Here is a 112,975-nt window from a genome sequence, read left to right as displayed (position 1 = left end):
TGAAGTGCCACTGAAGCGCAGTACGCAGAGCAGTGCCACGAGGATGTGTTGCAGACCATGAGTGGTCCCTGGACACTATGAACTAGTGAGAGCTGAAGGCAAAGGGCACAGCGCATTCAGTGGTGTGTCCCCAGCCGTTAGCCCAAACTACTCAAATGAGGCCCAATAAATATTTGTGGAAGAATGAGTGAGCGCATGGAGATGTTTCAGAGAAGAAGAGATGGGCATCTCTGGGGATGAGAGGAACTGGGACCCCGTGAAGTGTGGGAAATGTTTGGAATAGCCACAAAGGGAATCCAAGAGATAATAAACAAGGGATGGATGCAGTGATTGTCAGGCTACTCAACATCATGAGCCGTCAGGGAAATGCAAAGCCACAATGAGATTCCACTTCACATACACTAGAATGGCTGTAATCAAAAAGCCATATCATACTGTGTCGGCAAGGGTGTGGAGAAATTGGAACCCTCCTACACTGCTGGTGGGAATACAGAAGAGTGAAACAACTTGGAAAAATAGTCTGGCAGCTCCTCAAAAGGTTGAACATAGACTTCACATAGGATCCAACACCTCCGCTCCTAGTTGTATGCTCAAGAGAAAGGAAAACGTGTAGGCATTCATGAATTGGTATCAGTGCTCAAGGTGACATCATTCACAGGAAACAGAAAGTGGAGACAACCCAAATGTCCACCAACTGATAAATCAACAGACAAAATGTGATGTATTAATACAATGGGATATTACTTTATCATAAAAAGGAATAAAGTGCTAATGTATGCTACAACATGAATGAACCTTGGAAATGTGTGAAAAAAAGTCATGTGAGACCATAAACCTTATGGTATCATTTACATGAAATGTCCAGAATAGGCATATCTAAAGAGAAAAAAAATTAGATCTGTGGCCGCCTGGGGCGGGGCGAGCTTGGAGAAAAATGGAGATTGACTACAAAGAGGGTTGGGCTATTTTGGAAAGTCATGAAAATGGTCTTAAATTGATTGTGCTGACGGTTGTGCCACTCTATGAATATACTAAAAACTACAGATTTGTACACCTTAGATGGGTAAATTGTGTGGCATGGGAACTGTATCTCAACAAAGCTGTTACCAAAACACACACAGAGACACACACGTTTGAGTAAATAAAACCTTTTCCCCTCTGGTTTCTCCCACCCACCTCCTTTCCTGTGCCTGGTAAGTGCTATTGCAGGTGCTTACTACCTGTTCATTGAGAGAAAGGACAGGACAGATAGGGAGGGAGGACAGAAAAGAAGGATCCTTAGATCAGTCATTCAAAGTACAAGATAACATCTAACCACATTGACTTCTGGGTCAGGCTTGGCTCCAGCAGCACGGCCTCCCCGCAGGAACCCAGCCAGCCTCCGCTCCTGCCATCCAAACTGCAGCCCCATGGTGCAGACAGGGGCAGCCTAGCAATGGCATCTTTTGGGGGGGAGACAACAGGGCAACCCCCACCCCTCAGATTCTGAATTCTGCTGGGGGCTGCTGCAACTCCAGCTTGTTTCTGTGGGTGTATCTGCTGTGACACTCACATCTGTGTGCAGGATGGAGATAGCCATTAAGAGGGATATGGAGGTTCAGGAATTGAAACCAGCCTTGGCCACGCACCTCAGTTGGTTGGAGTGTCAGTCTGTGCACAGGACACAAGCCTGGGTTGTGGGTTCCAACCCCTGTCGGGGTGTGTACAGGAGGCACCTGATGTGAGAATCGATGTTTCTCACATCAGTGTTTCTCTATAGATCTCTCTTTCTCCTTCCCTCACTCTTTCCCTTCCTCTGTCTCTAGAAATCAATGGAAATGTGTCCTTGGGAGAGGATTAAAAAAACCCATTGAAACCAGCACACTTGGAGATTTAGAAAATGTCTCGAGCAAGCACATTGTGAGAACCTAGCTATTCCAGCGGTCTGTGGGCTCTGGGAGACGGTGGTCAGCAAAACGAACCCTAACCATACCCTCGTGGGGGTGGAGATTGTTGGGTCCTTTACATGAAGCAGATTTTAAAGTAAATTAGAGTCTAATGGCAAATAAATATTAAGTATTTATTTTGAGAGGCAAAATTGAAATAATAGAAAGAGGGCTAGCTTCAGACAGAACCAGGCCCAAATACTGATTCTGTAACTACTAGCTGTTCACTCTATTAAAAAGAAACCAGTTATTCACGTGCATGATTTGAAGAGTCCAATGGTTCTAGAAAATTTATAATAAAAATGAGCGTTTTCCTGTTCCATCCTCTACACCCCAATTGCCACTCTCTAGGCATAACCACTCTGAACTCTTTTAGGTATTTCTCACCTCATTTATCTCTACACAGTAGGTCCCCTTACCTCCTGGGGTTACATTCCAAGGTGCCTGAAACTAATGTACCAAACAACACGATGTTTTTCTTATACATACCTATGGTAAAGTTTAGCTTATCAATTAGGCACAGTAAGAGATTAACAATAATTAATAATGAAATAGAACAATTATAACAATATGCTGTAATACATTTATGTGAATGTGGCCTTTGCCTCTGTCTCTCTCTCTCTCAACCATTCCGATAACCAAGACAGCCATTCAGTGACTAACAGGCAGGAAGCAGCATGGACACTGTGGACAAAGGGATGTTAGCTGTCATTATTATTCCATGGAATAGTGCATCCATCAAAACCACATAGAGGAAATATGTTTTTATACATGGAAAAACTCATAATAATTTGAAAAGTAGGTTATGTAATAGCACAAACAATATGATCACAAATTTTATAAAATAAATATACACATAGAGAAAAAAAGCCAAGACAACATACATAAAAAAATTTATTTCTCGGTAGTAAAACCAAGGGCAACTTTCCTCTTTCCACTCTTCCTTCTTGTCCTTTTCCTTCTCACTCATATTGTTATTATTACTCTTTACATATCTGTCTTTTTAAACAATGAGCATAAACTAAGTGAAAAAATTTTCCCTTTAAACATACAAAGAAAGCACTGGGCACAATTCCAACTTGGGACACTAGTTCAAGTAAAGCATATTTCCTACACGTTATAAAACAACATATATTGATTTTTTAATGTTCATAATGCTTTACAATGTCTAAAAACATTAGAAACATGTTTTAAATTATCAGGACAATGCCACCAATATTAAATAAATTAACCAGGATACAATAGCAGGTGTCCAACCTCAAGCACATAAACATATAGAGTGTGTCACAAACAGAATAGAGCAAAAATGCAGAGGAAGGGCAGATAAAGTGCTTCTCAGATAAGGTCAAGTTCAAGGAGTTCAACATCACCAAGCCCTTATTATATGAAATGTTAAAGGCACTGATCTAAGAAAAAGAAGATGATAAATATGAACAGTGAAAGGACAGCAAACTCAGTTACTAACAACCACACCTAAAACAAAAGCAAACTAAGAGGACAGCTAGATCAGGAGTGGAACCATAGAAATGGAGATCACGTGGAGGGTTAGCAACAGGGGAGTGGGAGGAGGAGAAGGGGGGAGAAGGTACAGAGAATAAGTAGCATAGACGGTGGGAAGAAAATAGACAAAGGGGAGGGCAAGAATAGTGTGGGAAATGTAGAATCTAAAGAACGTGTGACACGTGGACATAAACTAAAGGGGGGAATGGTGAGGAAGGGGGTGCGCAGGGGGGAGGGGAATGAAGGTGGTAATGGGACAACTGTAATGGCATAATCGATAAAATGTACTTTAAAAAATCCGGACAGATATCTCTATAAAACTAATCTGAATAACTCTTGTAATAATTTTGCAAAAAGTTTTAATAAAATATCTATATCAAAAAAAGCAGAGGAAAATATTAACAGGGGAAAAAGGGGTCATTAGCAGAAGGCACGTTTGACTCTCTGCCTTTTGTTGATTAAAGTTAACTCCTCCATTTGCCACCTTTTGACCGGAACAGGGTGGATTCATTTTCAATGATTCACAGATTAACTTAGAAAAGTCTAGACTTATTAGACTTATTCTTCCTTTGGTGGAGGGTTGCCCTATGAGGTAAAAGTATAATCATTAAATGTATTCAGTCTCGAACGAGAGAGGCCCAGGGAAAATATGCTTTCAGTTTACTAAATCATAAAGTTTAGGTAAATATAGCCCTGATCATTAATCAAAATGCGAGACAAACCAAAGCTATCTCGATTCCATCAACACGTAGAGGTACTGCCTGCAATGGTGAGTAATTTGCAGCCTTGGCCCTGGAGGAGCTCGCCACCTAATGGTGCAGAGAGAAACAACTGCAGCCATCTCGCCACAGCCTGGTAGGGGCTGCAAAGGAACAAGGGGGTGTGAGCCCAGAGAAGGGAGCAATGTGGATTTGAAGGACCAGGGAAGACTTTATACGGGTTCATATTGGCACTAAGTCTTGAAGCATGGGTGCCATTTTGGCTACTGGTGGGTCAGTCAGATCCCATGCAGGGGCGATGTTTGTCATACAACAACCAATAGACACCATGTGTCACCTCTGTGGTAGAGCGCTGTGTTGGTTCCTGAAAGGTCAATGCCCACCAAAAGGCCGTGGGAGCTGCTGACAGGAGCAACCCTTGCTTGTATGAAGGTGCAGGCATTGCAGACATGCGGCGGCAGGTGGGTTTGGGGGGAGCAAGATGCCATCTCTCTCAGGATGACACTGTGTTTTGGTCAGGGTTGGTCTCCACCGAGACGCATTAGGCAGTGCACCCCGAGGTATGGCTCGGGAACCTCAGGAGGACCCCACAGCCCAGCCTAACCTGTCCGTTCTGGATGAATTAGTTCCCTTTCCAAGCTCTAGTTCACCTTACACTCAGCAATCTCATCTGAAGTGACCTTGAAAGTTATCAAAAATACTCTGCTTCTAATTGAGGAGGGTTCTGAGGGCCTAGCAAAGGGTGTTTGGGGTAAAGTTGGCAGTCGAGACATTCAGGAGAAGGAAAAAGGTCTAAGTCACCAAGCACTCCCTTCTCCAATGCATTCTTGCATTTTGGAGAGCTTGCTGTTGTGGTTGGTTTGCAAAGTCATTTGGTAGCAAAGACCTTCATGGAAGGCTCACAGAGACAGCCCTCTACCACCTCTGCCTGAGCAGGCCAGGGTTGACCAGTGTAGTCCCTGTAGTGCTCTCTGCTGCCACCCAGTGGATCTACTGAGAAAGATCAGGTGGAAAGTTTAATTCAGAGGTTCTCCTTGTGGTCCCCAGACCAGCCGCAAATTTTTGGCCGTCGTGGAAATTCTGGAAGTGAGACCAGAAGTCTACATTGTAACAAAGTTCCCAAGAGATTATGGTTTATAATTTTAAACTCTCCAGTCTAGACTAAGTAGCAATTTGTACCCTGAAATGTTTAAAATGGATAATCAGAGAATTCAGTTGAGAGAAACTGTTTCTTTGTATAAGTGATCAAGAATCACAACTTTTATAATAAATAAATTTCACTAGCCATTTTTTAAAAAGTATTCATCTCCTCAAAAACAACAGTAAGGAGCAGAACTCAGCTCCTCTGGTTTTTTTTTGGGGGGGGGGGTGTTTTTCCCAAATCTCCAGTGCTTTCTTGTTTCTAGGAGTGATAGTCAAGATCTTCCAAAAATATAATCTTAAACCTGTTTCCCACCCTCACCTCCAACTACCCCTAAACTCTAATGCAGCTGGCTGGTTCTCCGAACCCAGCACGTCCATGCCTTCACTGTGCTCTTTCACCAGCCAAAGATGCACCCCGTCAGCGAGGTTAAAATTTCTGAGTATAAAGTTCTGAAACCTTTCACCCACTTCAAAGGCCCCCTCAAACACCCTTTCACCCTTTCCTCTAGGAACTCTTCCCTGATTGCACCAGCCAATAACAACTTTTCCCACCAAAAACCAGAGTCAGTTCACCTACATCTCTCTTTTAGAGCTTTAGACTCTGCCCCTTGCTTTTCAGTTCTCAACGGACATTTCTTAGCCTTTTGAGTCCAGGGACTGAGTCCTACTCCTCTCGATGTAGGCAGATGCCCAGTTGGTGCACAGCAAATGTTCTTCAAAGGGTGTAAGTGAATAACTTTGGGCCTCTCACAAAAGAGCAGCTCACACAGTGAATGCTGTGAGTAAAATCAGTGCAATGCAAACATGGCAATGTAAGGATAACTTAGGAGCCCCCTGGGCCAGGTTGGGAAGACAAAGATTGGTATTGTCCAAAGTCCTCTTTGGGACTCCACCATTGATGGGCAGGGCCCTGGATATCAAGCCTCGACTAACCTCCCTGCCACAGTAGGGCCAGAAGTGGCCACCAGCTCCCCCTGCTGGTCACTACTGCACATAGCCCCTTGAAGCCTTCCATCCCAGCAGCCTCTTAGTTCTTCCAGGAGCCCCCTGGAGAACCCAGGAGGAGCCCTGGCAAAACTTTGCAGCAACCACTAACACCTGGTTGGAAAGCCTGCCTCTCATTGACCCTGAACTTTTGGTCTAAATCTTCTGTTGCCATCTCAGAATGATGGTGGACCTATAATTTCTTTCCCCACCCCCCACTAGCCTTGACCACTTGCCCCAGTGGTCCCCATTCTGGCTGCCTTTGCCAAGAAGTGTCCCTAAATTTATGGCTTTAACCATATAGACCTTCTGGGGAAAGAGACCCCACTGGGCCTGACCCTGAAGCTGGGGTAGAGGGTGCCCTAGAAAGAAAACCTGAAAGTCAGTGGGAAGTTAGAGAGGAAAGAATTCAGGATCCACCCGAGAGAAATGTGTAAAAATCAGGAGATGGTCATCAAAATAGGGAGCAAGAGATAGTAGTGCCTGCGTGGGCAAATAAGAAAGGACAACCCACCGAGTAGGCTGAGGCTGGGACTCGAGCCCACGGAGGATTTGGGGGCCTGGATCCCTTCGGGCCAAGGCCTCTTTGGGAAGACCCTGGCCTTTTAACTCGAAACTCCCTCATGTGTTCGACGTGACAGTCCCCACGAAAAAGTCAACACTTTGTGACCAGCTTCCCTTCAGGACCACCTCCCGGACCCATGCATGAGCCTCAGTCCTAGATATGGCCCTTCTGATGAGCAGTACCAAGCGGGTCCCAGGGTGGGTGGGGGAGGGGGGTGGCCAAGGAGGAGTTGGCCTGGGGGAGGGGTGTTCCCAAGGCCCACACTCACCTCACCATCTGTTATCAATCCCCCCAAGTTGCTTTCCTTTCCTTTACTATGCATGTGTCCACTGGGGCACAAATTCTGGGGCCTGGATGAAACACCGACAAGTGAACTTGGAAGGAATAAAAGAAACAGGAAAGAGTGGTTGAGCCTGGGAAGAGACTGGAGACACTGGGCCAAAGACAAAGGAGTTATTTTTCACTGTTTTGCTCTATTATACTGCTATTTGCATTTTTTAATTTTACTGATACTTAAAAAACACATTAGGCTTACAGATAAAAATTTTAAAAATAGACAAGTCATAAAAGGACGTCATGTAAAATAAACCCCACCAACAATACAAAGGAGGTTAAACTGGTGAAAGAGGTTAGTCTATTGTGGGAGAAGAGAGGCTCATTAGAGAAGGGGCTCCGGGAGGAGCTGCCATATTTTTATATTGTTGGTCTCTGTCCATGTTGGTAACCCCCTCAGAAAAGCAACTGGGTGCTATTTATAGAGACAACGTTTTTTGTTTTTTGTTTTTTCACTTGATAGCCCACTAACTCCATTTCTAGTCATCTAGTCAAAACAAATGATTTGAAGTATGGGAAAAATACAGATATAAAACTATTCATTGTCTGAAGTCAATATTTAGAATTCTAGACATCCAGTAATATAAGGATGGTAACTAACCAATGGAATTCACTCGAAGGGATGTTATACAGCATTTTAAAATGTAATAAAGGCTATCTAATATCAGAAAACACATTTATTCCGAGTGACAATAAGCATCCATAAAAGTACGTAGACATTGTGATTGTAGTTACCTGAAAACGGCACAGGAAGGAACGCCGGAAGGAAAGGCACTGAAATGACCTTGATGGCAGCGTTAGGTTGGAGGGGTGAGCTTCCAAATTTTAGTAATACAGTCGCCCTATTTTATGTTTAAAAAAATTTAAAAATAAGGCAGGGAAGGATGGACAAAGGGAGAATCTTTAACTTTATCCCTAATGTTTTATGTTTTTTATTTAAAAATGTGGAGTGGATATGTCCAAATGTTAGTCATTATTAATTCCTGGGGGTGGAAACACAAATTCCTCAACAGGACGAACCAAAAGCCCTTCACTGGCAATTCTCACGGACCCAGAGCCCAGACAAGCGGTGCTCCCTCTTGTCTTTTTTTAAAGATTTTATTTATTTATTTTTAGAGAGATGGGAAGGGAGGAAGAAAGGGAGAGAAACGTCAATGCGTGAGAGATACACTGACTGATGCCTCTTGCACACCATCGCCCCAGCCGGGGACCTGGCCCCCAACCCGGACGTGTGCCCTGCCTAAGAATTGAACCAGCAACCCTTCGTTTTGAGCAGGCTGGTGCTCAATCCATTGAGTCACACCAGCCAAGAAAGTGTTCCCTATTGTCTTTGTTACTGATGTTGGTAGCAAAGTACAGACTAACTCTACAGCTGACTTCTTAATATCTGGAAACTCAAATCTGGACATAGTGAGAGTCTTCAGAGAGCCCACCCCCAGTGCGATGGTCAGCCAGGGGAGTGCAGTGCTTTTGGCCTGCACCTCTGACCATCACAGCAGTTGGCTCACGCACTCATCCTGGGCTCACCTCACCTTTCCACCAGGCTTGCAAAGGCCATGTGACTTTATGTAAGCCCACAAGCATGTTTGTACCTGCTTTTAGAATCCAGCAACAATGAATCACACAGACGAAATTCTTTAAATTGCCATGAAGGGGAGGAGGTAGTAGAATCAGTTATTCATTTCGGAAAATGAAGCAGTTTTAGGAAGCTATGTGTGGATAAGAATAAACACTACGCGAGAGGGCCAGTGTTGGATTATAGCGAGCCAGACCAGGAGGCTGCAGGCAGGCTGAGTGGAGGCCAGCTTTGTTTTCTAGTTCTTCATTATCTAAATGCCAAGAGAAGTCTCCCAGGAGAGTGAGCAGAGACAGGGACTGTCTCCTTTTGAGGCAGCCAGGAGCCCCAGGAGGAGTTTGTCACTGCCTTTGTCAGATCTCATTTCCCTTACCCAGCTCTGCAGGGAACCCTGTGCCTATCTCAAAAGAGTCCCCATATTCATGCCCAGCGATAGGCCAGGGACAACTGGCGCCCAACAAAAGGCCAGGCAGTCCCAGCCCAGGGGTGAAACCAAGTAAACCAAGGGGCTAAATGGCAGGCTTAGCAGGTCGGGGCTTTCAAAGGCAGGAGGGCATTTAAGCAGAGATACCTGCTTTATCTTAATCTCCAAGTCCTTTCCTGGAAAACAAGCCTGTCTTGGAAGGACCAGAAGGGCCAGAGGAGGTTGGAATGAGGTTAGACAGACTGGCAGGAGCGGGCTTGCAGGTAGGAGTGGGAAGGCCGTCTGCCTTCCTTTCGTGCAGGCTTCACGCTCCAAAAGCAGACTTTCGATCTCGAGGCCAGGGGCTGTGACCTCAGAGAAACCACTCAGCTTTTGCGCCTAACGTCCTCAAGTGGGGAGGTCACCCGTGAGTATTTGGGGGGGCAGCAAGGGAGAATAGCCAAGGTGCAGGGAATTTCGGGGTTGGTAAGAGCAGCAGACCAGGCTTTTATATCAGCCATACTCTTTACTAATTGCTGACTATGGACACGTCATTGGTCTCTGTGCATATGTTGCCCACCAGCACCTACTGCACAGGGCGTGGGTGAAATCAGACAGAGTATAAAAATTCCTCATCCACAGGACTTTGCCCACTTGCAGTTTCTACCCTGGTAGGGGATTTTAAATATTCAAGAAGAATCGGCCTTGGCTGGTGTGGTTCAGTGGATTGAGTGCTGGCCTGCAAACCAAAGGGTCACCAGTTCAATTCCCAGTCTAGGGCACATGTCTGGATTGTGGGCCAGGTCCCCAGTTGGGGGCACACAAGAGGCAACCACACATTAATGTTTACAAAAGAAAAGAATCATTCCCATTGCCCCTAAAGACCACCGGGTCCATCCACAGGGCAACATTGGTTTGTCTTTGTAAGGTCCCTGGGTGGGGTTCGGAAGGGATGCCCCCTATGTTGGGTGAAGGGGGGAAGGTGCCTATCACCACCCCAACCTGTACACCAACTCCCCACCCCCAGCTCACACACCAAGCCAAGGAGGCCAGAAGGCCAGCTTCCACAGCAGGAGCCCCACTCCTTGAGACCAGCTGAAGCAGAGAGGTCCCTTTCCTTCAAGATGAGCTTCTGCACAGGTCTCTGAGTCCTAGAGCTGGCTGGGTCCCGGAAACTTTCTCCCTTTCTGTACACAGGGACCCTGCCACCAGCAGGGATCCAGAGCCCCCTTCCACGGGGACCATCCTCCAGCTTAGCAGACACTGCTGCCAAACCCAGGGTTCTTAGCCTCCAGCTCTACCACCCAATATTCTGAGCTGCTCTGGGGCGAGGGGTGTTATTTGTGACCTCAGCCAACAGATTCCATGAGAATGACCTGCTCATTTCAGGTTGTGGGTGCAATTTTAAATGTAAGACTAATATGAAAGGTGTACTAACTACACAGTAAAGATTATTATTGTCATATACTGTTCCAGAAGGTTCTCATTACAAAGCAGTCTGGGGATTGGAAAGGTGAAGGTCCTACCCAACTCAGGGAACTGTTGATGTTGCCCAAAGGCCACCTTCCACACAGTGAGACGGGGGGCGGGGGAGGAGGCTCAATGACCCCCCCGGGCAGCCGCACACCCGCTCAGGCCCCGACACGTCCGGCTGGCACAGCTCCAGAGGTGCATTGAAGGCGAAACGAGAGCTCCGAGGTCACAGCAGCTGATGGCACCACGGACAGCCAGGTTATAAGTACAGCTAAAAATTGGTGACAGCCATGTCCATCAGGTGTGTGGCTTCGCCGGTGAACTTTGATTTCCACCTGCCTTTGCATGCAGCGCTCAGAGGGGAAGCAGGCAGCAGGCTGTCAGTTGGCTAGCACCCCGCAGTTGAAGGGGAGGTCTGAAAGGAGAAGGATCAAGAGGCCTCAGGGGTCCCTAATACTGAAGTCCCTAAAGATCCAATGAGACCTTTGTGCTCCCAGGCAGTGAGCGTGGGTGAGAGGTGGCAGAGCTTCCTGGTCCAGAGCGTGGACCCCAGACCCAGACGCCCACCCTGGCTCTCTCAGGCAGGGCAGCAACCCCTCCGCTCGGGCGGCCCACTTGTCAGCACAATACCTGCTCAGGGGGTGGTTGTGAAGACCATGTGAGTCCATACACGTAAAGGGTGTAGAACAATGCCTGACACACGGCAGGTAACTGCGACATGTGTGAGCTATCGCATTGTATCTAGTCTCAGAGAAAACGCGGTACCGACTATTGGTAGTGTGAGGTAGCCCAGCACAAGGAGAGACAAACTTGGTAAGCCATAAGTGTATGAAAGACTTAGTATTTATATTTCATTTCCACTTAGCTCAGTAATTTCCATTCCTACAATTACACTGGAAGCTTCTGAAGGTCGCAGACTGTGTTCTCATCCTTCTGTCTCCCACGGCACCTGGCCTGCAGTGGGCAGGTCTGTCCACAGGCTGGTGTGACCTCCAGCAAAATGTCCTACTTCCCCAAGCCTCAGATTCCCTACCTGTCAGTTCCTGCCTCTCTCATAAAACTGTTTACTTCTGTTTCCCCAGAAACCATCTGGTGTCACGAAGGAGTTGTTGACAATCTGTTGTGAGACTAAGTGAGATTCCGCACCCTGGGAAACTTGCAAATAAAGGTGCCCCCACAGAACAGGCACCGATGTTGAATGTGCTTTGAAACTGCACTGAGCACTTTCCTGCAGAGCCAGCGTGGGGCACACACTGGAATCTTGCCTTGCTGCTGGAGACAGGCTGGGTCAAGCACGGGAATGTCTGCCATGACTGTCAGCGCCGGGTACTCAGCAGGTCTGATGGCAGGACTGAGCTGTTGCTGATGCCTCTGCAAAGCCTGGAATTTCTGGGTACGGGGCTGTTAAGCCCCTGATAGGAGCTTGCTGTCCAGTCATTTTTTCCTATCGTTTGAAAACTTAGAACACAAAACTTTCTGGCTAATGACTGTCTCCAACAAAGACAGGATCACTGTAACTATCCTCAAGTTCAAAGAATGCCAAAAATGTGGAGGAAGGAGGTTCTCCCTTTGATTCTGGGCTCCTGGGTGACACTCCTCTGGCAGGCCTGAGGAAGAGGTGACCTCTCGGGACTCATCCCCACAAGGACCCTGGCAGAGGGGCCAAGGAAAGAGGACTAAATATAGCTACAAAAGCAAATAATACCAAAAAGGGCACCTTTCACCACACAGGATAAAATGATACCTCAATAAACCTGACTTCTAAGAAAAGCAAACGATTTATGCACAGGCTGGGAGGACTTACTACACTTAGAAAATCTTTTCTACTTGAGATGCTCTGGTCACAATAAGGAAAGTCAAGGGCTGCAGGATTGTGGGGTGCGAGGACGCTCACACGACGGGGGGCAGCAAGGCTGTGATGAGCAAAGTGCTGGGCAAGAGGCCTGCGGTGGCCCAGGAGGCGAATGAAGAGCTGCCCTGCAGGGCAGGCAGAGCCACGAGAACCCACCGGGGCTGCCCAGGGAACCCAGAGGAACAGCAGCAGGAAGCCACGCCCACCTTGGGATCTGGAGGCAGGAGGAAGAGGTACCGTCACCCAAGTCCATGGAACCTGCAGCACCAGGGAGCCCACGAACAGGAGCCACGGCCTGAAACACTGCACGAAGCAGGGAGTGACAGCTGAGAAATGCCCCACCTCCTCCTGCTCCCATGCGCTGACCCCAAGGTCCTTTCTGTGGAGAACTTCCAGTTCCTCTACAATGAAGACCATGGTGCCTACTGTCAATAAAGAGAGATTACGTGATGATAAGGGAACCCATTCTGGTTTAGGGATGAGAAATAATCAGGGGCTGCCTGTTTATTCTCGTGTTCACCACTGACCCCTCCCTACCCTTCTGGTTCAGAAACTGGTCTCAGGCCGGGACTGCCACCAGATTTCACTTCCTTGAGGAGCTTCCAGCCATTCACTTCGGCTACTTCTTGGCAGACACCGAGCTAAGCTCTGAAGAAAACAAGGAAGTCAAAATAATGGGAGAGCTGAGATTCCTGTCGGGTGACACCGTTTATTGAAAAGCAATCTCACTCGATCCAGTTCACTTCCATGGAGGTAGCGACACAGAAACGTCTCTTCCCCATGACAAACCAAAGCGATCCAACCAGACCGAACGCAGACACCCAACAGAACAAGCCTCCTGGTGCTGCCAAATGACTCCCAGAAGCAGAAAAAAAATTATAAAGATAGATGATGATTGTCTCCCCAGCATTGCATTTGGCCACATATTTGTTTATTAAATAAAATATCTTTTCTTTTTAAGCTAGCTAAAGAAAATATTCTTCAGTGGGGTTAGTTCTTAAAGCAATAAACCAAAAAAAAGTATATATAATAAAATCAAAGAATGTCAGAGAGAATGTCAGAGCTGGAAAGAACCTTGGGCCCCGGCCCTCATTTATTCTGGGCGCTCTGAGGGCACGTGCCCCATCAAGGTCACCGGGATAAGAAAAACCTGGACTTGAAAACACTTCGTTCAATGCCCAATCCAGTACTCTTCTCATCCCAAAGCTACACTGCATGCATCCAGCTCACTGTCAACTCCAATACTGTGAAGAATAGCACATTTAACCTTTAAAATGGCCCATCATTTAGGGTAAGGACGCCAGGCTTCTGACTGGTGATCTGTTCTCTTTCCATGGGCATCTTTGCTCCTTGTAGCCAGCCCATGGGTACCAGGCAGAATGGACCAAAACAAGGAGCTGGGGCTTTCTTACAAACCAAGACAGACACTCACTCACTCCCAAAGCTCTCGGGCCTCAGAGCCTTCTCATCTCCTGGCCTCAGTCATGAGCAGGCCGAGGCACCACTAGGCAGGCTTCCCAGCAAATGTCTAATGATATCGGGAGCTGCAGGGAAAGCATGACCACAGTGAGGGTCACAGTGGGAGTTCCAGTGAGCCGGTCAACCAACCGCAGGCTTGTTGCAGCCCCAAGTGGGCAGGGGGTCCAGGGCTGGACGGGGACTCAGCCTGCGTCTGTTTGCATGACTGTTGTCTATCATTCCCTTTCCCCTGACTGCGCTCCAGGACTGGTGCGATTTTGATTCCTTTTACTCACCTCACATTCCCAGTGCCTCAGACCATGTCTGGCACATCGTAGATGCTCGACATACATTTGCTAAATGAATGAATGGCTAAAGGGAGGAATCTGTCCATACCCCTAATCAGAGGTGGAAGAGTGCTTGGCTCCCCAGCTCCAGAGGCCTCACCTGTGGGGGCATCACACCTGCCCTTAAACCAGGCTAATCGCTCTGAATTGTTTTGTGGGTTCAGTGATGTGGGGTAGGTAGGGCACAGAGATTCCCTGCTCCCCCACGACAACCGTCATGGAGTTCTCAGGTCCAAGGGGCTCTCATCTACTGGGGAGCTTGGGTACACTGCTGAAGCAGATTAACGTTGTCTCCTCTGCCCCATACAAGTGCACAACTCAAGGGGTTCTCTCCCTGGCCCTGACCTGTGAAAGCCCAGCTGTGATTGGACCTGGCCTCTGGATGTACCTGGGGACTGTCACAGAGGGAGGAGACATCAGGAAGGCCAGGAGGGAGTGCTGGTATACCTGGCATTCTCCCAATGCCACACTCCCTGTGATTCTCTCCCTGCAGCGTGGCCTTGCCCAGACCTCGCCACTCCCAGTCACCTCGTGCCTGGTGCTGGCTGATGTCCCTCGGCCCCAGGCATTGTTGCGAGCCTCCCAGTTCACACAGACACACCTTTGTCTGATTTCTGTTGCCTTCCTCCCTTTCCCAACATAAACCTGAGATCCTGCTCTATCTACCTCCTGTCTACACATCTCCCCAGCTTTCAAGAACTTCTTCCTTCTCTTCCCTCCCACCCAAACCCACACACACCTGCTTATCTCATCTCCGTTTTTCCATGACCTTACTGGATACCACCTGCTTCTTCCTCACCCCTAAGTCCATGAGACTTGTCCCCATATCCTCCTATTCTGCCCCCAGCAATCACCGGGTTCAAGGACCAGGAGAGCCCAATTCAGAGGCCTGTTGGAGGAGGAGGGAGGAAAGGACCAATAAGAAGTGACAGAAGGGCGGCATCATTTGTCAAAAACCTTACTTCTAAGTCTCCCCCCCCCACCCCCCGTGTAAAAGAAATGGCAGCTAGTGATTGGGAGTTATCTCAGTATGGTTCAGAAATCATAACAATGTTCTGGATAAAAATTAATAACCGAGGCCACAGATACAAGTGACCCTCTGCTTCGCTCTCCTTCCGTCAGCAAGTTGTTCACCAAGTATAAAGTCCACCTGCGTTTCTCTTCTCAGGGTTAGCTGTCCCTTGTCACCACGACAACGTTTTTTTCCAACTCTGATGTCCAAAGTGGTCTTTACTCTACCTTCTCTGTCTTGCCTCTGCTCCTGAACACTTAAAATCTAGTAGCTTCATATTTTAAAAAATAATACTCAATAGAGAGGTGTGACCTTGACAAACAGGCCACCCCAGGAAGCCTCTGTAGTGTTGTCCCACATGGAACAGCAGCAGTCGGGAGAAGGTCTGCGTTAAAATATATACAGCCCATACATCCTTTCCTGCCACGCACAGTGGCTGGTAACTAGAACTAGCATTTTGGACCCTTCCTCCTGGCGAGGGGATGGCAGAGGGGCAGGAGCAGCGATGCGAACGGCCGGGCAGACAGCTGTGCAGAGAAGACTTCAGGCTGCTAACCCATGTTTTCCCAAACCCCCCAATGGCTGGCCACTGCTAGGCCTCAGGTGTCTCAGCATTCATGCAGCAATAGCTCCCTGTCTAAGATACGAGAGCCACACTGCCACTCCAAGATCCGAGGAGGAATGGAGGTGGAGGATCAGTCAGCTGGTTCTGTGAAGAGGCAGTGATGGGTCTCCGCTGCAGACACTGTTTTCCCTGCCTCCTGCTGTGGGAGGCCAAGGTCCCTGGGAGGAAGGATGGGCCACCTCTGCGGCACTGGAGGTGGCCTCAGATCTGGCTGATGGCATCCCTGGGGAAGGTGTAGCTCAGCGGCGCCTCATAGAGGCTCCCCCCGTCGGTGCTGAGGTCGTCGTCATCATCCAGTTCGTCCAGCACTTTACTGGGCAGCTTCTTCTGCCTGCTGAAACAACACGGTGGTGATTCCTGGCCCTGGACTGGGGCGCCTCTCTGATCTGGAGGTGAAGGCTCATCAGGGTGCTGGTTTTTGACCCCATCTTAATTGAGATGTTTGATATCCAATGGGGACTTTTTTGCATTAACTTTTTGAAATATTGCACTTAATATCATTTACCTTGATTGCTGAGATTTCTGGTGCCCCCTTAAATGTTGCACCCTAATGTCAGCCCTGCTGGGGCTGGGTTCTCAATGGATGGGCCCTGTTTACAAAATCCTCAAGGGGCTGGAGTCTTTTGTCCATTTATAAGAGAACTACCAGCACGGTCAGCCTCCAAGAAAGGCTCGACTCCATGGAGGAGCATGAACCCAATCCACTCCCTCACCCCAATGCCCAAGGCAGCAACTTGGGGCAGCACCCCCACCCGACCCCCTTAAGACCATGGCAATTCTCTCCTGAAACCCAGGATATCCTAGTCCTCATGACGATACAGACCAGAACTGTATTTTACTTCTCCTGAAGTCAAGGAGTAGGCATGGTAAGGGCTAAGAGAGGAGCTGTCCCCTTCCACAGTGGTAGGAGCTAGTGTTACCTGCTCTGAGCCTCAGTTTCCCCTCATAGACAACAGGGATATCTGCTGGCTGATGTCAGGGCATTAGTGTGAGGATGACACATGTGAGACCCCACGAGCACATGGAGTAACTGAACATGGGGTGAGCGGTTCTCATCTCTAGGATGGGATGACCTCCATAAGGCAACAACAAGACACTGGCTTGAAGGAGCAGAAGTGAGGGAGCCCTAGAAGCACTGAGCTCTCCTCGAATGTCGGAGGGGGGGACAGCACCCACGGGGTCACGGCGCTTGCCCACCTTAAGTTCTTCTTCATGGAACTGAGCTGTCCCTGCAGCTGCTCGTTCACATCCATCTGCTCCTCCAGCTCCCTCTGCAGCTTCTTTTTAGAGCTTTCCAGTCTGTCGATCTCCTCCTCGGCCTCCTCTACCTGTCGCTTCATTGCTTTCAAGCGCAGGCTCAGCTGCATTGGGAGAGAGAGAGGGTTAGTGCTGGTCGCCAGCTCAGCTGCGAGGGAGGTGGGTAAGCCACCTTCTTCCCAGGCCACCAAGACATGCAAAGGCAGGCAGCCAGTTTCATGGGAAAGTGGAGATAAGCCTCTGTGGCAGACGGGTCTGCTTTTTACAAGTCAAGTTCAGGGTTTGAAGTTTGCTAAAATCCTCACTAAAGCAGCCTAGAGAGGCTCCCCTCTATGATGTAACTGGGTGGAGTGAAAGACAGGGATCAGACCACGATTCCAACACCCTCACCCCCACGGAGGCCTCACCTCCCTCTTGTCTCCCAGCCTCAGAGATATAGTCTCATTGGACATGAATCTGCAGAGGGTCCCCCACCTGGTCCTTCTGATCAGTCAGCGACAGGTGCTCATCGTCCACCTGCATCACTAGCTCCTTCACCTTCCGCTCCAGGCGTCTGTTGTTGAGCTGAAGGCTGGCCCGGTCCCTGGAAGGGTGGGGAAAGCAGAACTGAAGGCTCTCTGATCCCAGCCCCACAGGAGGCCTGGCCCAGGCCATGGAGGAGGGCAAGCCCCAGCCAGGGCTGCCTGGTCCACCCAAGGCCAAGGGTCAGAGAGACACGTGACTATAGGGAGAAAGGGCTGCTCATCAGACCAATGAAGAAATAGGGGCTCTAGGAAGGGGAGTGACTTGCCCAAGGTTTCAGAGCCAGAGAGGGGCTGAGGTGGGACTAGACATGTCCTGAGTTCTTCCTGTCCTGAGCTTTGCTTGTAAGACAGAAGGTCCCTGCCAGGCGGCCATGCTAGACTGCTCCAGCCCAGCCCCCAAGAGTCCCACTGATAACAGATCATGTGAAATGTCATACCCACATGTACGCACACCCACACCCCTCCTAAAAGGAGAGGAGCCACAAGTACAAAGTGAGGCTGGTCAAGTTCAACCCGGTGCCAGTCCTCAGGCTGCAATTTGAAAGCTAGCTGCAGAGTCGTGCTGCCGGAAAGGTGTGTGGTCACCTGGTCCCATGGCCCTCCCACCCACCGTGGGGCCCCTGCCTCTTGGTCACTTGGCCTCTGCCACACAGAGTGGGTACACTTTGCCCTCAGGGCAGAGTCAGCCCCCTTGCCTCTAATCTGGCTCAAACTTGTCACTTAGGAGGCAGCCCGTCCTACTGAGGGGACAGGGAAAGCAGCAGCAAGGACAGTGAAAAAGCCATGGACTAAGAACAGGAGGCCCAAGTTTTAGTCCAGCTACAACAATACGCAGCCAGGCTACCTTCCTCAAGTACTTGGATGGGTCTCCATTTTCTCACCTGTCGGGTGGAAATAATAACAGCAAGGCTGTACGCGCTCTGCCTTCCTGACGGGAAGGCTTCTGAGGACGGGAAGAGATACACACGTGAAAGCACTCTGTGATGTAGCGGTCACTGCCCGCCAGGCCTCCGCACCGCCGACGCGCCGCGCTCACCTCTCCTCGCTCTCTAGACGGTCCTCCAGCTCTGCGATCCTGCTCTCCAGCTGCACCACCAGCCCCTCCTTGCTAGACCGATAGGAACCTTCCAGGTGGATGATCCGGCTCTTTAAGTCCTTGCTCTGGAATCAGACGGGGAGACTGTGAAGGGCTGTGTGCCCACCACTCTGTCTGCAGAGCAGACTACAGGTGGAGCCTGCAGATGGTCAGTGACTTCACTAAGCCTGCTTTTCCCACCAGGATCCAGGGGGACCCAGGGGGACCTGGAGAAGCACCTCTGTCCTGATGGCCCAAAAGAAGAGATTCTGTCACATTCCCTGACAAGCCTGAGTGAAATCTCTGCCATGGTGTAGGATGCCTGGATGTCAGACAAGTGACCTTGGCCGTCCTTAAACCTACTGGCCGGAGAAGTGGGCTCCTTCACCGCATGTCATATTCAGTGAATGGCATGTGGAAGAAATAATGAGTCTGGTAGGTGAGCTCTGTTAGCAACTCCCGTGTTCGACAACACTGGTTCTTCATCATTCTCTTACATTAGAACTGAGCCCTTTTTGGGACCTAGAAAACACTTGCAATTCCACCTCCTCCTCCCTGCAGCTGGAAACTTCCAAGCATGTCTAATATTACTGAGAAAACCCTCTCCAGAAATAGTCTCAGAAATATCTCTCTCGGGCGAGATAGAGCCCAGAGTTTGGGGTGCTGCACAAAGCAGGTGCAAGGCGGGGTTCCAATCCAAGCCTCTCGGGGCCAGCTGCCCTCACCTGTCTCTCCAGGGAAATCTTGTCACACTCCAGGTCTTGCCTCACAGCTCTTTCCTGAAGAAGCTCATTCCTCATCTGCTCCATCTACACCAAAGAGAGCAAAAGCCGGGGGTCAGAGAGGGGTTCTTCCAAGACCCTTTGTGCCACAATGGCTCCAGATACGGAATTTCAACAACCAGGCCAGCTCCTGCTGGTGACGGGGCCTCCTGCCATTTCTCTTCTCGGGTGCAGGAGCTGTTAGGTATTCTTGGTTTCTCAGTGATGGCAAAGACAATGATATAAATGACAATAACAGTCATAGCTAACTCTGCTGCTGCATAGAACTGTGTCGCCCAAAAGATATATTAAAGTCCTAACCGCACCCCCAACCAGTGCCTCAGATGTGACCTTCTCTGGAACAGGGTCTTTACAGAGGTGGTCAAGTAAAAACGAGGCGGGCCCTGAGGCAGCATGACTGGTGTCCTCGTAAAGAGGGGAGATGCGGATGCACAGACAGATGCGCACAGAGGAAAGACGCGGCCGTGTGAAGACCCGGCCGCGGGAAGAACACCACGTGAAGATGGAGGATGGCAGTGAGGCAGCTCCAAGTCAGGACACACCAGACATGGGCAGACAACCACAAGGAGTGAGGAAGAAGCAAGCGAGACGTCTCCCGCAGGTCCAGAGGGGGGACGGCATGTCGACTTCAGACCCCAACTCCAAAACCGAGACAACACACTCCCGTTGTTCTGGGCCACCGCTCTGCGGTGCTCGGTTACAGCAGCTCTAAAAACTGGTCCACCCGCTTAGCACTCCCCACGCACTGTCCTATTCCATCCACAACAACCCCAAGAAGGAGGCGACACTGCCTCTGCTGGGGGACACTAGAGCTTGGAGAAGCCAGTCAGGCTGTACAGTGATGAACCTCCCAACTTGCCCAGGACCTCCAGTCCAAAAGCCGGGCCAGTGCCGGGCGAACATAGACAAGTTGGTCGCCTGGCTTGTCCGAAGTCTGCGCAACTAGCAGCAGGCACAGCTCGCATTCCCCTGTGCCCGGGACCACTGCACTACAAGTCCCAACTCCAGAAAGGCCTCCACAGCCAGCGTGTCTCAAATGCTGCTAGAGCACTCCCTTCATATGCCAGAAACAGAAGTCGGCAAGAACCCTGGGCAGCTCCCGGTGACCTGGCACCGGATCAACATTACTGAGGATCGCTCCTGTACTAATAAGAAATGAGCCCCACTGAGCAGCGTCCGAAAAGAAATCCAGTCGCCTGCCTGAAAACTGAGCAGCGCTGTGCCCCATCCCCAGTGGGCTTTCGGCCACAGTGAAACGAGCATCCGAGGCAAAGGCCCCCTCCCCAGATCTTGTTTCCAGGACTGTCCAGAGGAGCAAGGAGAACTAAGAAGTGAGCCAGGAAGATAAAACTGCCCCTTCTTTCTTAAGGGTCAAGTCCAGCCTGGGTAAGAGGTGTCCACACAGGAGTCCCTGATACCTGGGGAGCATTTATAACAGTCTGGCCTGTACAGAGTCCCTAGGAGTGAAAGATAGGCTCACCCTGTCCCCACCTGGAGAGCAAGGCCTGGGGGCCCCAGAAATAGTAAGAGGGGACACCACCAGACTGGTCCAGGCTAGCATGCGCTTCCATCTATCCCTGACCTGGCCTTGGGTCAGGTAAGCCGGGCAACATGGCTGGGCCGGAGTGGGTGGCAGGGATGAGACTGGCAATGGGCAGGACCTAAAGGCTTCAGACACCACAGCGGGGCAGGCTGGGACTCCCCCCACAGGTGAGGGGGTACCCATGTGATCCAAAAAAATGGTATAATAATGTTCACATAGTTGCATTTCTGCCTGACAGGCTTCTAGGGCCTGTGCATTCGGAACTGCACAGCAGAGGACGCCGTGGCCCGGGCAGTCACTCATGCAACTGGAGGAAACAGAGCTGAGACCAGGCCAGACCTGCCGCTCACTGCCCATGGTGCCACCTGCTCTCTCATGACCAACTCCGTGGGAAGGCTTCAGAGACCTAGGGTTCAAATACAGCTGCCGCACACAACCCTGAGACTCAGGGAGGCAGCCAGTCTCCTTTGGGCTTGTGTACAGTGGGGAAAAAATGCCGGCCATGCAAAGGGTCAGTGGGCAGAGCACGAACATCTCCGCCTGAGGCTGTCCCTGCTGCTCCTGGCCCCAGAGCCCTCAGAATCACATGTGGCGGAGAAGGTGCTGGGGGGTTCTTATAACTGCTATACGGGCACAAAGTCCATGGGTAACGAATGCAGGCTCACAGCCCCTCTCGGAGCGTGGCCGTGACCCAGCCGACGACACCACACATGGAAGGCGTCAGCATGGCTGGGCCACGGGGGCATGATGTGCCTCCCGGGAGAAAGTGTTCTGTTCAGGCCCCAGGCACAGGCCAGGACTTCACTGAGGACACAGTTAAACTTCCACTGCGACGGGAAGTAATAACACACACAGGCAGTGGTGGCCCAGCTTCCCCTCGTGGCTCTACGTTCACTTGTGTGTGACCTTGGCCATCCCACCTCTGGGAGGCAGACTCCTCGTTTCTAAACAACAATCTTAACAAGATGCCTATAAGGGTCCTTGGAGCTCACCTAGAACACAGTGAAAGCCCATTTTGGCAGATCCCCCACCTTTTGGGGTGCTGGGTACCCCCTCTTCTGAGGAAGCCCTAGGCCCCTGCCTCCATCCTCAGGTTCTCCACACATTTAGGAGCGTCCCCATGAAAGACCCACTCCGTCGAGGTAAGAGTTGAGTGTGTGTGTGTGTGTGAACACAGAGGCTCGCGTGCTGGCGCTGGGGTGGTCCGGAAGGATGAGGTGGGTTTGACCATTTGTTTGGACTATAACACCAGCCCTAGGACACTGTGACGAAAAGACCGACAGAGTACTCACCCCTCACTCAGCTTCGTGGGGGCCAAACGGATAAGACCCGGACTGTGTTATGGCAATGGGGAAGGGCAGTGTGCTGGGGCAGGGTGCACAGCAGGGGCCACAGCCCAGACTTAAAAGGCCCAAGAAATTCTCCAGGGAAAGGGTGCCTGGGCTGGGACCTAACTGAGAGGTCAGCGTCAGGCAGGGTAGAGAAAGGGACAGGAGAGTTGCTGCAGCTTTCCAAACCGGGGACCACCAATGGGAAAGGGCAGTGGTAAGACAGAGGCGGCGCTGGAAGAGGTGACAGGAATGAATTGTCACTCGTAGAGTAAGGGGACAGGTTAGGAGATCAGGTTGGGTGGCAGACAGGGAGTGGTCACAAAAGGCTCATCCAGAGGTGGCAAGAACGGACCCCTGCACTGCACTTACTAAAGTAAGTCTTGAGCAGTTTTACAGTGTCACTCATTTAACCCACCACGCAATGCAGTGGGCACTGTTACTATCCCCATCAATCCCTAAGGCCCAGGAGAGGCAGCAGGTACAGGTGTGGAGAATGGGTGATGCCAGAGGAAGCCACAGGACAGATGACTCATCCAGGAAAAATGCATGAATATTGAAGGGGATCCAGAACCGTGCCCTGGGGAGCCCTCACCGCTCCACCCGGAGTTAGAGGAGACACTGAGAAAACCAGAACACTGACCTGCCCCCAAACCCCAGAAGGGTGAGGACTGAGGGAGGTCAGGCAGAAGGGGGTTGGGGAAGGCCCCTGTGCTGGACAAGAAGCTCGCTCTAGAAGGCTCAGCACAGAGGGAACCAGATTGCCGAGACTGGGAAGGTGCTGGGCATGAAGAGGTGGAGAGATGCCTCTCCTCCAGAATTCCAGCAGTGATGAGACGACAGTATAACCACAGGGCTGGCAAGGTCACAGAGGGCTTGGCCAGAGATGCCCTGCACTGTTAGCAGTTGAGGGTGAGAGTCACAGAGGAGGGAGACATTACAGATGATGGACTGTGATGAGAAGGGAGTGTGACAGGAAGACTGACCGTCCAGTGGGGGAGGGACGGGACCCGGGCCCTGCCCTGGGGTCAGCATGAAAGGCGGAGAGAACCTCTTTCTCTGAGCCTGCGACAGAGAACACAGCTCAGGGCTGTGGGGGAGGCAGGCTCCTGCAGCTCAGGGGCATGGGAGGAAGGCAGGAAGAAAAGGAGGGGAGGTTATTTTCCCAAAAGCAAAGGGATAAGGAAGAACTGGAGGCTTGTAGAGAGGCATTCAGAAATTTAGTTGCTGTGGGATGTGAGGCCACAAAACCCCAAAGGGCGATAAAAGGCTGGCTGAGCAGAGGCAAGGGGCTCGTTGCAGCTGTATAGCATCTGCTTTTAGGGAGCTTGGGGGGTTTCTGCAGCTGCGCTCCAGCCTGAGGACCGAGGAGGGAAGTACCAAGAATCAAGAGCTCCGGCAACAGGCACTGAGTGTCTGCAAGTGTCCACGTGGGAGCCTGCGGACCCTCCCCATACTCTCTGAGGCAGATGTGATCACCCCCACTTTCCAGGTGGAAGGTTCAGAGACGGGGAAAGCAGCTTTGGGATTCTAATCCAGGCTTTCTGGCTGAACATCCTACGTTCCTTTTCTCCCTCTCAGTATACCTGTAGGGGCAGGGCTCTCAGGAAGGGCCGATCCTACAAAGAGGGGCGCTCTGGCAAGGACGTCAGAAGGAAGACTTGTCTGTGGTAGAGGGATTCGAGGGTCGCCCACCAATTGCTCAGCCCTGGGCCCCGGCCAGCAGTCAGGACGAACCCTGTGACTAAAAGAAGAGGCCACTGGCCAAGTCTTGCTCCCTCGTGGCCTTAACTGAAAAATCTGGATCCCGCCAGGACATGGGCCTCCTAGGCAGAGGAGGGCTTAGGAAGCAGCATGGGGGGGGGGGGGGCGGGNTCTGGGGGGGCGGGTCTGCGGGTTCAAGTCCTCCCTGGGGAGGCCCCGGCAAACAGGGACTCTCTGAAGCAAAAACCAAAACACACAATAAATACGTCTACCCCACCTCATCTCCTCAGAGACGGCTATCAAAATGGAAGCATAAAATGCATCAGGGTGTGGAACAGGAAGAAACGCATGTGTAACCCTAAAACCTACCAGTGGCTGGCACCAGGCCGTTCAAGGTTTTTGGCAAACACGATAGGCTTCCTTCAGCTCTTCATAAAGGACAGCCCGATGCTAAATTCTAAAATAAATCTGCCATGTGGAGCCTTGTTCAAAGAACATCACATCTTGCCATGGATAATGTTCCCAAGGATGGGCTTCAGCATAAGCCAGACGTGTTTTAGCTGTGCTCGATGCAGTGGTCCCTAGGAATGCCCCAGCGAGCTGGGAATATTCCAGATCAGAGCCTTCATATCTGGAGCCCACACCAGCAGGAAAAAAACCAAACAGCCCCTAGCTTCACCAGCTTCCTGCTGGGGAAGAGGGAAGTAAGGCTGAGCCTGGGAACACATTTCTTTATACAAGCTTAGTGCTTTACGTGCTGTTTACCCTTCAGCTATATTAAACAGACCAAATAAAAACTTTCCAGTAGAATTAAAGACAGAACAGGAGCTAAAGGCAATAGTTTATCAGAGCTGGACTGAAAGAATGCTAAACCTGAGCATTCTAATCAGAAATAACGGGGTCAGATTCCAATGGGTTTGATGTCAGAGGTACCCGTGACCCAGGCCAGCTCTCAGGATTAGAAGCAGCTGCTGTCAGGGTTAATGAAAAGCCAGGGGTATTTTTGATCGCTAAAAGTAATATTTAACCCCATCTCCTGTGTTTATCATTGGGCTATAAAGGGCTTGGTGAGCCCACACTCCTAGCTGGTATTAAAAGTGATACTTGGTCACAATAAAGGAAAATTATTATTAACCAACTATACACATTGGGTTTTGGAACAGTTGATATAATGAGAGGCATTTTAAAAAAATGTTCCTAGTCTCAGGAACATTCTAGAAGGAAGAAAGGAAGAGAGGAAGGGAGGAAGGAAGGGAGGGAAAAGAAAAGAAAAGAAAAGAAAAGAAAAGAAAAGAAAAGAAAAGAAAAGAAAAGAAAAAAGAAAAAGAAAAGAAAGAGGGAAAAAGGAAGGAAGGAAGGAAGAAGAGGGGGAGGGGAGGAAGGAGAAATTCCACTTTGATCTTTCACTAGCTGACAACATGGAGCCCTATTTCCCAGTCCCCCATCCTGGTGGGCGCATCCCCCTGGTGCAGACTGAGGAGCAGGTGTGAGCCACTACCTGGGAGCGGTTCCTTACAGTGACTGAAGAGGCCCTAAGACTTGACCCACTGGGCTTTATCCTACAGTTGTCAAGGCAACTGAGCAGCCTCAGCCTCAATCAGACCCAGAAAGACTATGAAGCAATCAGAAGCTCTCAGGTTGGTGTACTCATCCTGGCTGCCAGCTGCCTGGGCTCGATGAGTCGTCTTCCCACTGGGCTGGGTCACCCGTGCCTCCACAGCCAAGCGAACGCCCCTCCACTTAGGAACAGCTCTGCTGTTAAGGGTGTGCACTTGACCCCCAGCAACGCACAGCAGTGCCCAAGCAGCTAGGGCATCAAACACATTTAAAATACACCAAGCAGGGCCTTTCTTCTGCCATCTGAATCCTGGACTCACGAGGAAAGAGGAAAGGGTCAGGTGAACATAATCCCTCATCTATATTAAAGAGACACCACAGCATTAATTTTAATTTGGGAATAGAGGCCCCAAATTTGCTGTGGGTGCAGGGAGGGTCACTCTTACAGCCTTGCTGGGATGATGAGAACAGGTGGGAGGCAGTGGGCTTTGGAGTCAAATTGTGACCCCACCTCTTACAAGCTGTGACCCTAGGCAGTCCCTTAGCTTCTCAAGCCTTTGAAACCATACTCAAGGCAGGGACACAGTGCCCAGCACCTAGGGAGTTCTCAGTGAGGTGGCAACTGTCAACATGAATACATGGTTTTGGAGGAAGAAGAGAAAAAAGGATTCTCTAGATTTAAACAGACCAAAAGCCAGTAAAATACATCTATTTAATTGGTTTTTCCCTTCAACTTGAAGTCCATCAGAAACCCCCCCATATAAGGCAAAACTATATTTGGATGAAAAAACAATTACTCCTCACTTTTGTAAAAGAAATCATTTCATCAAATCCACATCCATCCCTTCTCCTTCATACTAGACAGATTTGAAAACAAAACCCAAGCATCCAAAAGTTTGAAAACCGTGTCTCTCGATTAGGATTCCCTGAATCCATCAGTTTGAACAATAATATCCTGAGCACACACGGGAAACAATGGCCTTAGAAAGGCTAGGAATCTGCAAACAACGTGGCCAGCATCTATTGAGCATCAGATGTCTACACGATTAAGAGGAAAAAAGACGTGAAGAGGACAGAATGTTTGATCGCACACTGCCTTTCCTGTTGTCTGTCCCTGAGAACAGCCCAGCGGAGGCTTCCTCTAGGCCCCCCTTCTCCTGACCTCATCCACCCCAGCTACATTCATCGTGCAGACCACTGCGCATGCCTCACTGTTCTGTTCAATAACCTTCTGTGGCTCCCCAGTGCTGTCAGGATAGAGTCCATTCAAAACTCTCCCCCGGCCTCTCCTGTTACTGCCTGAATGACACCAGAACCCTGATCAAGCCATAGCCATCTGTTCACTGCTCCTCAAAACCCTGTGTATGGCCTACCTCCCAGACCTGGTTCACACCATTCATCCTTTCTAGGATTCCATTCCCACTCCTCTTTGTCTGTCTAAATCTCACCCTTTCTTCGAAGTGAGCACCAAGTCCACCTTCCTCTAAGAACTCTTCCACAGTCTTGTTACGACGACCTTTCCCTATGAGCCACCTGAGTCCTTCACTTGGCATTTAGTATCGGCCGCTTTTTCTGGTTACTTACCATTTTCCAGGCATGCTCCATCTCTTCCAACAAACCCCAGCACCTCAAGGACAGGCCCCACTTTTGACCATTTCATGGCTTTGCTGCAGTGTTAGGCACACAGTAGGTGCCTGTCACACTTTTAGGACCTTGGGAGTCCGGAGACCTCAGATGGCTCTGCAACTAATTGGCATGTGGCCTGGCCCAACCACGGTGCTGGGGGCCTCCGGCCTCTCCCGTACTGCACAAGAAGTCTGGTGAGACGAACACGGAGGTCCTTGCTGGGTCTAAGGTTCTATGAGAGGGGCTGGCCATTTGCTAGTAGTGCTGGAAAGCCTTTTTTTCTAGCTTTTACACCCGAGCCCAACCACTAAGACTAGGAAAAAGGATGGGTGCTTGAGGGTAGTAAAGATTCAGAAGAAAAGCTTGTGAGAATGTAGAGTTTAAGTACAGCCTTTTGCTGAACTTTTACTTTTGAATGTAAAGAAAGCAAGAGTCAAAAAATAAAATTTCCCACACCTTCCCTTCTCAGGGCCCAGCGGCAGTTAGCTGAGCAGCCAGGGTCAATGATAGAAACCAGGTAGGAAATAACAGATGGGCAGCACTTTCTGCTCTATAGGAGACATGTCCTGCTAAGGTCATAGGTCAGCATTTGCGAGAGGAGAGAAGAGGCCTTAAGTTTGGAAGTTTCCCTTCTCTCTGATTCTGGTGGGAAGGCAGCAGGCGCACCGCCCTAAGAGTTAACTGAAGTGGACTCAGGCAGTTTCACAGTCAAGGCCCGCTGTCTACATCCCGGGTCCTCTCCTCAGAGGCTTTATGCCGAGAAGTAGGACATAAGTTTCACATTGACTTTGACTTCAAATAAGAATGAAACGCTTTCCTTGAGGCAGGTGTCTGGTCAATCTCCTTCTACCTGTCCTCACAGACCAGTGGCCACAGGCCAGAGGAGGGGCCCTGAGCCCTCAGTCAGGTGGCATCACCTATCTCAGGGGTTTGGTCTTGTCGTTTTATCAATTTACCCTCCCTACCTCAGAGAGTGCAGCGAGAAGAGAGAAAATAGAACAGGAAGGAGGGCTATTAGGGCAAAGAGGCTACAAACTTAGTGAAACTCATCTTTTCAGGCACAGAACACAGATGCAGGGAGAACATGGGGGAACTAAAGCGTGACTCAGACACTTCGGGTTTTATAAAGCCTGCTCACAGCCTTCCAGTGATAGAGTTTAGAAAACCCTTCAGAAATCTCCTTGACAAAGACAGGCTCGCAGCCCAGCGCTCTTTCCAGTTTTGCAAGTTAGTTCCTGTAACTTCCTTCCTGAGCTTACTTCAAGTTCTTGGCTCAGTGAAAATATCTTTAACCGTGACCACATCAGGGGGAACAGTTCCATTCCCTAGGACCCCAGTAACTAGGGGGTAACAAGAGATCAGTCTCATAGTGTGGGGCAACCACCTCCTGGGTCAGTTTGTGGGGTTTTTGAGGGGCGGGGTGTAAAACATGGGACTGGAAGTCTGTTTTAACTGCCTGGTTATTGATTCTTTCCCACCGCCCCCTCCTTGCGTAAGTCACAAGAAGCATTAGCAAAACAAATTCATGGCCACTTCTCTCATTATAAATGCTTAGCCGATCCCAAAATACCCTGTGGTAATGTGGTTCCTTAGCAAGGCTGGGTAACAAAACAGCTTTTATACCAGTGAGAGAACTTAGAATATGCAGGCTTTCGTAAGAACCTAGAATAGGGCTCAAAGGTCACAGATGGACTCTCCACCTGGACTTCAGGTCTCCGTGAAGGTCTTTCTCTGAACTTCTTCAGAGAAGTTCATGAACTTCTTTCATGAACTTCATGAACTTCTTTCATGAACTTCTGCAGCTCCAGCTGGATGAATGGCCACCCTCCAGAGAAATGCTGAGCTCAGCGGGGAGGGTGGATGGGGACTCCCATTGGAACTTGCTTCACCCTCAGGGGCAAAGCAGCAGGACTATCTCACCAATTTGCAAAGAACCTGTCTGTCAACAGGGAAACAACAGCAGACGGAAAGAAGCTCCTGATTCTCCTTCCACTCTGAGTAGAGGTTACCAGCTCAGATGCCACTGTCCCTAAGCACTGGAACCTCCAGTTCTTGGTCACCCTGAGATGGGGGGAAGATGGTGATGTGAAAAAGTGTAAGAGTGGCCAGAGCAAAATGCCTCTTTTGATAGGAAAGATCTTGCCCAAATTAATTTGTATTTCAGATTTTTTTAATGTCAATCCCTTATACACATAATTTCCAAAATATTACTCAGCATCATCCAAGACTTTTAGGTTTTGTTTGTATTGTTTAATTAAGAAAGAGTTGCATTATTTACAATAGCCAAGTACTGGAAAGAGCCTAAGTGCCCATCAGTGAATGAGTGGATCCAAAAACTATGGTACATATACACAAGAGAACACTATGTAGCAGAAAGAAAGGAGCTCCTACCCTTTGTGACATCACGGGTAGAATTGGAGAGTATTATGCTCAGTGAAATAAGCCAGGCGGTGAAAGACAAATACCATATGATCTCACCTATAAGTGAAACCTAATCCACAAAACAAACAAGCAAGCAAAATAAAACCAGAGACATGGAAATATAGAACTGACAGTGATGGGAGACAAGGAGGGTAATAATGGGGGAAAGAAGGGGAAGAGCCAAGTCAAGGAACATGAATAAAGGACCCTGGACAAAGATGACGGGGGCAGTGGATTGAATGTGGAAGGTGGGGGGTTGGTAGGGCAGGGGAGAGTAACAGGGGGAAATGGGGACAACTGTAATTGAATAACAACAAAAATACATATATTAAAAAAGAAAGTGTCCAAAGCAAATCAAGAGGAGAAGAGGTTTCTAAATGTCTATGTCCAGTTTCTCTGGCACCATTTCACACAATTATTTGCTGAACTAACAATTCCTAGAGACTCAGGTCTAAAGCACTTTAGCTATTATGGCTAATAGATTGTTATTCATAACCACTCAGGAAACTTACATTTGATGCCTTACATGACATATTGCATCTCCCTCCTACAGGCTCCCTCCCTCCCTCCCTCACCATGCTGTGGTGAGGACTTGGCAATCTCCCACCACCTCTGTAAGGCAAGAAGTCTCTTCCCTCCTCTGACTGCAGGTTTGACCTCTCCCATCTTCTCTTTCCTGCAGGACAACCCACTCACCATCCCACGCCGCACAGTACCTGTTCCCTGCTCCGAGTGATCCTCTCAGACAGCAAATCCGAGTTATTTCTTTCTTCCTCCAGTTCAATCTCCAGTTGAGACACCTTGTCCTAAGAAACAAGACACAACACGGCCTGGGTCACTTCCACTGGCCTGGGTTTGGAGCGAGGCCGTTCCTGTGGAGGGAAACCCCAAGGGCACCTCAGAGCAGAGCATCCTTTAGGTTTGGGAAAGGCTGTGTCTATTTCTCATACTGTTCAAAGCAGATACTTCTACAAGTGTGTTTTACTGCTTTCATAATGTAAAATGTAATTATGCATTTAGAAAATACATTAAAGGAGAAAAATATTACCCCGAACTCTAATATAAGCACTGAGGATAGTTTAGCATGTTTCTTTTTTTTTAAACTTAATTATTGTTCAAGTACAGTTTTGTCTTTTACTCCCATCCCAGCCCCCCCCCACCAGGTGCTCCCCGTGCATGTTTCTTTCAAGTCTTTTTTCCCCCCTTATGAACCAAAAACTACTAAGATCTATCTCAGCCTAAGGTATCTAAGTTACATGAGGGAAATGAGATACCACCCAAGGTACATATCTCTAAAAGCCCCAAACTTGGGACGATGTTTTGCCTCCTTCCTGCTCAGGGTTTGCAAGAGCCTTGCAGGAGTCAGGTCTCCAGCAGTCTGTTGCAGCTGCCTCTTCCTTCTAAGGAACCTCACTCAGCTCTGTACAGTCCAAACACACATCAGAATAACATAGATGCAGCGTCGGCTCATTCTGCTAAGCCAACCACCCCAGAAGAAGCGTAATTTCTCCCTTTCCTGCTGGCTCCTAATGTAACATCATCAAGCGTTAGGAGAAAAGAATTGCAAAGTAGCTTCGTGTATGAATAAAAAGAGGCTTTTAACATAAAACAGTATGTTTCTACTGCTACCAGCCAGTCTGTCATATGTCTGGTTAACTCAGAGCCACACACACACAAAAGCAACCAGCACTGTGAGTTTCTAAACAGGAGTCTGAGGCACCTGCATGTAAATATTGTCTCTGCCATCATCAGTGTTGACTGACAAGCTGTGGACGCCTCTGCAAGTGGTGAGAGTCACAGAACTCACGTGAATGCCTCCATGTGTGCAAATGCCTTCCCTGTTACTGACCGAAACTATAGGGGACCCGAAGGCTCTCCCCCAGGAGCTGTGAGCCCCAAGTCCAGAGCAGGACAGACAGCTGGGGCCCGCACCGGGCCTCCTGTGTGTTCACTGCTCCCCCACTCCTCCGAGGCCAGCTTTACTCGGGTCGGAAACCACGGATCCACAAGTGCCACACTGACACAAGACGGCCACCCGAGTTTCTCAGTTTTACAGAAAACGCTCATTGCTGAGAGCTCTTGAGTCCTGAGAATTAATTTAAATGTGAGTGAAGGAGAGCAGACAAGATATGAGTCGTGCTAGCGGCCTCTTAGGGGAGCAGAGGCCCCTGCAGTGTGCCGTGCAGGGGCGGGGCCTGGAGAGCTGCTCATCCTGTGACTAGGGAAGAACTCTCTAAAATGTTGCAGAGGGGCAAACGAAACTTAGTTACACCACTGCTTCCACACCTGGAGTTGGCAAAAGGAAATGTTCTTTTTAGTCAGAATATTCTAGAAGGAGATGACCTGAGAAGACAATGTTTAGCTAAAGCACCTCTTCGCAGGGCCCACTTCCTGCCTGCAATGCGTGGGGCCCACAACCCAGTTCAGGCGGGGGCCAGGCCTCGGGTGGTCATTGCCCCAGGGGCTCCTGAGCCCAAGGCTTGAGCTTGCTTTGAACCACATTGTTTGGGTCCTAGAATAATTGCTTCCTAGTTAAATGGGTTGAATTTAACTTGCCTTAAGATGACCTCCCCTAATAAGATCGGAACCAGCACATTAGCAAAAAGTACGGCAACCCTAGAAAGCTGCAGCCAGCTTACCCTAATAACTTCTAAAAAGCTCCCATCCAATGAAACCTTTAACGGCTGAGACACCGCTCGCTCCCTAGCTCCCTAGCAAGAACTGCTACTGAGTCCCCTGGAGGTTTTAGAAGTCATTTCTATTTATTTGCAAAGTTGGATCAGGAATGCCATTGATTTTAAATTTAAGATATATCTCTTCCTGGCCTTGAGCACTCTCTGCCCTTTTTAAAAACCTTGACAATTTTAGCTCCTCCCACAGGTCCAAGGCTGATTCTTAGGCCTCTTTCTCCCTCTCTAAATTCCACTGGGATGTGGGGTGTGTTGGGGGCAGCGGGGGAATCAAGAGTTTTCTGGTTTGGGGTTGGTTTTATTCTTGAACATTATTCTTTTCCATAAGTCCAGGGGACTGATGTTAAGGCTCTTCCTGTCATTCTCAGTGAGCTGTTCATGCTTAGACTCTATTAGCTGCTTCACTTTTCTATGTGTTGTGTTTTCATCTTGTGAACAAACGATCCCCAGCTGGTGGCTCCACCGAGCACCTTCTGAGATATTCTCTTGGACCATGTTTATACTGTGTATCGAAGTGAATTGAGCCAGTTTGCTGCTGGCTTTGGCAAAGCTAGCCCATATGTAGGGGAAAATGGGTCAAAATCAGCAAACAGTAACGGAGCATGTGGTGTGGCAAACAAGCCCCGTGTGTCCCCAGGCACCAGCAGTCTGGACTCAGGCACAGCTCAGCCCTGTCCCGATCCGCAGCAGTCTTGTCTCCTTTGGACTCAAATGCATGGCCCAAAGCAGCACACAGAACATGAACTACCTATTTGCCTTTAGGTAAACGCACCTAACTTCTTTGGGTCTCTGTTTTGCTTCCTCTTCAAAGCAATGAAGACACCCCAGTAAATTACCTCCATCACTCCTTGCAGCATGGGTGTTGTAGGAGTCTCTGAATACCAGCCCCCCCAAATCGGGACATGACCTTCCTAACCGAAGGGTCCCCAGAGGCTGAGGTCTGAGCAGCAAGCTTGCTTCCCTCGTGTCCCCACTCGCTCTCCCCAGGCCCTGGGGCCGCCCACGTGCCCTGCACACCTCCATCTGCTTGACCAGTCGGCTGCGGTCATCTTTGAGGTGACTCTTTGCCTCCAGCTCGTACTCCAGGTCCTTCAGCGTTTGCTCCAGAAGCTGCCTCTTCGTGAGCGCCTCATCCTGAGCTCTCTGGTAGTCCCGGAGCTCCTCCTCCATCAGGCGCATCTAGAACGAGAAAGGGTTGGGGTGCTTAGCTGGGCACACTGGGAGCCCAGAGACCTTGATGGGCAGTGTGCAGGCAGAGCCCGAGGAGATCAGAGGACCTGAGCAAGTGCCACTGCCCTCAGGGCCTTCGTTTACTTGTCTGTAAAAGAGGGGGTTTCCAGCTACAGGAAGCAACCCATTGGGTTATAGATTTTAAAAAAATACTCGGGCCCTGGCCAGTGTGACCCAGTTGGTTGAAGTGTTGTCCTGTAAACTGAAAGGCTGTGCGTTCGACCCCTGATCAGGGCTCACATGGGACACAACCTATCAATGTGTCTCTCATATCAATGTGTTTGTCGGTCTCTCGCTGGAACCAATAAATATCCTCAGGTGAAGATTTAAAAAAAATTCAGAGTACAAAGAAATAATGTATTCATCAACTTGTAGGGATGTATGTACTACTAAGCCACAATGCAAGAGGTATTTCTTACCTTAGGTCGTGTTCAGAAACACTGAAAGCCACTGAACTAGGTAAGTGCTTCCCAGGGTGTAACTGACTGTCCGCCTGGCTCAGCATCACCTCAACAGAAGTTTAAAGTTAGGGGAAATAAAAACCAAGTTAATGCCCCCAAAGCAACCTGCAGGCATGAAATCTAATAATATAAACATGCCCATTAGGTGAAAACCACTGCTCCCTAGAAAAATCATGTCATCAGCAGTCATAATCGACAGTGCTCTTTTCATCCACAAGGTGGCACTGAACTAACAGCTTTGAAGGCTGCATCAAACTAAAGAGCTTGCACCAGGGATGGTCCCTCCTGTGTTCTGTTTCTCTGGAATCTCCCGGAAGGGGGGAGCCACCCCTACACACACTGGGTGCTCCTGAAACATCTGTGCGGACAGATTGGGTGAAGTTTAAGGTTGTCTGTTTTGTTCTCAACTTCCTACCCTCCGGGAGACGGTTGAAAGCACAGTCTTAGGAACAGACTACACCAGGAGTTATTTCCTTCAGGGAGTATGGGAGAGTTAAATGCCAAAGTCCATGGCAGAATACCATTGCTTGGGGGTGATTTTCACAGAAAAGTTAGAAAAGCCCCAAAGATGGTCTTAGGGGTGCAGGGGGACTCAACAGGTTAAACTAGCTTAGGAAGACCAGTGGGACAACTTTGAGAAATGTGTTCCTTTCTTGGTGGCTAATGGAATGGCATCAGCTGACATTCCTATGTAAACAGCACAGCCTGGAAGGGGACCTCTCCCAATAAAACCCTAGTCTGATCTGGGTGGCGACTGGGTGCAGAGACCACTAGGAAATGAAACTGAGTTTCAGAAGCACTAAGTGAACATCAGCCCATGAAGAAAGGATGACGGCACAGGCACTGGCCACAGAACAGGCGCACCGTACCCCAGAACATGCGACATCTCTCCCATGTCTCAGAGCTTCCTAATTTGCAATCCTGGGATAATTTTAATACCTACCTTATCGAGAGCTGTTATGAGAATCAGATGAAGTAATACCAGAAAAGAGCATGGGTTTGAGAGTCAGAAAGACTGACTGGTAAAAGGATAGCCTGCATTTCCTCGTCAGCACCCTCCCTGGTGCCCCGCACGGCCCTCGTCCCGCAGCCCGCACATCCCTGCCGCCAGGCGCCCCGGAGTCCCAGGACATATCTCCAGGGCCGAGGCAGGGTGTGTACAGCAGCACAGCTGTCTGTCTGGAATCCCAGGTCAGTAAATAACTTTGGAAGCTTCTTGTGCTGCCTTTATGTAGTTAAACCTTTACATAGTTAAAACTGCCCTTTGCTAAGTGATATTTAGAAGATTAACTGAACAACAATAACTTCTAAGTCTTAAATTCTCTAAGATTATCCACGTCAGAACTTGCTGAGCTCCACACCAAAGGCAAAGCAGGTAAAATGTCCATTTCCCTCAAAGCAAAAAAGGAGAGTGTGACGGCCCTTGGGAGGATGGGGCTACCGCTTTTCAATTTCTTTTGCTTAGGATAGGGGTGGGGATGCAGTGAGCTGAGCTGACCTTCAGTTTTCCAAGGGTCCTGAGTGATCCTGACTTGTTAATTGGATTTTGTTTCAAACAGTTCCATGATTCAGCAGCTTGACCCAGGGGGGCATCTGCCATTTCCTTGCAGAATGATGAGGTGCCCCTTTGTGCCGTGCAAGTGGAAACAGTGTCCCGCGGGGCTTTACCAGGGAGAAAATCTAGGAAAGGCCGTCTTTGTCTCATCGAAAGGAATCCTTTGGGAGTTAGAGCTTCTTTACTCCGATGGAGACATCATCGGCCTCCACCTGGCCTTCGCTAACCCCTCTGGACCTCAGTTTCCTTATCTAAGACCAGGAAGGTTCCTTCCAATCTGAAGATTCTAGCAGAATAAGCACCTTAGAAAAAGCAACAGGAGCCGTTTGCAGGGGCCACTCTGGCACCATGATTCTCTGAGATCAAAACCACACCCCAGGTGTTTGTTGGGGTCCTGGCAAATATCTGAACCCCCCGCCCATCTTCTGGAGAAATGAAAATGCTTGGTGAATGCCAAAGAGAATGGTGATGTCAATAAGCTAATTTCAGTTTTTACTTGGATCCCTATATCACCAGGGTCACCACTGGTGTGACCCTGCACTAGAGGGGGTCTGTTATCGAGATCCTTTCAGAAGTGTTCTTAAAGTCTGTGACACATACTCATTGTCTTTCCACACCCTTTCCACACTGACTCATGGGTGACTCTTCTTTGATCATCAAAGATGCTAAAAGTTTATTTTTTTTTAAAGAGAAACTTGTTTTCCTGTGGAATCTTAGTGCTCTTGGCACTGCTTATGAAAAAAGTTAAGACTTAGAATAAAAAAAATAATAACATTAGTATCCAGGATATACAGACCCTCTGCTACATAGTTCCACATGTTCTCTCATTTAATTATTAAATCATTATTATTTTGTATATTTTTGAAGAGGCAGAAACAGATGCTCAGAAAATTGGGGTAATGTACTTGAGGTCACCCAGCTGGCAAGAAGCGTAGCTAGAAATCAGCGTTCATGTATTTGCATTTTAGGGCCTCCAGTTTTCCATTAAAATAATCAAAACCATGCCCTTTATTTTCTCTCGGTTCTTCAGAAGTCAAGACTGAAGGGAGCTAAAATTTGGGTTACTTTGCTCTGTTTTAATAATTTCAATACTCATAAATTCCTGAAGCTTTCTTTTTGTCTCCATCATTGTTCTGAAACTCTTGTCTACCATTCCTACTCCAATAAAAGTCTATACTTTCTAAACAAATGGGGGGGAAAACCACCACAGTTACTATAATCCCTGTTCTAGGATTAAATTAAAACATTAATACACATACATCATTTGGACACAGCTGGGAATAGCACTGGTGCTCCATAAATGGTAGTTAAACTTTTTAGGCAGAAAATCTTGGCTTAATGAAGAAAATGGTCAAGTTACAGTTTTACCAATTTCACCTCCGAGGCCAGGGGTTCACTGTGTGTCAGGACGTCATTTGCCCCATGTCACCGTCCAGAGGGTTAAGACTGAGGAATCAAGCACCAATGCTGCCTTAAGAATCGACCCCAAGAATCTCCTAGAAGTTTCACAGCCTGGAAGGATTCTCCTCCCTCCAAATAAGGGGGAAAGCAGGAACTGGGCTGGCCAGGCATTACCTCCTCCTGCATTTTTGCTGCAGTCAGACGGGCCTTTTCTGCCTCTAGGGCCTTCTCCTTCAACTGCCTTTGCATTTCTGCCAGCTCCCTGCGATTTTTCTCCTTGTATTCATCCAGCTGGTTCTGGAGCTCCAGCGTTGATGCGCGGGACACCTCGACAATGTCAGCCATCTGGAAGAAGTGACTCGGGTGTGAGCCCACCCTGGGATGCTCCATCTGGGACCAGGGAGCCAGCTAGTGGGACCAGGGAGCTAGGTTTGGGTCCCACCCAAACACTGATCATGCCTCCTTTTTGTTCCTCCACACCCTCCCCCAAATTTTGCAAAGGGCCTCGTCATGGCCTATCCAGGTTTAGTCACTTCTAACTGGGAAGCAGACACTAGGCCCAGAATCCAGAGGGTACCGGCATATTCTAGAACAGTTTCTCTGTACCTGGGATTCCCCACAAGTCCTCAGAGCTATTTCAGGGGATCTGCAGGTCCCTGACACATTTGTGCTTATACCTAACTGCAGATTTCCTTAGCTTTCATCAGGCCCTCCAAGGCGGCTGGGTCCCAACGCTGGTATGCGCCCCACGCCCTCTCCTCCCCTGCTCCCGCCTCCCTCCCGCTCTCTCACCTCATCCTGCTGCCTCACCTCCTTCTGCAGTTTCTCAATGGTCTTGTCCAGGTGCCATCGCTCATTCTCCATTTCGTTCTTCAGTCTCCTTAACTGCTCCTTCTGCTCAGTCTCATCTTTTAGCTTCTCAGACAACTGCTTCTGCTCCTGGGTGGCCCGACTCAGATTTCTCTGTAGATGGCAGGGAAAGGATGGTGTTGTCATCTACCTACCGGGTCAGCCACAAGAACAAGTGGCAGAGGGAGTCTCAGAACTGTACCACAGAGCAATCAGACCTGTCACATTGGTGATAAGGAAATGGATCAAAATAAAGCCGTCACTGAGACACAAGGACATTGCTGCGTCTGAAATTCAGGGACCAAGCTGACTTAGCCACAAACACACAGAGGCAGACAAAGGCTACAAAACCGCTGAGGCTGCTGGGGTGGCAATTCAGCCAGTATCCAAAAAATGGACTGCTCATGCTTCAAAACCAAGGTGAAGTTACACATGAGACTAATCTAGACCTACATGACAGCTTACACCCTGTGACATACATTGCACCTAATATCCTTGAATTCCTTCTGCTACGCAGATGATCATTACAGTTAAAACAGCCAAAAATGGCCCCGGAGGGGTGGCTCAGTTGTCCCGTACACCAAAGGGTTGTGGGTTCGATCCTGGTCAGGGCACATACCTAGATTATGGGTTTGGTTCCTGGTGGGGGTGTGTACGAGAGGCAACCAGTTGACGTCTCTATCTCTCTCCCTGACCCCCTCTCCCTTTCTTTCTCTCTCTTCCTTCCTCTCTCTTCCTTCATCTATCTCTAAACAAAATCAGTAAACATATTGTTGGGTGAGGATTAAAAAAACAACTTAAAAATTAACCTACAAAGACAGAGCACACTGTCCACAGGCCAAGAGTCCACTGGGCACAGGGAGAATGCGTGGGTTGGGCCCACACACAGAAGAAAAAGCACTTGGCAGTCCACAGGCTGATGCAGTGCATGAGCAGAGGTGTTAAATGGAAGAGCCGCCAATCAGAAAAAGTGCCCATGAATGGCTCTCAGTGAATCAGCACCAGATACCAGTAGTTACTACGAAATGCAACCAGCTCTCGGGTGATAATTTCCCTTGGCTTCTCAGGAGCTCTCGTCTCATACCTCCACACAGACTGAAGCTCTTTGTGTAAAAAACATGCAATTTTATAACAAGATCCTAAAATATCTTAAAGATAGTTACAGTGGCTTCTTTAAATGGCTGGATGCTGAAATGTCCAGAAGAAGCACAGCTCAGAAAGGGGCAGTGGGACCCAGACACGGGCTGGGTCACCTGGAAAGTGCTGTGAGGTGCTGAGGGCTGAGTGGGGGTTAGTGCAGACACTGCTTAAGACCTACCCAGTCTGTGCCGTGCAGAGACTGGATGCGGAGAACAGTTTAGATGTCTACAGTACTTAACAATGCACAAGTTTCTGTCACACACGCAATAACTCAGGCATCTTGAAAACACTCCCAGATCACTTCAGGCACTCCTGGTCTGCAGGGCCCGTGAACAGCTCGGAGGGCCAACCACCTGCCCCAGGGCCAAAGAGCCACCTGCGGAGGCCTGCCTTGCCCCTCTGGCTCCGACTGCCTGCAAAATCCCGCCAACCCAGCCGAGCTGCTCCAGTTAATTGCTGTGGGGAACCAAAGTCAACAAAAGTGGTTGGGGGAAGAAAAGGTGCTAAAGAGAGGTAATCAGAAGTTCAGTGTGGGACAGCTGGCAGGCGTCCTTCCCACCACAGCCCAGCTGGGCACACCGCAGAGACAGGGTCGGTGCCTGGGATGTGTCTGTGGCTGAATAAGTGGTGCTGGGGGCAAAGGGCTGTACACAGGGCAAGGTAAGCGATGTATGGTTCTATTGTGTGGGAGAAAACGTGCCTTGATTGCCCTCAGACACGTGTATCTCAAAATGTAAATTCTTGAAAAAAAAATGCAAATACAGAGGGCAATCAATGGCTTCCCGCAGAACCTCCAGGATCCAACCCAACCCCTGCCCCAGCCTCTTTTTCTTCCTCCTGAGTCCCAACCCCAGGGGCTCCAGGCCAGCAGACAAGCCAGCCCCAGCCCCACACAACCTCCATGTGGTGCGTGCATTTCGGCTTCACCCTTGGCTCAGGCGGGGCTGCCACCCAGTTCTGCCCTCTTCCTGTGCCTGGAGACCAAGATGCACCCACGCTGGCCTGGGGCCTGGCCAGCACCCCACCCTACCCTACCCCCTCAACACACACACATATTTTCCTAGAAGAACAGTTTGGGCTGAATTATTTTTGAAATATTTCTTGCATGATTGTCTCTTGCAGGGTAGTAAAATCTCTAAAGGCAAGGCCATAGACTTTCCATCTGGGCAAGTCTCGCAGCCCAAACTCACTGTTAGGCATACGATAAAAACTCACTGCCTGAAAATTAATATCTATCCTCTAAAGTGGTCTAAATACTTCTTATATCAGAATCACCAAGCAAGTGGGCAGTACTCCTTAGAGTGCAGATTCTAGCCCTTTCTTAGGGAATCCACATTTTTTTCTTGGAGTGGGGCCCACAAACTTGCACTTGAAAGTTACCCTGGTAATTCTAATGGGCTCTAAAGTTGAGAAATGTTCAGCATAATGCTCTTCCTCTTTGATTATTCGAGAAACATGTTCCAATACATCACTGCTGAGAAAACACATCCCAAATTCAGGTGAAAAGAAGCCAAGTTGGCAATTTTGCATTTAGGAGTCAGGCGTGAAGTGTTCTGTAGGTGCAGCGACTATATTTCCAAGACCAGAAATACAAGCCCATCAACTCACACTGGACTCAAAGCTTGGGGAAACTTATCGGTGTGGAAAACCCAAAACACAAAGTGGTAGATGTGTGAGTGCCCTTGAGCTTGGGGACCATTATCTGTCGATGAAGGCAGAGCCTTTTACTACATGACTTAGTAATACCCTGATTTGTTCATATCAATAATAACCAAGTGGCAGGTGAACCCAGGGCTTAAGGAACGAGAGGCTGATCAGAAGTCAGCTGGTCTCCCCAGACCCTTGCCACAAAATAACCATGGACTGCACCCATGGGAGCATTGGCATTTTTTAATTCTGAAGTCCAGTGTAGGGAGGTGAAGGTGTGCAGAATATAAACCCTTAACCCTCCTCGAGGGAAAAAACTGTGGCTACTCCAGGAAAGGTCCCTTTACTTCCCCACCTGCAGAGGCCGTTTCTCAAGGGAATTGTAGACACTTGCGCCTTGAATGAAGCTTGCAAATCAGTCTCCAGAGCAGCACAATCCCAGACCATGGGGTAGGAGTCCAGCCAGTCAAAACGGCATCTTTAGGACCCTCTGCCGTTCTCTGATTGAGTCATAATAAGTCAGACCTAAGGTCACAAGGTGGTCAGCTACCCTAGAGAAATATATGTAGCATACATGAAGATGCAGCAGATTGCTGGGGCAAAAAGGTTCTGAAGCATAAAATGCATGTGTGGGGGGAACAAGTTATTACTTTCTCTTCCTCTCAGGGTTAAGCCTCCTTTCAGGGGTCAGCTCTGGGGAGAGAGGCACACACCCCGAGGTATTAAACTAAAAGAGCTCACTATCTGCTTCCAGATTTTGGAGAAAATGAAGTAATTTAGGGTGATTTTCACAGAAATTTTTGAGACCAGATCATTTGGATGCCCTTTGAAAATTCCTACGGATTGTGTTAAAATGGCCGCACAGCACACAGAGCATTCTCACCATCTCAACACCCTGGGAAAACAGGCTCGAACAAAAGTTGCAAATGAGGGGTGATGTCCAAGGCAAGGGCAGGGACCTAGAGGTGGGGGTGGGGAGGGGTTACACTGAGATCTTTGGGCCTCGGGGCCATCACCTGCTCTCTCCCCTGAATTAACTGTGAGCCTGGGTTCACAGCTGGTGAACTACTTCCCTGTGTGTGAAACTTTCTGGTTCAACCAAAGGACAATGAAGGCTGAGGGCCAGTAACAGCTGCCCCAGTGTTCCGTGTGCACGTGACATGAAGGTGCAGACTTTTGTCCTTGTAGAATACAAATGTCTCTTCTCCCTTGGTGACCACGATTAGCTCATATTTAAATCCCACATGTTGGTGGCTAGGTTGCAGTCATCACAGACCTTAGGTAGCAGCCCAGTGAAACTGCCATCCACGCAAAACCAACTGAACAGGAGTTTGTAACAAAGACTGCATGAATAGGATAGGATAGGATAGGATAAGATAGGATAAGATAGGATAAGATAGGATAAGATGAATGGATGGATGGATGGATGGATGGGAGGATGGGAGGGTGGGAGGGTGGGAGGGTGGGAGGGCAGGAGGAAGGGGGAGGGAGGAGAGAGAGAGAGAGAGAGGAGAGGGAGAGAAAGCAAGAAATCTAGAGTGAGGGTACTCAGACACCAAACTCAGGAAAAAACAGGGCTCTACTATATACAAAAATGACGTCTCTGTCCAAAGCCAGAAGGAAGGCAGGGACAGCTGATGAGGTGGGGACAGTGGGTGAGGGCCCCTGAGTTATGGGGACCTGAGTGAATGCTAGTGCACGCAGGCTCCTCGCGGCTACCCTGGAGAGACACAGCTGAACACGGAAAGGAAGGCTGCCATTGCGCCTTCACAAATCTGGGTCTGGACTGTGGTCAGCGTGCACCACTTTCCACGTGCTCCCCCCGCTCCTGCCCTCAAGTTCCTGGTGGAAAACTTTAACAACCTTCCGTCAGATGATTCTTCAAACACTCTGGCTTTCACCCTCTCAGAAACTCACCCGAGGGATGCTTGGTGCTACTTCTTTAAAACCTGAGAGCAGGTTGCAGGAAGGACATACCTGGATCACGTGGAGGTCACTGTGCAAAGTCAACCTGAACTTCAGTGCAGACTTTTTTTTTAAGCCTGTACTTCAGTCATGTTTCCTAACCTTCAAATGGGAAAATCTAATTTTCTAAGAATCTACTGATTTTGAATAGAGATAGCTCTCTAGTTCCAAGGAAGCTGTCTTCAAGGACTCACTCTCTGGAGTCCGTTTGCCCAGAGGAGAAAGAAAATTGGCTTCTGCCAGACAGCCAACTGCACACTGCCTTGGGGACCAATCCTGCCGGCCTTCGTACACAATTCATATTTTATCTTTGGAAAGCTGTCAAGCTCTTTAATGTCTAGACTAGGAGTTTTCAACCTTTGTATAACCGACATTTGGGGCCAGATAATTTGCTGCTGTCAGGGCTGTCCTGTGCTTCGTATTGTACTGTTTAGACACATCCCAGCCTTTACTCACTGGGTGCCAGTAGTGTCTCTCCTACTGTGACAACCAAAAATGTCTACAGATATTGCACATGTCCTCCAGTTGAGGACCACTGGCTTAGATGGCTACTTCGAGGTCAGAGTGGGTACTACTATGAAGGCGCAACCTGAACCATGAGGACAAATGGCAATTTGTGCATGTCCCTCCTGTATTGCTCTCAGGCTTTCTATGTGAGGGATACAGATAACAGCCCCCAGCGTTTACCTGAGCATCTTCTAGCTCACTCTCCAGGGTCCTTCTGGCTGCTGTGGCTTCTTTTTCTTCCTTTCTTGTACGCACGAGGGCCTCCTCTAATTGCCGAGCCTCCCCCTACAAGGAAGCATGGGGTCAGTGTGTGTTCAGCTGTGAGCTTCAGCTGTGAAGCTGGTGTAGGGGGCTGAGAGGGGTGATCGAGACGCCCACAGACACAGCCAGCAGTGCTGCGGGCCCAAGACCGTGCACGACAGCCATGTTTCTGGATGTCTGTGCCTGTCTGCACTTCCATACTCAGCCAAGATATAAACATCTGAATCGCCTGCAATCATTTTTGAAAGCACAAATATCCAGCCTCACCCCTAAAGCAGGTACTGGATAGACTCAGGCATGCAGAGTTTTAGAGGGGGCTTCCAGGTGATTCTCATGGATGACCTCTGGCGGAACGCTTCTCCCTTTACATTTCTTCTGTCCCCACTATTCCTGTCAGCTGCCCCCAGTACCTGTCTCTTGCAAACAGCTCGCACCTCTAGAAACCTGGCAAACCAGAGAACTGGTCTGTGACTTCAAAACCCATCAACTGTGTATTAACACAGAATAAATGGTCACGAGAGAGAATGGACCAGAGGGTGGTGTTGAGACGGCCTTTTGGGGATGGCGGAGGCCTCTGCTCAGTGTCCAAAGAAGAGTGTATGTCTGATGTCTGTGTGAGTGGGGATTCCTGTGCTTTCTGATGCGTTGCCCACCCTTGACCTCGTCAGCCCTGTTCCTAGGCCTCATTAGAAGTTCAGCTCCCATTCAGACCTCTTGTAGAGAAACAAAAGGAATGGTGTGCAGAGAAGACACGGTCACAAGTGCTTTGACCTTTCCTACTAAATTATGACAATAAATCTCTTCCTGCCTCTGAACCACTCACACAGGAAAGAAGGATCGCAGCTGGGCACAGGGCCCAGGAGCCTCACCTCGTACTTCCTGAGGGCTTCCTTCGCCTTGGCTTCATCGTCTTTAAGGTCAGCAACTTGCCTCTGAAGCCGAGCAACACTCTGTTCCAGCCCTGCAAGGCTTCCACGCAGCTTCTCATTCTCCGCCTCCAGAGCCTTCACCTGCAGCTCAGCCCCGAGCTGGGTTTGCTCGGAAGTGGTGCTCCGACTGGCCAGGACCTCGACATTCTGTTAAAAACAAGGAAACCAGTGTCAAGGGGTAGTTCCCAGCTCCGAGGCTGACATTTATTAAAAACCCACGATGTGCCAGGGACAGTGCTAGGCCAGGGGTTGGCATACTACTGCCAGCAGGCCAAGTCCAACCTGCCACCTGCTTTGAAAAACACAGTGTTATTGAAATGCCACCACACCCGTTCATGGGCACCTGTCTGTGGCTTTCACGTTACAACAGCAGAGTGAGGGCTGTGGCCGAGACCACGAGGCCTACGATGTCACAAAGCCTAACGCATGTACTAATCTGGCTCTTTACGGGAAAAGCCTGTCAACCCTTGCTTGGGTTAAGTCCTTGACATCTAGAAGAGGCCCTTGTGTGTGCAAGGAAGGAAGGAAGGCAGGAAGGAAGGAAGCCATGGCAGCCAGAGGGCCCTGGAGCATGAGCGAGAAGATGCCCAGGTGAACACTAAGGGCTCACACGGGATTCCAAGCTGTGGACGATGCTAGGAGGTGGGAACTATTCTCACTGCCATTTTAAAAACAAAGAAACTGAGATGTGGGGAGATTAAGGAGCTTGTCCAGGTTCACTGGAGAGGAAATGTATCTGGGCAGACTGAATCCGCAACCTGCTCTGTAACTCATAACCACTGCCTTCTGGTGAGTTCATGTCCTCAGCCCCTCCCCATGCACAGGGCCCCTTAGTGGAAGCTCTTGATGAAGGATAGTTTCTGTCTATAGATTTCCTTTAACGTCCGACACAAATCAGTAAATTAAAATTTGCTTAAATTATGATATACCTAGTGCAAGCTCCAGGCACTGTCATCTGCGGATGAGCTTGTGCCGCACATAACTCCTAAGAGAAAGGAATGGCAACAATTACAGTATGGTTATTGCTAATTCCAGACGTCACATGGGCGTTTTATGTTTTGGCTCAGTAACGTGAGGTGAGGATAAGCGGCCTGGTCCAGAATTCCACCTCTCCCACAGTTCGCTCGCCTTCCATTTCTCCACCACTACAATGCTGCCAATTGAGCAAAATGGATGTTCTCAGAACCGTGATGCGGGTGCCTGCAAGGAAAGGAAGGCCCAGGGAGGAGAAGGGCTGGCCTCAAAGGCTGTGCCGCAGCCCACCTGGGAGAGCTCTCTGCCAGACTGCTCGCTTGCTTGCGCAGCCGTTCAGAAAGACCTTTAACAGTACAGTAAGGTGTATTACCCTGAACTTAGCCAATTAGGGAGTTTCAGAAACCAGTACATCTTTTCACAACCTGACCGTTTAATTCTTTACATCTGGGGAAGCCCAGAGCCAAGCTACTGGGGTCAGAACGCAATGAGCAGACATGGCAAAGAGAACACGCAGGGCCCAGCAGCTGGGACATCTCAGGACAGTTTGGATATCCTCCTACTCAAACTAACAAGATGAATGAGGAAAAATCAAGTGAGGCTGGAAGCCTGAAGACGGATCTGAAGAATCCAGTCACTGGTCAGACCAGGGAAAGGAAAAGTCTAGATTGCCCATTCCTGCCCTAACTTTCCCATTAGAGATGAAACAGTGCAAAGCTGCAGTAAGCGAGACAGTGTGGTACTGGCCTGAGGCTGCACATATAGGTCAAAGGAATAGACTCAGAAGTCCAAAAATAAATCCTCACATCAGTTTCTTTTCAACAAGGATGCTCAAACAATTCAATGGGGACAAACAGTCTTCGACAAATGCTGCTGGGACAAATGGACACATATATCCACAGGCAAAAACTAACTCCAAATGGACCACAGACCTACATGTAAAAACTAAAAATCTAAAATCCTGAAAAAAAGTAGGAGTAAATATTTGTGCCCTTGGGTTAGGCGAGGGCATCTTAGACACAATACCCAAAGCACAAGTGACAAAAGAAATCAGAGATGTATTAGACTTCATCAAAACTAAAAAGTTTTGTGTTGCAAATGATACCTTCAATACAGTGAAAAGACAATGCACACAGAATGAGAGAAAATATTTATAAATCATATATCTGCAAAAAGACTCATGCCTAGAATATATAAAGAATTCTTAATTCAATAGTAAAAAAGATAAATAACCCAATTAAAAATTGGACAACGGATCTGAGTAGAAAGAAATCTTTCCAAAGAAGATATACAAAAGTCCAATAAGCACACAAACAATGCTCAATATCATTACTTATTCGAGAAATGCAAATCAAAACCATATGAAGATGCTACTTCACACCCACTGGGTTGGCTTCAATAAAAAAGACAGATAACAGCAAGTGTTGGTGAGAATGGGGAAAAATCGGGCCCTCATGCATTGCTGATGGGAAAGTACAATGGTGCAACCACTTTAGAAAACAGTTTGGCAATTCCTCAAAATGTTAAACAGTGCTACCGTATGACATAACAATTCTACTCCTACATATATACTTAAAAAAATGAAAACATATGGCCACACAAAAACTTCATAGCATCTTTGTTCATGACAGCCCAAACTGGAAACAACCCAAACAGCCATCAACTGGTGAATGGGTAAACAGAATGTGGTCTGTCCGCACAATGGAATATTTGGGAGGCCGAGAAAGAAACAAAGTGCTGATACAGACCACAACATGAGTACAGCTTGAAAACACTGCTCTGTGGGGGGAAAAGCCATTCACGAAAGGTGACATTTGTGTGAAATGTCCAGAATAGGCACATCAAGAAAGGCGATGAGTGGTGGCCTAGGGCTGAGGGGAACGGGAAATCTGGGAGGTGACAGCTGGGGTACAGGGTTTCTCTCTGGGGTGATGAAAATATTGTGATCGTTGCCAGCTCTGTGGACACAGTAAAACCAGGGGATCGTGCATTCTAAATAGCTGAATCAGCATTTTAAACAGCTAATTTTTTTTTAAGAGGGAAAACGACAGAGAAAACCTGGAAGTGAAGTCAGGACAAAGCAGGGGAGAGGACATGTTAGCCCCAGGGGTCTGAGTGCTGCCCAAGCTTCAGGGAGAGGAAGGGAGACTAGAGACTGCTACCTAAGTCAGCTGATAAAGTGAGGAGCACTTACATGCATGGTCTGTACTTTCTGGTTCATCAGAAATCTCAAGAAGAACAGGGGTACAAAACCAGATCTAGATTAGCCAGACTGGGGCCTAACCAGCACCCCCACCAGCTAGATAAAGGAGTTCGTGCTGTGTTTTGATGTTTAGACTTGGTATTTTCTGCTTCACAGCTGTGGGGGCACATGGGGAGTCCCAGGAGGGCTGACCAGGCAATCAGGTCGCTCAGGCAACCGTGACTGACAGGGGTCTGTTCCAATCCCAGCTCTCCATCTCACAGGGTGGGCGTGCACGACTCCAAGGGAGCTTGTGGGTGCTGAGATACTCGGTCTTGGTTTGACTACTCGTAATATGTTTTTCTTGGTGTTTTCATTGTGTGGTAGACCACATTATGTTGACAAATAAATTAACTTAATCCTCTGTTGACAAACCAGAATATTAAAAAGCAAACTGATGTAATCCTTCCTTGTTCCGACCCTGCCACACATACCCAGCTCTGTCCACTGTTGTCTATAAAGCCCGTAGGATACACTTCCCATGCCTGAAACCATACCCGATTCACCCGCAGCAGTCCTGGAATCTAAAAACCTAAAAACCATATCCCTTTGTTCAAGGCAAGTTCCACATCTAAGTTCTTCTCCATGACTTCCCAGTGAAAAGAAAACTGGTTGAGCCCGGGCTGGTGTGGCTCAGTGGACTGAGTGATGTCCCTGTGAACCAAAGGGTCACCAGTTTGATTCCCAGTCCCCCAGTAGAGGGCACATGAGAGGCAACCACACATTGATGTTCAAAAAAAAAAAAAAAAGAAAGAAAGAAAACTGGTCGAGAGGATCTCCTCCAACTTGGAACTTTGATCTATGCATCACCTTTTCCAAATGCTAACATCTGTATCTGGTGAACGTGGCAAACACAGCAGAACTCCACCAAGGCTGGTAAAGATCTACTCAGACAGGTTGCAGGAGACAAACACTGCTGACCTCACTTAAGTTGCTGGTGCTACATTTCAGTGATTCTGAGATGATCCGTCCTGTATGCCATACAAGATTATTGAGGATATTCCATCATAAATAAAACCAAAGGGCACACAGTTTCTAATGATTCATTCAGCAGGTCGTATCACCTATGTAATACTTATTTTTAAAAGGATGATACCAATTTGCTTTTTAATATTTTAACTATTCAGTGATAAGCAGGTAACAAAAATCAATTTCAATTCCTCTGCCACTCCGAGAGGTTGAAAACACCACACTCGGCCATCACCGCAAAGGCAAAAGTAGCACGTGTGCTACGTTCTGTTGTTTCTTGAGGTCAAACCACGCCCTCCGATCGCACATGCCCTCAGAAATCTCTTCTGCACCCATCAGACAGTCAAGGTCCCCAGGCTGTCCACCTGCACAGTGTGTGGGTGGCATACAAAGACAGGTCGCCCCGACCACTGCTACCAGGGCTGGACACCGCTCGGAGCTCCCGGAGGGCCATCTGGCGTCAATCAAGATGAAAATATACATTCTCTTGGACTCAGCAACGTCCCCGCCAGCACTTACCCTACACATGTGTAAGGTGACAAAAACACAAGTCTTTAATCGCAGCACTGTAATAGCAAAAGGTTGAAAAAACTACGTGCCAATTAATCACACACTTATTAAATAAGTTATATCCACTCAATCAAAAAAGGAATAAGAAAGTGAGAAAAATGCAAGGAGCAAAATATTACACATGGCTTATCTCTGATTCTATAAAAAGGAAGTGAGGGGAGAATAAACATGTATGTCCTCGGCTACACAAGAAACTGGTAACACTGACTGGCGGTGTGGGAGGGGTCGGGCCTATGGAAGGAAGCAGAGGCAAGTATTCCATTGCAAACCTCTTAAAACTTCTGAATTTGAAATGACGGAAATTCAGCAGATAATAGCAATTTTTAAGTATATTTTTTATTTCAAAACACGGATTACCCATGGCCACAGGCACTTGCAAGACAACCACCTCCCCCACCCAGTTCTCACCCCCTTCAGCCTCTAGAAACCCTTCCCCAGCACATTCAGATACCGCTGGGCCCAGAGCGAGCGGCACTGGGGCACCAGGAGCAGCTGTGCAAACACAGCACGGCGCCAACTCTCCCACGCTGGTTTACAAAGTTAAGAAATTCCTTCTCACCACATCTAGCGGGAGAGTGGAAATGGCCCAGATGGCCCAGGACGCACACTTACGTGAGTGCCTCTGCGAAGTTTCGGCCCCAGCCACCCTGAGGCAGAGAAGTCCAGTGCAGGGGTGATGAGAGACATCCAAAGGACGGTGGACCACTGCTTTCAAGACTTGGATTTTTCCATCACAAATGCATGTACATTTTGCATTCGACACCCTGACCTTTGTCATTCTACTCCATGTTGCTGTCATTCTACTCCATGTTGCTTTTTATATCACAATACTATGTCATCGGTGGTCCAGGAAAATGTACCACTTCTACCCCAGAGCTGTTGCCAAGCACTCTCCCCACCCAGCGCACGTGGCCACGCCCCCAGCCCAAGAAACACAGACTTAAGTCATCTCAGGAGTGGAGCTCTCAATTTTAATTCTAAAGGTGCGTATCTACCAGGGCAGAAGAAAAAGCAGTCTCTGACTCAGGCGGTGCCTCTCCCTGGGGCCTTTCATTTGGCCTGGCCCTGGGCCTTAGTTTCCTCATTTGCAAAGGCGGGATGAAGTCGCCTCACTTGTAAACTATTGGAAATAGCTAGTTAAATGAAGTGACAGCTCTTACAGTGGCCCTTGTTATGACTAGGAGGCGGATGAAACGCACATGCGTCTCCAGAAGGGCAGGAAGGGGCTTTGCATGGCTCACCCACTGTGGTTCGAGAGCCTCAAGCTTGGCTTCCGTGAGCACAGTGCACATCTCTACCAGCTAAGTATCAGGCCTAGGCTTCTGGAAAGACGGCATCCAGACCTCCAGTCTCTCCAGGGCAACTGCACCACACAAAGTAGATGACCCCTTTCCTATGTCCAGGGCAAGTCGGGCTTCTCAGTTGGCTATTTCCTTAAAGATGTAGCCCCATTTCCCAGTTGAGGATGGCCTGGTAAACTGATGGCAACTAAGAAGTCTTCCAAAACAGACAGGCTGCGGGTCTCAACCTGCTGAATTGCTAAAGGCCCACTACTTCGGAAACAGTTGACTTTCGACCATATGCCCCAATCACTAATTTAAAAGGGGGTTGGGGGGAGGAATATTCAATTGTCTCTCACCCACATGGGTCACAGTCTTTGCCAAGTACCACCATTCGCTGCGAATGATGACATGCTGACCAGCTGGCACAGGTCCACCAGTTAACCCCCATGCTTAGAAATGGTTACAGGGAAAGTTTTACCCATGACAAAAGCACCACAGGTGGCCACGCCTGAGTGTTTTCCCGGTCCAAAGACACTGAGAGGCTTTCCCTGCAGGAGCACAGACCCGACACCTCAGACAGGTCTGCTCCTGACGGACAAGTAACCTCCTAGGACGGGGCCCTCCTGGCTTGTCCTAGTGCAGACCCAACACGCAGAAGACGCAGGCCTGACTAATTAGCATGGCCCCCGGTACTGCCGGCTTTTGTTTCTCTTGTGTCTGCCTGTTTTGCTGAATGAGTGAAAACAGCTGAGGCGTGGAGGCCCGGAGTCCAGGGACCAGAATGCGGGATTGTCAGTTCCATGTCAGTACCACCCCACACTCCACTGTGTTAAGGCTGCAGGATCTTGGCTGACGGGCCCCCTGCAAGTCCCCTGGGTCAGGTCATCTGCAGGGAGGTGACCCCTTTTCACCATCCACTTTCATTTGCAACAGTGAGGGCCTGGCTTACAAATACAATGAGTCCCTCTCTCACTCTGAATGTGTGAAGAACCAGGTCCCCTGGACTGTGTCTTCAATTTCCCCCTCACCTGAGCAACAGCGAACTATTTTGGAACAGAAACGACATCTATTTTAGTCATAAGCTGCTCATTTCATCTCTTTCCCCTAGTCACTTGCGAATTTCACTGCACACAGCCTCTAAGCCAGTGTTTCTTGCATTTTAATGAGCACAGGACTCTCCCAGGGATCTTGTTAAATCAGTGCTCATTCTGACTTGGGAAGGATGGAGCAGTGAGGTCTGGGCTGAGGAGGGGCTGCGCTGACCTCAGGGCCACCCTGCAGGGGTTCCAGCTCACACCCCAACTGTCGAGTCCTTTATGCCCTCTGGTGTGACTCCAGTGCCAGGGTTTGGGTGTCAGGTGCTCCTGCCAGCTGTGCAGCCAACTCATACTGTGACCTCTGCAAGGCCTTGACCCCTCTGAGCTCAATTCACATCCTTAAAGAAACTGTAATAGGTAATACTTGCTCTACATGGGTCAGAAAAATCCAAAAAGAAAAGTGATATATAAAAGCCTTAAAAAGATGAAATCACTACACTAATGTACAGTGCTGGCTTTTCTTCCTCCTTTTTGATTCCGCCTACTACTGTTTGGTGAAGTAGGTGGATATTGAGCCATTGGAAAATCACATCTCCAAAAACCCTATTCTGAGAATGACATCAGTTTTCAAAAATTGCCTCACTGTATTTCCCAAATGCCAACACCATTCCTTTCTAACATGTTTTCATTTCAGACTGCATTGATGACACAGTTGGATAAGCTTTTTGTTTTTATTTGTTTGTGTTTGCATCTGTGTGTTTGTCTTTGGCAGGAGAGCAGTGCATGAAAGAGAAGGGAGCGAACGTGGCAGCGACGGAGAGGGTATCCTCATCACCAACGCCCCGAGCATTTTCCAGGAACAGCTGCTTCCAAAGCCAAGAAGAACGGAAGTTAACATTCGTGTCCCTGTGTTAGACGATGTGGATTCTGGACCCCACGGTGCTAACGACTTACTGCACGGCCACTTTAGGCCCGTCATTCAGCCTCCATCTGCCCTCAGCTTCCTGCTCTGTGACTTGAAGTGGTCAGTCTAGCTAATTGCAACGTCTCTGCCAGCTCTGTAGCTGGGCTCCCGGAATGAACTGGAAGGTACTGGGCAGCATTAGGCAATCACAGAATTAAACTAGGGAGTTTCACCCCTAAAACAGGATGCTTCAATGTCATCTTCAAATGCTGCCAGTGTCCCTGCCACTGCGCCCGGAGCCCAAGGCCGTGCCACATACAGGCAGCCTCCTGCCGTGGGGCAGAGCAAAGAGACCTTCGCTCATTCTCTTCCCTGTGGCCCTAACTTGCCGTAATCCCCAACTATAAATGTATCATGCTTAAGGAAGACTTTGTTTACATTCTGATTTTTTTCATTGTCCTAGTGGTGATTTTCCTGCTTATAAAACCACCTGAACAATACTCCCTTTTAATCATACCTGTAACCTGGTGATTACATAGGTTAAATATACCACTGATTTCCTTCAATGGATTATCCTTGATTTCCTGGATAATCTCTTCATGAGATAAGTCTGTCTACTTCCCCTCGAATAGTTAAAAACCAGCAAGACTTGCTGTCAGCGTGGCCTGTAATTCAGACACAGATTCGAGACAAAAGTTATGCTAATAAAATACCTCACGCGTGCTCACAGGAGGTATTTGATATAGGTGCTCATTTAAGTCGTGCAATAAACCTAAAGAAATAACCAGGGTGAAGATAAAAAATCCCTGTGATAAAAACACTCTGCACCTAACTAGGTCAAGTAATTTTTCCCAGGAGGCAACACGCTCAACAGCTCAGGCCTTGGCGTGTGGTGTGGTTCCAGCGCTATGAACTGTCCACAACAGGCAGATCCGCACAGAAAGAAAAAAGGCTAGCAGTTGCCCGGGGAGGGGGCAGAGGGGAATTCAAATGGAAGTGGTTTCATTTGAAGGTGACAGACATTTTCAAACCTGGGGCAGTGGTAACAGCTGCCCAACACTGCGAATTAAACAAACCACTAAATTGTACACTTTAACATGATGAAAATGGTGAATTTTATGTTGTGCAAATGTTACCTCAATAGAAACAAAAGGGAAAGAAAGAGTTTAGGCGTTGGAGTCAGCCAACTCAGACCAGCCCTACTTGTTTCTCGCCAAGCCTTGGTGTTCCCCTTGTTCTGCTAAGCGAACGGCAGCACGCAGTAGGTGTGCAGCGCCCCCTCAGTCGCACAGTGAGGATCTCCACTGACGACAGCTGCATATCAAGGTCAGGTGGCCGAAAGCTGCACGACTCGGCTCTCCGACCCCCTGGGGGGAGACCCCCCTTTTTTCCAGGTTCTTCCGAGTGGGGGCGCGTCCTCAGGGAAAATTTCCCACAGTCAGCCGGAGAAGGGACTGCCAACGGGGGGCTTTAGTTATGTCCACACATACTGATTTAAAGGAGGGAAAATGAATATGCAATTATATCATAAAAACAGCATTTCACCAAAGTCTCTGAAACAGAGCCCTGGATTACACACTTTTAATTATGCTTCTGCCTTTATTTATTTATTTTTTTACCCCACACCTCAAAAAATTCTTACAGAATTTTCCCTGGTTTCCCCAGGTGCTTGTAGATTCCAGCAGATAAAAAGAGCCTCACGTTCTATCAGACACCTCTTCCTTCCCCACAAAGGCCGTAAGTACAAGCTAATCTTGTGACCAGTAAGTAAGAGTTCTGTTTATAGAATCCAACATCCCCCCACGGAGCAGTTAGCCCTTCAAGCAGCTGCGGGCTGGCGGAAGGGACTCCACCCAGGCAGTACCATGTGCCCAGAGCTCTGCGTCACTAGCAAAATCTGGCAGAGCAGTGGTAGCAAAAAACCAGGAGTGAGACACCCAGTTAGAGTCACTTCGTGATTGACAGACTAGACAGCTTTACAAATGGTTAAAATCGGCTCGCTGTCAACACACACGTCCAACGGGTTGAGCAGGATTTCTGAAGACAGAACATACACAGGCAGCTTCTCCAGAGCCCTGCCTACTGGGGAGTGGGAGGGGCTCCAAGCTAAACTACGGGCTCAGTCTGGAAGCCAGCAGGTCCTAATGGAGCCCACAGTTCTACACTGTTCCCTTCCCAGAAACCTTGTTATTTGTGAAAGCAGATCCTTCAGCTTCCCCCACTTTGTTTCTCCCATATTTCCATAAATGATGCGGGGGGAGGGGGGGCAGAAATCATCCCTAAGCTGTAGAAATCATGCCATTTAAAAAAATTTAATGACAATCAATTAGGCTTTACCTTTATTATTATTTTAAAGCAATTCATCACTCTCATTCCAATGCCCCTTCACACCTCCAAACTAGAACAAATTTCCATGCTAAAAATCATCACCCTTTCCTTTGTCTTCCTACCTCCATGGCCCTAAGAACTGGAGGGAAAAAGTGGACCTGACATCACGTGGTTGGGAACAGGACGCTGGGCAAATGCTCTCACCTGCTTTGAAGCTGGTTCCCACAGCCGTCAAAGCTAAGACATGTAAGAGTGACCTTTATTTATTTCCTCTTTCAAAGGCGTTGGCTGTTCCTTCAGACGGAGTTGAGCAGACCGGGTTCCAGCAAGACCACGGTGTCCGGCTTCCTCCTTGCGGGCCAGCCTGCTGGGGTCAGCAGCCAGCTCTAACTGCTGAGCACAGGGAGCAGGGCCAGCAAGAGGAATGTCCTAATCCAGGTACAGTCACTGGCACCACCGGAGGTTTTACCCAAGTAACAATTGCTCTGAATTGCGATTTGGTTCCCTTAAAACAAGGGGTGGTATTACAGACCATTCACTGCACAGATCAAGAAAACCGAAAGACAGTAGTGCCAAATGTCAAAACACTAGTCACTAAGCAAACAGTGTCCAGGAAGGAATCAGCATGTACCACCCAGAAGCTACAGAACATAAATCACTGATTTCCTCCTAGACAGAGGCTGGAAGGGGGTGGGGTGACTTTTGGGACCAATTGTTTCCCGGCCATGGCTGCTGGCAGTGCTCTCTCTCAGTGCCTCTGTTTCTGAATGAAGGAAGAACGGAATGTCACCCTCCCCCTCAGAACTGGGAGAGATGGGGTGGGTGATGGGGGGTAAATACCCAAGTCTAATCAAAGACCTGCCCCAGCAGGGACCATCAGTTTTTTAAACAGCCATTTGGGCACCTGCCACAGAGGTCCCTGTGTCACCATGGTGGTCACTAGTGCGGCTCACCAGGCCTTTCAGTCCTTCTCCCCTCCAGGCCCATGTATGATCCTACTTGCCTGCCCCCCGAAGTCTGGTGTGGCCGTATGACTGGCTTTGGCCAGTGAAATCTGAGTGCAAGTATCAGGTGTCATATCCCAGTCCGAGCTCTAAGAGCCAGACAGTGATCCACCGCTTGCCCCTGCCCTGCTACAGCAATCAAGGACCACAGGGCTCCCCCCAGGACTCTGATGGGCAAAACAGCCTCCACGCACACATCGCCACAACCCACGGGAGAAACGTCACATGAGCAACGTCACATGAGCATGAAAGAAGCTTTCCTTACGTAAGCCACTGAGAGCTGGGGCTGCTTGTGATTGCAGCGAGACCCACTTGAGGTTCACCCAGCCCACTTAGAGCACTGAGAGAATCACAAGCTACAGCCAAAGGAGCCAGTAGGGTCGTGACAAGGAAAGAGTATGACTTCCAGAGTCACACAGACTTGGGTTAAAATATTGACTCTGCCACCTACTAGCCAGCCACATGACCCTGAGCCACTCAATGACCCTCTACTGAGCTGCAATGTCCTGATATGGAGACTTTGGGGGCCTGGTAGGGATTAAAGGCAATGTGTGTTTGTAGCGCGTGGCCAGGTGCGCTGTGTGCACTAAGGAAACGGCAGTGATTACGGCGTCCTCAGCACAATCTCCACTCTGCTTTGGTCGCTCTTCAGCTGTGGAACAGGAACCTCTGATTTCTCTCGGCAAAGCAGGAGGCAGTACTCAGTCTCCTCCCAGTGTGGTCGCAAGGGCTCAGAGTGCGAGCGTCGAGCCAGGCACAGGAGGCAGCTGTCCGGTACTCGAGGACTGCTCACCATCCCCTCTACTCTAAGCCCTTCGTCAGCCTGCCTGGAGCAGACCTGGAACACTAGGGGCCAGTGCAGGTGGAGGGCCCAGTCCTCTGCCCTGGGCTCCAAACAGCCCTGCAGGCCTCAGCTGACAGGAGGCCTACACCCCACCCTGCATACTGTACCACCACACTGCCTGTCAGGGGTTCTCACCTTGGGAACCCCACACACCAACCTGACTTCCGAGAGAGCCACACCAGCTCAAGAGTTTGAGAAGCCCCCTTGATTACTATTTACAGAGATCTGGCCCATCCCTGGGGCCAGCTCTGCAGGAGTCAGGGAGGTCCCTCACGAAAGCCCCTACTGACCTGCCACTGAGGGTTCTGAAAGGCTGGTGGCCCTGCCCAGGCCCAGCTCGGACAGTTTCGGCACTTCAGAGGCTCTGGGGAGTCACAGACTCATATCTAGGAAAACCTGCTGTTTGTCTCCAGATGCTGGCCAAGCACCAAGGGCAACCTCAATTGTGTGTCCTTAGATGGTAGCTCAGTAAAAGGCTATCAGTGGCATAGAAACATCCCAGCTGCTCAGAAACGTACAGTGTGGCCTATTGGAAGGGACACTGGAGGCAGGAGGAGGTGGGTGCCCCTGTCCCAGGGCAGCCCCTCACCAGCTGTTTGTCCTGAGACAAGCCACAGCCTCTCTGAGACACCTTTCCATAGCCATAAAACATCAGGGGAAAAGGGAATACAAGTAAGAACTTGCACAGTCAACATCGATGGTCTACACTCAATAATTACACAAATTGAACATGATACATTGCCATTCTTGAGGAGTTTGAAGTCCACGTGAGTTAAACATGTTCACAACCGAAATGTAAGTAATTGTGGCCTAAGGAGAGAGTCAGGAGCACAATGGTCCAAAGGCCTCTAAGATCGAGTGCATCCCTGTGATTAAGAATCTGGTACCCAAATGGCAGGTGAATGTTACTTCCTCTCTCAGGCCTACCAAATGCTTCCATTTCTCCAGATATACTCAAACACACCTGGATAGTCACTCACTCATTCATTCATTCATATCTCATTTCCTCATAAAGTGGGAGAATGCCAGTGCTAAGACTTGGGGCACCAAATTTCTTGGGTTAAATTTTTCTGGTTTAAACCTTAATGTGAATTCCCAGTATCCCACCATCCCCAGCCCCACCCCCTCCATATCTTTAGCAGATAAGCAGCCCTCCAGCCTCTGCTCCCAGGATCTGGAAACACACCTCGGCTCCCAACACGCCTTTCCATTTGCTGACAGCTCTCAGGCATGGAAACGTCTCTTCATGCTGAGCTGTTATCTACATTCCTGCAACCTCACTGGGACCAACCAAGCAAGCACAGTACGGTGCTGCCTCCAAAGAACAGCCTCTTTAACACTTGAAGCCTTGAGACCTCCCTCACACCATTGTATTCAGTCTTTTCTTCTTTAGGCTAAACTTTCAAAGGTCCTTCCTCACCCACCAGGACTAGTCCCAAGAACTGCCTCACAGTGGGGGGGCCCTGAAACAAAACAATACTTCCTGAGGAGTCTGTCCGCTGTCTTCCTGATTACCCGCCACCCGAGGCCCCCCAGTCAAAGGCTCCCAGTAAATAAAATAGATCTCTGACAGACACGTGGCTGCAAGGATGCCAAAGACGAAACCTGGTGCTTGAACAAGTCCACAAGCCAAAGAAAGCTTCAGCCACCTTGAGACACACAGACATGCATTCAGGGGTGACCAACCTGTGGCCTGCGGGCCACCTGTGGCTCAAGATGGCTATGAGTGTGGCTCAACACGAAATTGTCAATGTACTTAAAACCTTTTTTTTGCTCATCAGTTTTCATGAGTGTTTGTGTATTTAATGTGTGGTCCAAGGCAACTCTTCTTCTTCCAATGTGGCCCAGGGACGCCAACAGGTTGGACACCCCTGCTTAGACCCTTCCCAGGACCTCCCCCCTTGTGAGCAGCACTGTGGGGACCGATGGTGGCAGGCAGGGCATCACTGTTGGGGGCTCCTCTTGCTCCTCTCCCTCCCCATCTGGTACCTCTGACACAACCTCTGACTGGCATGCATGTCTCAGATAGCTCTTGGGATCTCAGCCCGTCAGCCCAAAGCCATTCTCTTTGCTGGTAAGTTATTCCTTAACTCTTCTGGGGGGAAGGAGACAACATTTTCTTCCCTTAGTCTGCTTTCTCTCCCACACTTCTTGCCTTCTATGGCCAATGAGCTCCAACCCCACCCATCTGATTCCGGGGCTACACCTGGGGAACTGGACCAGGGGCCCAATTCACTACTGGCCCCAGGTGAGCTGCTGGTCCCATCCCAAGGACAAGTCTCTAAGCCAAGGCAGGCATAACGACAGCTACAGAGAGCTTGATCTGGGCATGGTGCTGACTTCCAAGGGCATCTCGCTTAACTCTTTAGTTACTCCCTCGAGGAGGAACTAGTATATCCTTTTCTTGTAAGTGAGGAAATGGAGGCCCTGAGAGGGTGAGTCGCTCGCTTCAGATCTCAAGGCTGGCAGGCAGAGGAGCCTGGACGCAGCCCCAGGAGGCCTGACCTGAGGACCTGACAGGCAGAGAACTAGACTGAGCTCTTCACAAGCAGGACCTGCACCTCACCATGGGCCCAGCCCGGTGCCTGGCACTCCGGCAGTCACAATTCAGTTTAGTGAATCAGTCGGCTCTCTATGTGTCTTTTTTATTATCACGGATTTTAGAGAGAGGGGCAAGAGGAGAAGAAACAGAGAGAAAAAGAAACATCGATGTGACAGAGAAACATAGATCAGTTGCCTCCCGTATGCACCCAGACCAGGGATTGGATCGAATCGGCAACCTGAGCATGTGCCCTGACAGAGAGGGTCAAACCCTGAACCCCTGCGGGTGTACGGGACAGCACTCCAAGCAACTGAGCCACCTGGCCAAGGCTCTCTGTGTGCCATTCAGCGTCTAAGTATATATTAACGTGTCTGATGATGGTCGCCAAACTTACACACTGCCATGTTGTATACTGATGTTTATGTTATTTTTTTTTTACAGTCAACACACATTATTTCTGCTGTGCCATGCTCCGGATCAACTTTTGTTAGCTAACCTGAGAACCTACCCCAATGTATAGCAATGTCTCTATGAGAAAATTCTTTCGACTTCCAGACACCCCACATAAAAATAAATTTTAGCACCTTGCTTTCCTAATTGAGTTCCCCAATTAGCAGATTCCCTGATTAGGGTGCTGTTAATCTTGGCATTACTAAGAAGTCGGTCCGGACTGAAATCTGCCTCCCTTCACTGCATCTCTGCCTCAGACCACATGTCTATATCTCAAAAGCATGTGCGAATTGAACACTCCTCACATTTTTTTAACAAAGGCCCCATTCCCAATCCAAATTTTCACAAAATTATGGTTCTCAGAGAGGCACAGGGTTTTGCTTAAACGAAGGAATGACTACCCTACTTCATGACTTTTTAGTTCCCTGAGATAGGGCTGGAATTTTCAGCTCAGGCGGAGCCTGACATCTGTTCTACCCACTCATTTTCCAGACGAGGGAACCAGGGCCGAGAGAGGTAAAATGACTTGTTCGAAGGCACACAGTGGACTTTCAGCCGTGGCAGGAACTTGATGGACTTAAATTTCACTCCCTCCTTAGCATTCTCTACGAACCTAAGTCACACCACCCCTGCTCCCTGACAAAGACATCGCCATTCTGAACACACACCTTCTCTCCCAGCACCGTCTGGGAGCCCACAGCCCCCCAGGACACCCTGTGCTCACCTGCCCCCAGAAAAACACAGAAGAAGCTGTCTGTTAGTCTTCTGCAGCTGATAGCGGCCACCTGCCAAGGGGAAAGGGTGTGAAGGAAAATATCTTACATTTCCTTCTCAACCTGAAAAATGCATGTTTCCATTCTGACTCCCCCACCCAAGCCCAGGTTTTCAACTATTCACTTCCAGAAAACCAGGATACTAGATGCTAATACACGCCTCACCACTCAACTCATTTACAATCTGTCATCCAGAATGACCTTGCCAAAAGGGCACTTTCACCATAAGACAGCTCTGCTCAGAGTCCAGAATGGCTCCAACAGAGAACAAACTGAATCTAAATGCCTCATGGCCTGGCCTCCGAAACCTATGAACTGACTTCCACCTGCCAAGTCAATCTGAGCTTGCCCCGGTCTTCATTTGTGTGACTCGGTCACACAAATTCCTCTCTATGCTGTGTGTCTGAGGCACTCCCAGTTCCAGGCCCTCGTACAATACCCAGAACTCTCTGTGGAAGGTACCCCCAGAAGGAATTGTGTAGTGTAGAGGTTCCCCCAAAGTATTCTGTAACAGAAAAGTCCTGTGAAGGATTCTCTGGGGGAAAAAGTTTTGTGGTTATATATTTCTGAGCAATTCTTAGTTGAGTCCTTTCTTAGAGACTGAGAACCACATATTAAAGGCTCTGAAAAGTTCTGTGATAAGAAAAGCCATTTCACTTTACCCCAAGAGCTCCTAAGTTTGTCTCAGCCTACCCTCCTTTCTCCATCTCCTCTGACACCACGCCAGCCCATGCTGCCTTCATTTCCTTCCTGGACACCAGCAAGAGCCTCCTGCAGGGCTGCCCACATCCCCAGTTCTTTTTCCAATCCGTTCCCCACACGCTGGGGCTTAAAAGTTCCCATGGTTTTCCTGCATTCTTAAGGATAAAGTCAAAACAAACAACCAACCTTCTTAACTTAGTTCACCAGGCTCATGCAGTCTACCTACCTCGCCCACCCGATCCCATATCACGCTCCTCCTGTCGCCCACCCCATCCTTCCTCTGGCCTTTTGTTTTTAAGTTCCCTCCCACCCCAGGGCCTTTGCATATCTGCCTGGGAAACTCTTCCTCTGCCTCTCTAAACCCTTAGCTTCTGCTCAGTCCAATCATCACCTCCTCAAGGAAATGACCCCTGATATCCCAGACTGGGTCAAGTCTAGCCCTGCTCTTCCATGGGCTTTGTCGCAGCTGCAATTAGTGTTTACTTATATATGATCTTTCCCTGTGTGCTTGCCCACTAGACTGCAAGCTTTCCGAGGACAGGAAGCATGTGTCTATTTTTGCTCACTAGGTTTAATATAGTACCTGATGCAAAGAAAATACTCAAAATTTGCTGAACCACTCAATCTGAAGTATGAACAAAGAAAGCACACTATGACATATTCCATAACAGAGAGGAGCTAAGTGGAGCCTTACCTTGACCTGGGGGAGGCGATGGGTAAAGCTGAGCCAAGAAAAGACAGGAAGGGAAAGGCAGTGCAGACAAGAAAAAAGCACATGTCAGGGTCTCAAAGCTTGAAAGGGCTGGTCACCTTCTGGTTGACTCTGCTTTACATCTAGATCAACCCCATCTGCAGTCCTCAGGAGAAGAGAGAATGTGTTTCCACCCTTCTCTTTAGCATAAAGCCAAAGGCACAGGGAGCACAGACGTGTCCAGTAACGTGAGAAGTGAACACCTCCATCGATGGGCACAGCGACCCCGAGCGCCGCGTCCCCGTGGGCACGTGTGCCAGCCCACGTCTTTGCTGCACAGCACACACCCGTTCGCCATGGCCTCGACACTGAAGCCACTATTTGCAGATTCTGCAGGTCCTGCCTCTGTGCCTGGCCCACCTTAACCCTCCGCCCCTGTGGAACTGGCCCCATTTCTGGAAACCGGAGGCCCCTGTTTAATCCCGCTCTGGTTAGCCGCGAGCCCCAGCAGTGCTCCCACTGATGCCAAGTCAGAAGCCCCAGTAAAAAGGGTCAGGTCACTCAGGACCCTTTTCTGTGGGCTTTGACTTCGCTAGATCAGAGTGTAAGCATGTATGTGTCTTTATTTTATTCCCCATCTGCAACAGGGAGACGCAGGCCAGACGCTGCTCCTAGAGTTTGTTTTAACCTAGAGGAATCCTGTCAGGAGCCACCCCTGCCCCTTCCCACCCCCCTTCACCCCAATCTAACCAGGCCTGTTCTTTGTCCCACTAAACAAACAGCCAGTTCCGCCTGCCAGGGCAGACAAGGTGCACACACGCAGGAGCAAACAAAAGGGCCCTCTTGCCCGAGACTTTTCTTTCCTGTTGGATGACCACCCCCTTTCTTATAAGTCACCAGATGCACCAGGCACCCACAGGGCCCTGTGGTCACTGGGACTATCACTCCCTGACCTATTTCCATTGCTCCCCTCACACCACCCAACTCAAGAGGACATGGGGCCTGGGGTACCTGCTGCTCTGTTCTGATTACTGATATGCCACTCAAAAAGAGCAGCCCACTCCCCTGCAGTGTCTTCAGACCGGCCCTCACTTTTCTCTCCTCCCAAGCCTAAGAGCATCCATCTGGCACGGCTACGGTGTGCCGGAGACTGTGCTGCCTGCAGCCTCGTTTCACCCTCCCCGGGGCTCTGTGGCTCTGCTGTTACACTCATTTACTGAAGGGGAAACTGGGACTCAGACTGGCTAACTGACATGCTCCAAACCAAACGGCCAGGATTCAGCTTGGGTCTCTCTGACCCAAGCACAAGCCACCAACCTCTTTCTCGAAGGCCTTGATAATTCCCTTGCAAAGCAGATTTGGGCCCTGACTGGTGTGGCTCAGTTGGTTGGAGTGTTGTCCCATAAACAAAAGGTTGAGGGTTCAGTTTCTGGACAGGGCACCTACCTAGGCTGCGGGTTCCATCCCCCCTCTGGGCACATATAATCCCTGGTCTGGGAGCATGTGGGAGGGAACCAATCAATATCTCTTTCTCACACTGATGTTTCTCTGGCTCCCTTCCTCTCTCTCTAAAGCAATGAAAAAACAATGTCCTCGAGGTGAGGATTTAAAAAAAGCAGACTTGGTAAGGACTGGAAGCTGCCCTCCCCCCAAATACCAGGCTGTGCACGGCACTCTGTCTGTTCAGCAGACAATTCTGTAGATAATCAGAATGATTGTCTTGGAAATAGGCAACTTTGGTTTTCAACAAAGAAGGAAATAAGGCCGTTTGGGCTTTATTTTCATTTTTGAACATATCAGTTGCCTTTGTGAGCACATCCAATTGCACTTTAGAACAACTCTGTGAATGTTTTCCCTGAAAACACACTCCCCCTCTGGTCTTTCACTCATTTATCTTATCTCCATTCCCCAGAGTTCTTGAGGCTCCATTCCAAAGTCATTCCTGGTTATCAGTTTTGCTTTTACAAGCAACATTTATCTGGATTGCTAAGACATTCTTGGCCTTTTAGAAACATGCTTCTTTCGTTTTTCTTGTCAATTAGTCACTTTGTATGCTTCCAAAGTTATGCTTTTGTATGAAAATAGATGCCTCCCTAACTCCCTCACCCTTCACATGGCTCTAACTGAAGCCGCAGTGGCAGCTTCAACACGTGCTTTGTCAAAGTTAGTCCAGCCCCGACCAGGTGGTTTGCTGGTTGGAGCACTGTCCCGTGTGCCAGGCAAAGGGTTGTGGGTTTGATTCCTGGTCGGGGCATGTACGGGGGGGCAACCGATCTCTCTTTCTCTCTCTCCCCCCTTCCTTCCTCTCTCTCTAAAATCAACAAACATATCCTCGGGTGAGGGTTTTTTAAAAAGCCAATCCGTATTAGGGAAATAATGCTGGTTATCACCCAGATCACATGAAGACAATGTGGGCCTGTTTACCTTCTGTGTTTGTAAGCACCTCCTCAAACTGTTCATCAACGCTTTATTACACAGAACCCAAAAACAGTAGGGTGGCCATAGCTCTGCATTCTCCCAGGCAGACAGACAGACAGACAGTCCTTAAGGCTGATACTTATTATCGGTCTTTCTTTCTCTCTTCAGTGGCATACCTAGGTCAGAAGAGCAAAGGGGGCTATTTCTGAGAGCCATCACAGGTTTTACAGGAAGTTGGATTTTAAAGACACCAGCAGGCAATAGGCATGAGGAATTCTTGACATGGAAGGCAGGCCTTCTATCAAGACAGGTCGAAGTATTCTCAAGGTATGAGAACTGGCAGATTTCACCCTCCCTGCATCCTATAATCCACAAGGAAGCTAGTAATGAGACCAACACTAGGCAGAACTGGTGGCTAATGAGCTGATTGAGAAAGCAAGGAGGGTACTGATGATACAATGAGATTGAGCTGCTGACAGCCAGTTTCTGGGTTATATGTGAAAGCTATTTCAGTGACTTTGCAGAGAAAATTTCCTGTAAAAAAACATAGGAAAGGTTCCTGGTTTAAGGACCCATGGGGTATGACCAAGTTACATGAACTGAACCTTTAACCTATGAAGCCCCCAGAAGTATGTAACAAAAAAAATAATAAAGTAAGACCCTGCCTTCAAAGAGTTTTGAGGTGAAGACAACTATCTCTACAGCTCCTATGACATATACAGGCAATAAATCCCTAAGAGAAAAGCAAAGAGAGAGCTCTTGCATCCAGAGGAGAAGAGGAGCTACTTTCTGGCTTCACAGTCAGTTTTTTACAAGAAGCACATGGAGCTATTTGGAGGAGAGCAAATGTGCCAGTGTCTGAGCTCATGCCTAGACACTCGAGTTTCCAGGGAACACCCTTGGCCAAAATCAGGTGGACGGGATGCCAGCTGAACACTGTGCACCATCACAAGTGGCTGGGGTTCAGGAATGAACAGAGAAAGATATAATCCAGTCCTTCTGGGATGGCAAATATAATTTTCACCACTTTGCAATTAGTCTAAAGTGAAGAATCAGAACCATTTAACCCCACACAGAAAGAACACGAAGTTCATTGGGATTGGGTCCATCCCCAAAACAAAACCCATCCTTCTTAATGCCTTTTAATTTTCTATTTCTATTTTAAAAGCCTAATCATATATGAGTAATTTATTATAAGCCACTCACAAGGGAAGGGTGTTAGATGCTAAATCCAGGTGGAGGGGGGAAAAGGACCAAGAGAAGGGCGGGGGCAGAAGTGGGCTCTCGCACGCTCTGAATTTCAACAGAACCACAGCAGGGACCTAAAGATGAAGAAAGAGAATCGTTTGTATTTCCATCACAAATAAAGCTTTTGGGCCCCCATTTCAGAACACAGATCCTTCTCAACCCCTCCTTCTCACTCACACACTATCCAGTTACAAATGTTCGTATGATGGCTACGCCTTTAAAACACTAAGTCACTAAATAAGACTACAAATGTAAAACTTTTAAATTTCAAGAGCAAAGATATAAAAATGATGGTCTTTGGAGCCTACATTTCCTTGCCTTGGGAGGCTGACTGATTTTAATCCTCATCTGAGAATATGTTTCATTATCTTAGAAGAGAAGAAGGAGAGAGAGAGAAACATCAACGTGAGAGAGAAACATTGCTCAGTTGCCTCCCGTACACACCCCAGGAACCCGCAACCTTCTGGTGTACAGGATGATGCTCCCGCCAGCGGAAGCACCGGCCAGGGTGAGACATGTTTTTAGTGATATTCAGGCTGATACCCCCAGTCAATGTTCTTGCATCTTCTTCTAAGAGATCACTGCTTATGATTCTTCTGCTTATGATTCTTCATGGGAAGAGCAGCAGCATATGGCTTCATTCCTCAGCCACACGTATTTAGGAGAGAGGCCTGGGCTTCTTGGGGATCCAGACGACATGGTTTGAATGAGTCTACGTGAATTTTTGTTGACTGCTGAGAATCACCTCTTGCTTCAGCTCTTACTTGAACTTTTAATATGTTCAAGAAAAGAACAAGGGGACCAGTGGGACTGGTCCTCCACCATCACTGACGTCATTGGCAGGGTAAATTTAAAATCATGAACTCATTATTAAAACCATTAGTGCTAGTCGCACATGCTTGCTTTCCTCCTCTTGTTTTACCCTGCCATCAAAGTAGGCCTCAGAATCATAAATATGCATATACCCTGATATAGCTGCCTAGCTCGTCCCCTTTTCCTACCAAGGCTAAAGGACATCTATATGCCCATAATTCTCAATAAGGGAGTAAAATTTGCAGCCAAAATAGCCACGCCCAGGAGGCTAGTCAAGACTCCAGGTAACGACTCGTCCCTCTCAGTGCGAGGTCAGCCTGCAGCGTGTGCACATGACAGTGGGGGGTCTGGGTGTCAGCACCGACCACCTCACTCTGCTCACGGAGTCCCCAACCCCCTCGGCTAGGTCAGAAATTTGAAATAATTTTCTAGTGATTTCACATCATTTCACATATCATTTTGAAAATTACATGTGAAGAGAAGCTTTTCTGGTTTTCTCGAGACAGGGAAAAGCATGAGGGTGGTCACGTTTCCTTCTTCCCTTCGACGGCCAGGAGCCTCGGGCCACGCTCCTAACCCACCTGCAGGATCTCTGCACAACCTGGATGAGCTCTATGTGGTCCCCACTACTCCCAGCGTCGACTACTCAGACTTCTATTTTCCATGATCTTCTATAAATATATGTATGTATTTTTACTTTACTGTAGGCATTTTTGTGAGTAGTCTCAGATTCAGCCTATAAGAAATGTCAGGGTATAAACAAAGTTGCAAACCTATTGCTCACAGAAATTTCCCTTTCAAATGAGAGCCCAACACCCTTGGTCTCTGCACTGTGCTATTAGGCAGGATTATCCCAGGATTCTGAAATGTGTAGGACGTCTCTGAAGAAGTCCATCACGTTAGGCCCGCCTCCTCTTTTGAGCCTCATTCTGGGGCTCTGGAGAGGGTCAAATCCTCTAACCTCCCCATTAAGAGCTGCCTGTTCCACTGCCAGGCCTCCCAGATGCCGCCTTCATCAAAGACTGAGATAGCAATGTCTTCAGATGATAAAGTGGGCTCCTCCAGATTGGTCAGCATACTCGAGGATTTCAAAGAGTGACAGTCTCCAGTAAAGAAAGAAAGTTTCTAACTAGAAATACCGCTGAGGCGGGGGCTGGGGGACTTGGTCCCACCAGTACCATTTGAATCCCATTTGGGATAAACACGTTGTGAGAGCACTTTTACTGCCATCATCTCATTGAGAACCCTATGCCAGCCTCTAAAGCAGATAGAGCAGGCATTTCTTTCTCTTACTGCATCATGGCATCATTATCCCGTTCCTCGCCTCTGAGTACAGGAACCAAGACAGCAAAAGGTCATACACGCAGCAGATTCATGAAATCTTTGTTCTTGTGCTCATTCCTTTACTGTATTCGTCAACGAACATGTGAGTATGTGCCTGAGGCTGTGCATAAAGATGAGTGAGGAGCTCCGGGTGCCGTAAGGCAGACCAGAGAGTAAATTAACTGTAGTGTTGCGTGCCGGTGATGAAACAGGTCATGGGGTGCGCAGTGGAGCCGGGTGCCATCAGAGGGGGGTTGCTCAGGGATGGCTTGGCGAAGAGGCGCCAAATTGGGTGTTAGAAGGTTTTTATCACACAAGGCTTTTAAATTTTTTAAATAAAATATGTTTTTAGAACAGTTAAAGATTATGGAAAAATTACTAAGTTAATACAAAATCCCCATATACCCTACACTCAATTTCCTCTATTATTTAATCTTAGATTAGTGTGGTACATTTGACATAATTAATGAATCAATACCAATATGTTACTATTTGTAAAAGTCCATACTTCATTTAGCTTTCCTTAGTTTTTACCTAATGTTCCTGTTCCAGCATCCCATCTGAGATAGAACACTGTATGAGTGGGACCAATAAAAAAAAGGAATTCATTTATAAAACTTATAAATTTATTCATACATGTTTAAACTTCAGTCACCTTCCAAGCACTCTCCATCTGACGCAATACACCTATTAAGATGTTTTCTCCACTGCCCAAAACAGTTTTTAAACTTGTTGGTTTTGATGCCTTTTAGTGTTTCTGCTGTTTTTTGTTTCACCCTTTCACATCAGCAAAACAGTTCCTTTGAGGGCTTTGTTCACCCGTGGTAACAAAAAAAAGTGGCTCAGGGTGAGACTGGGTGAATAGGGAGGGTGAGGCATGGGGGTCATGCCATTTTTGGTCGAAGAGTAGTGAACAGTCAGTGTGGTGTGGGCAGGTGTGTTCATAAATCACCCATCATGAGATGGGCAAATGTGCTGAAAATGTCTTCAAAAACAATTCCCTGAAGCCGAATGCAGCCTCTCACAATAACACCAGCTGGTAAATGATACAGATGGCTCCTAGAACACTCACTTAGTGGGAGAAGCCTGTACTACAAGGGGCCCACCTTCCAGAAGATAAGTCTGGTTTTGAGGGGCCACCTTGTCTACTCAGTCTCCTCTTAGTTGTGACAGTTCCTCAGAGTTTCATTGGTTTAATGACCTTCATAGCTTGAAGAATATTGGTCAGGTATTTTGTAGAATTCCCCACAACTGGGTCTTATTTGATGTTTTTCTCATGAATAAACTGGGGTCATGGGTGTTGGGAAGGAAGCCTAGAGGTAAAGTACAATTCTCATCACATTCTATCAAGGATATATGCTATCAATGTGATTAACCACTGTTGATAATGACCTTGGTAACCTGGCTGAGGTAGTGTTTCTCCGGTTTCTGAGACAAAACTGACAAGAAAGAAAAAAAGTTACTCTTCCAAACTATATACTGTAGAATTAAGTCACTATGTGCAGCCCACACTTAAGGAGTAGGGAGTTAAGCTTTACCTCCTTGAAAGCAAAGCACCTATGCAAATTGTTAGAAATTTTTCTGTAAGGAAGAATTAATCTTTCTTTTCTTTCTTTTCTTCTCTTCCTCCCTTCCTTCCTACTTTCCTTCCTTCCTTCACTAATTTGTTGCATCCATGGATATTTATTTTATATTTTGGGTTATAATCCAATGCTACTTTTATTGTTCCAGATTCAGCCCCTGGGAAGCCCTTTCTGGGGCTCCTGCATCAGTTTGCCATACACGCACCAGTGTGTGTATGTGCGCGTGCGTGTTTCTTTTGAGGGTTTCCTCCTTACTTTCTGGCACCACCAAGCTGGTTTTTGTACCAGGGTTTCTAGGCAGCCAAGCCTGAACGTGTTGACAACACCTTCGCATACACCAGCATCAAAGAGCTTTAAAAGGTCAGAGGACCACCAGGGTTATTAATCCAATGCCCTCCCATGACAGAGGAGGAAACTGAGAGTGAGGTTGAAGCACTGCACCGAGGTCACACAGCTTTTTAATAATAAAGCCATTAGAGAAACCCCTGCTTTCTATGGCTCAAGCTCATTTCCTTTTTTGCACTTGTCCAGTTGCTTTGGTTGCCCATGTGTGAATGCCCAGTCTACAATGAAGAAATTATGTCCATTGCTAAATTTCTCCAAGTGACCAAGTGACCTCAGTAAGACTGCATGCAGAATAGGGTTTTTAAAATGTGCTTATGCTACCTTCAGATAATCCGGGAAGATGGCACTCTTTATCCTAACCCCAGTCACATTTTCCTCACAATCTCTCACCCACCTGAGATGGCAGTAACCCTAATTTGAACTCAGCAGTGAGCAGTATTTCAGGCCCTGAAATACTGTCCTAAACAGTCTTTTTAGAAAAATGCTATCATTTCCCACTGTCCACACCTCACCGCCAAACCTGAGGTCTGGGGAACAGCGTGGACAGCAAGGGGCTTGCGAAGTGCCCATTAACAGAGACAGAACAGCATGAAGGTCGTTCAGTGGGGGAAGAATAGTGCCAACAAACAACGCTGGGACAACTGACATCCAAGAGCAAAAAAATCCCAATGGACCCCAACCTCACACCATCCTCAAAAATGTACTCAGAATGCATCTTAGACTTAAATGTAAGAGCTAAAACTTCAACTCTTAGAAGAAGAGTAAGTTACCATGACCTTGGTCGAGGCAATGGTTTCTTGGACATGGCACAAATAAAAATACATACTGGGTCCAACACAAATAATGCCCCCTTTCAATGATAAAACCTTGTATTACAAAATCATAAGCATGTAATTTGGTAACATGACATCACACTCAAGCACACCATATGACATTTTAGGTGAAATGTTCAAATTAAAAATATAAATTATTACACCAATATTATGACCCTACCAACCACACTCAAGCAGGTGTTACTCCGCCAGACCCTGCACATGACTGGCCATCAAAAAAATTAAAATGTTTGTGTTTCCGAGAACAGCATCAAGAAAATAAAAAGCCACAGAACAGAAGAAAATCTTTACAAATTAAATGTGCTAAGAGACTGGTATCGAGAATATACATGAAAACCTATTATAACTCAATAACAAAAAGAACTCAATTTTAAAAAAGGGTAGAGGATCTGAACAGACACTTTTCCAATAAAGATGCATAAAGAGCCGAAAGCACGTGAAGAGATGCTTACTATCATTAGCCTTCAGGGAAATGCAGATCAAAACCACAATGAAATACCATTTCACACCCAGTAGGATGGCTATCATTAAAAAGATAATGTCAAGTCTTGGGGAGAAGGTGAAAATATTGGACCCCTCATGCACTGCTGGCGGGAATGTAAAATGGTGCAGCCGCTTTGAAATTCAGTTTGGCAATTCTTCATACAATTAATCACAGAGTTACCACATGGCCAGAGAGTCGACACCTAGGTTCACACCCTGAATAAATGAAAACTTCTGTCCACACAGAAACTTGTACCCTTCATATATTCTGAAACTATATTCAGGGACTGTAGCACATTGGAGACTCTTTCCAAGAAAGACTATCTTAAAGATTTTTCTTCCCACATAGCATACTTGGCAGCACTATGTGGATACCTGTGCCCAGATCGATTTCATCCAGGCAGAATGCGTGACCTCTAACTCCAGACCTGCTTGTTAAGAGAAATAAAGAAGCCAGTAAAGGCAAGATTCTCAGTAACAGCAATATCTACAAAACTAACCATAGCTCTAATCACCCAGCCCCATAGAGAATGGGGGCTTTTTTACCTTAAAAATGTCTTTAAAAAGCATAAAATAAACTGAACAAAAAAATCTGAGTCTATAGATTTGGTAAAAACCAATGACACACATTAGTACCAGAATCAGAAAACCAAACCAACCCCTTAAAATTCCTAAAAACACTTGTGTGTCAGCAGGGGAGCTGAAAGCATTCTAACCCAGTGTGCCAGCCCGGGCCAAACGTTCCCAGTATCATTTTTGTCCAGGAAAACAACGATAAACCAACTCTCCTGTTTAATAACATTCTTTTTGGCCCTGCTCGCCTGAAAATAAGTAATGTCCCCTTAAGGCAAAATAAACTAAGGAGCTCAATAAACTCAAGAAGAAAAATGTGGCCTTTGACAGCCACTCACATCTGAGAGAAATGCATCCCCCAGGAAGAAGCCATCCTGACCTCATCCTGAATGTGAATTTGCAAACACTCAGCCCCCAGATACACACATACAAGAGAGTTTGATCTCAGGTTTTTCTAACTACTATGCAATTGGAGTTTAGTAGGATTGCGCTGGTAGAAAGGTGTCTAGGTCTGCTTGTCCACTTCAAAGCTTTCCTTCCACAAAACCTAGGCCCCCACCAGCCAACAGTTGAGGTGGGGTGGGGAAAATGGAGTCAGAGAAGTGCATCACCTCCACAGTATTTCTAGTCGGGCTCGTAGGGCCAGACCTACAACTGCCGTGCCATCAGCACAGAGTTCTAGAACACATCCTCCGACGGGAACGCTACAAAACGAGGGCAGAGTCCAAACAGCCTGTCCCTCAGGCAAGTGCCCACTGCAGCCAACCAAAACTGGATGCTGGAGCCCAGCCTCTATGTTGGGCCAGACTCCTCTCCCTGGATGTCCCAAAAGCCCTTCAAACTCAACACAGACTCAATACTGAAAACACCCTAAGTCCTCAGCCCACTCAACACTCTACGAAGACCTGGACCTCCTCTGGATTTCTCAATACCTCTAATATCCACTCAGTCACTTGGTGTAAGTATCTGAAGGTCAGCCTTGACAACCTGTTCTTACCCATTCAATGGAACCACGGCTATGAGCAGGCAACTCATTTAAAGACTTAGATGGCAGACGTGAGGCAGAGGAGTGGGCAGACCTCCCTGAGCGGTAGAATCAGCCAGACTTAGGATACGAATTGTTCACTTCTTCTAGAAGAGCAGTGTCTGTCTTGCTTTCCAACCCTCTGTTTCTCTCTTCTTCACTGAGAGTTACCCCCTCCCTCTTCCTTTCCCTCCACTACTTTTCCTTTTACACTTTGCAATGATGTTGTTCTTATTTCCACAGACAGAAACAGAGTCATGGGACCCTAAAGTCTGGGTCACATTTAGGTAACTAAATACCAGAGTGGTAGTGAAGCTTGACTTGAGCCAAATTCCTCAGCCACATCTGCAGGAGATGAAGTACCAGCACAGTTGAACCTAACCCTGCCCTGGAGCATCAGGAGGCAGCTGATTCAAAGTCACCACCCAGGCCTGTCGTAAGGAGCTTGGGCCCTGGTCCTGACTCACACTCACTTTTGATTCCAGTGCCCTGACTCCGCTCCTACTCCGGCCTGCTTTGCCCACTTGCTTGGCCAGCTCTTTCTTTTTCTGGAAGGAGAATGCTAAGCCATTAGGAGAGCTCAGCGAGGCTGAGGCACGAGAAGAGATAGCAGGTAGTTAATTAAACCCTATTAAATTACTGTCCATTGGGCTGCACTGCTGCCAATAAAGAATACAGGGATGTTCTATATGTACTTGCCTAAAAAGATGCTCTACATATATGGTGAGAGAGGCAAAGTATGTCAAACATATGGCCCAAAATATGTTTCCTGTCTTATACTGAAAACAGAAAAGTTTCACAAAATCACAATTTGAATGAAAAAAACTCAACGACTCATAATATCATACTTCACATATAGTCAGTCAACCACTCGCTTTCAGCATGTAAATAGAGATGGGTTTGTAAAGCACTACAAAGGATGAATTCTCATTTTGTAGATGATGTAACTAATGCTGAGAGTGGTTAAATGACTAATAACAATCTTTCTTTCTACTGCCCACAGGAGAAAATCATTTCTTTTTATCTCTGAGATTGAGTTGTATTTGCTATTTTAAAAATCCTTTTCTAGTAAAATATACATTCTTTTAAAAAACCTGCTGAATATATACCAAGATAAAGTAAATCCTGAGCCATAAAAGAAACCTCAACAAATCTAAAATAATTGAAATAATAAGATTGTATTCTCTGACCATAATAGAATCAAACTAGAAACACATAAAAGAAAAATCTCCAAAACTTTAAAAATTAAACAATACACTTCTAAATAATCCATGGGTCAAAATAGGAATCCTGAAGGAAAATTAAAAGACTACATTGACCCAAATAAAGATTACAACACAACATATCAAAATTTGTGAGACATGACTAAGTAGCGCTGAGAGAAATTTATAGTACTATTTACATTAGAAAAGAGCGAAAGCCTGGATTCATTCATCTAAGCTGCCACCTCAATAACCTGGAAAAGGAAGATCCTTACACACGCAAAGGAAGCAGAAGGAAGGAAATAATAAAGATCACAGTAGAAATCAATGAAAGTGAAAACATAAGAACAATAGAAAAAATCAATGAAACAAAAAACTGATTAAAAAAATTTTTAGATTTTGAAAAATTTTTCAAAAGCTATTTTAAAAGATCAATAAGAGTGACAAAACTCTGGCAAAACTGAAGGAAACAAAAATATAAAATGTCAATGATCGCTATGAGGAATGAAACAGGAATATACTGCAGACCCTGCAAGCACCCGAAGCACAGGGAAGGCTGCAGACAACTCAGTGACACAGGCCAGTTCTTCAAAAAGCACAAACTCCCACAACTACCCGCCGTGAAAGAGACGGTTTGAAAAGTCCATTAACTATTAAGGAAATTGAATTCACAATGGTAAAGCTTACAAAATGAAATGCCCAGGCCTACACAGTTTCACTGGAGAATTCTACTAACTGTTTAAAGAATAAATATCAATCCTACACACTGCCTTCCAGAAAATAGAAGAGGAAGAAATATTTCTCAATTCACTTAATGAGATCCATATTACCAAACATATTACCAAAAAAAGAAGAGCAATGTCTCATGAATGTAGGCATAAAAATTTTTTAAAAAATGTTAGTAAGTAGAATTCAGCAATATATAAAAAGAATTATATACCATGAGCAAGTGGAGTTTATTTCATGAATGCAAGAGGCTGCGGGTTCAATGTTTGAAATTCAGAAGAAAAAAATCACGTGATTATATCAACAGATACAGAAAAAGCACTTGATAAAATTCAACACCTATTTAAACTCCACCACCCTCGCCCCCAGAAAACTGTGATTAGAAGGGAACATCTTCAGCTTCACAAAGAGCACCAACCAAAGGTCTACAACTAACATGGCATTTAATGGTAAAAGACCGAATGCTTTCCCTCTGAGATCAGGAACAAGGCAGAGATGTCCATTCCCACCATCCTTACTCATCAAAGTACTGCAAGTTTTGGCTAGCATAATAAGACAGGATTAAGAGTATAAAGACATACAGGTCAAACATGAAAAAAAAAAACTATCCCAATTTGCAGGTGACATAGTTGACTATGAAGAAAATCCCAAGGAATCTACCAAAAATTATTATTTTAGAACTAATAACATGCTATATTGGCTTATCTGATGATCAGATGGTGTTTATCAAGGAATGATTTGGAGGAAATAATAGAAAATCCCCAAAAACACATAAGAGAGAGTGGCTTTCAAGAGGAAGGGAGGTGGCCCCACACCAGCTGGTCGGAGCAACAGGCCTTGACCCACAGGGTACACCGTCCTGGGAAGCAGAGTGTGTCCACCTCCCCTTCAGAAGTTTATATAAATTCTTTGCTAGACCATGCATTTTTAATGAATATTAGTTTCATTCTCAAGGATGGGCCCTCAGTCTCTTAAATTATTCTTTTGATATCTTTCCAATAGTATCTCTCCGAACTCCTACCCAAAGACCAGAAGAGTCTTACTGAGCTATGGTCCTGTTTCCCACAAATAAGCGGCACTTGTAACTCTTTTTAAGGCATTAAATTCAATGCATATTTTCACGTCATGCTCAATGCTATTGACAAACAATCCCCAGAAACAGGAGGCAGAAAGAATGCCCATCTCAGGTAATAAAAGGTTTATTTATCCTCTTTTAGTTTCTCACATTCCATATTTTATTTAAAGAGTCATTTATTTAGTAACCACATATTTCTAATGTTGCAATAAAACCAACACTGGCTGCAGTTTATCTAGGATAACTGTGTGTCAATACCCCTTGAAGCNCTTTCCAATAGTATCTCTCCGAACTCCTACCCAAAGACCAGAAGAGTCTTACTGAGCTATGGTCCTGTTTCCCACAAATAAGCGGCACTTGTAACTCTTTTTAAGGCATTAAATTCAATGCATATTTTCACGTCATGCTCAATGCTATTGACAAACAATCCCCAGAAACAGGAGGCAGAAAGAATGCCCATCTCAGGTAATAAAAGGTTTATTTATCCTCTTTTAGTTTCTCACATTCCATATTTTATTTAAAGAGTCATTTATTTAGTAACCACGTATTTCTAATGTTGCAATAAAACCAACACTGGCTGCAGTTTATCTAGGATAACTGTGTGTTAATACCCTCTGAAGCAGAAATCCCGCCCGGCGTAACTCACAGCTCACGGCTCACCCTCCCTCTCTGCTGCCCCCACTTGTGCCTCCCAGGAACACCTTTCCTCCCTCTCCCCTCTAGACCTTTGGCTCAAGCTCCCAACTCCTTTGTCTTTTGGTGCTTCCAGCTTCCCTACTTCCATCCATGCCCCTTCCACACTCTTCTTCTCTCCTCCTGCCTCCAGTGCACCTCACCATGCTGACCACATTCCAACTACTGTCTCTCTTTGCCTGCTTCAAATGCCGATTTTTGAGGTGTCTGAGAACTGGTTCCAGTCCCCAGCCCTCTCCCTTCCAGCTCCTGTACTTCTTTTTTCTGGCTTGCTTTGTGTTTCGGCCCTACCCTCCACACACTCCCACCTTGAGCCAGCTGCCATTCCCAGAAGCACTTGTGTACTTACAGAGCATGTATTTGTTGTCTGGACAAAAGTGATGGCCAGTGTACTGGAAAAAGCAGTAACCAGGAACCCGAAATCTCTATGCTAGAACCACCTGTAACCCAGTCATCGTACCTTCCTAGAGGGCTGAGGGGAGGAGAGGGGCAGCTAAACTCCTACAGCGCCTCACAGTTCCTCACAGGGACATGCCTGCTTTCCAACTTCAGAGAGCAAGAGTTCCTAACACACAGTCATCTAGATTCTCCCTAATAAGTAAGCATCTACCTTTGGCTCACCTTTGTTGGCAGTCTATGCGTATCCAATAGTTAACCAGAAGTCCAGTCTGGCCTTCTCCATTGCCTGGGGTTGTTTTCATTTCAGGGGGAAAAAAAGAACTCTGTAGTGAGTGGGCCCCTCCAATTAAAGTGCCTTCTAAAGCAGCAGAGTTGTTGACTTTATGGAGAAGTTTAATCAGCTTAACCTTCTCTTGCCAGAGGTAAAAGATGCAGAACTACTCAAGAAGAAGGGCTGTAAATTTAAAATGAAAGGGGGTGGGGAGGAGGCCTCATCATCACCGGCCATACTCACCAGACCCAATGCTGTGCTACTGCCTCCCCCACAGGGCTTCCCCATCAGTGTGGCTTTTGTTCTCCGATTCCCAACCTTGTGTTACATTGCTTTCATGAACACTATGCATACACTAAGCAAATGGTTCTCTACTGCTGGATGCAAATAGCATCAAAGGTATATGAATGTCTACCGTAAACTTGGAGACAGGATTAATTTCTCAGCAAGTTATTTTTGCACCATATTATCCAGTTAAATGCCAGGCCAGGCTTGACTAATTTCTACCAGAGATTTGTCAAGGTCAACATCAGTGACTGCACAGAGGTATAATCAATTATTAACCCTGGTTTTCTGCTGGGCCCAAACTGGCCACAGAGTTCACCTCCTGCCAACCACCTTCTCTCCCCAGTTCAGCAGTAGGAAGTTCATGGAACACAGCACAAGCACTTGCTTCTGCCTTGAGGTCCCTAAGACAGACACAGGAAATGGCAGTGAGTTGTACCCACAAGGGACACTGTCCAAAACAGAAAGAGTACAAGGAAGCCCAGCAGGCAGGTTAGGTGTCTGGCATCCCAAGATCTCAGAAACCAAGTACTGAAGAAGCAGTAGGAATCTTCTCACACAAGGTCACGAACTCAGAGGCACAGAAGACAAATTCCTCATCCGGCAGAGAGAACTCTGTGGCCTTGGCCTGTACTGGATTCAAGTTCAGAGTCATATTTATAAACCCAACTGGCTCTAAAGACCTCTCCAGATGGATGCTACAGGACAACCCCACTGCCTATTTTCCAGAGCTTCTTAATGCCTTGGCTCTCGCTCCAAAGCCGTGAAAAACTCGATGTTGTCCAACTAAACTGGCATCTGAGTCTGCCCTGTGCTGCCATTCAGCCAACACTTCTCCCTGGTGCCGAACAGATGACTCCAGGCTCTTGGACAGCTCAGGGGTGGGAAAGCTCGCACACGTCCTCCTGTGCCACGTCTGCTCGAAGACGCTCAGGCCCATCTCTAGTGCCACCTCCCGTCTTATTCCAAAAAGTCTTTGAAGCACATCCAGACCTTTTTTCTAACTGTGAGCGGACTCAGAGTTTCCTAACTCCAGACACAGCCAGTATTTCTTCTCTCTGGACCACACACTTGAGGAACATGTGCAGAAATTTAACAAATAAAACAAAAAGAAAGAAAAAGTAGGGAAGTGTTAAAAGGAGAAATATGCACACTTGGCCATACTCTCCCCTCCGTCTGTGAATCCCCAAAGATGAGGCCAGTCCATGACTTTGGAATTTCCTAGAAAAGGAGCAGGCCTCTCCCCCCCAGCTCCTCTCCACCGCTGACAAAACTCTACTGTGTTCATTCCCATGAAAACTGCTGTATTCAGCCTGCTGAACACACACCTTGCCCTTCAGCTTGTCTCTCATGAAACCAGCCTTATATCGCTGGCGCAGACAAGTTCTGTTCCCTAGTGGTCACCGGGGCGGGAGGAGTTTTCCACCACATCTGCCTCTGACTTGTTGTTACACACATTTCCAGGCTTCCAACATGAGCTCATCATGAGCGTATGACTTAATCTGTGGCTCAGACCTCACTAGAACCACCTCCGATCCTTGCAGAAGTCACCTTCTACTCCACTGGTTTCTATCGCAAACCGTCTGCCACCAACAATGGGCCTAAATCTACTTATATCTTCAGTACCTCAAATACAGGAAGCTCTCAAAACTATGTGTTGAATGAACAAGGACATGAACACACAAATCTCCTAACTGCCCAGGGTAAAACTATGAAGGATACAAAAATGAATAAGGAAAATGGCTACCCCTGAAGTACCCAACAAGAACAATCCAAAATGCCCCATGTTCCAGTTTACGAACTTCCCTCCTTCTGGAATGTCCTTCCCACCCTAGGTCACCTCACTAACTCTCACTGCTCCCAAGACTCAGTCCAAGCCTCATCCCTGCTTAGGAACTTTTCCTGGACCACCTACACGAAGCAAAGGCGCCCCGTGTTGCATGTCTGCTTCCCATGCCGTACAAAAGCCTCTCCGAGCCTGGACACCGGTCACTCAGCATTCCCATCAGCAGCATCAACGTCCCTGCCTGTCTCAGGACTAGGCGGTGGGAGAGCAGAGCCCCCCGGCCTTTCCTGCACAATGCACCAGGTGCTGAGTGAGTGAGTGAGGACACGAGCACCATGGGGAAGGCGGGACACAACAAATGCTCTTGGGAGGGGCAGAGGCTCTGAGGGTCTAAGGAGAAAGGACAGCATCTGTCAGACCACACGAAGAAAAGGGCATCTGAGCTCAGCCCTGAGGGACAGGCAGGATTTTCTGAAAGATTTTATTTATTTATTTTTAGACAAAGAGGAAGGGAGAGAAAGAGAGGAGGAGAGTCTTCAATGTGACAGCAAGGAGCACTGATCATCTCTCACATGTGCCCAAACTGGGACAAACCCACAGCGCAGGCAAATGTCCCCACCAGGAATCAAACTGGCAACCTCTCACCTCCTGGGATAACACCCAGCCACCCGAGCCTCGCTGGTCAGGGCAGGATAGGCAGGATTTTAACTGGAAGAGACCAAGGCATGGGGGTGGTGAAGGACATTAGAGATATTGAAATAATAGTTAATATGAGCATATAAGCAGGAAAGAAGGCAGAGGGACTGTAGGGGGCACAGGGAAATGGCCAGGAGGAGGACACAAGATGAGGCTAGAATGTGCACAACCCTGGGGGACAGGTGTTACTGGTATCATTTTCCCAACTGAGAAAAGAGGATTCCGGAGTCATAGATATGGTTTGCCAAAAACACTCAGTCTATTGCTCACCAGCCATGCTTCAGGTCAGACGGCAGTCATTTGTGTAAAAGGAAAGGAATGTATATACACTCACATACATAGGCATGTGCACACACATAAATATACACACACACGTGTATACACAGGTCCCAGTTTCTCAGCAGCAACACTGCAGGGAGGCGCTGGGAGAATGTCCTGTGCACTGCAAGATGACTAGCAGCATCCTTGGCCTCCACCTACTGGATGCCACGCCTCACCTCCAGTTGTGACAATGCAAAGTGTCTCCACACACTGCCAGATGTCTCCAGGGTGAGTGGGCAGAATCACTCCCAGCTGAGAACCACTGACATGGATTATCTTCCCAAGAATGCACAGGGGGTTGCCAGCATTGAAAGGAGGTAAGAGAATCAGTGTATTTTGGCAACAGATGCACAGAACTGAATTTTTCAAAACTCATGTGTGATATTACTCCACAAAATAAAATAACACACAGCCCCCGCAAAAGGATCTCCCTGCCAGTAAGCCATGGAAACAGGCACCTATCTGTCTGCTGCCCCACACCAGAGTCCAGATTGGAGGGACCCCACAGCAAGGGCCCAGAGGCAGCAAGCATGGGGGACAGAGCACACATTTCTGTGCATGGAGGAAGTCACGTGTCTTTCATGACCTAGACTTGGAAGTCACACTCCATTTCCTGTTGGTCACAAGGATCAGCCCTATTCAACATGGGAAGGAACTACAAGGGGCAAGAGTACCAGGGAGCAGGTGACAGGGCCATCTCAGAGGCTAGTCCCATAAATGCCTACATATCCTGATTTTGCTCTGACATTGTGGATACTTCTGTTTCCAAGCTGCTTCTTATCTAATGGATTCAGAGTTTATGACATGTTCCATTGTCTGCTTAAAGTAATCCAGTAGATTACTTTAAATTTCCCACCGAGTAGAACTCTACTTAATGATCTTGGCAAGTCTTTAGAAAAATATTCATCAGGGGAGTTCAGAGGACCAGAAAAAATATAACACTGATTGAGTAGAATGTCTGATGATAGAATTAAAGCAGTTTTCCTTTCAGGTGTTAAGGATTCAACTATTTGCACTTCTCTAGTAACTACAAATGTCTTTCGCTATTTTAAATAGCGCCTCCCGTTACACTGCCCAGTTCTGTGGGTTGACCACATCCACACCGGGGAATGCCACTGTTTACCAGCCCGAGGGAGTGGCCATCACTCCTGCCTTACTCCCACTCTTCAACTCTGGGTGGAGTCCATGGAGATCTCAGAACATATATTCCATTTGGAGAGAGAGGAGCACACCACACTAGGTTATTCTCTCAGTTTCTACACATTTTTAAAGGTCTTTCCAGCACTGAGGCCCTGAGACATAACAGCCTTATTAAAAAAGAAACAAATGCCAAAACGTTCCTCCTGCAGACCTCACCACGAGCACACCAAACTCTTCCCTTCCGCCAGGACCCCTACCCACCCTCATCCACTGGCTCAGACACAATATACAAATGCAAACAGCCAGCCCTCAGCAAAGAGCAAACCTCACAAGCAAAACGAGGCCTTCCACGACCCTCTCTGTCTTTTCTGCCCTTCAGCAGAGAGGGGCAGCTAACAACCCTTTAAAAAGGGGATTGGATTGCTGGAAAGACCTCAGAGAGCTCCTATCTCCATCGTAAATAGCAGCATGAACGAACCATCCCAGGGCATTCCCTTATTGTAAAGACCAGAGCAGACTCTTTTCCCTGGAAAGAATGGGCTCATGGAAAGAATGGGCTCATGTCACAAGCACACACACCTCCTTCCCCCCCACCCCCACCTCTCTCTCTCTCTCCCTCTCTCTCTCTCTCTCTCTCTGTTTAAAAGTCTTTCATGGATTCCATCAACCTTAGGAAACAGAACAAAATCCTTCAGATGCACAAGTGGGCCTGCATGAGCTGGTCCCTCCTTCTCTCTGTGCTTCATCTCACACCACAGTCTCACTAGGCTCCATGCAGCATCGTGAATATACCATGCTCCTTCCTGTCACAGGCCCTTTGCACATGTTGCTCCTTCTGCCTGGAACATTCTGTGAGGTTTTATATAAATCTAGTAATTTCCTATTCATCCTTCAGATCTCCATCTCCTCTTCCTCAAGGAAGCTTCCCCTGCCTCCTATTTCAAAGCACTTATCACAACTGAATGACAATTTACACATGTGATTCACTGAAACATATCTGTCCTACTCCCTTGGTCCCTTTATTCCAAAAACCCAGCACACTGGCTGGTAAAGATGAAATACTCAATGCATATTTGCTTAGTTAATTAATGACTATAAGTAAACTAGTTACAGATGGGGATTCCAAAAACTGCCTCAAGAATCCATTCCTAATAGCTAGGAGGTGACAGTGACTACTGAGCATCAAATCTCCCAAGTTATTTAAGCCTCGTCCCCGTCATTCCTCATTACAGCGGGGATGGTCAGGGACTCCCCTCCCTCCTCCAGCCAGTGAGACTTTTGCTGTTCTCTTGCTCTTCCTGAGGCCAGGACAGGGATTTTTATTTCCTTCTCCACTCAATTCAGTTTCAAGACTTTCTCTTCACACCACATGTGAATCACCTTGACCTTCTGGATCCTCTGAGCGCTCTGGGTGTCCTGGAAAGCCCTGTTTTCACCCCCTCCCACTGGAACTGTGGGAAATGTCCTCCTGCTTAACCATGCACATGAGGCTAGAGGTACTATCATTAAAAACTGTAAAATGTCCTACCTACCTACCCCTGGGTGAGGCATCTTCCTAACACAACTCTCATCAGCTCTTCCTCCTGCACTGAGGTGTTCTCCACAGAACAGCAGCAGCTGCCTACTCCCCAGCTTTGTGCGAGCAGGCCCCGAGGAGAGCTCCTTTAGTGCGGTCCTCCCAAGCGGGAAGGGTGCAAGGCCTCCTCGTAAATACTTCATTTTACAAGGTCCTACCCTCCAGAAATCTTAACTGGAACAGGAACCCAACTGATTTTTTTTTAAATCAATGAAATCTACTTTAACTGGTCCCCCAGGCCAACATTCTTTCGTTGTCTTGCCTTTAGACTATTTAAATTTTGTAGCAATTCTAATTATTAACTCTTAGTTTACTAAAAGGAGTTGGGTACAAAGACAGCATGTTCAAGGTTTGCTATGTCCAGAAACTCTCAAGAGGTCCTGGGGAAAGGAAGTAGCATTCTCATTTCTAACTCTTTAAGTATTTCGCTGTGGGAAAGGCACTCAGGTGTCACTTTGTAGAACTGATGTGTTCTTCCCTTCCCTAACGTTACCATCTTGAGCAGTGAGTATTTCCTGATCTCTTCCTCTGCTGTCATCCCAGTGGTAGTGCCCACAACTTTGTCAGCATAATACTTGCATGTCTTTCTCTCCACAAAGGAGTTCCCATCAGACTGTCAGCAGATTTCTCAAAAGAGACCTTACAGGCATGAAGGGGCTGGAAAGAACTATTCCAAGTCATGAAACCCAAAGACCTTCAGCCAAGATTACTCTATCCAGAAAAGCTTTCATTTAGAATGGAAGGACAGATAAAGTGCTTCCCAGATAAGATCAAATTCAAGGAGTTCATCCTCACCAAGCCCTTATTATATGAAATGTTAAAAGAATTTGTCTAAGAAAAAGAAGATGAAAAATATGAACAGTGAAAGGACAGCAAACTCACAGTTATTAACAACCACACCTAAAACAAAAGCTAACCAAGAGGACAGCTAGATCAGGAGCGGAACCATAGAAATGGAGATCACATGGAGGGTTAGCAACAGGGGAGTGGGAGGAGGAGAAGGGGGGAGAAGGTACAGAAAATAGCATAGACAATAGGTAGAAAACAGGGGGGAGGGCAAGAATAGTAGGGGAAATATAGAATCTAAAGAACTTGAGACACGTGGTTATAAACTAAAGGGGGGAAATGGTGGGGAGGGGGTGTGCAGGGTGGAGGGGAATGAAGGGGGAGAATAGAATAACTGTAATGGTATAATCAATAAAATATATTTTTTAAAAAAGACTGTAAAAGAGCCTCACTGTAAGACCACACTCAAACACTTGATGAAAAGTGAACCGTCATGTCTGGGACTCGTACTCTCTTCTACAACAAGTGACCCCTGCAGTGCAGCCGAAACACCAGGAGAGAAGTGCACACAAGTCCTGAGTATGTTCACCCCAGCCTTCGAAGCTGCTGATCGGGAACCCTGCCTGGGATGAGAGTCACCGCCAGAAGCAGGCATATCTAGGGGTTGGAGGGAGGGTTCAAGAGGAACATCCAAGGACACTGCACCTGGCCTCTTCGCTACTTTAAATCAATACAGAATGCAGAAGGGTGCAGAATTATTGAAAGATGCATTAAAAGCTACACTTATTAAAACAGTCATTTTGGGGGCAGTAGGAGTGAGAGAAAAAAATGAAAGGAAGGAGACCTTTTTCAACCTTGAATCTTTCCCATTTTTCATTTTTCAGTAGAAAATTCTGTGCCACTGCAGGCGGGCCTGAGTCTGTCGAGGTGTGGTGTCTTCACCACTGCTTCTCCCCTCCCAGTAGTGGCCATTCAGACTGAGCTGGTCATCTGAAGCTAAAAAGCTGAGGATGTAAGGATTTCTTTACAGTTTCCCTAGCTGACCTGGCTCCCTTGGAGAAGACAGAAATGAGATTTTACTTACACTGAATTCGCCCTGTCTTAGGGGAGCAATTCCACTGATCCTGGGATTAGCACCAGTTTGATCCCCTGACCCTCTACTGACCTTACGCTTTGGAAAAATGCCACTCACGGACTGGCAGGAAAGACGGAAGGGAAAAAAGTGATGTGGGAAAGGAGCACCCAAGCACACACTCATTTTTATAAGATTAAGTGACATTTCCAAAGCGTTGGGTGAAATACAAACATACAGCCATCATCTGAGTCACTCTGGAGGGACAAGAAAGTTTCAACATGACTAAATTTGAATAAGACTTCTGTAAGCATTATAGGATATAAAACATGGGTGTGATGTTAGAAATAACTTACACCACGAGAAGCAAAACAAGGTAACAGTACAGAGGCTCCGTGTGTAAACGTGGAACGTAGAAACAGGCTGCTGTTAGAAGCCTCCCTGTGAGGGACTCATCTGCTTCTCCTCAGGTCTCTAGGTCTGTGTCCTCCTCTATTTCCTCCAGTCCTAAGCCCTTGTTTTCTTCTCTCTGTCCCACCGAAGTCCCCCCAGGAGTGTCCCCCGACCCTCATGGACTTGGTCACCACCCCACCCAATAACTGGGCCGCCCTGCCCCTCACTAACCTCCAGCCCCCGGGGGCCCACTGGAGCCACCCTATTCCCGGCAAGGCCTCCTTCCAGGCTCCGGGAGGCAACGCCTTGGGCTCAGCTTGGTCTCTTCTGCTCTCTCCCTCACCCCCGTCATCGCAGCCCCGGCGGGCATCTCCCCTGGCTGTACTACCTTTCCTCAGACCTTACCTGCTCTCCTTCCTCCTCATTCCTTCTAATCATTCTTCTAACTTCTAACCTCTCCTACCTCCAGGTCAGACCACTACAAAATCATGTCCCTATCAGGTCCCCAACAACAACTAAATATATCAAGTGCTCCCTCAATAATTAAAAACCACTCATCGGCCACAGTACTATATGATATTCAAATGGTCTTCACAATCTCACTCCACCTCACCTTCTCTATCTTAAATCTTTCTGCATTGTTCTGTAAAAGAAATAACATTTTGATTTGTTTTTTTTGTTTTTTTTTTTTTTTGCCCTGGCTTGTATGGTTCAGTGGATTGAGCAAGGGCATGCAAAGCAAAGGATTGCCAGTTCAATTCCCAGTTAGGGCACATGCCTGGGTTGCTGGCCAGGTCCCCAGTCAGGGCCATGTGAGAAGCAACCACACATTGATGTTTCTCTCCCTCTGTTTCTTCCTCCTTCCCCCTCTCTCTAAAAATAAATAAACCAAATATTTAAAAAATATTTTTTTATTATATAAAATTCAAATATTAGCAAAAGTACAAGGAATAGTATAATTAACTCTTACTCATCACCCAGCTTCAACACTTTTCATGGCCAATGAAATTGGCAATCTGGCAATCCAGCTTTAACACTGACCATGGCCAATCTTGCTTCATTCCTGCCCCCATTCACTTCCTCCCCCAGGTGGGTCATTTCAAAGCAAATTCCAGACAGCCTATCATTTCACCCATGAATACCTCAGTAAGTTTATTTAAAAGATAAAGATACTTTAAACAATAACAATATTATTACCCCTAAAATTTTCTTATATTATTTCTTTATATCAATAAATATAGAGGCAGTATTTAAATGCCCCCAATGATTTCAAATATTTCTTTCTTTTTACCTACCGCTGGTTTGTTTAACTGTGATCCAAACACAGTCTACACTTTGAATCTAAGCCCTGCCTCTCACAAGTCTCTTTGAATCTGGAGCCACCTTAACTGCAGTTGGTCCAAGGGGCTCCAGCCCAGACCTACATTTCCCTTTCCCAACAACAAGGTGTTGCTCCTACCCGAAATATCTTCAGCCTCCATGCTCATTGGTCCAAATACCATTCACCATTCACAGCCCAACGTAAACCTGCCCCCCGTGAAACCTTTCCAATAGCAGCCCCGCCCGGAGTACAGCCACCTCCTGTAGCCCTTCGTCTCCACTCATCCTGGGGCCTTTGCCCTGCCCTGCTCTGTAATCGGCTGGGGTGTTACTGATCTCCGCTTCCATCTTCTGCAAAGGAGATTTGCCTGACTTATCTTTAGAACCCTCACATAACTTTGCACTGGCGACTGTTCAGTAAGTAAATTGGTGAATGCTGTGTCTCACACATCTTCATCCTCCCTCCTCGCCCCCAGAATCCATTCACAGAAGAGGTATCTGTTGCCTAACTGCCATGTGCTGTGCATTCTAAAAGTGTCTAATGGTCCAGAAGTCATATGACCCAACACAAATATAAAGTGACTCTTTTGATCATCCTTGAAACACCTGCAGCTTTTAGATGCAAACACAGTCCTTCCAGATCAACATTAACATTATGATAATACTCCCAGTAAACAAGATTTGTGCATTTTCATGCTATTTTAATTCATAAATGAGACCCCCAAAGAGTATAATGCCTGGTCTTGGGGTTATCAGGACTCAAAGGGCCTCTCCCTTTTCTCTATTCATTCCTCTAATCCACACATGTTTTCTGAACACCTATTAAGTGCCAAGCACATTGGGGATGCCTATTGCAAAAATGATAATAGTCCTTAGCATGACAAGGAAGAAAAAACCAAGAACACAATTTTCAGCAATTCTAGGTCCAGCAATTTTAAGGCCAAAAGGGAACCAGAGAAGTCCTTGCAGGAGCTAGAATTTGAACTCAGCCGACTTGGAGAAATCTGAAAACGCTAAACAGCCTGCACTGCACTTGTCTTTGGCACAAGAGTTGGAGACTGGAAGGGGTGGGGATGAAAAAGAGACATAATAGCTACGGACAGACTTCATTGCACCCCTGGGCCGTGGTCATTCACATCCCTACTGACTGTCTACTTCGGCACATGGGTTCCAGCCATGGCCACACACCCAAGAAAAAGAGGACATATTTCTCTTTTAAAACTGGAAAAAGTATAAAAGGATATAACAGAGAAAAAAATGTATGTGATGGAATAAGGTGTCAAAGTTCTTTACAGTTCTTTCAAAGAATGTTTGATAGCTAGACTCCCCTTTCTAACGGCCCACAAAGATCCATTTCTCTGTGAGAAGGGAAGGGACAGGGCCAGAACCAGCTGGCTCTGCGGGAGAGGCCCAGTTCACTCTGCAGCAGGAGGAGCCCTCACAAGCACTCATGAATTCCCTGGTGAGCAATCAATCTGTTCTAAAAGAGGTGAGGCTACTTGGGCCTACAAAGACCACTTTTACAGGGTATCTGCTTGGCACACCTGTAAAATGTCCTTAATAGACGGAATGGTTTTCACCAAATGTTCTAGCCATTTAGAATGTTTAGTGCTCACACTCAGGCCAGGCTGAAATGTTTTTGTTATTGGACGACAATAAAACAGCACTTTAAGGTTTTTTGGCCCTGGGGCAGTGGCAAAAATTAGAAAAACTGATGACAGAAGGTTGGACTGCCTCCTAAGACTTACCAAGGAAATAAACTTTGTAATGCAATGTCAGCTTTTAGTAACACTGGTGAGTGGGTGGGTCCTTCCCCCAGGGATATAAAAGGGTAAAGGCTAGTGCAGATTTAAGAAATACTCTTTACAGGGAAGGAGAGAGAGAAGGAGGGGGGGACATAAGAGGGCTAAATGGCAATGAGAAAAAATACAATAAAAAAAATAGTCCTGGCTCGTGTTGCTCAGAGGATTGAGTGCTGGGCCTATGAACCAAAGGGTCACCAGTTCGATTCCCAGTCAGGGCACATGCCTGAGTTACAGGCCAGGTCCTGGGGGTGCTCAAGAGTCAACCACAAATTGATGTTTCTCTCCCTCTCTCTTTCTCACTCCCTTCCCCTCTTTCTAAAAATAAATAAATAAGAAAAAATAAATAAATAATAAAAAAACATTTTATTTATTTAAAAAATAAAGTTAAAAAATATATTTAATTAACTCTTTTCCAAGTAGTTAAAATAGTAATCATAAAATTCTATTATACAGACTTCCAGCCAAGATGGAATCATAGGTAGACTCACTTTACCTCCTCACACAACCATAAGAAAGATAACAACCAATATAAAAACAAAAAAACTAGAACTGTCAGAAAATCAAACATTATGGATGTCCAACAGTGAAGAATTTAAAGAAGAAATGTCCATTTAGATGGGTAGGAGGAGTAGAGAGGACGTGGTGTGCCCTGGCGGTGCCAAGAGGCAACTACAGAGGCAGAACAAGCAGTTCCACATTCACACGCAGCTGATAAAAACCAGGAGGGACAACTGAGAAGCAAGCGATTTCCACGTCATGACAGACTAAGCAGCTGGGAGAACAAAGCCTCATAACCTCTGGCTGTAAAAATGAGTCGGGGCTGGCACAGTGGAAGAAGCCAACAGTCTATCGGGAGCATCCATTTAAAGAGCCCACAGGGTCCTAGAACATACACAAACACACCCACTCTGGGAATCAGCACCAGGGAAGTAGCTACAAGGGTGTCAGATGCTTACAGGAAGTGGGGGAAGTGATTGGAACTGGGGCGAGAGCCCAGCAAGCGACACTGTTCCCTCTCTGAACCCTCCCCCAAGAGACAGCAGCACAAAGCAGCTTAAGTGGGTTGCACAGCCCTGGAAAATACCTGAGCCCACCCCTTACAACTAGTAGGTGCAACAACAAGGGGGGCCAAAGCAGCTCTACCTGATACACAGAAGCACAGGGAAGCTGACAAATTGAGGAGACAAAGAAATATGCCCAAATTAAAGAACAGAACAAAACTCCAGAAAAAGAACTAAGTGACACAGAGATAGCCAACCTATCAGATGCAGAGTTCAAAACACTGGTGATCAGGATGCTCACAGAAATGACTCAGTACAGACAAAAAATAAAGGAAAAAGTGAAGGCTATACAAAGTGAACTAAAGTAAACTATACAGGGAACCAACAGTAAAGTGAAGAATGCCAAGATTCAAATCAACAATTTGGAGCAAAAGGAAGAAATAAACAGTCAACTCTAACAGAAAGATGAAACAAGAACTCAAAAAATGAAGAGAGGCTTAAGAACCTCTGAGACAACTTTAAACATATCAACATCCAAATCATAGGGGTGCCAGAAGGAGAAGAGGAAGAACCAGAAATTGAAAAATTATTACTATTATCATTAAATAAAAGAAAAATTCCCCAATATGGTGAATGAAATAGACATACAAGTCCAGGAAGCTCAGAGAGCCCCAAACAAGTTGGACCCAAAGAGGGCCACATCAAAAGACACACCATAATTAAAATGTCAAAGGTTAAAGATAAAGAGAATCTTAAAAGCAACAAAAGAAGAGAGTAACCAAAAAAGGAGTGCTCATAAAACTATCAGCCGGTTTCTCAAAATAAACATCGCAAGCAAGAAGGGACTGGCAAGAAGTATACAAAGAGATGAAAAGCAAGGACCTACACCCAAGATGACTCTATCCAGCAAACCTATCATTTAGCTTGGAAGGGCAGATAAAGTGCTTCCCAGAAAAGGTCAAGTTAAAAGAGTTCATCATCACCAAGCCCTTATTACATGAAATGTTAAAGGGACTTATCTAAGAGAAAGAAAAAGATCAAAGCTATAAACAATAAAATGACAACAAACTCACAACTGTCAAGAATAGAATCTAAAAAACAAAAACAAACTGGGCAAACAACTAGAACAGGAACAGAGTCATAGAGATGAAGATCACATGGAGGGTTATCAGCAGGGAGGGGGAGAGGAGAGAATGGAGGAAAAGGTACAGGGAATAAGAAGCATTGCTGGTGGGTACAGAATAGAAAGGGGGTGTTGGGAATGGTATGGGAAGTGGAGAAGCCAAAGAACTCATATGTGTGACCTGACCTATGGGCACGAACTAAGAGAGGAGAGAATTGCTGGAGGGAACGGGGGTACCAGGCAGAAGGGGGCAAAGAGGGAAAATGGGATACCTATAATAGCATAATCAATGTACTTATATTGGTATTATTTTAAAATAATATTTAAAATATTATATTTTTTAAAATATACTTTTAAAAAGTTCTATTATATACTACCCATATATAAATAATGTAGCAAAAAGGAAACATCTGTTCACTAAATTAATATAATTTTTCCATTACATATGCTCTGGCACATATGTTCAGCAACTACCTTCAAAAGTGAAAGGTAAGGTATAAAAACATATTCATAATCTTCTTTTTTAAAAAAAGCTACAGGGAAACTCAAAAGCAAGGCACAGAAATTCACAGAGTAATGGCAGATTTCCTAAAAGACCTCTCATATCATCATCAGAGAAAATCCAGTGGTAACCACACAACCAGCCTGAGAACCCGGGTAAGAGGGGAACTTGTCCTCCACTTGCTCTCACTCACCAGACTCTGCTCAGACGTGACCGTATGCTGGGTACTGTGTTAAGCTAAAGCAACAAAGATCACACGTGTCAACTTATAAATGGGTTGTGTTCAGTTTGTTCTTTTTTTTTAATGTGATTCGTTTTTTTCTTTTTTTAATTTGAAACACTGCTTAAAAGTTAGATTTCACATCAACATCCAGCTATGTGGCTTCTCTTTAAAAATTCAGAGATCAAACAACATGGGCCCAAAATGGGCAACTCTGAGCTGTAGCTAGAGTTGCTACTGAGCAACTGACCCTACAGCAAAGGACACACTTTCTAGCGTGCCACAGTCCCCACCATGCCCTACTGTCACCCCAGCAACACTCCCAGAGCTTTACCCATTTTTCTCCCTGTCTGAGCCCTGAGGTACTTGAGTCTGCCAATCTCAGCCTAAGGGAAAAAAAAGTGATAAAAATGGCCTTTGTGCTTAAGAAGCTCAGAGTCTCATGGAGTCAGCAGACAAAATGATAAATTACAACATGGCATGATTCAAACTAATCATTCCTGGTAGATGAATAACTAGAGTGCAACAGAAACCACAAGGAAAGCACGACTGATTCCACTATAAGGAGTGGAGGCATCTGGGATACCTTCAGAGAAGAGGATGTTAGGAAGGATCTTGGAGGATGAGTAAAAGTTACTCAGGCAGAAAAGTGGAAGGAAATCATTCCATACAGGTGAAGATGTGAGAGAACTAAAAGAAAATGGAGTTTTCTAGAGACAAGGTTAGAAAGAGAAGGGACTTCTGTTGCCTGCCACGCTCACAGTTTTGAACTTCAGTCTGGGGCAAGGGGGAGCCAAGGCAGTTACTAAAGCAGAAGCTGACATGACCCGATTCGTTCTTTCAGGGAAAGACACTGGCAGCAGTGCAGAATATGACCTGGGGCAAAGAGCCTAGCTGACAGGCACGGATGCCAAGGTGAACCCCTTTGCGTTCGCTTCCTTGTGCTCAGAAACACTACGTTCTCTGCCAGTGATGTACATACACCTTGGCCAGCTCACCTGTTGTTTCTTTCACAGACCGATGTGAGTCAACACAGCTACCCGTCTTTAACTGACATAACGCAAATGCCGTGAACTAACACAGGACTCCGACCTTCAAAAAGGCCACAACACAATAGCCTAAGTCTCTACAGATTATCTCGACTGCATACAAGAAAGATATCCTCTTTCACCTACCACGTTTCCCTTTCCCACGTACAATATCTGGGAGCGACCCCTGAGTGGTGCCAGTTTAATCTTCCTTACGGTGAAATTGCTGCAACCGCGCCTGAACATCGTGCTCAGCCACCTCCCCTTCGGCGAAGACACCACGTTAACTCAAGCTTTGATGCAATGTCTGGAGATGATACAGGCACGATGGGCTCCAAGGAGCATCATTTTACTCAGTCGCATATTGGCACGTCCCCCAGGAGGCGACAGCACAGAAGGCCACCAGCAAGGGCACCAGGCTATCGCACACAGGCAAAGGGAGGTGGAAAAGCCAGACACTCCCTGAAAGTGCCAAAAATTCCATCTGTTGTGCTTTTCTCCCTCAAATGAAACCCTATCTCAAAAGAATCGAAGCTAGACAAATCAATATGCAGCCTTTTCTTTTTAACTGCCTCAGTTATAAGAGCCCCGAACAGACTATTTCCCAGACTTTTTATTGTTATAACAAACCCACCATTCACTTCTTGTCATTTGTAATGACCGGGCCACGACTGAAATCAGTGCATCGCTATGGAGCTTAGTGAAGGGAGGACCCGGAGCTCTGAGCCGCCACTGTAATCCCCACGGAACAAACCAACCATCTCGAGAGTTCTTTCTTCGTCATCTCTGACCTACACATCACATGCACTCACTCTGCATCGTGCTCTGCAACTCCTCTTTTTCCCTAAAGATGGCGTGATATTTCAAAGCATTCTCCCCTCAAAACATGGCCTTTTCTCTTCTTCAACAGCCCACATGAGGCCCACACCAAAAGACTTCAACATAATTTTAAAAATCTATGGGCAGGGGCCAAGAATTCAATGAAGAGAAAAATCACCTTGCAGGGTTTGGGCAATTCAGCCAAGTAACCCTCCTGTAACTTTGTTGAGAAAAGAACCTGAAACATCTCACAGAAGGTTTCGCAAGTCAGAAGGAGCAGGCTAGGGCCGGGGTAAAGGATTCCAGAAATCTGGGTCCCGCCTGCAGTCCTGTGCCATCAGCAAAACCACACGAAGTCTCAGGTGCTGACCTTCGGGCACATCTGGAGGGGTACCGGTCTCTGCTCCGCCAGGGGCTACAGAGCTTCTAGGGTTCATGCGAGGGCCTCTAGATCTCACCTGGTGCAACGGCATTTAAATAATGTCCTAAATAATGTCTAAGTTTCTAGACTTTACACAGTCAACAGCAGCACAGTGGATGTTCTGTAAACACATTCTGTTTCCATGATGAAACAGAGGACAGCTGACACGGCTGGCCCTGTTAGCGGGTCCCGAGTCCCACGTGCTTGCCCCTCCCCACACTCGCTGTGGGCTGGCCGGCCAGGGTGGGGGGACTCACCTTGGTCGCCTCTTCCACGCTCTCCCTCAGGGCCTGCAGCTCGGCGTCATACTGCTCCTTCAGCTTCTCCATCTCCTGGTCGTGACTGGAAACCTCTTCTTTCAGGGCTCCCTTCAGGGCGGTGAGCTCCCGCTCCCGCTTCCTCAAGAGGTCTTCCTGCTCCTCTTTGGCGATAAGCAGATCTCGAAGGTCCTGCTTTGCCTGTAAGAGTTCCTGAAGAGAGGAGGCATGAGCAGGGAGGTGAAGATGAACCATCTCTGCTGGGCGGCCACTCAGGGGAGCGGGCGCCCCCTCACCTGTCCCCCTGCACTGTCTCCTTCCTCACACGGAGGGGACCATCCCTTCCTCTCCCCTTTCACTCCCCAGAGGCCATCACTCCCCTTGAGTTAACTAGCTCAGCTTTCTTGAGATTTGGGGGAGAAAGGGGAAATTGATTTAAAGTTCATTGCTTTGAGGAGATATGTGTGTCGTTTCCAACCCAATTCCTTTCTGGGCCATGGTCTGTGGCCCTTGCTAATGGGGTCACAGGCGTTGTTGCTTCTCGGGGTCATGCTGACTTGCTGACCTTGCTTGCTTCACATCCTGCTGGAACCCTACTCCATGCTCCCAGTCCTGGCGCTGGCTCCCCCTCTCCCCTCATCTGAGCAGGGCAAAACACTCCCATTTTCTCCTCAGCCGCTCAAAGCTGGGCAACAAGTTCCACCACCAATCGCATTACCTAAACCCACGTGTGTTCTGCCAGCAGCTCAGCAGACATTCCTCTGGGTTGCCATCTTCACCCCAGACCTGCTCAGCTCTCCTCGAGCTCAGAACCTGCCCTCTCTGGCAGACCCCCTTCCCTCCCCCCTTGACCGGGACTTGGGCATGGCTGCCTCAGCTCCCTCTCGCCCTAGTTCACCATTCTTCAGGCCTTCTCCCCAGCACAAAGCCACTTCACAGTGAGCTGTCCCCGGCCAGCCTGCTCCAAGTCCCTACTCTATCCATTATCTTCCTTTCTGTTTCTGGCCATCTTTGTCTTTTCCTTCAGGGCACAAGAATCCTCTAAGTCAGGGAAAAAAAAAAAACTAAAACTTTCCCACCAAACGTTTTGAAAGTAAAATTTCTGTTCACTGCCTCAACTTCTTGACCACCTACTATCATTCACTCTCTATTATTCATCTCTTGCTATATGGCTTTTATTCCTAGGCTACTAAGAGTGGCCCCCTCCAAGGTCACAGTGACCTCTCAACCACCATATTCAATGGCCCCTTCTCAGTCCTCGCTCTTCTTGACCCCTCTTTGATCCTCCTACCTGTCTCCTTACACTTTCTTTTGCCTTGCAATGCAAAGAAAATACACTCTCCTGTTTTCTTCCCCGGAGCCATTTTTTTTTCCTGTGACAATCTTTTCTGGCTTTTCTCTCCCTTTTCAAAAATCTAAGATGATCCCCAAGAATGCACCTTTGCAGGCCTATTCTTTTTTGGCAAGCTCATCTGTTTTTCTCCAATGGTTAATTCTATGTAAATAACTCCCAAACTTTTGCCTTCAATTCTTAACCTGAATTCAGACCTGCACTTCCAATGACCTGCTAGGCACATCCATCTTGATGTCCCATGGGCACTTCAGATTCAATAGGTCTATGTTTTTCCTCATGTTCCTTCCCTTTCACTTCCTTTGTTCATTATTCTTGTGAAGTCACCACCTGCTCAGAAGCCTAGCAGCAATCTGACCAATCTCACCCTTGACCCTCACAACAAAAGAGTTAGTTCTACAACTTCTTTGATTGTTTCCCTCGCTTCCCTGGTTCAGGCCCTCATCACCTCCTGCCCAGGTGGTGTGCCATCGCCACCCAACCGCTCCCGGTATCCAGTCTCTCACCTGTGGCCTCTATGGCATTAGCCACATGGCTTCCTCTGAAGTGCCCTTCTTCCTCTCTCTGCCTTTCAGTCTCTGAAGACTCCTATGACCTCCTCAACGAAGTCTTCCCTGAATCCCCTCCCCGAAAACCCATCTCACTTTAGCTGTACTTATCACAGCACCTGACACTCTAACTTCACAGTCCATACATTTATTTTCCTATCTCCCCTGCTAGACTATCAGTTCCTTGAATGAAGGACATAAATCTGATTTAGTATATATTTTGAGGCATGGATCAATGATATTGGGAATGTGGCTGTTCTGGATATAAATAATTTAGCATGCACAGTACATCAGGAGTATAGAGATTCCTGGGGAATTGGAGCAATGGTTGCTACTTGGGGACCTGAGGCCTCAGAGTAAAGCTACTTCCCATTCAAGGGTCATTGATGAGGGGATAAAAATAGTCTCACTGAGTTAAGTACAACTGCCAATAGAATCTCTTTCCTTTTCTTTGGAACACGCACATCCCCTGAACCAGGGGAACCTCTGCAGTCCCAGGGTAGGGCTGCATCGCATAGACGGGACTAGTCCTTCAGGACTCTAGCTATAGGCATTGATACGCTCAGATGAAACGGCAAGAGATTCATCTCAGAAGCTAAGGCAGTTCTGGCTCTTCCAAAGCACCTAACACAGAATGTAAGCAATCTTATGAAAATATACACGTCCTGCCATTTATCAAAGGGCAAGTCCTGCTGCCACCACGGCACAGCCCTCCTTACTGGGCAGCAGAGACTCCCCTGTCACTGTTGCTATTGGCTCCTCTGTCAGGTCTTCCTGGAGCCTCCCGCCAGCCTCTGCACCACAGCCCTTGAGACTCTAACCCCTGTTTCCTGCTCTGATTCTCACACGTTTCTCAATTGTTTAGACGACAAGGCAGTTCCTCTTCCCACACTTATCTTTTCCAGGATATATCTGTGTTTGGGGCTGCCTTTTGTGTACTGCCGCCAATGCTCGTTAAGAACCTCGGTTTTATAGACCACTCTACACCGGCACACTGCTATCTGTGGCTGGGGCTGTTGCTTAAGTGGACGGTGTTGCACAAATCCAATCAGATTACACCTCACCATATCACTTAGTGGCACTTGAAATTTTCCAGGGTAGAGACCAAAAAGCACAAAGGATTTCAAAAATGTCACTCCCTCACTTCAGTGCCTTTATTGACAATCACACCAAGCCAAAGGTGGGAGAGGTAATATATAAACTTCAAAATATAAGACAACATCAGAAATGAGTGTGCCTCTCTGCAGACTCCAGTCAAAGAAAACAAGGGAAAACACTGGCGATTCAGAATCGGCGCTGTCAAAACCTAGGCCAGCCACACCCACGAAAGCAGCCAGGAAGACCCGGTGTGCATGGATGTGTGGGTGTGGGTACAGGAGGCTATAAAAGTTGACTCTGTGTGGTACTTACTACATAATAAGTACCACATAATAAGACTTGTGCTACACATTTCCAAACTAAAGCAAAGAAACAGGATCTTGTTTCTTTTAGACATGATCTTGTCTAAAAAGACAAGAAGGAAGGAAAGTTGAGAGACAAAGGATGTTCTCTCTGGGCCCAGCAGCAGCCAGGGGCTGTCCTGACAACACACACAGTGGGAGGTGCATGCCGGATGTCCAAAGCAGTAGCCTGCTCGCCCACAGAACACTTTATTCCACATGCCACCTACTCACAGGTGTTCCATGTTGAAGGAGAAAAATACTGATCTAAACCCCCTTCTGCATAAATGCTTCCCAGAGGTTCTAAAGGGTCCCTCTCTCTGGTCCATGCTCAAGTAAAGGATAAGTAAAGGGTTTTATATCAGAACTGTAGCTGACAGAGAATTATGTAATTTTTTCCCAGAAGGATGGCTCAAAAAGTGTAACATGGCTGGTGAGAAATGTGATTTTTTGACTTTTTTTTAATTAAAAATCCTATAAAATGTTCAGTAATATCATTTCTGAGGACAATCTATCCCCAGATCAATACAGTTTCATAACCATCCCATTTTGCTGATACTTGAAGGACTTGCGGGTTGGCCAAGTCAGAGGTAAAACACCGGGAGGCTACGGAGCGGGGCCAGCTGCCGGCCCTGCAAGCTCCCAGCAAAGGCGACGGCCAGTAATGAGAAAGCTCCAAGGTTGTGGCAGTCAGGACAGATGTTTCATGTTTCTCCATTTCCCAGGACAGAGGAAAACAGATTTTTGGACAAAGAAGTAGCTGAAAATTTGTTCTATAATCATTTTTGTAAATTGAGTTAAAAACAAAAATTTAGAGCCATCAGTTGTTTAAGGATAAAAAATAGTCATCTTATGGTTGACCAATTGATTGCACGGCTTATGCAGAGAAAACAGGATTATTTTCTGCTCTTTCTTTCTTCCTTATTTCCTTTCTTCCTTTTTTTTAAACTATTGTATCCTCTCTGGTTACTAGTTCCATGTAGGGACCCAATGTTATTCAACAAAATGCGAAGCAGTATTAGAAGAGATTTTATGAAAAATCTTGTGCGCTGGGCATCTCACAAAACATAGGGCCCTCAGCCATTTTCAAATGTTCGAAAACCCAAAGTGTTTAATGTTCATTGTGTTTAAGAGTCTTCTAAGTCAAATACCACAGAAAACTTGGCCACACCTGTAATCTGTTATCAGATTCCCCAGCCACTTCTTATTAAGATATGAAGAATAAATCGAAAGAGACGAGGAGATGGAGTCTATTTTATGAGTGATAGAGAACCCACAGATCATGTTTTAATTGCCACTGACAAGTCAAAGGAAACTGATTTAAACAGCAAGGATGACTTTCCAGAGGGAGAGAACCCCACTTTGGCATAGAGAAGCTAATTGTGCCTTAGCTCATCTTGCCGGAGGGCAGCGTGGATGGCATACATAGTTCCTGTTACAGGAAAGAGACCACCAGAAAGCCAGCAGCAACAGGAACATTTTTAAGAAAAGACGTGCTCTCTTTTCCTTTCCTGTTCTCTCATATTGGCCTCTGCCTGAAAACACCTCACCACAGCTGAAGCCCATATCCTCACCCCAGTTTCCACCACAAATATGTCAAGAAACTATTTAGTTAATTAAATTGCATTCATTGATATATGCACAGTATAATGTGTTTAAAGTGGCAAAGAAGCATGTAGCTCATTTCAGAAATATTCCCTTTTCTTAAAGTGATGGAATGTTAAAAATAATTTAGATAGTGATATCTATTTATTCATTTGCTTTACTGCTTGGCATGAAGTGGGAGAAGATGTAACACAATATGTTACTGAATTAGCTGGCTAGGAGAACAAAAAGATAGATACAAAAAGAGGGCAAGGTCAAATGTGCTAAAATAAAGAATTTGAAAGGATTGAGGGTATCGGAGAAAAGAGCAAATAATAATTACAGGTTTCAGTTATTGGGAAAATTCAGCAACTTAAGGGACTTCCCAGTAGCTAAGATAACATCTTTCCCTTTTAAAATCAATGAAGTGTCCACACAAGGAATCATAACATATGTCAAAGCCTCGGTTTCTATTTAAATTTGTGTGTGAAGCTACATTTTGATTAAGCTATAAACTGTTCAGTGACAGAATTTCTGGGAAATTATCCGTAGGATATTTTTCTAAAGAAGGACAAGGATACATGTAAAAAATGCTCACCATACTTTTTTGTAATTTAAGAAAAAAAGAAACAACTTAAATACAGGAGGATGATTCAATGTATTATGGTTTATCTTCTTAAAAATGAAATGAAGACTGTAAGGTATAATAAGGAAAAATGTTTCTAACATTAACTTTTAAAAGCAGAGATCAACACTGTAGGAACATTGTAATTGTCTCTACATTATGGACAGGTAGATGAAACCCCAAAGGGTATGGAGGCAAACAGAAAATGGAGAAATAAAAATAGTTGGTGCCCTGGCTGATGTCATTCAATGGACTGAGTACTGGCCTGTAAACCAAAGCTCGCCAGTTTGATTCCCAGTCAGGGCTCATGCCTGGGTTGCTGGCCAGGTCCCCAGTGGGGGGCATCTAAGAGGCAACCACACACTGACATTCCTCTTCCTCTCTTACTCTTTCTCTAAAATTAAATAAACAAAATCTTTAAAAACAATAATTGTTAAGATGTTAGGAAAATAAATGTTTTTCTACCCACCCACTCCCCATTTTTAAATTTCATTTTGTGGTTTTAATATCTCAGTGATAAATACAGTCTCAGAGCTGCATTCTAATACACCTTGTCTCTGTAATTCTGAGCACTGAGAAGAAGGCAGAGCCATGAGAAGCAGTATAACACCATGAATGTGGAGGTTTTTAACAAATTCTTGGATAAAAAGGGAAATACCAGGTGGTAAGAAACAGGCCTAAAGCCTTCTCAGGAAAAATGGTCTAAACAGAGACAGAGAGATGGTCCTGTGGGGAGAAGAGAAATGATTCCCCTCTATAGCCACGTGAAAAACAAAAGAAAACCAAGAAACAAATTCCCACCTCCTGTGCAGTGTGGCCACAGCGTGCACCGCCAAGTTATGGGGAAGAGAGAGGCTAAGTTCTAAAGGGCACGACCTAAATCCTTCCTGGGGAATTACTTCAAAACTGAACAAGAAAGGGGGTGAGAAAACAATTTACAGCAGAAACTGAACAAGGAACTTTAGAGAGTTAGGAGCCAGCAGCTCTTAACCCCGCAAAAGGGACAAAGACAAGACTCAAGCCCACAGGAGAAAAGCAGTAGAAAGTCAAAGTTCAACACCAACAAGGTGCCTCTCATTTGATTTTTTTTGCTTTGTTTTAAATTGTGTATCATTAATTTTTCAGGCTATTTCTATAAAACAAAGTTTATTAAGAAAATAAACTTCAAAACCATACCAAAAGTACAGGTGATGATAATGTTGCAGCAAATGTCAAAACATCAAAATGGGCACAGAAATAAACGTCTGTGTTCTTGTGACCCTCAGTTAAACTCACTTCCAGCAAAAAAGCGTAGCTGTTCAAAACCTACTCTTGCTCTCTAATCATTTTATATGTGTGTATCTAACACCTCAACCGGATGGTAACCTAATTCAGGGAAAAAAGTAATCATTGTCTTTGTAAAACCCCATAATAATTAACAAATGCTAAGCAGAGGAAAGAGGCAGCCTTATCTACTGACTCACAGATTGATAAGAGCTAACTGTTTAGTAGGGACATACTAATAAAGGCAGAGGCCAGATGGGCAGCCTGTGTGCACAGCAAATATATTCATTCATTCATTCATTCATTCATTCACTTACCCGTAATGCATCCATCCAGCCACCCACCCACCAAATATTACTCAGTGCTGTATGTCCCATGCACTGGGATAGCTGCTGGGGATAAAATACTGAGCCAATCACAAGCAACCCTGCTCTCCTGGAGCTTACAGTCTTGTGGCACATTAAAAAAATAAAAACTTAAACTGTGATTATGTGCTATATGGACATTAATGTCTTTGTAATGATCTTCCATAAATAGCATCATTTACAAAGTATTTTTGCCCAAAGTTTAACCTAAATCTATTGGTGTAGAGATCTAAATACAAATTTACTAAAACACAAGGGATGAACACCATGAGGAAATAATCAGACAAATAGTCTCTTCAGAAGATCAATTGGTTGGGGGGAAAAAGAGGAGAGAGAAGGGAATGGGGGAGAGGGCTATACCAAGATAAATGAAAACTCAGATAAGAGTGAAGGCAACGTGGGACTCTTGATTGGATCCTGGCTGGGAGGTAGGAGGAACATAACCATAAAACATACTTGGGAACAACTGGAAAATTCTGAATAAGGGCCCAGGTATTAGAATTCTTGTTATATTTTATACATATACAGGAATTATTAGGTTTTCAAATGTGATAACAGTATTGTAGTTGTAAGAAAATTCCCCGATTTTTCAAAGATGTGTGCTTAAGAATTTAGGAGTAAGGCATGTTATTATCTGTAATTTGCTTTGAAAGAGTTAAGCAAAGAGAAATAAATGGATGCGTGAAAAAACAGAAGAATGGATGGACGGATGAATAAGTGGGTTAATATCGCAAAACGTTGGCAACTGTTGTATCTGGGTTGGGGCTCTATGGAAGTTAATGAAGGGCTCTTTCTACCTTTCTATATTGTTGAAAGTCTTCTTAAGACAACATTTAAAAAGTATCATAGACGATGCTCTTACAGAATCTAACCACAGGCACAGGTGGAGCCGGTGCACAGAACAGAGGATGGCTCAGAGCTCTCAGTGCCCACCGCACCTCCACCACCTCATCCTTCTCATGTGGGCGCGCCTATCTTGTCACCCGACCCCACAGTTCTCTTACCTCAATGAGAGCCCCCTTCTCTCTGTCCTCAGATTGCTTAGCACTGTCCAGTTCATCGTGCATTTCTGAGAGCTGGTCCTGGAGATCTCTGATCTCAGTCTGGTGCTGTTCCCGTTCCATCTTCACCTGGAACAGCCTGACAGGAAACAAGTCCATCAGACACTCTCCTGGGCTCTGCTTATTTTCATTCAGTCTGATTTCAGACCTTCGGATGGCTGAAGCAGAGCCATCTAAAGCCCCAAGGAGCCCCTCATTCTCTGCTTCCCCCCACCCTGCCCCAGTACTATAGATCAGAAGAGTCAGTAAATTATGGTCTATGGGGCAGTCTGGCCTACTGACTACTTTTGTAAATAAAGTTTTATTGGAATACAGCCATGCTCATTCATTTATGTATTGCTTACAGTCATTTGCACCATACAATGGCAGAATTAGAACAAAGATCATGTGGCCCATAAACCATAAAGTATTCACTATCTGACAACAGTTTGCTAACCTCTGCTCTAACTCAAATTCACAACCAATTCTACCTTTTTATTTTATAAAGCCTTTACTATACCCTAAATTTACTGATTTTTTTCTTACCAACCTCTTTTCTAACATTAACTTCTAAGAATGTTTTAAAAGCAAAAACCACCCCAACAAAATAGCCAAGGCAATTAAATGCTTTTATTATAAATATAACATGCTATTTTTTTTATTTCCCTCCAGAGTTCACTCCTGCTTGAACCTTCACCTAAATGTCCCATCACGTCCACAGGGCCTCATAGCACAGTACCTTTTCAGACCTCAGTTTCAGATCTTCCTTTTTTTTTTTTTTTTTTTTTTACAGATTTTAATGCAGCAATGACAGGGCCACCTTGGGCTTGACTTTCCATCTCTGCAAACTCAATAGAAGCATAAGTACAAGTCGCAGGGACCTACACCACCCAGGATAAAATTCACAAACCGAGAGATTATGGTGGTCTCGAGACACAGGCTTTGTGGAGGCTGGGCTCAGGATCCTTGAAATCCCACTCTTCAGACATCGCCACTCAGTGTCCCTTACTTCTCTCTTATGCGCTATGAGGTCTACACTAAGTTCTGAAAGTTTACAAGACATCCTTTATGGTGTACAAAGAATTTGAAAATGATAACCCTTCTGCTTACCAAGGACAATAGGAAGAGTCAGCAGCCACTTCAAATATTTGGAAGACCAGGTAGTACTAAATGGACTAAAAGGCTCTGCCTGCATCGGAAGAAGGACACAGGCTCTGGGCCCAGAACTTACTCCTCCAGGTTTTTCCGGAGCTCCCCTTCACTTTCCTCCAGGCGCTGCTGCAGCACCGAGTTCTCCTCCGCCTTCTTGTCATGCTGGCTCTGGAGCTCTTGTAAGTTTGCTTTCATTCTTTCTCGTTCTTCTTTGAGGTTCTGTTGATTCTAGTATGAATACGCGAGATTTTAAAGTACCTCCAGTATACATTAATGTCATCCCACAGAAGCCTACTTCTAAACTGAGGGACTCCATGTCTCTGCACTTACATTATTAATGATTAATTGCATTATTAATTACTGATTGAACTACATAATTAAAGCATAGAGTTTATAACTAGAAAGAATATTAAATATTTAATGTGTTGTAATACTTCTAAAAGAGAAACGCAAACACAGCTAAACCTCATAATAAACCTCAAAATAAACCTCTGTTATTTCAATTAATTAGTTCTGATATTTTGTATGCATTTAGTTTTCTATTGGCCTGTCTGACCAAAAAGTGTTTTCTTTTACTCTGTCAAAGCAAACAGTCTTTATGTGCTTTGGTTACTTAAAAAAAAAGTTATTTGGACAGTGAGAGCCCATATACAGAAATTTACTTCAGTGATGAGCGGAATGTTTCTTTCAGGAAAAAAAATTGCCTTTCGATTCACTTGGGCACCCCAAGGTATGTAAAATACTCTTCATCAATCAAGACAGGGTGGGGAAAGGAAAAATCAGATACCTTGACTTCTAGTTGAAGTTGTCTCTGAAGGTCAGCCACTTCGGTAGTCAACTTGTTCTTCTGTTCCAACAGATCTTTCACTTCAGATGAAGAATTAGAAGCCTACAATCAATTGCAAAGATACACTAATTTAAATATTCAAGGTATTTCACTTTAATTCTCTTTTCCCAAAAATATAATCAGAGCAGTAACACAAAAATCTTAAGACTCAATTCCAATGCAGAGACCTACAGAGAAGGGGAACGAGGAAACCTTGGGGAGTGGTAGGAGTGGACTGTATCCCAACCTAGGTTGTGTTTGCACAGACACGCACCTAAAAAAAAACCCAATAAACTATGCAGCTAAGATTTGTGAATTTACTGTAAGTTATATCCCACTAAAACAATGTAAAAAGACCAAAATAAATATTTGTGGAAATTTCTGTACTGCATAAAGTAATACCCAAAGCCCATGTCTCTGTGTTCCCAAGGCCCTTTGTATAAAAATCTATTACAGAATTTTCATTAGTATGGGAATTATTGCTCCATAACCACCAACAAGATTTTTAACCCTCATTCTCTGCATATGCCTGTATGTAGGTAGTAAATAAGTGTATGCTGGTTAAATTGGCTTTCTTCTGAAGGGGAAAGGTCAAGTCAAGGAATATGTATAAAGGACCCAGGGACAAGGACAATGAGGGAAAAGGATTGAACGTGGGAGGGCAGAGGGCAGGGGAGACTAAGGAGGGAAAATGGAGACAACTGTAAAAAATAAAAAATAAATCAAACCTTATTAAATTAAAAAATAGTTGTCACATTTCTATAATGAAGAGAGTTATAATGAAAAGGGATCTGATCAAAGAGAGTCTATTAGAAAATATCTCTAATCTGAATATGAATATTAATAAATCTCTTTTTCCCTTCCATGGATATAATAACAGGATGATGTTCTCAAAGGATTTGGCTAAAATCCTACAGTAAGGTGGTTAGAAAACTACAAATAGGGAAGGGGGAATAAAAGCAGGAATAAAAACTAGAAAAGGCAGTAACTTAGCCCTCATGTGCCTGAATCCAGGAGTGAGTTGTACGTGATGAACTTGGAATGCAGTATTTCCTCACCTCCTCCTGTGACGTTAACCAGAACCCCCACCCCCTACACAGTCAACAAAAACACAGGACTTCCCATCCTCTCAGATAAAATAAGAACCATCCATTTTAGAAATCTAAATCCATCCCATGAGTAACTTATGCACTGCTCTTTCCCAAACAAAAACTTTGCTGCTTTACTGTTTTCCAACATGGTCTCAGTCCGTATGGGAGAGGATTCTCACATTCTCTCACAGGAAATCACTTCACTGGCACCCAAAAGACAAAGGTCCAAAGCCTGCCAGCAAATAATCAGATTCAGAAAATAAAAGGGAGATAATGGGAGTAGAAAAATATGGGCAATAGGGCAGTCACTACCCCGTGATCGGAACCAGCAATCCAAGAGCCTTAGTTCATTGTCTCATCACCTCTCCCTTGATCATGCTTCTTAAATGGTCTCCCTTCCCCTCACCTTACCTCTCTCAAAAACCCACAAAAGGAATGAATTTTAGTGAATGTGACACTATCCACTCCTGTTTAAACTCCATCAGTGGGCCCCAGCTGATGTAGCTCAGTGGACTGAGCACCCATCTGAGAACCAAAGGGTCACCAGTTCAATTCCCAGCCAGGGCACATGCCTGGGTTGCTGGCTAGGTCCCCAGTAGGGGGTGCATGAGAGGCAACCGCACATTGATGTTTCTTTCCCTCTCTCCCTCCCCTCCTCTCTGTCTAAAAATAAATAAATAAAACCTTTAAAAAAAAAACCCATCCATCAATGTAGTCCCTCACCTTCAACCTGAAATGGAAACCTCTTATGCAATTTCTGAGGTCCTTCCTACCTGGTGCTTTGTCCCCATGTACTCCCTGCTCCCACTACACAAAATTTCCTCCATCCCCTACGTATGGCTAGCACATGCCCCTTTACATTTTATTTGTGCCATTCCCTCTACTTACAACCCTGCGTTCCCTTCTCCCACAGAATTCTACTGTTACTGACTCCAGAAGGGCTATCCTGACTTCCCCAGTTTGGGCTGAATACCCTGGTCTGTAACCCACAATCACAATCTTAACATTGAGATCAAAGAATGTAAAAAAACAAACAAACAAAAAAAGAGGATGTGTTCTCCCTAAGAATATGCAGGTAAGAAAAGCAAGAATCAGAATGATAATTTGGATTTAAGAGTTTTAGCAAAAAAAAAAAATCCTTAACTAATTTTAAGAACTGTGCAGAACTACACAAAGGGTGTATTCTAAAGATTCCCACTGGCAATAGTTAATATATGTATCAATAAATATTATACACAATGATGGGCAAAGATAAATTTACACTTGTGAGTATGGACAGTTTATTCTTATATTATTATTTATTAATAATTGTATTTTCCTTTTTGTTTTAAGATTCCATTTATTTATTTTTAGAGAAAGGGGAAGGAAGGGAGAAAGAGAGGGAGTGAAACATCAGTGTGTGGTTGCCTCTCACGTACCCCCAACTGGGAACCTAGCCTGTAACCCAGGCATGTGCACTGACTGAGAATCAAACTGGTGACCCTTTGGTTTGCAGGCTGGCACTCAATCCACTGAGCCATACCACCCAGGGTATAATTGTTGTATTTTCCATACAAACAACTGTAAGCTGACTTTTGCCCACCCCTGGATGTATGTATGTTTATATGTATATGTACACACATATACACACATACGTACACATAAATATACACATTCATTCATATATATATATAATATATTATATATTATATATTACTATATATATATAGTTTGATTTGATGTCAAAAGAGTTCTGTTTGATGCCAAAGCAGCAGTCACAGGCAGTTGAGTGCTAGGAGAACACTGAGCAGTAGAGAAAAGAAGGCAGTCGATGCCTAAAAGTGTCCTCTATACATTCTCCCAAACTTGAAAAGAAGCTATAGACAAACCTCCTATTACCTGCCTCTGGGTAGCTTTCATGCTTACCCGGTATTCTCTTAGGAGGAGAAAGTAAAGACGTACAAGCAAGAAAAGGCCCCCGGTTCACGGTGGTGTAGAACTGAGGAACAAGTGTTTAGTCATCTCCCTTAAATGTGTCTTCCTTTCAGGGCACAAGGTGTGTCTGACATACAGTAGATGCTCATCGACTATGAGATGTTCGTCCTTTTTTAACAACAACAACAACAAATCTCCAAGTCGCAACTCGAATTCGGTACAATCAATTAAACAGGTAGCTGTTGTTTTTCAAATCGGCACTATTTTACTCCTTTCTTTCCCTTCCACCAATGTGGGTTGGCTTCGCCTGTCTCTATTTCCTAATCTCTTAATTTTATTCTCTTACTTCGCACTCTCTGAAGTTCCAGAGCTTGGGTCCAAGCCAATTCACACTTAGTTTCTGAATTTGCCTATGACAATACTAGGCAAATTTATCACTTTGCTTCATTCTTTCTATTCTTATTTTCCCTTTCTAAATGTTTCATCCTATTATGTTTTTAAAATAAAATATCTTAAAACCTTTCTGAAAAAAAAAACAGGGTACAAATGTATAACATTTAAAACATTATCTTCCATCTCAGGTGCCACTCACTACTCAAGGAACTTCCCGTTTGGTGACATAACCAACTATACAGACTGAAGACACAGCAATTTGTTTGCCACATTCCACATTAAATGTCCTCTGCAAGATACAACACTTCAACTTACTTGATTATTTCCTTGTGTGCTTGCTGCTCGAGACTTTAAAGTCTGGATTTTCTCAAAGACCAGGTTGACTTTCCTTTTAGTAGCATCATCATTGTCGGTGCTTCTGAAAAAGAGGAAAAAGAGCCTGACTGGTGTGGCTCCGTGGGTTGGGTGTCATCCCACAAACTGAAAGGATGCTGGTTCAATTCCCAGTCAGGACATAAGCCTGGATCATAGGTCACATCCCCCACTGGGGTGTGCAAGAGGCAGCTGACTGGTGGTTCTCTTGTATGTCAACGTTTCTCTCCCTCTCTTTCTCCTTCTCTTCCCCTCTCTCTAAAAATAAATAAATAAAATCTAATCATTTATGTGCCGTGACCCACAAACAAGCCCTTACAGAAGACAAATCACTGAGGCATGATTTTTTTTTTATAAAAAACTACAAAACCAGTGGAGAGCAGAATGGATGGTGTATTTTTTCATTGAATAAACTGTCCTATATTACTGCTCAGTTTGAGACGGGAGTTCCACTTTCAAACACGTGAAAGAGATACAACAACATTCTGAATAAGCTTGGAGGAACCATCCAGTGGAAATTTAATAACTTGTTTTTGATTCAAATGAATTATACTCATTCCAACAAGGGATTTCTCCTCTGTGTGTCTCACACAAGCATACATTCTTATTTTTCAACCTTACACTTAAGAATGATCTGCAGTGATCTTAACTTGTTTAACCTATGTCTAAAAACATAAATCCCCCAAGCCGATTGCCAACACAGCAGCCTTTGTCTAGACTCTGACAGGTAATGAATGATTGGCTGAAGTCGCATTAACTCCAACCACACCTTCCATCACATACACCTGACAATTAGGGGGAAATTTTTTAAAATAAGTTTCTTTAAATAAGTGCCTCTGCTAAGGTCTGTGTCCCCAGTCTCTCAAGTCATGAGCCAAAAATAGAATTTAGAGAATTTTAGAAATCAAAAGTTTTCTTACCTTAACCTTAACTAAAACCCTTCACAGAGAGATACTAATAATTAGTTCTTGGCTAGAAGAATAGAAGAGTCTCTTTGGTTTCTTTTTTTTTTTCTCAAAAGAGCCCTTACATTATATTTTGAACCTGACTATTTTGTCAGCTCTATATCACTGACAAATAATGCTAGGGCTCAATACAAAAATGTGAAGTGTTGATAACCAATGAGTATTTGCTGTGTGACTTTCAGTCATGTCAGGTTGTAAAGCATTTTTTTCCTTTTTAATCACATCTGATGAGAGAACTGAAACAGAAACTTCAAATTCCTGACCTAGAATTCCAGCACAATTATTATCTAAGTAAGGACTGAAAACCAGATTATGCAAACTCAACCTCCAAGATAAGTACTCGGAAAGTGCTGCTTTTAAATGACTCACTCATGCTTTAAAAATAATGGAAGCAGGGGCTCCTGGCCAGTGTCAACTCTGGGGAGGAAAGGAGGTGTTTTTACTGGTAACCTGTCACAGGGGATGACGGAGTACCATGGTGCTCACAGCAGAATGCAAGGTGACAGCAGATCAAGCCACAACTGAGTAACAGACATTCTTCCATCGTTGAATTTGGATTTAGTGACAAATTCAGTAGAGTCATGGAAAAAGTATATTCATTTATAATTTTTAAAGTATGATGTCCTTCCTTACACTCCCCTCCCCTGCTCTTCCCTCCCCACCACCCAAGATTGAAATGTTTCTGTGAAAACTCCAGCCATTGAATCTTAACCCTCAAACTGCTCACAGAGGGCCCCAAGGGAGGGCAAAGCACAAGGTCTCGGGAAATGAAACTAAGAGCCCCACAAGAAATGGCAATATTTTGCTCCTTGAAGGAAATGTACTAACCCTTCTTTGAGGTAATTGTAAAGAATCTGCTTGGCCGTCTCCTCATTGGTTTGTTGAGTGAGCTCTCGCTGGCCTTTTAACAGATCCGGAGTGGCCTGGAACATAATGTCTGTTATTAGATGGTGTTTCCAGGAAATAAGGCAAAACCCTGAAGTGGAAGCTTCCAAACCCATTCCTACTTCTCAAAAATGATTCCTCAGGTAAGGATCCTCCAACTGGCTCCACCACTTAGTAAGTAGCTTGGTATCCTTGGGCAAGTTACTTAGCTTTTCCTCACCCCAATTTTCTCACTTGTAAATTGAGGTTATTAGGACCTACCTTCACAGGGTTGGTGCCATCCTATAATATACAACAAACAGTGCCTGACATTTATAACCTTATTATCATTTTTATCATTATCATTAATTTTTTATTGTGTCTACCAAGACACTAAATATACCACTTAAATAAATTCCATTACTTTAGAGTTAACCTTAAATTAGGATTAACCTAATTTCTCAGGCCAGAAATTAATCCGGCCACTCAAGTTTGTCATGAGGAAAATTAATACACAAACCTAAGCCCTGAACCTCTGCATAGAAACAAACTCCACGTACTTTCTGATTTCACACCTATACAAACAGAAAAGTCGAACTTCTCTATAGTGTTTGATGAGTTCCTTTATAGACAGGCCCCCATGGAAATCTAGTTGTACTTGAATTATCTCAGAAAACCACACAATTGGCATCAGAACATATCTGTAGGAAACACTCTGGTAAAAAATCAGACGTGCAACCACCCATTCCAGATGGAGGATATGCATTTCTATGGCTTCCTGCAGCCTTGAGAAGAGGGGGAGGGGAGGGGAGGTTGGGGGCCTCGCAGGAGCATTACCTGAGTATTTGAGGCGGGAGTAAATGTCTTCACAGAAATCTTCTTGGCACCCGAGTCAGGTGAAGTTGCTAGCCCCCGATTCTTCAACATCAGCGTGGCAGTGGCTGTTTTGATTTCCTCCTCCTTCTTATTCTGTTCTGGGAGGGAGGATGCATGTGTGGTCGTACTTTCCTGACCACCTTTGCTTTCTAGAACTTTCCCCTCTTTGCTCTGCTGGGGAGGCCTGGGGTGGGCTCCCTGAAGCTTGGTAGAGGCGCGGCCCATGCTCTGTTTCCCACGGTTATCCTGGGCCGGCGGCCGCTGCCACACCTGTGAGGGGCGCAGGAGGTGTTCGCTGGACTTGCCCAAGTTCCTGCTAAATTCAGTTAGGTACTCCGAGTTCCCTTGGAGACCGAAAGGAAAGGCACTGTCCACGCTTCTGGACCTCTTTCTGTCATCTGGATGGATTCTGTTTCGCCGCCCAGACCTTCCCCTTCTCTGCAACCCAGGTTTTTGGTCAAATTTTTCAATTAACTGATCCACTCCAGGAATTGATCCTGTATCAATATCACGCCCAGTCCCGGGCAAGAAGGGGATATACCTTCTGTTTTCGTGACGATTCACATTGTCAGCATGGATGGCACATTCTTGATCATCAAGCAAAAATCTGTACAAGGAGTTGGCCGAAGTGGGCGTTGTCGACGACGAGGAGGATCTCCGAGACCGAGCTCCATCCAGGATGGCACCGGCTGAATCTTGTCGCCGGAAGGGAAGCACATCTGGCCTGGTTTTCTTGTTTTCAGAGTGGGTGTGGGGGCCATGGGCAGGTAGGGGCCTCCCACTGGTGGAAAGGGCCTCCTCTGCCAGCCCCTCCTTGGTGCAGCTCTGCACATTCACACACACTGAGGTCTGCTTCTCGGGGTCATCTATGACCACTGAGCTGCATAAACGAATGGCTGTCACGCTGGATTTGGCCAGGTCTCCCAGAGGAGGGCTGGTAGGCTGGGAACTACTAGATTTGGGAAAGCAAGCCCAACTCTTCTTATTGTTGATACCTTCTTCTGTGAAGGATTTTAGCCAATTACTCTCAGGTGGTTGGTGATTTTGTACGTGCAACTCATTCTTCTCAGGGTCATAGGGCTGCAAAAGCTCTGGGTGCCTCTGAAAGTTCAGGACGTGGGATGGCCTCACGGGCCCCTCTTTGCACTCGACAACCCCGTTCTTGCCCTCAAAGAGAGAGGGTTGTTTCAGGGCCCTTCCTGAGCTGGGTTGAGCATGCGGGTTTTCTGGACGCTGCAGCTCTTCCACATCGTGCTCCTCTGGCCCAGCGCCATTGCTGGGATACACGGGCAGGTTATCTATCATCGGAGATGGAAATGAGGGCCCATTTTCAGAAAAAGATGTACCTGGCACACAGCGCTCTGTATTATTCAGGACTATGTAGGGGTGACCATCGATTCCCTGTACCCGAATACTGACACCATAGGAGCCGGCCTTGGAGGGCTGGGAACTCCTGGATTTTTTGGTTTCATCACTGGCAAGTCTCAGATGGACACCATATTCCTGCTGCACGTGCTGATATTCACCAAAATACAGCTCCATGCTTCACTGCTCCTGCCACCAGGGAGAGATGGGGTAACAAAGAGGACGCTAAGTTAGAATCACATCTGTTTAAATGAAGATCAGGTGGGGGAACGTCAAAGTTCAAAGAAAACAAAACACTTTAAGCGGCAAGAAAACTTCAGAACCAAATGCTTGTCCAAGCAGGCCTTTCTGGACGCTCGGCTGAGAGGCCTCAGTGTTTATCAACCCCCGGCTTGAACCCTGGCCCGAGGGTAGACGACCGGTATAATGATCTGAAGCCTTTGGCATAACCTCATGATTCTGTTTCTAGCTGACGGGCTGTTCTGTTTGCTTCATTTTTATCCTTAACTGTTTTCCACACACTTTATGCTATTTATGTTTAACCAATTGGGAAATTCCAGTTACCAGCATTTGAGAAAGAGTAGTTTTCCATGCAGTCAATGGGGCTTCGGTGCTCACCACTTTTCCTTCTTCCTATACCATTAGTTCTTCTGTCAAAACAGCCCTCTCAATCTTTTTTATGCATCAAACTGCTTTGAAATCTTCCTCACTATTTGTTTGGATATACTGTTTAAAACATTTTTACTTTAAGGAATCAGTTGTTTGTGAGACCAACAGTGAGTGATGATGATTAAAAACAATTTTCAATCATTTTTTCTTACTAGAAAAATCTCTTTCTTACTAAAGAGATCAAATAACATATTGATTTTAAATATGTTACGTAAAACCGAAGGCTCAGCGCTCTTTATTGTGTGATGGGTCCTAATGCTAAGAATCACAGCCTTCACCCTCCTGGTGTGTGGCCAGGCTCGTCAGGGACGCACACAGATCATCGGCCCGTGCCACGCTTGGCCGTTCTCTCACCAGAAACTCGCTTTCATCACACCAGAAAGCTCAAACAGCAGTAAGAGCAGTAAGAACTAGTCACAGATCACAGTTGTCTCATTTCTTTCATTGTGAGCAGACGTTTTGAGTTTCTTTCTATACTGGAATCAATCTGGTAGCATATTTTCCAGGAAAACCATGTATTTGATCCACATTTTCAAACTGATTTGCACAAAGTATTGCAAAGTGTAAATCACTTCATCTCTGTGTCTATTTCTCATGACCTAGTTTGTTTGTGTTTTCTTCACCAACTTCTTGATTTCACAGGTAAAATGTATGTCTATATTTTTTAAATTGTTGTCCCCCCTAAATAACTAGCTCTTAGATTTATCCTTTCTTTTCTCCTTTTTAAATTTTATTTTATTTATTTAGAGAGAAGGAAAGGTAGGGAGAAAGAAAGGGTGAGAAACATCAAAGTGCAAGAAAAACATCACTTAGTTGCCTCTCCCACACACCCCAACCTGGCACCAGGCCCGCAACCCAGGCCTGTGCCTTGACTGGGAATTGAACCAGCAACCCTTTGCTTTGCAGGACAACACCCAACCTATTGAGCCACACCAGCCAGGTCATATTTATCCTTTCTTTTTTTTCATTTTCTAATTTACTGAGTTCTAGTTTGAGCATTATTATTTCCTTCTGCCTTCTTTATTTTGTTGTTTT

General features: G+C 46.5%; 1 protein-coding gene across 3 annotated transcripts; it reads right to left on the bottom strand.

Moving 5' to 3' along the window:
• Window positions 1-13,157: 13,157 nt before the first annotated feature.
• On the bottom strand, window positions 13,158-111,485 carry CGNL1 (cingulin like 1). 3 transcript variants are annotated; one of them, XM_037053975.1, is made up of 18 exons: window positions 109,868-111,485; window positions 108,995-109,089; window positions 107,145-107,247; window positions 103,393-103,494; window positions 102,685-102,833; window positions 101,418-101,553; window positions 93,239-93,451; window positions 44,308-44,514; window positions 43,358-43,462; window positions 37,880-38,032; window positions 37,244-37,414; window positions 33,440-33,601; window positions 30,449-30,538; window positions 19,497-19,580; window positions 18,733-18,857; window positions 17,647-17,755; window positions 17,113-17,276; window positions 13,158-16,249 (listed from the first exon to the last, which is right to left on the bottom strand). In XM_037053975.1, the coding sequence occupies exons 1-18, from the start codon at window positions 111,446-111,448 to the stop codon at window positions 16,117-16,119; spliced, it is 3,882 nt and encodes a 1,293-aa protein (XP_036909870.1). In that variant the 5' UTR covers window positions 111,449-111,485; the 3' UTR covers window positions 13,158-16,116. The 3 variants fall into 3 exon arrangements, with proteins under 3 accessions (XP_036909870.1, XP_036909871.1, XP_036909873.1); XM_037053976.1 differs by having other exon boundaries at window positions 13,158-16,246; XM_037053978.1 differs by having other exon boundaries at window positions 107,145-107,244.
• Window positions 111,486-112,975: the final 1,490 nt, after the last annotated feature.

The sequence above is a fragment of the Sturnira hondurensis genome, unplaced genomic scaffold (genome assembly GCF_014824575.4).
Source record: "Sturnira hondurensis isolate 20B ecotype Veracruz unplaced genomic scaffold, ASM1482457v3 Scaffold0008196, whole genome shotgun sequence".
In the NCBI taxonomy this organism is placed as follows: Eukaryota; Metazoa; Chordata; class Mammalia; order Chiroptera; family Phyllostomidae; genus Sturnira; species Sturnira hondurensis.
The sequence above is the reverse complement of the archived record's forward strand: the minus strand, read 5'-3'. Positions and strand labels throughout refer to the sequence as shown.

Coding starts and splice junctions, on each gene's coding strand:
- CGNL1 (XM_037053975.1), bottom strand. CDS start 111,448: ATGGAGCTGTATTTTGGTGAATATCAGCACGTGCAGCAGGAATATGGT. Junction 102,834..103,392: donor AACTTCAACTAGAAGTCAAG/GTATCTGATTTT, acceptor TATTCATACTAG/AATCAACAGAACCTCAAAGA. Junction 33,602..37,243: donor CAGCAAAAATGCAGGAGGAG/GTAATGCCTGGC, acceptor TTCTCGTTCTAG/ATGCGCCTGATGGAGGAGGA.